At 38.8% G+C, this 144179-nt stretch overlaps 1 protein-coding gene across 1 annotated transcript; it reads right to left on the bottom strand.

Moving 5' to 3' along the window:
- Positions 1-58845: 58845 nt before the first annotated feature.
- On the bottom strand, positions 58846-91815 carry SLC30A8 (solute carrier family 30 member 8). Its single transcript, XM_046642572.1, has 8 exons — positions 91745-91815; positions 83804-84003; positions 74393-74539; positions 70643-70796; positions 66650-66800; positions 64890-64995; positions 60323-60457; positions 58846-58991 (listed from the first exon to the last, which is right to left on the bottom strand). Exons 1-8 carry the CDS (start codon positions 91813-91815, stop codon positions 58846-58848), a joined length of 1110 nt encoding a protein of 369 aa, XP_046498528.1.
- Positions 91816-144179: the final 52364 nt, after the last annotated feature.

Consider the following 144179-nt stretch of genomic DNA (forward strand, 5'->3'; position numbering starts at 1 on the left):
TTGTCACTTCATGCATCTTGCACACTAATGCCAGATTAATCTTCTTCAAGTACCTGGAACACAACTGACTCAATAACTCTTTCCTTTTTCTGAATACAACTTTAAAATAGGTGAGAAAAGTCATGTCATATGGAGTGTCCTCATCCCTTGATGAAGACTCAGTGGGAAAAATAAAAAGAGAGAATTTAATTCTCAGCATTTTTCTCTCTTACTTGAAAATTCTGTTGGAAAAATCTGAAGAAAGATTGGACAGAAAAGCACTTTGAGCTTTGTAAATTAATATGCAAATGCAAGATGGGAAATGTGTACCTGAAAGACATTTCTGTCTTGGGTGAATTGGTCAAGTATGTTGCAAAAGTGTTGAGTAGATGATGCTTGGGGTTGGGTTTGGGGTCCTGCATGCAAAGTGGAGGAGCTGCCTAGAGGAAGGAAAGCAGATAGGGGCCATGCAAAGTTTCAGAGCATGGAGGGGAGTCATTCCTTTTGGCGTGATCAAGGAGCATCACGCTAGTGACTATCGAACGATAGTAAATGTAGCTCTGGGGCAGGCATCGTTAGGCCGTCAACATCCTGGCAGACTTCAGGCGCTGCCTCAGCTTCCCAATGGCTTCTATCCACTGATGATGGGCAGTGATCTCTTGAGAGAAGCCTAGGTCTCTCATAACCTGTGTCCCCTTCAGGTCCAGCCCTCTCATCTTAGACCATCTAAACACATACACATGGAGTTTGCGCTAAGCCGTTTGGCTCTGTTCTCTCCCCCACCTTCTCCCTGGTCGGATGAGTCTTGTTTTTTTCTCCCCTAGCCAAGGGGATGGAAAGGGGTTTTTTTGCTCTTACCCCCAATTTTTTTCCCAATACTTTTATCTGTTCCTCAAGCTCATTCCTCTCCTTATGCCCAGACTTTTGAGAGTTGAAAGGCAGAAAATATTCCTTTTCCTCTGCTTTCTGTTATCACCTTTTAATTTGGGGCCTGAGGCAAGACTTAGCTCAGACCAGCATAGTTTCTTGAGTGAGAGGAACGGAAAACTGGGAGAAAATAATCTCCACAAAGGAGGGCTAAGATTAAACTGACCCATAAGAAATTGTCAGTATTCAACCCTTTTTACTTACAAAACAGCAATTTCGAATTGTTTAATATTTTAAAAACCTTTTCTACTACATAAAGCTGTATCTAAAAGACTTTACTCTAGCTAAAATCACAATTTTTTAAAAAACACAGCCCAACATGGTGCAAACTAAGAATAGAAACTGTCAGTCTAAAAATTGAGTTAATTTAGGTGAAATCAATCAAAGAGAACTTTCTAGAAGAGGGGAGCTTTACTGGTCTTAAAGTAGGGATACAGGCTAATGGGAAAATTAGGTAGGGCACGCAGGAATGACTGGTGGGGATGAGTTGCTTGAAAAGTAAATTGGCTGAGTGAGAAAAGGGACTTTGTCTTAATTATAATCAAAGATATGGTTAGGCAACATGGGGCAACAAGGGGATTCTCACAGTTGCTCTGAGTGATTCTATTTATACTCAGCTCCCTTTAGCAAGCACCACGCTGTAGTGGAAGGAGCACTAGATGGAAAATCAAAAGATCTGATTTTCAGTCCCAACCCTCACACAACTAGGTGGGAAAGCTTGGAAAACTCATTAGGCTTTGTAAATCTATATTGCCGTATCTACTGAACAAAAGTGAAGATAAAACACCTCCTCTGCCTCTCTCCCCAGGCTGTTGTCAGGATCAAATAAAATCATGTAAAGAGCTTAAAAAAATATGCATATAATTTCTTTATTTATAGCAACTGCTTTTGAAGTCTCATTTAGGCACTGGGTGGCTTTGTGCATATTGTTGATATCAAATTCAGAAAAGATGAAAATAAATCAAACTCATCTTCAGATGCTCAAGAGATGTCAATAATATTTCAATTATGAATGATAAAAGGGAGACATGAGCAAAACTTCATATGATTACCCCAGGCTCTGGCTTGATAAACATCCTTTCTGGTGAAAAAAATAAATCTGATTATTTTGCTTACAATTGTCTTCTTCTTCATTTTCTTCTCCTTCTTCCTCCTCTCTCTTCCTTTTCTTCTTCCCCTGCTTCTCCTCTTCCTCCTTTTCCCCTTCTCCCTTCTCTCTCCTCCTCCATCTTCCTTCCCCTCCTATATCTCAATGTGTTCAGCATTACATGAAGCAGGAGTCTAGCTTAAGTACCTTATATAATTGTTCACATTCAATTCTACATTATTCTCTTTTCTATGGTCTTTGTCTTCTGTAAGCCAGCCTGTTGTGCAGAATATTTACTTCAATCTAAATTTGTGTAATATAAACTTTTGGAAATAGTATATTTAATGGGAAGGAAACAGCCTGTCTTAGTCAATCCATCCATCTCTTCCTCCCCCTAAAACCCCACATACACCCTGTGGGTTTCTCCAGTCAAGGGAATTTTTCAGGACCCATAAGTGCCTCAGTCTGGTTCTGTGAACCTGACTTTTCACAACCTTAGGGGAGCTTGGCCTGAGCTCCCAGGCACGGACCTGGCTGGCTTGGTCCCGGTCCTGTCCTCCACAGCTGCTCTATGATCCCTTTGGGCAATCCTGCTGCTGTGAGGTTATCTCATAAAGACCTGGACAGCACCCCCTCCGTGTTATTTCTCTTCCCACCTTACTTAACCTTTTATATTAGTGACAAAATAGTCTTAAGGCTGTTGAAGCACCATCTGTGAGGGGCTAATTGATTCTCCTCTGTCACTCTGTATTTATTTTCTTTTTCCTCGCCTCCAGAATCATGCTCTGAACCAAAGGCCATGGCAGCAGCTCACGCTGACAAAATCCTGCTTTTATTATTTCTTCCCTGGCAACAATTATTTATCCAGCTTGTCAAGTGATGGAGGACATTGCGACGACCATCTGTTTCCCTCTGTCTGAATCCTTTAATGTAGTGAGACTCCATTTTCAGGAGCATCTCGCTGATGCTGCCTGCATTTTCCTCCATTCGCCTGTGCTGGCTTTGGCAGTGTTTTTTCACTGGGGTTGGCATTTTCACTTCACGCTTGTTCATTTGATTAGCATCCTTCTCTTGTGAATTAACTATTTAGCTTCCAGCGAGTGGTCTCTCGGTTAGCTTTCCCTTAATCCCTGAAAGGGTTCCTTTCATCTCATCTATGCTGACACCATCTCTTTCTTCAGAATCAAGTTCTCTTGGTTGAACCTCCTAAGTAGCTCTCAACTCCCCTCCTGTTTTCCTGCATTGGTCTCAGTTCAGGCTCTCAGCTTTTCTTGCCTGGACGACTGAAACAGCCTGTTCTGCTTGTAGATGAGCCTGACCCCCTGCAAACACAGCTGCCAAGTGATTTTCCCAAAGCACAAGTCTGTGTTCATGGCACTGCTCTGCGTAAGTCCCTCAGGGATTTTCCACTGGGCTCAGGCTAAGCCCATCCACTTTGGTCATGACATATATTGTCTTTAAAAATCTCTCCTCTGCTTTTCTTTCTAGCAGCATATTGTGTTATGTCCTCCTACTTTTTCTCTTCACTCACAAAGCCCTGGCAGTGGTTCTGAATTGGTAAGGGGAGGACATTTGGCAATGTCTGCAGACGTCTTTAGTTGTCACAACTGGGGGAAATGGGAACTGGGCGAAATGGGAACTTCCAATGCATCCCTCTCTCCCGCCATTTGCCTGGTAACATCATCATCCTCCAAGGCTCAGCTCAAGGACCCTCTTATTTTGATTTCCTGACCATGGACAATGTCCGGTGCCCCTCTTCTGAGCTTTCAGTCATCCAAAATTTCAAGCAATATGTTTATAGAGCATCTACTAGGTACCAGTACTCTGTTAGGTTCTAGAACTAAAACAGTGAGCAAAATTAGCATGGTGACTGCACAACAGTGTGTTAGGGGAGACAGAAAGTCATCAAACAAGCACACAAATAAATATTCTGCCCAACACCGTGTGTATACCTCCTCTCCACATCAAGGGACTCATGGTCTTTATTATATTTTTGAGTATTTTTGTTTTGTTTTGGTCTTGTATTATTTTCTCTTGAACACATGACTAGAATCCAAATTCCTTAGCATTGTGTTCCAGGCCATTCCCAAAGGACTTTCCCGTTTCCACCACCCCTTCTCACCCTCTGCACCCATGATCCCATAGTGTTATAGCCACCCATGCATGGTTTTCAATGCTTTCCTCACCCTCTCCTTCTTTTAAGCTTTCCTTCTCCCATCAAGACCCAGCTCAGGTGTCACTTCCTCTTCACAGATTCTCAAAACAGAGTTAGTTCCTGTGTCTGTGGCACCTTAGTGTGTGGTACTTATTTGTATCTTAGCATTCAGTAAAGAAAAATGGTGAAAAGCACACTTTCTGGAGTCTGAGAAATGTGAATTTATTTAACCTTTCTAAGCTTTAACTTCTGCATCTGAGCAATAAATAAAAGAATAGTGCCTACTGCATAAGTTTCTGAAACTATTAAATAAAGTAATCTGTGTAAAATGCCCAGCACAGTATTAAGGACTCAATAAATGTTAACGGTTATTACTATTTCTAACAATATCGTAGGTTATATAACTGATTCTGTAGCTCCCCCTCCCCCCAAGACTAACTGCTTTCTTCCTTAGGATAGGAACTGTATTTTATGCATCGTTGTAGCCTAGAGACAAGAAAAGCCTGAACAGTAGATGCTTGTTGCATGTTTGAGTCAAGGATGGGGACCCAATTATAGTGGTCTCTCCTGTAGCAATTCAATCTCTGACATATTAATTGAGCACTTACAAGGTACAGCAGCGGGGGTAAGCACTCCACAGATTGCCTCATTTAATCCTCACAATCGCTCTGTGAGATTGGTACCACTATTACTAGTTCCCATTTTACAGAAAACGGGGGCACAAAGAGATAAAAAGCCTGACAAGTTTACACGGTTAACAAGTGGCAGAGTCTGAATTTAAATACTGATTCCAAATCATTAGGTCTTTACTAAAAAATTAGATAAAGTTGGGGCGGTTGGGTGGCACAGTGGTTAAGTGTGCACATTCTCCTTCGGCGGCCCGGGGTTCACCAGTTCGGATCCCAGGTGCGGACATGGCACCACTTGGCAAGCCATGCTGTGGCAGGCGTCCCACGTATAAAGAAGAGGAAGATGGGCACGGATGTTAGCTCAGGGCCAGTCTTCCTCAGCAAAAGAAGGAGGATTGGCAGCAGATGTTAGCTGGGGGCTGATCTTCCTCAAAAAAAAAAAAATACTAATTAGATAGTATTTATTTCAAGAATTCATTGACGATGTAGTGCAACAAACACAAAGAAGCTTTTTGTCTAGATGAAAGTGATACAAAAACATTCACCTTTTTTCCAGAGTCACCAAAATTATTTCAGGCTTCTAGAACCATTCCAAGGAAGAGGTAATAGAGTGTAGGTCAGTGGGATGGGGTAGGGGAAGTATTTATGGTCCAACCCAAATGAGCCACTTTCAAACAAGGCCACTACACATTTGTCTTCTCCATTCTCCGAGATCCTATATAATAAACAACATGGGAAATATATACATGAGAGCAGGAGAGCAGTAGAGAGATGAGTGCATCACATGAGGGAAATTGAGAGAAAGATGCTTTATTCACAGATGAATGAGGACACATCTTGGTGGAATCCCTAAGCAGGGATGACATTGTCCGCTAGTGATATAGGCCTCCTCGTTGCCAGATTTTTAGTGGGAGGTGAGGAAGAGAAGTATTAATAAAGTGTAGAAAAGAAACGGTCTCCGCAGCCTTTCGGTCACAGGTGCTTCCTATAACAAAAGCTTGCAGAGCATAACTCAGCTATAAAGAGGACCCAGGGAGTTCTTAAGCTACCTGGGCTCCTAGGGCACCTATTTTAATTCTTAATTTTACCCAAATGAGAATCAGCCCTGCAGCAAAGTAAGGCGAGCAACTGAGCTTCACAATTTGCTCTTAGAGAAAACCGTAATTAATTCTCTGAAAAGTCATCGGGATGTCAAACTGGCAGTGTAGACAGCAAATGTTATTAAAGCTTCAAGCTCTTCCCATGGATTAATGATGCTGCTGCTTCATTCGAAGACACAATTCTGGGGTCCAGGCTGTGGACTTGGGTTATAGGGGACACTGATATAATGAGGTACTTCGGGTTAACCTGATGGCTGAATGTCCCCACTCAGAGAGAAAAGATAGCTCAGGTGTACCCCCAAACCTGCCAGAAAGTGGTAGAAGAGGGGAGCCTCTGCGATGTGCCTGTTTCGCAGGCTGCAGTGCCTTACCCCTCGTAACTCCTTTTGTTCTTTGCTTTTCTGATTGAGGAGAGCAAAAGTCGTGGAGCCCCAGGAAACCAAGTACAGTGGAAACAATGAGCTCTCAGGAAGGGAGGGGAGACCCTGGCAGAGATGGAAAGAAACCACTTGGATTACGAATTTGAGAAAAACATTGCCCTGGTGGCCTCAATTTAATTGATTTGCGGGGATGGAGTATACTGAAGAGGAGACAAAAGGGAACCGTTTGACCTGCAAACAATCCAAGAGGAAAAAGAAGTAAATTACACGTGGAAGCTATTTGATTAAACACATATCCTTTAAATAGAGATTATTTCATTGCTTGCAATGGGGAGGGGTAGCTCCCCAAAGATAAATTGGGGCGCTACTCACAATAAGAGGGAAGGCTTGCACAAATTATATATATTGAATCATATATATCGTTCAATATATAGCATTAGACAAATAAACAGAAACCAAATCTGATCCTATATGGACATACAGATCTTTAAATAATTAAAATGCAATAAAATATTCTTAACATGGGAATTAACTGAATGCAATTCCAAGTTTAATCACACACACATAAGTTTCTTAAATATTTGTTGAAATGATGAATGACTTTCTTAAATTATTAGAGATTACCTCATAATTTAGCTGAACCATGAGTTCTTTATTATAATCATAAGTAATAACTGTATTACTTATTACATATTTAATTTTACTAACAAAGTATCAATAATAATATAGATGCAATATATGTAGCATATGATACATAATTATAAGATCTAGTCCATCCATATTATATGATTTATCATGTAATTATATGTAGTCATAGATAAATTATATATAACATATTATATATAAAGTTATTCTAGCAAAGCACCAACAATAGAGATTTCTGGTTAATAGAATTCTCTAGTTGACAGAATTTTTGGCAGGAGAGGTTATATTTTTATCATTGGCCACTGAAAGATATGATAGAGAGGTAATTCCTTGAGTGACTAGGGAGTCTGGGAAGATAAATTTTACTCCAAGACTTATTTCTTGATCCTGGTTATACCTGAGAACTCCACTCCTTCAGGAGCCATAGATTAACTTTTTCCTGAAAGCAGCACATTTTAGCTCTGAACCCAATTATCCTCACTAGTTCAGCCTTTGCTTTGGTTTCAGAGCTCATCTAAACAAGTGCTTTCTCTCAAATACATTTCTTCCCTTGCAAGTATGAGCACAATGAATCAGCAATCAGAAAGACAGCCAGAGGATGATTAGCCAGAGTGTACTGGATAAACAGTGTTTTAGTCCCCACATGTTGACAAAATTTACAATATTGCAAATTACAAAATTCACTCTGGGTTATTCAGGGGAAATTAAAATTAAATACTGAGCATCATGACTTTACTGCCCTCCTGGCCAACTCGAGCATCCAGATGGCATGCATTCATCTGGTAGTATGTCATTGTGGGTCTCGTGGAGCCCTTGACTGGGGATTAGGGGCCTCATATTGGCACAACCACTGGCACCTGGCTCCCATCTTATTCCAACAGTGCCCCTGTTGTGGCCATAAGACCCTGATGTGAAGAGATGATACTGCCACAAGCATCAGTATGGCAATTCAGTCCCTGTATAAAACCTCCAGAACGCGGCCAAGACTGAGGGAACTTGCTGGATACAGTTGGATGGAAGAGAACCAAGCGTGTAATCAAGGAGGCTCATCTGTCAGTAAGGAGGCAGGAGGGGGAGAAAGGAAAGACAAAGGAGACTTGCCTTGTAAGGCAAGCAAGGGAAGGAAGAGACAGAAAGATTATTCAAAGGAAAGGGGAGAGGAGGACAGAGAAGAATCTATTCTATAAGGCAGAGGGGAAGAGGCCAAGACTGAGATGGAGAGACAGACAGAGAGTGATACCCTGGAGAGGGAGACCAGATGAACACTACTGAATGAAAAGACAGCTTAAACCCATCCCGAACTGCAGGGAGGAAGTCTGGGTGTTCATCTGTGCATGTGGTGGATTTATGTGTGCACTAGCTTGCTAATGGAGTAGGCGATTGGGCTGGGACTGCTGCCTGGGCCTGGGCTGTCAGTGACATAGCTAGGAATTGGCAAGTGAAGGAATCATGAAGATAACAACAATAAAGCAAAAGCAAAGTTAAGGCAGATTGTACATGTTTCAGTGTAAAGAAATGTGAGAGCCCAGAAGAGTCGGGAGAAGACCTCTAGTCTTCATTCTGCCATTAATAAGAGCAATAATGGCAGAAGTTGGGTAAGTGCTCTGACAGGAGACCTAGGAAACCCCCAAATGTTTCTAGGCTACCTTGAAGCTGATTACTGCAGTCTCTGCATTCTCCCCACACCATTCTCAAACACACACACATACACACACCCTTAGTTACAGGAAAACTTTAAGAATAAAGTATCTCTTTAGTGTAGGTTTTCTTGAAGAAGTGACACAGCAAATCATAGCAAAGCCTCCTAAATTTCTTGTGCTCATCTTCCTGAAGTCATCCTAGGAGTTACTCACAAATCTCTTCTGCAAGATTATCTTGTCTCGGTCCACATGGTGCCACAGCATCACTAGGCCATCCCCTCCAATTCTCTTCTCTCCTCTCCTCTCTCGTGTCCGACTTCCTTCCAAAGCCCTGGGACTGGCGGCCGCCTTGCTGACCTGTGGCTCTTTCCAGCCCTCAGGAAGTCTGGTCAGCTCTGATTGTTCTCTCTGTCTGGGGACAGCCCCCTGGAATACTGGTGAATATAATTTTAAGCCTCATAATTGAAAGAAGGGAAGAAGCTAAAAATAGAAACTCGTAAGAACAAGACTTTGAATTCTTAAGAAGTGAGAAGGACAAGAAGGCTTAGGGTCAAAATGATTTGCAGACTAATGGGTGTCTTAATGAGGAAATAAGACAAAGAAGGAACAGGAAGTGAGACTAGGTAGGATATTTTAAACATAAAATGAAGCAAAAAGAGCTGGAAAAATTAGTGTCTTCTTATTTGTTTATCCTGAAACATTAAATGAAATGACTAAAGTCTTACATAATATAAAATATCAACTGTAATTATTATTCATAATATCCAACAGAGAAATCATATTTTAGCCAAAATGCCATTAGTGGAATTGAAAAAGATAGCCCCACAATTTGCTGCCTTTGGAGAGAGATCTGTAAGAAGCTAGTAGAAGAAACTTAATGACACAGACAGAGCCCGCTCTTTGCAGTAGGGTCAGGGAGGGAACCACATCTCCACTTCAGTGTTTCCTCCTTCTTCCCTTCCTCCTATCCCTGCTAAATGGAGATCAGACTCGTGTGTCAAGGAGACTCGGTCACTTTGTCTGCATATTAACTGTTATATTAAGATTTGCTGCAAAAAGTCCATTAAAGTTTTTCCTCTGAAGAGGGAAAGGAGTGGAAATAAATTACCAGCTGAAGGACATTTTGGGAAGAGATCTTTTGAGCATTTATTACTATTTAAGACTAATTGAAATCCATTGTTCCAGAGCCTCAACTCTGCCCCAGTTCAGTTTTGACCCTGGGAAAACTTTATCTCTTCCTACATCAGGGTCAACAAATAGGGTTCTGATTTGTTAGCTGCTTTGTTAGGTCTAAGAGGACTCAATGAGGTAATTCAACTTTCAGAACAGACTACGCTTTCACTGGACTGCAGAATTGGGGCATACTCCCCTTCTCATGAGAAGCAGGAGGAGCTCAGAGTGATGCTTTGGGCTGAGAAGGAGGCAAGACACTCATTGAGGGAAAAGCTGACCAGGCTAATGGCGCATGAAGCTGACAGAAGTTTCCTGAAGCCGTGTCCAGTTGATGCCAACCAAGCCATGTATGAGGGAGACCGTTACTCACCCTCTATCTTCTGTGACATGCCTGAGCAAAGTACAGCCCAGCACCATCAGGCCTTTCTGCCTTTACACTTGCTGTACACCAAAATTCCTTTTCCTAGTCTGATGTACAGGTGGATTTTGAGATTCAAGAGCACTGGGAAAAGTTTGTTGTTGTAGTGCTGTCAAGTCAGTTCCAACTCCTAGTGGCCCAGTGTACAGCAGAGAAGTTATGGGAAAATTTCTGCAGTTTAAATGTAACCTATATAAGCCTGTGTCTGTGTCTGAAATCCCTATACCAGTTATTTCTAGGATATAGCTTTGAAGGCAGCTCTTAAATGATAATGTTTCCAATTATTTGTAGCTAATTGAAGCTGGATTATGTTACCATATTAATCATAGGAGAAACCAGGAAGCAGAAGAATGGGACACAAGAAAGATAAGTTTTGATGGAAAATTAAAGAAAGGAGAAGTAGAGAGGGTATGTGCTTCCAGAAGTGTGGGGTGGTGGCAAGAGAGGTGAACTAGGAATCGGAGGTCTGGAGTTTGAGTTTTCTCTTTGTTTCCTGTTAACTACATGACTTTGGATAAGTCATTTGGAATTTCAGAATCTCAGTTTTCTCATCACAAAATTGGGATGGAGTATCTTCCCTAACAACCTGACAGGGTTATTGTGGTTATACCTCATGGTGATCAACGGCAGACCAGGTTCTGTGGAGCCTGAAGCTTAAAGAATTTGGGGCACTTTGGTTAAGAAAAAGGATTGCAAAATTGAAAAAACAAAATTAAGTATAAATATGGAAATTTATAATAAGGAAAGAAACTACAATACATTATGAAATCTGTATTCCCAGCTCAAATTTATTTTAGCCGGATGCCAAAAATACTCCAAAGCAAGTGGCCACAAAAAGAAACGTGAGAATGAAGTCAGAGTAAAAAGAGAGTGGTCGAACAAATTGCAGTTAAAATGCTTACTTTTGCAAATTTTACAAAAATACAGATCATGTGAACACATCGTCAGGGTCTCTGAAGGAATCTGTACCTGTGATGTGCCCAAAAGCCAAAGATTACTCAGCTTCATGTTAAATCATTTTATGAGATGATGTTTCTTAAAAGTCTTTGTGAACTGAAAAGTACAATATAAGCGAACGGTATTGTTCCTCTTTTCCCCAATTCCAGAGTGTTGCCTGATGGGAAGTCTATGTACAGGCCACCATTCCAACATCATTATAGTAAACTTGATGCAAATTGGGGTTTAGATTATTTACGTCACAGCCACAACCTAAATCATTCGTTTAAAAATACTTATTCAAAAATTTCCATCTCAGAATATATACACTGATTTGCACGTATAAAGCAGGCTTTAGATTTGTAAATGATTTGTACAGTTTATAAAACACTTGAAATACACACAGTCATGTGTCGCTTAATGACAGGGATATGTTCTGAGAAATGCGTCGTAAGGCAATTTTGTCATTGTTCAAAAATCATAGAGTATATTTACATAAAACCTAAGTGGTATAGTGTACTACACACCTAGCCTATACGGTACTAATCTTTTGGGACCACCATGATATATTCGATCCATCATTGACCTAAACCTCGTTATGCGTCACATGACTGTACTTTTGAATCTCGTATTGTCTATTACTATGTAACAAATCATCCTAAAACTTGGTAGCTTGAAACAATAATAATTATGTATTATTTCTCATGCTTTCTATGGGTCAGATATTTGAGACTAGTTTGGATAAGTGGTTCTAAATTGGGATCCGTTGGGGTTGCAGTCATCTGTTGGCTTAACTAAGACTAGAGGATTTACTTCCAAGGTGCTCACATAGTTGGCAAGTTGGTACTGGCTGTTGGCCAGAAGCCTGTTTTTCTCCATGTAGCTTCTCCCCCAGGTTGCTTGAGTGTCCTCACAGTGTAGTGGCTGGCTTCCCCTAGAGCAAGCAATCTGAGAGAGAGAGCATGAGCCAGTACAAGTCATCTTGCCATTTATGACCTAGACTAGGAAGTCATCAATATCACTTCGTTTGCATTTTATTGGTCCAGGAAGTTACAAGTCAGTCCAGATTCAAGTGAACAAAACAAAGACCTCATCTCTCCATGGAGGATTTTCAACAACACATGGTAAGAACATGTCGAATGGGGTATATTGGGGCAATCATCTCTGGAAAAGACAATATGCTACAAGCTTCATACAATCTTGGGAGATGGGTAGGACAAACATTTCTATCTTCCCTCTTCAAGAGGGAAAACTTCAAAGCATTTTATGAGGAAGAAGCCTCCTAGGCCTGGGTTCAAATGCATACTGTATAGTTTATTCTCTGCATCATGCTGGGAAAAATCACTTACCCTCTCAGAATTTCTATTGCCTTGTTTGTTAACTCTACTACAATATGGTTCTCATAAAGCTTAAATGAGATAAGGTGAGTGAAGGGATCAACCCAGTGCCTGAAACCTAGTAAACGCCCGGTAAGCGGTAGGAACATTTTTGAAATGAGAAAATAGCAACTGAAACATTAAATAATTTCACAAGGTCACAAACTATAAAAAATTATCATCAAAGCAAAATCTTTTAACCTAAGTCCAATAATTTCCTCATTCTAACAGGCCACTGCCTAATGCACTCAAATAAATGACGAGTACTTTATGTTTGTGTGTAATTCATATATGATTCATTCATATTACTTGATTATAAATAGGAAGCCTTCTTTTAGCCTAACTTCAAACACCAACTGGAAAGTTAAAGCTCTTCGGGTTTCAGGTGCCCATTATTTATTTTTGGATAATAAATGTGATCCACATTATTGATGATGGCAGCACTGAACTTATGAAATACTTTTTAATTATTCAATTTTGATGGGATATATAACATGTAAAATTAATAGAAGCCTCAGTCAGGAGCAAATTTCCATTATTTTCCTGTGGTTAACAGACGTGGTATAAACAATAATACACCTCAGTTTAGCGCTCAGGAAAATGTGATCATAATTTCAAATTGTTATGCATATTAATCATTGTGTTGTCTTTTCTTGAATATTTAAGGGGCTTTGTTTGCTTAGCATTATTTGGGTCACATCTTTTGGGAAGTTGAGGGGAAGTGTTAGCAGAAAGTGTTTAATGCACTAAGCATAAGTATAAGGTTTCCATAATTCATCAGCTCCACTTTTGCACACCTTCCTATGTATTTACGGAGACTGCATACATTATATGGTGATGGATGGGCTGCTGATTAAATACAATTTGTTGCTCTTGCCCAGAATACATATATTTTCTCATGAATTTAAAAAATTCTAAATGGTGTCTTAAAAATGACTAAATGTTTATATACCAGAATTCAACACCGGAGTTATTAGGAATTTGACAAACAAAAGATATCTCTTGAACTTTCTCTTGACTTTGCAGAGGGTGCTGCTCACTTCCATCTAGACAAAGAAACAAAGTTAAAAGTATAAAACCCTATCTCAGACCTTCAACAAGTGAGTTCTTCACAGTGTTCAAAATTCTGTGCAAGGGCGTCCTCTGCCCCCAGGAAAGTTAATGATACTGGGAAAGCTTACCTATTCCATCACCCTCTAGGAGAAGCACTGGGTACCTTCAAGTGTTAAAGGTTCTCGGAAATCAAGAAACAAAATCCATTTAGCTTGGTTTAACTCGGTGTTTCTCAAGTGTGTTTGAACAAGGAGTTCTTTTTTGTTGTTTGTTTTTTCCAAGAACTGCAACTGACATCTCACGGACCTTCATCCTCTTTTACAGGCTACACACTCACTATTCTAGTGCACACATATAATACCATTTTACTTAGCAAAGCTATTACTGACGGGTATTTGAATTGTTAGGAAGTTTTTGCTATTTTCAACCCCCTTGTTTGTAGATTGTAGCATATATCCATGATTATTGTCTTTAGATAGATTTCTAAAAATGGGATGCAGATTCTTGACCTGGTCTTGATGTATAAGCAATAAATCAACATCCTGAACATCACTGAAATTGCTCCATGGAAACTGGAGTGCAATCATCTCCACTTTGCAGTAGAAATCTTATGGTTTCTCCATAGTGACAATTAGAGCAAGAGGCTCTGACATTCAAGGACAGACAAAGCCCCATCTGCTGCCCTTCTACGGAAGCCAGCTCTCTGCTTTCCCTGCTTCCATCCTGTGTCTGGATATACATTTTCATAAAGTGTAAAGTCTGCCACAGAGGCAGCAGGTGAGCACCTCTGGCTTCCAGGCTGAGGAGCTCTTGGGATAGTGTGCCTGGTTAACCTGAAGGGCACTCAAGTAGCCCATGGAATGTCTGAGTTAACTGCACAAGTCACTCAGGACTCAGTCTTCTCCTGCGCTGCCCTCTACCCAGTGCTTTCAATCTCCTTCTAATTTGTTTTCTGCTGTTGGCAGGTTACAAAAAGAGAAGTGCCTGGAGCACAGAGAACAACTCTCCAAAGTCCATCTGTTTCCTAGGGCACTAGTGAGACTCATCTCTACTTAGTTTTCTGCTCCAGTTTCCATTAGCGAATATAGTTTCTCAGTTAGCATTTGGCCAAATGATTCATTTGCAACTGGGAATCAGATATATTCTTGTGGATAAACATGATCATCATTCATGTATTTTGGAAAAACTCTGAGCCCATCCAATTCTCATTATGACTATGAGAGTTGCATAATCCCTGGCCTAACTACATTACTGATTACTTTCTAAACAAATCCCCTTTGCGCTGCTGTATCCAAACATCACTAGCTGGTATTGTACTTGCTCTTGTAGCCAAACATCACTAGCTGACATCATTCTTCCTTCCTGAAATAACTGCCACTCTTTCTTTGCTTTCCTCACCCCTATATCCTTCGTCTCCAATTTTATGAATTTTATCTGTTCTTTAGGACTTAGATCCTGTCCAGAACCTTCTAGAAGCCTCTCCTGCCCATCCTAGCCTAATAGAAGCTCTTCTGCTTCATTTTATTAGGCATTCACTGTATTTAGCCTTGTATTCTCATTTATCTTTTAAAAAAAATTTCTGTGTGCTTTGTCTTCAACTGGACTTTAAGCGCCTTCAAATCACTGATTATCTTTTCATCCTTTCAGATTTAAGAAACATACATCGTCTTACATTTTCTAGAGGCTATAGGAACAAAAGCTCAAATGATGTATACTCAAGTCAGCACAGAACTTATTAGTAACTTCTGTGGCTCTCCTCATCAGCATTTGGATTGCTTTTTTTTTTTTTTTACAACGTATGGCATACTCCCACTAAGCCACAGTTCTTGGAGTTTTCTTTCCTTTTCTCTAACATAGCAAATACATTAGTGTCCTTAAAAACGATGTGTTTATACATTCAGAAAATTGGAATGTCTCATTGCAAATATTTCTCAGAATTTTTGGCAATGAGAGTGTCAAGGGTCTCAGGTATTGACTGATGATAAATAATTAGAGAAGGAAGATTATTTCCAAACATTTATTGATATCCTGCTGTGTGCCAGAACCCACTCTAGGTTCTGGAATCAAGCAGTGAACAAGACAGACACAGTCCCTGCCCTCGTGAAACAAATGCATTGAAGATCTTTTGCTCTTGAAAAACTAGGAACCCAACCTTGAAAGCTGAGAGAGAAGAGAAATATGAGTGGCCATTTGGAATTTTGGACATAAAATATATGCATCACCTAGTTTATGCAGACATGCTAGTACGTGGTTGCATAAAATGGGGACTTTTTTATTATTCTTTTATGGATTGGCCATAGACTATGCAATACAAGTGGGACATAAAAGAATAATGGAAAAGACGAGACCTGACTAAATAAATCCTTTGAAAGCTTTTTTTCTTTTAACACTCTGACATGAGAATAAATTCCCTTTGCACAGTTTTTTGCTTCTGTTCTTTTCTAGGTCACCAGAAATGAAAATATATTAGGAGAATGGCATGTGCATTAGAAATCTTTGCAATATCTCCAAGTCAACACTAGACCTTTAAAAACCAAAAGGAAATACTCAAAATGAATACATTGGGGGAAGGGCACAGAATAACATTTGGAAAACCTGAAAATATCTACCCATTTGTCTAGGCTCGTGGCTATTACTGTAATAAGAAACTGAAGCCAAACAAATGAGACAGTTTTCAGATTGTGATCGTGCACACTGTGAACACATAATAAGCATTAGATAATCCTCATGATAAGGGGTTATGGGAACATTCTGCAGAATAAATAAAATGAGGGGGTTAGAGAAAGGCAGAATTTACTGTAACCTTAGACTCATATATATGAAACAACAGGCTACAGATGTGTCATTTCCATAACATGATATAAAATACCTCCTGATTGTTAGAAATTTCCAAGCCACAGAGAAGGATAGATGAATGATTGAGAGGTAGAATCCGAATGCTCTATGATAAAAATGAGGTATTGATTCTCTGAGATTTTAATTTAGATTAGTTCACTTAGAAAAAGTAATAAATTGAAATGTACTCAACACAGCTCATATTCGAAATGGCTTATCAGGATTCCAAAATGAAACCTTAGGCAAGCAATAATTTTAACTGTAACACTCACCCAAGTTGCCCACACTAAATTACAGCATCTTTACAAATAATTTGGACAAGAATGAGACAAGTAGTATATCTCCCAATGATGGATGGGAGTTTGAGCCTCAATGCCAGAAGAAAAGATGGGAAAAGAACTGGAAGCAAGTGTCTGGCCATAATAAATTAGGAAGACAAACATTTGAACTATTAGAAAAGTGACTCAACGTAAGCCATGCCATATATTTGCCCGATGCCTAGTTCAATTTGATGGTTTCAGGTGGTCAGGTGAAAGGCATTATCTGTAGGCAAATATAGAATTGGATCTTTTTAATTCATGTCTAGATTTCTTGAGATTTTAATTTGTTGATGTTCAGCCTCATTTTGAAAGAATTTTTTATTCAGTCTTTTTAGACTTTTATGGAATTAAATCAAATAGCACATATAAATCTACTAACACAAAGTTTGGGCTATAGTAGGATAAAAATAATAATTATGATGGCTAACAGTGTTTGAGCCCTTATTATAAGACAGGCATTGAGCTTAAACATTCTTATTGTTGTATTTAATGCGGAGTTCAGAAAGCATTATCTTCCCTTATGTGCAATCACATCTCACTATTTCATTTAGTTTTACATTTCCTATACTGAAATCGTGACCATAGAACTAGAAATTCTTTAGTGTTTTATTTGCAAACTACTAATTTAAGACCCTAGTATCACATTCTATGCATTTATTGCGCTCCATCGCCTTTACTGTCAATTCCTGCTACTTTCAGGATAAATATATTGTGCTTGCGCAGTACACGCATGCACACACACACACGCGTGTGCACACACACACACTACTGCTCTTACAAAGCTTCCCAATTTAAGTACCTTTTCCTCCTGACCCTTTTTGGGGATCTGGTCTTTTGAGATTCATTTTTTCCCAGGTGACCATTACTAAGTGATTTTCCCAGTGTACACAATTTGTAGTACTGGTCTCTGGAATTGTTAACCACCCTTAGTAAAGAATGGCGTAGATTTTGTTCTGAGTCTTTCCTAATAGTTGAGCTTTCCAATCTCTACTTTAAAGAATTTCTCTTTTGTAGGTTCAATGCTTACCTCCTTAGAAGTAAAGTTCTTTGTTAAAGGGTTGGCTTCTGTAGCATCCTGGGATGCTTCAGAGGCCATTAAGCTTAATGAGTTAACAATTTTTATCCAAAGTGTATATGAGGTACCTGCTGAAGATAACTTTACCAGGTCTTCCTGATTTATCGCAAAGAAAGTCTCTTTTCAACAAAAGCTTTCAGGCTGAACATTCATTCTAGTCTAAGAGAAGCAAACTTTTGGTCTCAAGTGTTGCATAATACATCACATGTGGTTTCTGTGTTCTCGGCTATTTTATAACCAAGCTATCAATTACATCAAAGCTTGTCTCCCACATAAAGATGCATTGACAATAGATAAATCCCCTTTCTCTCCAATTGAGTTTCTTTTTTTTTTTTCTTAGAATTCCATTGAACAAGGATCACTTTTTCCCCTTTGAAATGAGATTTTACATTTCACACATATTTATCAAGAAACAGTTAAGGCAGAATAGGTAATTTTTATCATAAAGTTGTTTTTTTTTTTTCCACAGAGCCTCTGAAAGGTAAATCCAATGGAACCATCAGAGGACTTTTTCAGAGGCCAGTTTTCAAAGTATCCCTTTAGCCTAGTGGTGCCCATCTCATAATAGAGACCCCTAAAGTCCCTCACATCCTACCCACCCTATTTGAGGCTTCAAAGGGAACTCCTGACCCAGAGGAAGAGGAGCCAGAAGCAAATCGCCCGCATGAAAAAGGCAAGAACAGTCCCTGACTGGCTGGTTGGAGATGACAGCAGCTGCAGCCCGTGTGGGGCAGCTGTGTGGGGTCTCCGTCCTACCACCTATCATGACAGAGAGAGTCAGCGCTTACAGGGCCCTAAAGATCCCCATTCATCTTCATCAGTCTTCCGCTCTGATTCAGGCTCAAATATTGCTAAAAAGGTATGGACCAGCATAAAGCCTTCACTTCCGTAAACCTAATCTATCATCTGTAAAATAGCCAGCCGAGGTCAACACGGCACACAGGTCGCTCTAGGACCTTGAGCAAGTTTCTTTCCTCCCTGTGACCCTCATTTGTAAAATGGGAACAATTCCTTCACTTAGCAGGTACTTTTTGCGTATTTATTATATGTCAGAAAGTGTTTTAGGTACTAAGAATACATCAGTGAACAACAACAAAAGTAAGATGAAAATCTCTACTAAGTTAGCTTACATTCTACTAAGAGAATTTAGACAATTAAAAAAAATAAATGAATAGTGAGTGATGGAGAAGACTAAAGCAGAGAAGGAGATCAGAAATGCAAGTAAGAGTTGCAATTTTAGATCGGGGAGTCTAGGAAGATCTATCTAGGACTGTCACATTTCAGCAAAGACTGGAAGAAATGAGAGGATGAGTTACAGAAATATCTGGGTGAATGCTGAGGAAGTCAAAGAGCCAGCTACGAGAAGATGGCTGAGTGCCAGAAACAGCAAGGAGCCTGAGTGATGGGAGAGAGTGAGAAATGGGGAGCGTAATAAGAGGTGAAGTGAAGAGCTGATGCAGGGCCAGATTTTATAGGGCTTGTCATCCTTTGCACTCCATTGGCCTTTCCTGTGAGTGAAGTGGAAGGCTATTTCAAGGTTTTGTGCAAAGTGATGTGATGTTGGAGTTTCAAAGGGTCACTCTGATTATTGGTTTGAGAATGGAACGGGACAAGGGTGAGACAGAACAGAAGCAGGGAGCCAGCTTAACAGGCGACAGTAGTTATCTAGACAAGAGAGGATGTGGCTAGAGCCAGGAGGTGGTGATAAATGCTGAATTCTGGGCCTATTTTGAATGTAGAATCAGCAGGATTTACTGACATTTAAGACACGTGATGTGAGGAGAAGAGAGGAGTTGAGAATGACTTTAACTTGAGCAACTGGACACATAAAGATGCTATTTACTGGGTCAGAGAAGTCTGTAGAAGCCGCAGGTTGGTGGGGGGAAGACAGGAGTTTGAAAGGCCCAGTAGACTTTTACATGGAAATATTGAGTTGACATTTAGATAATGGTAGTGCTTATTACTTTAGATGGTTTTTGAGGACTAAATGGGCCTTATGATCTAGTTCTGCCTACTTCTCCAACCACATCTGCCACCACATCTTACCACCCACCAGTATTCACTCATGTCAAACTATTTTGTGTTCTTTCTCATCTCCATATCTTTGCACATGTGGCTTCCTATCCCAGGATGATCTTCTCTCCTTGCCCACCCATTCTCTTCATTCTGCCCATTTCTTATTAGCCAACGCTTAAATTAGTTCCTTCCTGGTCCCCCCTTCTTCTACAATTTTGAAAAAAACACAAATTGGTATTACTTGTTTAAGGCAAAACAAATATCACCTCCTCCGGACAGCCCTCCATGACTTCTCTGGGTAGAGGTAACAGATGTCCCCCCTTGAGCACTCATAGGCCTCTGGAGCTTTAATGATGATCTTTATCATATTCATTATTAATTAATAATTAATTACTTAATTATCAAGGTACTTTTTGATTTACATGAGTATCTCTTAATAGGCTGTAAGCCCTGAGGAAAAATGAAATTATCCTATTTCAAAATAAGTTTTAATAAATATTTATTGAATGAATGAGTGAACAAATGAATGTTTTATATGGCAGAAATAAAATGGAGAAATCACTTGAAAAGAGTTTTTGTAATAAGAACATTTATATGAAATTGATTTATGAAGCGCCAAATCTTGAGTGGTCATCTCCACTGAAGCTTTTCCTGACCCCATCTGTTTAGCCCTGGAGTCTGGCACAGTGCCTGGCTCTGAGGAGACACTTACTAGATGTTTCCTGAACAAGAGACTGAATGAACACTAGAAACCATTCACAAAGGAAGATTCTGTCTCCACGGTCTGTGTAACCGTGGAGGATTAGTCACTGGATTGAAATTCAGAACTTAAATTTCAACCTTTTTGATAAAAGGTACCCTTCAGAATTATTTCACAATGGTAACGTTATTGCAACCTTCTAGAAAGAACTTAGTCTTAAACGTATCTTAGAAGTACCAGGCATCAAAGCCACTTGTCAACATTGGTTTGCCAATATCAGATAATTAAGATGCAAATGCTTCTGGAAACAGCAGCTGCCAAGCATTTTTGAAAGAGGTGCCCGGGTGTTCTGATGAACACTGAGCAAGAGCTACTTTCCTTCCCCAAATGTGCTATGTTCTCTCCCTTGAGCCACTCAGCTAGCTGGAAAGTCCTTCCCCTCTATCTCACCTGGCTAACTTCTATCCTGAGGTTTCAGCCCAATGTCACTTCCCACAGGAGTTCTTTCTGGATCCTCCAAGACACATGTGGGGCCCTTCCCAAGTGTTCCCAGAGTACCCCACACATCTCCCTATCAAAGCAATGATCCCTTTTCCTTGTAATTTCTTGATCATTTGCCTGCATCTTCTCTTTGTCATAATTTCAGCGCACTTAACCCAAAGACTGCAATATTGGAAGCACACAATAAAGACTGATGAAACAAACCAGCAAGTTTCGATGGATGAGGGTGATTGGAAAGCATTGGTGGACAGGGCTCTATGGAAGAGCCTACATGGGGGGTCCTAGACATAGAGTGTTCCAGGCATCAGAAATCATACTTCACCTATCCTACAATTCAGCCTGGGCCAATCCCACTAATAACGACGTGGTAAAGTCATCATGGCTGACTCATGCTATTATGAAATTCCTTAAATCTCTTAAAAGTTGTTGTTTGCCTTAATTCAAGAATGTGAAGGCCTAAGCCATGTAGTCTCTCCTTTAACAGCCCTTCAGGGTTTTCAGTGGTGAATAACAATATCTGAAATTAAAATTTAACAGTCTCATTGTCTCTCCTGAAAGGAAATTTCATAATCCCTCCCACAAAGCTTCAGGCATTCCTGGGACTTTCAAACTACCTCTCTGCTAAGGTTGGAGTGTTTCCTCTCTTTTTTTTCCCTTCATTACACAGAGGGTCATTCCAAACTACAACTTGGGCTGGAGGAGGGGAACCATGATAGATTTAGTCAGATTCCTTTTCCTGAATATTCATAGTTTCCAGAAACATGCCTGGGCAAAACCTGTCTTTGTGTTTCTTTGCTTCTCTGCCAAGATCCTTTGTGTCCACAGCAAATAATGTATGAAGTCCTTGAAACTACTGAACTCACATTAGTTGTTGGAGCAGTAGACTGAGTACAAATTGCAATTAGAGCACCACAGGAAAAAGAAATCAGTTATAAAACAATCCTAAATCCACTTAACATGCAGATAATGTTCGGTGCTTAATATAAAATAGGCAAGGTCATTGCCAGGTCTCACCAATGATGACTCATGCAGAAGATAAATGAGCTCAGCCAAATAATACCCTACAAACTGGGCTTTCAAAAGAAAATGAATATTGACTAGCTAAAAAGTCCAAATTTTGACTATTGAATAAAATTAAAATCAGATAATTAAAATTTCTTTGTCAAATATTTCAAGAAAGTATTTTGTTTTCTGTCTATAAGTTCTATCAATTACAAGAGAGGAGTGTTGAAATATCTAACTGTATTTTGGGGCTTGTCTATTTCTCTTTTTAGTTTTGTCTGCTTTTGTTTCATGTATTTTGAAGCATTGTTGTTAGGTGCATAATTATTTACTGTCGTTGAATCTTGTTGGTGAATTGAGCCTTTTATCATTATGAAACATACCTCTTTATCACTCATGATGTTTTAACTCCAAAGTCTACTTTGTCTAATATTGATATAGCCTGTTTAGCTTTTTAAAAAATAGTATCTGTGTGTTATCTCTCTTTTTTCTTATTGAGGTCACATTGGTTTATAACATTATATAAATTTCAGGTGTACATCATTTTATTTTGACTTCTGTATAGCCTGCATTATGTTCACTGCCAAAGGTCTAGTTGCCATCCATCATTGTATGCATGTGCTCCTTTACCCCTTTCGCTCTCCCCTTATCCCTTCCCCTCTGGTACCCACCAATCTGGTCTCCATAGCTATGTGTTTGTTTATCCTCCACATATGAGTGAAATCATACAGTATTTGTCTTTCTCCATCTCACTTATTTCGCTTAGCATAATACCCTCAAGGTCCATCTATGTTGTCACATATGGCCAAATTTTGCCTTTTTTATGGCTGAGTAATATTTCATTCCACATCTTCTTTATCCATTCATCCATTGGTGGACAGTTAGCTTGCTTCCAACTCTTAGCTATTGTGCATAGTGCTGTAATGAACATAGGGGTGCATATATCTTTTCGAATTAGTGTCTTCGTGTTCTTTGGATAAATACCCAGGAGTAGGATAGCTGGATCATTATGGTATTTCTATTTTTAATTTTTTGAGGAGTCTCCATACTATTTTCTATAGTGGCTGCACCAATTTATATTCCCACCAGCAGCATACAAAGATTCCTTGTTCTCCACATCCTCTCCAACAATTATTTCTTGTCTTTTTAATAATAGACATTCTGACAGGTATGGGGTGATATCTCATTGTAGTTTTCCTTTGCACTTCTCTAATAAGTAGTGATGTTGAACATCTTTTACTATACCTGATGGACGTTTGTATATCTTCTTTGGAAAAATGTCTGCCTATTTTTTGATGGAGTTGTTTGGTTTTTTTGTTGTTGAGTATTATGTGTTCTTTATATTTTTTGTACATTAACCCCTTATCAGATATATTTGGAAATATTTTTCTTGCAATATATTAATATTTATAATATATTTTTCTATTTTTACCTTCAATGAGTCATCAAACATTTTTTTTTTTTTAAAGATTTTATTTTTTCCTTTTTCTCCCCAAAGCCCCCCAGTACATAGTTGTATATTCTTTGTTGTGGGTCCTTCTAGTTGTGGCATGTGGGATGCTGCCTCAGCGTGGTTTGATGAGCAGTGTCATGTCCGCGCCCAGGATTCGAACCAACGAAACACTGGGCCGCCTGCAGCGGAGCGCGCGGACTTAACCACTCGGCCACGGGGCCAGCCCCAGAGTCATCAAACATTTTTCAGGATCAGATGGCAAATATTTTAGGTTTGTGGTCCATGGAGTTTCTGTCACAGCTACTCAATTCTGCCACTGTAGCATGACAGCAGCCATAAACAGTATGTAAATGAACGTTTAAATGACTGTATTCTAATAGAATTTTATTTGCAAAAATTGCTGGCTGGCTCATGGACCATAGTTTACTGAACCCTAATTTATGTCATTACATTTAAAATGAGTTTCTTATATACAGCATAGAGTTGGGTCATTTTTTTTTTTTTGAAGGAGTGGAAACTGGGATATTTAAAAACAGCTTTATCACAGTATGAACTGCACATATTTAAAGTGTACACTTTGATAAGTTTTAACATATATATATAGACACATTACCATCACCATAATCAAGAAAACAAACAAATCATCATCCTCCAAAACTTTGTGCCTCCCACCTCTTCCCAGTGACCACCCACCTCCAGGCACCCACTGATGTGCTTGCTGTCACTCTACATTAGTTTTCATTTTGTAGAATTTTACATAAACATTAAATCATATAATATGTGTTCTTTTTGTCTGGCTTCTTTCACTCACATAATTATTTTGAAGTTTATCCATATTGATGAGTTTATCAATAGTCCATTCTATCCTATTCTTGAGGAGTATTACATTATATGAATATGCCACAATTTGTTTATCCACTCACCTGTTAGTGAACATTTGGTATTTCCCATTTGGGGCTATTACAAATGAAGCTGCTATAAATATTTTTGAACAAGTCTTTGTATGGATATGTGATTCTATTTCTCTTGAGTACGTAGCTAGGAGTGGAATGGTTGGATCATGTGGTATGTGTATGTTTAAATTTTTAAGAAACTGCCAAACTGTTTTCCAAAGTGGTTATACCATTTTACTTTCCCACCACCACATTTAATGTAAATATTGATATGGTTAGTTTTCCATCTATGATGTTGCAATTTTTTTCTATTGGTCTCACCTGGGATTTTTCTCTTTTTCCTCACTTTCTGCCCCTTTTTGGGTTAGTTGATATTTTTATGCTTCTATTTTATCTTCTTTTTTGACTTATGAGCCATAATTCTTCATTTTACTGTGTTAGTAGTCTCTGTAGGGTTTATAGTACAAATCTTTAACTTATCACAGTCTACTTTCAAATGATATTACATGACTTCACATTACAGTATAAGACTGGTGTAATAGTACACTTCCATTTCTCCCTTCCAGATTATTGTGTTCTTGTCGTCATGCATTCTACTTTTACATATGTTAAAAACCTCATACTACATTATTATTATTTTTTGTTTAAACTATCATTTATAAATAACTACAAAAATGTACATATTTCCCAGTGTCTTTACCATTTCCATTGGTCGTCATCCCTTTGTGTAGATCCATATTTCTATCTGGTTCCATCTTCCTTCTGTTGGAAGGGTATTCTTTAACATTTCTGTAGTACAGACATGCCAGTGAATACATTTTTTCAGTTTTTGTATGTCTGAAAAGTCTTTCTTAAACTTCCTTTTTGAAACATATTATCACCTGGTAGAAAATTTTAGATTAAAAGTTTTGTTCTTTCATTACTTGTATATTTGCAAAGAATGAGTTTTCTCTAATTGTTGTGTCCTGGATTCCCTATGTGTCTGTTAGGTCTAATTTTGATTGAGTCATTCAAATATTTTATTGTGTTTTAAAAACACTTTATTCTTACTAATTTTTGTCTACTTAACCCATCAATTACTAAGAAACGTGTGTGAATTTCTCCCTCTATGGTAGTAGATTTGACTTTTTTTCTTTTAAATGTACTAAATAGTACTTTATATGAAAGCATATTGTTAGGTACATAAAAGTTTAGAATTGTTCTTTTATCATTATGATACAGGTTTCTGGTGCTCACCCATATGTAGTTCTTGCCTTCTGGGTACACTGGAATATTATACTTCCATGCACCTTTGCAGTAAGGCAAGACAAAATGACCAGTTTACACCCCGCCGGCTGTGAGAGGAAGTGAATGTCAATTCCAGGCTGAAGCATTTAGTATAGCATGAGATCCTACAGGGCTCTCTTACTCTCCCACAGCAAAAAAAGCCGATGTATTTCTGATGGGACTGCTGCAAGATGGTAGAGGCTCCATCAACCTGGGCTCCTGAGTGACTGTGTGGAGTAGAATACCACACTGACTTATGATAAATGTAAAATGTGAGCAAAGCATGTTAAACAACTGGGATCTGGCTTAATTTTTACTACAGCAAAACCTATCCTGTCTGACTAATATATGTAGTAATACTCTATCCCTCATGAAGCTTTCATCTCTAATAAATTTTTTAAACTAAATTTTGTACTGTTCATGTAACTACATTAGCTCCTTTTCATTAGTAGTATCTTGGTAAATCTTTTACTTGCTCTCTACTTTTATCCCTGTTTGTATTTTGTTTCTTTCATTTTAACTGTGTCTCTTGTAAACAGAATGTAATAAGGTTTCAATCCAATTTTTAATTATTTAGAAAAGCATTAAAGCATTCATTTAGCTCCTTCTAAATACCAGGCCTTCTTCTACAGGCTAGAGACAAAGCAATGAACAAAGCAGATTTTTTTTTCTCTAAACAAGTTGCAAATATCTTCTATGGCAATTTTGATCCACTGACATTTATTCTATTGCTGATGTATTTTTATTTATCTAGTATTTTTGCTTTCAATTTAGTGGGGTTTTTTTTCTTTTTACTTCTTTTATTCTCCTTTCTGCCCACTAATGTACTGATCTAGTTTCTTTTTTCTCCTTTTTTCATTCAGATGTTGTACATTCGATTTCTGTTCTTCTGGGATTACAATTAAATTTCTAACACTCCATGTTTGAAAACATGAAACCTTCTTCTGAACTATGTATGGTTATCAGAATGTTTGTAACTAAATTTCCTCTCTTCTAATTTCATGTAATTGTTGTTTAGTATTTTAGTTATCCTTGGTTTTATGTAATCCAATTAGTTATTATTCTTGATCGTTTAATGAAGCCAATGGTTGTTTGGGTATCAGCCTATCCACGTTAAATTATGTCTTTGTTCAACTGCCTTCTGCATTCTTCTCTGTCCTCTGACTTCAGTTTCCTTTTTCCTAAACTATATTCTTTCTACAAGAATACTTGAATGAAAAATTCTCAGTCTTTCTCTGATCATAATTTTACCTTCACAATCGAATAATAAGTTTTCTGAATAAACTCTATTATTTGGTTAAACTATATGCAATTGCCGTTTTGCAGGTGTAAGGCTTTAACATCTGCAAATTTTTATGGTTCCACTAATTAGATTATCAATTGTTTTCCCTCAGTATCTAAGGTCTTTTGACCTCTGTTAGTGCTATTGAGAACTTTTATTTCAACGCAATTATTTTTGTCTATTAAAAGTAATATATTTTTCTCTGTTTTTAAAAAATTTTTGTTTATTATTCTTCAGTTTTGCTGTACTTTCAAATTTGTAGATTCCTTTCTTTCATTAATTTTGGAAAATTAACAGCTATTATCTCTAGTGAATATTACCATCATCCTATTCTTTCTAGTGTTCCCATTTGGATTCCTGTTAGAGGTATTTTGGACCTTCTCATTCCATTCCCTTTGTTCCTAAATATTGCTTTCCTATTTTCTGTCTTATACTCATCACGCATTATTGATTTTTTTCTCAGACACGCTTCTATTCACTAATTCCATGTCTATCTTATCGAATTTTTAGGTTCAGTGATTGTACTCTTTTACTTCTCAAAGTTTTATTTATTTTTCCTAATCTTTGTTTTATTTTCATGTAGTGTTTTGTATGTTTTTTATGGGTTTGATTCCTTTATTTAACTCTTATTCATCTTAAATATAATCCTTTTCAGATTGTCATTCTAATACATCAAGTTTGTATGATACTAATTCTGCTGTTATTTTGTGTGTTGACTCTAATGCATTTGAATTGTTTTCTCATATGCTTTCTTATAATGGGCTCATCTGGCTGATATCTTTTGTTGTTATTTTAACTGAGAATGCTGTGTGACCTAGATTCTAGACGCATCTTTCAAGAGTTTGCATTTGTTTTTGGCAGGCACTTTCTGGAGCAAACTTTTATGTTAAATTTTTGGTTGGGGTTCCCAGACTACATAGGTAGTGTAAGTTCAAAACACAGACCTGAATGAGGCATAAGTCTGGAGTTTTAAATTATTTTTTCCTGTCATGGGCTAGGCCTAGACAGACAATAATCTTGATTTTCTCCTTGTTCCAATGAGTAAGCGTTTTCTAAGTCCAATCTTTCACAATGAGTGTCGTTCTTCAAGGGTCCCAGAGTTATGCAACAGTCATAACTCCAGCTCCCAGCCCTATATACATATAAGGCCTCATTGCCTGTGACTACAAGGGTACTAAAACCCCAAATAATAGGTTACTGATACCGATACCCTCTTCACCCGGCTCTCCAGTCACAACTGCATCACAGTACTTTTTAGTTCTTCTTTGTTTCTGGCACCTGGAAATTTCACATCAGTCTGTATCTGTGCATGTGTGAACTCATGAATGTATCTAAAGAATGTCATATTTTATTCAACATTTCTGGGTGCTTGTAGTACCTGTTTTCAAGTCTATACTTAGTACTTAAAAATATTGTGGAAGAGAAAGGAAACAAAGAAGGGAAGAAGAGAAGAAGAGGGAAAGAGAGAAGAAAACTAATAATCTCATGAGGAGAAAATTGGGAAGTGAACAGGCAATTAGATTTCAAACAAAAATCTGAGATGACATGCTGCTGTTTCCTGAGAGTGCAGAAATTAAAACAAAAGGCATATTCTTTGCAAAGCTGTTATAGGTAAAGTTTTCTTGATAGAGCACAAAAAGTACAAATAATAAAGGAAAAGTATTACATTAGACTCCATTAAAATTACAAACTTCTGCTCTTTGAAAGACAACATTAAGAAAATGAAAATACACACCACTGACTAGGAGAATATATTTGCAATGCATAAATCTGACAAAGGACTTCTATCCAGAATCTATAAAGAACTCCCACATCTCAAGAATGAGAAGATAGGGGCCAGACCCATGGCCAAGTACTTAAGTTCATGTGCTCTGCTTTGGTGGTCTAGGGTTTCACGGGTTCAGATCCTGGGCACAGACCTAGCACTACTTATCAGGTCAGGCTGAGGCAGTGTCCCACATAACCCAACCGGAAGGACCTACAACTAGAATATATAACTATGAACTTATGAAGAAAAAAAAGAAGATTGCCAACAGATGTTAGCTCAGGTACAAATCTTTAAAAAAATTAAAAGAAAAAGAATAAGAAGTTAAAAATGGGCACCAGATTTGAACAGATTTCACAAAAGAAGATAATAAGCAAGCAAAAAGATGCTCGATATCATTAGTCATCAGTGACATTCTAATTTAAAGCAAATTGAGATACCACTGTATACTTACTGAATGGATACCAAAAAAAGGATTTACAATACCATAATTTGGTTAGGATGTATAGCAACTACAATTCCCAAATGTTACTGACAGAAATGTATCAATTTTATCAATTTCTTACATAGTTAAATGTACCCACAGTAGAACCTAACAATTCTTTGTTGTCAGTGCTGCCGAGTTGATTCTGACTCCTAGTGCCCATGTGTACAACAGAGTGGAACCCTGCCTGGTCTTTTTGCACCATCCTCTCACCTTCTGGTGCTGCATCAGACAATGTTCCACTACTATTCACAGGGATTTCATGGCTAGTTTCTTTGGAAGTGAGTGGTCAGGTCTTTCTTCCTAGTCTGTCTTAGACTGGAAGCTCCGCTGAAACCTGTCCACCATGAGTGACCCTGCTAGTGTTTGAAATACTGGTGGCATAGCTTTCAGCATCACAACACACAGCCACCACAGGATGACAACCAACAGAGAGTGTGGTTCCCTGACTGAGAAACAAACCCAGGCTGCAGGAGTAAGAGTGCTGATGTTAACCACTAGACAACCAAGGCTGGCTCCAACAGTTCTATTCTTAGGTTTTTCCCAAATAGAAATGAACACGTGTCCACACAAAAACTTGTATTCAAGTGTTCATGGCAGCTTTATTCAGAACAGCCACGAGAGAGAAACAAGCCAAATGCCGGTCATCAGGTAAATGGATAAAGAAGGGGTGGTAAAAGTTTTCAATTGCATGCCACTTAGCAATAAAATTAACAGACTACGGATACACACAATAACATGGATGAATCAGAAGAAAACATAATGCTAAGCAAAAGAAGTCAGACCAAAAGAATACATACTATATTCTTTCCATTTATATGAAATTCTAGAATGGGCAAAACTAATGTATAGCAGCAGAAAGCAGATCAATGGTTACCTAGGGCCAGAAATGTAGAGAGCAGATTCCCTGCAAATCTGTACCAGGGAAATTTTTGGAGTGATAGAAGTGTTCTATGTCTTATGTATGGTAGTAGTTGCATGGTGTATATATTTGCTGAAGTTCACTGGATTGCATACACCATTTGAGACCCAGAACAACCAAGATGCAAAAGAAGAGCTCCTTGATAATGACAGATATTGGCTATCCCATTGTGGCTCTGCAGACACTCAGAACCAGATTTAACAAAACAAAGCATCATGATGTTTCATGTGCCTGACTACTGTGAAACAAATATCTGCTGCATACCGTTGACTGATACCCTCTTTCCTGAACCAGGAAAGTGCTAATCCCCAAGCAGGATAAACACCCCACACAATCCTCTTCTAGTCTCCAGACCGTAAACTGTCTCCTAGCCAGGGCAATTAGCACCAAGTGAGCAAAACTCACAATGCTTTCTGTGGTTTTCCCACTCTCTGTCTCCTTCAGAATAAAAAAAGCTGTATAAATTTTAAATGGCATTATCACTATCATGGTAGAAAAGTGCCAGGCAGCTTCTCATGATATTATCATGAAGCAGCATCCAAGCGTCTTCCTGTCAAAGGCATCTGTCAGTCACTACGCTGGCGGATGCTGCCATTGGGGGGCATTATTATTGAAAATGTGCACTCCTCCATCACAGCCTTCTCCCGTGTCTGGTGGATTCTGCCATGGAGACCACAGTAGCAGCTCGACACCTGGTGTGTGAAATAACATGTCAGTGTCCAACCTTGCTTGGTAATGAGAACCGGCATTTCTAGGAGCTCAGATTCTTCCAGCGCCAGAGCCTTTTGCTGAGAATGGATAAATATATAGATGAAACGAGCCCTGATCACTCGTATTCCTTATCTATTTGATTGTATATTGTGTTGTTTTGATTTACAGCCCACTCTCAAATTCCTGGTTTAATAGTATCTACGATCCGTGGTTGTCACTTGAAAGAATTGAACTTTATTTTCTTTACTGCTCTTACGTACCTGTGGTGGATGAGAAATGGCCTTCTCTGTGCTTTCATTTTCACAGAGTATTCATAAAAAAGTTGACAGAGAAGGCCCGCAAATGCACGTATGTAGTGTGTATAACAAAGAGGGAAAAAAAGCCTGAAAGAAAAAATAGTCAATAGACCTTGAGCACTGAAATAAAGGGAAAGAAGAAAAATGTGCTGATGTCATGCTTTTATAGTTAGAAGCAAAGGGAGGTTAGGTAAAGAATTCAAAACGGGGTGTCAGGCTATCTGGTCCCCCTGCCATGTCCTAAGTTAATTAACATTTCAGAAATGAATATTTATTATGTTTAAAGCAGTGACTGTAATTCCTGCCCCACAATTTTGTTTTGAAGATTAAATCAGAAAATGTGTGGTGCCTGGCACTTTGAAAGTATCTAGCGCAGATAGATAGTAAACAGCACATTCAAACTGAGTCACTGGGGAATGTCGAATCATGAGACTCTCTATAAAGGTGAGGGGAACATTTGGGGAGCAAATAAGGGAGAGTGCAGTAGCCCAGGGCTAGTGACAGTGGGAAGCTCCCAGGTCTATCGGCAAGCAGGTGAGGGGTGGTTACCAGTACTGAGGAAAGCAGAGGCTCCCCTAACAGCAGCTAAAGAGACCCAGTCAATGCTTGAGCACCTGATACACTAGCCCACCATATTTCAGTCTTTTTCATTTTAGCTTCTCTGAAAAGGGCAATCATATTTTGTTTATATTGAGAGTCAAAGAAATTTCTCCCAATCCATACCTAGGAACAAGGAGTTATCTCCTCCTTCATTGGACTGTCATACGTTTAATTCTTATTTGATTTATAGCCCTGACTGTATTTCCCCTTTCACTACTACATGACTAAATAGTTCTAATCTTTTAGATTTTAAATCATAGGGGTGGTGTCTTTCTCATCTGTGTATTCTCTTCAGTGCCTAACAAAATAGGTGCTTGAAAAATTGAATGAGAGACATAAATTTGATTTACCCACTGGCTTTCAGGTGATCTCATTGAGTGTTACATCAGGACTGATGAAAAGATAAAGGCCACAGAGGAGATAACTGGGGATAAAAGAGCAAAAAAGAGGAATCATTCACAAGAAATGATACAAAGCAAGCATCAATTGATCTATCAATTACCTGTTGATCAAATACTCATTGAATGCTATTTTTGTGCCAAGTAGTCTTTTTCCATTTTTCTATAGAGCAAGACAAGAATATTGGCAATCCATCCATTCATTTATTATTTTTGCTAATATTTATTCATATAATCAAGATAGGGAGCAGGAGAAAGAAGCAATGTCCAGTATGGATTAAGTGTGATTGAGTATTATTCAATCTGATGAAGATGAGAGATAAGGAAAGAGTGTGATGAAATCACCTAAGAGGGGCACCTGACCCAGAGCAGAAGGGCATGACAATTAAAGCCAAAAGATTAATGCTTCTTGTGGAGCCCGCCTCCCTCTGAGCATCCATGATTAAAAACTGAGGAAGGAAACCAACAGCATTTATCATGGAGACAAACCAATCACAACCCCTATTAATTTAACACAGAAAAAGGGCAAAAGGAGGAAGCTTCCGATGGCAATTCAGGCAGAAGCAGAGAGAGAACCACAGCTGACAGAAAAACAAATTAACAAACAACAACAAAAATCTTCCAGATGTCTAGTGAAATTTCCCGAGTAGGAATGGAAACACATTCATACCGCCCAAAATGATAACGTATGTGTGTGCAAGAGGCAGAAATTCTGAATTGCCAAGGGGATGAGCTGGGCAACTAATCCATTTCTAATGTCTGAGTTATTTTTAAGTACTAAAGACCCCAGTCCGATAGTTCCTTTGATAAAAGTTGTACCAGGAGAGGGTCTCATTAAATAAGATTTATATACAAACAGATTTTGACTGCAATTTAGAAAACATGCTTAGAAACAACTAACCTGAGTCCAGGAGGGTCCTTTCTCTCAGGAGAATGACTCCCATATCTCTGAAGTGAAAATGCTTTGTTAGTAAATCTATTAAGGACTGGCATTTCCCGTTTACTGGTCAGCAGAATGAAGTTAATTTCCCATCATTGAAGACGAAGCCACTCAAGGGGAACTACAAACACTGGTTTCTGGCCTTCTTGGGGCAATCAAATGAAAAAGCTGGCTTTTTAGGGGAATGTTAATGTCAGTGACCCCCCCACCCCCACCCCCAGCTGCTGTGGAGTTGCAAACAAATCAATTAGCTCAGCGCAGAGCATGACCTCTGTGCCCTCAAATAGAGAGAGACTTCTGAGAACTACCAATTGAGCCTTCTATGAGAAGCAGTGTTTCTGGAAAGAGAAACCATGTTAGATCCAGGCAGGCGTGGGTTTGAATTCTGACTCTGACACCTTCAATACTTCCATAACCACAGGAAATAACTATCTATCCCCTAGGGCTGCTGGGAATATTAAATAAAGTAAAATATCCATTTAGTCAACTTCTACTTGTTTAGTGCCTGCTATACACCTGACATATTTGATGCTGGGGACATAGTGATAAACAACAAAAATATTTAAAAAGACATTTATGGAGACTTCATTTCAATTTCAATCAGATATCACACATGTAAGTGAATAAACAATATAATTACAGTTGGCGGCTAGAACCATGAACAAGAGAATGTACTCAATAGTAACTGTTTACAGGTTATGAGGGCACCACTTTACATAGTGGAAGCTTAGCTATGAAGAAGGAAATCACAGGAAAGAGTGAGGGGAAGCATATTCTAAGTAGAAGCAGCAGTAAGTGCAAAGATACCCTGAGGAGAAAAGAGCTTGCTACACTGAAGGAACCCAAAAGAAACCAGTGTGGCTGAAACATGGGGAACAATGCAGAAAGTGGGGTAAGATGAGGATATTGAGGCAGATGCTAATTATCTCTGATTCTTCCCTTAATCACTCCTGACAATATCCTGATTTTCTTTGGAGCAATAGCAGAGTAATTTGGATGAGGGTGGCCATATGACACAGCTCTAGCTAATGAGATGAGATATATTTCCCTGTTGGAGAGCTTTTCTTTCTGAAATAAAATAGTAACAAAGACTCAAAAGATAAGACTCTTACTTTTATAGTTTATGCTTCTCCTTTATCTTCCCTGGAATGCTGTTATAGTGTCTGGAGATACAGCAGCCATCTAAAGGCCATGAGGACAAAAATCTCCATGACAAAGATAGTATAGAAGAAAGATAGAAAGAGCCTGGGCTCTTAGATGACTCTCTTGATCAGCTGCTTGGACTTTCTACTTTTGGAAAGTTGTTGTATGAGAAAAACTAATTCCTTCCATTTCTAACCCATTTTGTTGAGTTTTCTTGTACTCAACATATAACCATAATTCCTAATTGATACAGTTGTAGATGTCAACAGAAGCCAGACCCTGCAAAGCCTTATAGAACATGGCAGAGTCTGGAATTTAAGGATTATAAGTGCAAGCAAGAAAATGAAATAAATAAAAGGCATCCAAATCAGAAAGGAAGGCATAAAATTGCCTCTGTTTGCAGATGCCATGATCTGGTATAGAAAACCCTAAAAATTCTACAATAAAACTCTTAGAACTAACAAACAAATCCAGAAAAATTGCAGAAAACAAAATCAACATATAAAAATCAGTTGTGTTTCTATATACTAAAAACAAACTATCCAAAAGGGAAATTTAGGAAACAATCTCATTTACATAGCACCAAAAAGAATAAAATACTTAGGAATAAACTTGACCAAGGAGGTGAAAGATGTGTACGTTGAAAACTACAATACGTTGATGAAAGAAATTAAAGAAGACACAAATAAATGGAAGGCATTTCACATTCATGAATTGGAAGAATTACTGTTGTTAAAATGTCCATACAACCCAAAGCAATCTATAGATTCAATGCTATTCGCATCAAAATTCCAATTACTTTTTATAGAAACAGAAAAAAACCCTCAAATTTATATGGAATGACAAAAAAACCCAGAATAGGCAAAGTGATCTTGAGAAAGAAGAACAAAGCTGGAGGCATTACACTTCTAATTTCAAAATATATTACAAAGCTACAGTTATCAAAACAGTATGGTACTGGTGTAAAAACAATCATATAGCCATATAGACCAATGGAACAGAATAGAAGGTCCAGAAATAAACCCTCGCATATATTAGCAACTAATCTTCTGCAAGGGTGCCAAGAACTCCCAATGGGGAAAGGATAGTCTTACTGGAAAAACTGGAGATCTGCATGTAGAAAAATGAAATTGGACCCCTGCCTCACAGCATATATAAAAACCAACTCAAAATGGATGAAAGACTTACAGGTAAGACCTGAAACTGTAAAATTATTACAAGACAACATAGGGAAAAGTCTTCATGCCATCAGTCTTGGCACCAATTTCATAGAGATGACACCCAAAACACAAGCAACAAAAGAAAAAATAGACAGTAGGACTGCATCAAACTAAAAAGCTTCTCCACAGCAAAGGAAACAATCAACAAAGTGAAAAGGCAATCTATGGAATGGGGGAAAATATTTGTAAACCACCTATCTGATAATAAGTTAATTTCCAAAATATCTATGGAACTCCTACAACTCAATAGCAAAAAGGAAATAACCTGATTGAAAAATGGGCAGGGGAACTGAATAGACATTTCTTCAAAGAAGACATACAAATGGCCAACAGGTATATGCAAAAGTGCTCAACATCATTAGTCATCAGGGAAATGCAAATCAAATCCACAATGAGGGGCCGGCCTGGTGGTGCAGCAGTTAAGTTCGCACGTTCTGCTTCTCGGCGGCCCGGGGTTCGCAAGCTCGGATCCCAGGTGCGGACATGGCACCGCTTGGCACGCCGTGCTGTGGTAGGAGTCCCACATGTAAAGTAGAGGAAGATGGGCCCGATGTTGGCTCAGGGCCAGGCTTCCTCAGCAAAAAGAGGAGGACTGGCAGTAGTTAGCTCAGGGCTAATCTTCCTCAAAAATAAATAAATAAATAACACAATGAGCTGTCGCCTCACACCTATTAGGATGGCTGTTATGAAAATAACAAAAGATAAGTTTTGGCAAGTGTATGGACAAAAGGGAACCCTTATACACTGTTAGTAAGAATGTAAATTGCTGCAGCCACTTTGGAAAACAGTATAGAGGTCCTGAAAACAATTAAAAATAGAACTACCATGTGATCTACCAATCCCACTTCTGGGTATATATCCAAAAGAATTGAAATCAAGATCTCAAAGAGGTATCTGCTCCTCCATGTTCTTTATAGCATTATTCAAAATATGGAAACAACCTAAGTTTCCATTGGTAGACAAATGGATAAAGAACATGTCGTATATACATACAATGGAATATTATTCAGCCTTAAAAAGAAGGAAATTCTACCATTTGTGGCAACGTGAATGGAGCTGGAAGGTATTATGTTAAGTGAAATAAACCACACAAAGAAAAACAGAAGTACTGCATGATCCTCTTTATATGAGGTATCTAAAATAGTCAAATTCTTAGAAGTAGAGAATAGAATGGTGGTTGCCAGGGGATGAGTTGGAGGGAAATGGGGAGTTGTTGCTTAATGGGTATAAAGCCACAGCTATAGAAGATGAATAAGTTCTATAGATCTACTGTACAACATAGTGTCTATAGTTGAAAATATGGTGTTGTACACTTAAAAACTTGTTGAGGGTAGATCTCATGTAAAGTGCTATTGCCACACATGAAAAAAAAAAAGAAAAAAAAGCAAGGGGACACAAGAAATCTTTTGGAGATGATGGATATGTTTATTACCTTGATTATAGTAACATTATCACATATGTCCAAATCTATGTCAAAATGTATACGCTAAATATCTGCAATTTTTTGTATTAAGTAAAATCAATAAATCTGAAAAAAGAAAATAAGAATATTTTTAAGATTAAAAGTAAATAAAACAAACCAATTACATTCAATAGAACATATTAGGTTTTTAATAAAAAGTTAGTATTACTATTAAATTAGTATTATACATATATTTTACATCAGTTTAGAGAAAAATAAAAATTGACGATCAGATTTTCACACTACTACAAATATTTTTTTCTCCAAACTCCACTCTCCTTTCCAAAGCAAAATCTCAGAAAATTACCCATAATGTACTTTGGGTCAACACTAATGTATCATGCTACATTAGGTGCCAATGATTAAACTGACACCATCTGGTCTGAAACACGTTGTCTTCGCCTGATGTCAAAAGAGCAAAGACAGCAGAAGTCATATTTACTGTGCTGGAAACTTCTAAGCATCAATCCACAGAAGGCTGCTGAGGTTGAGAAAGCAGAATCCTAATAGTCACAAAGAGCTTGCAGTCCTGAAATTGTCTAGTAAGCGGATGGAAGAAATGGACAAAGAATACAGCTTGCAGTCTCAGGAGGCATCATTTTCCTATGGGTGAAAAGTGGAACAGCTGCCCCTTGGCACAGACAGCCCCCAAATGGGATTTGTGAGACAGAGAGCTGGGTGGAGACCTTAACCTGCATCCTTATGACAGGAGGCCTCTAGAACTTGCATCAGGATTATGGCCAGACTATTAAGAACTCGAGGCCCCAGTGGCTTTAGTCCAGTCTGTAGCAGCCTCTGTTTCCCTGCCTTGGGTTGTTGAAATCATTTAAAATATTTTTTATTCAATTTGTAACAAGTAGATAACCTTTTCTGGTGTTTATTTTTGTAAGTGCAGAGTGTCCCCTTGCATAAGAAATCTCTGACTTCCAAGAACTTAACTTTTGAGTCATAAGAATCATGTACCACTCCGAGCAGTTGGTCAAACACGCATTAACTTCCCCCTGGGCCTCTCATGGTCTATGCTCCAGCATTAAGATTTTTGAGTGTCTGAGTTTTGTGCAGTGGGCAGAAATTTATATCAGATTACAGACAAATCTTAGAATCACAGGATGGAGCACACGTTAGACATTGCTTCTCCAAAGAGCCCCTAATGTCTTAGGAGTGAAAAGTAATTTTAGCTATTGGTGCCCATATACCTCTCTTGCCTTACGTTCGATACAGTGGGAAACAGAATTTTGATGATCAGCTACCCCACTGACAATTATTTTATCTCCATCTTATCTGTAGCTCTTTCTCCAAATTTCTATATACTTGCTGTATCAATTAATCAATAATGCTAGGTAAAAATTATTCCAAAACTTAGTACCTCAAAACAACAAGCTTTATTATTTCTCATAAATTTATGGGTCATCTGGGGATTTCTCCTCTCTGGGCTTGGGATGACCTTGTTTGGCCCCACTCCTGATTCTGCAGTTAGCTGGGGGTTTGGCTTGGGATTGCTGGTCTAGAATAGTCCCTGCCACATGACTATGCTTCATCTGAGATAACTAGGTTGACTGCTCTGCTCCATGTGTCTCATCCTCAAGAAGACTGGCCTAGGAAGACGAAGAAGAAAGAGAGCAGAAGTCCATAGGAACTTTCAAGCCCTAAACTTGGAACTAGCATTCCTTCACTTCTACTACATTCTATAGATTAAGGCAAGTCACAAGATCAGTCCAGTTTCAAGGGTTGGGAGAAAAGACTGCATCTCTTCATAGGAGCTGTGGAACAGATTAGTTGTAATGGGCATGGTTTCTATAAACCATTGGTATGAGCTACAGTTGGCAAAGTTATTCTTTCATGTACTGGAAACCTTTACAATTACTTTTTATTTAGAAGTTGAAAACATTTTTCATTTCTCAACTTTTAGCTTATTTTGACTTTCAGTGTAACTTTCAAGAATGGGACTTACAAACTCCCAATTCTCACGGTTTGTTATACCCCAGAGTGGGGCATCCTGATAGTGCTATATCAGATTCAGATTATGCACAATGGATCAGACTGCCAGGGCCTTGAGAGAGATCACTTCTAAATGCAAGCAGCAGCTTCCAGCCTTCAATTCCTTCATTTGAGCAACAGTGCTCATAGAGAATCGAAGATCAGTACAACCCAACTTGGCCCTTTCTGTGTTCTTGGTCTTCTCTTTCGACCTTTCATATATACATATATAAAATAAAGATAAACATTCATATATAAATATTTTATATAAATAGCATTAATATATTTATATAAAATATATTTTTTATTATCACTAAATATTTATATACATAAATGTGAAAGTTTAAGTACAGTGTAGAGGGATGTTTGTGGAAGACGCCCTCCTATCTCTGGTCTGGTTGAGAAGAGATGTGGCAATATTGTTTGCAAGTTGTAAAATTTATAAAATAAATTTATAAAAACTGTATATTTATGTGAAACCTCCTATGTATTTATAGATTTTTTGTTTGTATATATTTGTGTACATATATTCATGTATCATAAATTCATCTCTGTAAATTACCTGCGATGGTGACAGATACTGCAGAATATAAATTTCAGGCTGAAATTCTCCTGAGATAGAAGTTATCTGTACCATTAAGTAAAAATCACCATGGCAGTTGGTCCCAAGTGCCAAGAAGGTGAGCATGGAAGCCCCACAGGTAGATAAGGCAAATTTGACCCTACTCTGAGTCTAACACCTAGAATAGGTCTTCAAGACTTGAGCCAATCACTTTATCATCACACCCATGACCAATTGAGTGGATTAAAATTTCAAACAAGCCATCCATGATGAAAAATGTGTAGGTGCCACTCTACCTTGAAATTTCACAAGAAATACCCTTTTTTGGCTTATCTGTCTATGACCCTGAAGTGCTGCCTGGATCTTCGCTGTCACCAGGAGGAAGGTCCTCCATTTGATCACTACAACCAGGGGGATTTGCAGGAAGGCAGAGATAAAACCCCCTCTAAATAAGCCCACCATATCTCTGTCTATGTTCTCCTCCATTTCCAATAGCCCTGGGGCAAAATTGTCTAGTGCTAACAAATGGTTTTGAAAGTCAAACCCCAAACAGGAGTCTATATATTTGTACATAAGGATATATTACATATGTGTCTATATACTTTATGAAGTGAATTATTATGAACATCAGTATGCATAGAAAACTCATGAAAATCTTGCTTCCTGCTGACTTGCTAGTTGGCCAAGTGGAGCTTTTTGGAAATTCAAAAAGCAAACTAATTTGCAAAATAGACAGTAAGGGCTTCTGTGTGATTCTCAAGGATAACTTTCAATTTGCAAGTCTTTCATCTGTCCTCACTTCTCATCTGCCCTTCTTCCCTTCAACATTGTTTGAACCGTAGCAGTTCCATCAGCATGAAGGTTCTGAAGAATTGCCTGAAGGCTTCCCTAAGGAGTACGGAACCATCTATTTCAATATTTTAGGGTACTTTTAATTGTCCGACAATGGTCTCTGAACACCTGCTGTGTGTCATATAGATTAGTGAAATTCAATCAGCTCAGGGCTAACCTGAGATAATAATCGGAGTGGTGGTAGTAGTAGCAACAGTGGCCGTAGTAGTAGTGATAATACCAGCCACCATGTTGATCACTTCACATGCATTGTCTCACTAAATCCTTTTGACAACCTGTAAGACAGCTCTTTGAAAGCTGAAGAAACTGGCTCAGAGTTTTCAAAACTACATGGTTAACACATGGCAGAGGCAGGATTCAACTCAGGTCCTTCTGACTCCAAAGTCCAAGTTTTTTTTTTTTTTTTTGAGGAAGATTAGCCCTGAGCTAACCTCTGCTGCCAATCCTCCTCTTTTTGCTGGGGAAGACTGGTCCTGAGCTAACATCCGTGCCCATCTTCCTCTACTTTATATGTGGGACACCTACCACAGCATGACTTGCCAAGTGGTGCCATGTCCGTACCTGGGATCCCAACCAGTGAACCCTGGGCTGCCGAAGTAGAACATGTGCACTTAACTGCTGTGCCACCAGGCCGGCCCCCAAAGTCCTCACTTTTAACTACTTCTCTATGTTGTTCCTAGAGAGACTAAAGTCATGCTGACTTGAGTGTTGCAGATGCTCAGGCCACGTCTCCTAGGGAACCACCATTACACAGGGCAGGCCAAAACACTGATAAAGGAGATCCATACACCCAACTTGCAGCAGCATAATGCAGCTTAGGCCCCACCTTGGCAGAAAGGCACACTGGAGTATGCAGTAACTTGAGATAGGCTGACTCTGAGCAGAAAGCATTTTGACAGCTACTAGAGCAAAGGAACAGAACAAAGTGACAGGTGACATGCAGCAGTAGGGATAGCTGCTTATAGAGAGTGTGGCGCAGAGAGGTCAGGTGCCACACTCATAGCCCTGGGCATTACCAGCACTCTAATAATTATAAGTAACAACAGCCGTAAAGTGTCAACTTCTAGTTGAGTTCATACATATTATACATGTATTTGTAATAGAGAATATTTGTTGTTCACTAAGCCAGGAGGCTGTGCAGAACACAGAATAAACAAATTTTTTAATTATTTTTAATTAAATAACTTCTGCATTCTTTATGTTAGATTCAATATGTTTCAGTCACTGGCTTCTGTCTTTGAGGACTATAGATTCTAGTGAGGAGATAGGCACATAAACAGCTACTGGGATCTATCAGAAAACATGCTAGAAGTATTGAGTCAAATATTTTTTTCAAACCACTCTATTGAATTATGATTGACATACAAATAGCTGTACATATTTAATGGATGCAACTTTATGAGTTTGGAGATTAGTATACACTCACGAAACCATCACCACAATCAATGCCATAAATCTATCTATCGCCTCCAAAAATTTCTCCAGACTCGTGATATCAGGCCCTATTGATAAACTGGGAACTGTATTTATTAGTTTGTAACACAAGGTACTAACCATTACCCATGGTAGGCTTACATTTATTCATTCATTTATTCAACCAATATTTCTTGAGCTTCTATTAAATGTCAGTTACTATGTTCATCACTGGCATACAGTCAATATAAGGTGGCAGGAACAGACGTTTAAAAAATGCGGAAATCTATGTTTAAATGTAAATGTGATTAGTGCTACAAGAGAGAAGTTCAGGATGCTATGGGAGGGTAATATAAGGGGTCTAAGCCAGGCCTAATTGTGTGTCAGTTAAATCAAGACTTGAATGAGAATTTAGCCTTTATTCTGTAGGGAAGAGGGTGGGAATCTTCCAGGCAGAGGACTAGAATATAGAATATGTGAAGTCCCTGAAGAAGAAAGTTGGGTCTTCTGATGAATGGAAATGTTGCTGCAGTAAGAACAGAAGGAAGGAAGAGCAGTACTGGATAAGACTGGAGAGATGGATTGTAGAAGACATTGTCAACCACAGTTTACATTTCTGATTTTATTCTAAGGGCACTGAGAAGTTACATGTTAAGCTGGGGAGTGAAATCATAATAACAAGTCAGGAATTCTTATAACCACTTTATATATGTTAACTCTACAACCCTAACAGGTGGATAATTTGATCATCCCTCTTATAATGATGGGGAAGTTCAGCCTTAGAAAATGGCAGTAACTGATGTCAGACAACCAGCAAAAAACTGAACTGGGATTCACACTGAGGCAGCCTGGCTCCAGAACCCAGCTGAACTGTTCCCTGACACTGCCTGTCATGATTAGCTTTGTGTCTCAGAGGAGAGTGAATTGATAAGCATGTTCCATACATCAATCCTATCAGTTGGATTCACGAGTGAACAAGAGTAGACGAAGATTTCAAGAAGAAATCACTGGTCATCAATCTGCCTTGGGTATGCACAGCCGGAGAAGCCTTTTGACAAATGTGAGCATCACTGACAGAAGTACTTTCTGCACCTATTAGACATTTTGCACTTAAGATGCTCTGCAAAAATGGGAAGCAGTCCATATTTTAGCAACTTCCATTAAGCTGTCATATACCTTCCCTGCATTTCCCGCCTCCTAGCTAGCCTTGGATTAATAAGATCTCCACTGAGTGCAAGTTTTCCCCTCTCACCTGCCCAACCATTCTGCACTCTGCTCCCAATATCACAGTCTAATAATTTTAATATGAGATGCACAAAGGTCAAACCCAGGTCTTGGGCCCTTGGGTGGTTGTGAATCATTTAGCAACTACAGCCAACCTTTAATGATGGCTAGAAAGTAGTGAAAGTTTTGGGTTTTTCTTCCCCGCAAATGCCCTGTGCAATAGAGCAGTGACAATCACTCTCATATGCAAATGTGCCTTTTCTGAAATTCTAGATAAAGCTCTGCCCCATCCAATTCCTGAGTAGGAGAAACAAGGAGAATATAGTAGAAAAGCTACTAATTTAATTTCGTTTTGTGTATTTTTGTATATGGAAATTTCAGAGAGTATAGATGTATAACTCTATGATAAGTTTATTTTAATTAAGAATTTTAAGCTTTTAAAAGCATTTTTCAAAGTTTATTTTTTAAAATAAGTAACATAGTCACAATACAAACACAATTTCCCACCCATCCCACTAAAAATTATGCACATACTTACATATATACGTGTATATACGTTATGTACATAAACAAAATTCTAGTTCCCCATTCTTTCAGTAGAATAAATTGAGGCATATTTAAGACCAATAAGTTTCTTAGGACATTCAATGTTTTCAGGACATAGCATGTGTGGACTCCATTTACAATTCTATAGCTAATGAACCTTGATAATATTTTGAGTATTATTCAACAACTGGGAGAATTTTCTCTGAAGCTATGCGGTCGTCAACATCACCATGATTATTAGTATAATGGGCTTTTTCAAATGAGGCAAAATTCACTACTCCTTAGGGTAGAGAATTCAGGAGACAGAATGCAAAAGAATAGCATTACTTTACTTTCTTTATTTCTACTCTCCTCACTCCAGCCCCCATATCATCACTTCAGCTTCTACAACTACCAAGCAATTTTGCTCCTTTGGTGCCGAATGAGGTAAGTGAAGGCCCGCTCTTGTCCCTCAAGTCACTTTCCATGTTATTCGTGTAACCATAATGAGAAATAAGTTGGAGGAGGAGTACAGAATAAAGTCTTAGAGAACGTGCTTTGGAATGACACAAACCTGGGCTTGAATCTTCATTCTATTACTGGTTAGCTTTGGGAAAGTCACTTAAATTCTCTGAGCTGTTTCCCATCTGTAATGTGGAGCTTATCATATATCCATCATGATGTTTTGTTGAGGGTTAAATCAGAAAACGTATTTAATTTCTCATCCAAGTACCTGACACCTTGCCAGCTACTATTATCATTATTATAGGTATTATATCAACAAGATATCACTATTACGATTGTCATTTATAGTGAGGAAAAGGTTGGATCCTAATCTCTCCCTCCAGCAGCCAGTTCAGTATCTCCTGTCCCCTGTCCAAGACTCTTGAAGGGATAGGCCAAGCTCGAGCTATTATTGCTATTTCTATTATTTAGTATTCACTGAATGATGAGATGGTGCGGCATTTGCGGGGGCACAGAAGGAGACGGGGGCAGCCGCTCCTGCTCTGAATTGAGCTGGGAGTGTGGAGTTGGCTGAATATGTGGCTGAGAAGAGCACAGACAAAAAAGACCATCTGGACCAGTGCAATCAGGGCTCCCAGGAAACCTGTGGGGCCTCTGACTAAACCAAATTATTTGGCTTCTAATCAACTTAACATTAAAATTCTCCAAGCCCTCCCGTCTAAGATGCTAACTCCTCCTAGAGAGGCGTGTGTATAGAAGCCCACATCAATGAGGCCACTGATTTTTCTTCTGCCTCACCTCACTCCTGTCAGCTGGACTGATCCACTGGAAAACAGAGGCTTTTCCCTTATAATAAAGCAAAACCCAAATTTGAATAAACACCACTGCAAAACCCTCACTTTAAGAGGCCTGACCACATTTGGGGGCTTATGCTTTGCCACTCCAATAATACTTCTGGAATAGATGCCAGGTTCCCCTTCTTGTTAGGAAAGTAGTCTTCTTTGGGCCAACCATAAATTCTAGAACTACCCAGTCCTTGACCTCAAACCCTTTCAAAACTTGTCTGAGGGCCAATGGTGTCCTGAATTCCAACATAACATTAGTACAGAAGCTATCTCTTCCAACATCTTAATTTGTGATAGGATTCTATTCTAAGTCACAAAATGCATCCTGTAATTACTTTCTTTACCTCATTACCTACTTCAGCCAGGTAATTGGCAGTCAGAGAAGTCTAACTGTGTCCACGTTCCCACAACAAGTTAAGTAAGAGCTTCCCATTAAAGCTCTGTATTATAAAGTTGGCCTGCTGTGCTGGGGGACACTTGAGATCAGACCCTCTGCCTCATTTTCCACTGAATTACCTTGAGTTCCCCAGACACAGTGCCAGGAATCTAAAAGCTGCTCGGTCAATGTTTGCTCAGTTGAACACAACAGTTACTACCAAAAGAATGATTTTTCAGCTTCCACGGATTTGTATTAGCAACTTCATGGTCAAGTAGTCTCACAGGAAGACCTCAATAAACAATTCCCCACCATTCGGACAAGCTAATAGTATGTATGTGAGTGTGTGTGTTTTAGATATGTTGAAGGTTAGACAGGGGAGGAGGGGCAGCTATACTCCTGTGGAAAGAGGTAAATCTATTGTACAATTTCCCCAATACAGTGTCATGCAGTAATCATTGCATTTAGCAATAAGAATAATAACTGCTGATTATATGATGGTTTACAATTCACGAAGTGCTTTTGCCTATGATAACTCATTTGATCTCGATAACGACTGAAGGGAGTGGGAAGGGTCAGGATGCTATTCCCATTTTACCTGTGGAGAGACAGAGCTCCAGAGTCAGCTGTGGATAATGTACAATGGGAGAGTTGGCTCTGTTGAGCCTATCCTGTTACACTTCCTGCCACCCCTTCCCATCTGTTCCCTACACTCCACTTCCTTCAGGGCTCAGTCAGGGATCACTTAGTCACTCCTATATTTTAAAAGTTGATGTGTTCCATAATTATTCATTCAACAAACTATCCCATATTACTTAGATGCTAGGCACAATGATGGATTCTGGGTGATGATAAAAGCTAAACAGAAAAGAATAAATTTGACCCCTGTCTTACACTACTCATAAAAATTAACTCAAAATGGATTAAAGACTTAAATGTAAAACCTGAAACCATAAAACTCCCAAAAGAAAATTTAGGAAAAAAGCTCCATGACATGGGTCTTAGTAATGATTTTTTGGAAATTATACCTAAAACATAAGCAACAAAATCAAAAATAAACAAATGGGACTACATTGAACTAAGAAGCTTCTGTACAGCAAAAGAAACCATTAACAAAGTGAAAAGACAACCTATGGAATGGGAAAAAATATTTGCAAATATTTGAAATCCTGATAATGGATTAATACCCAAAATATATATAGAACTCATAAAACTCAAGAGCAAGAAACCAAATAATCCAATTAAAAAATGGGCAAAAGGTCTGAATAGATGTTTTTCCAAAGAAGATATACAATGGCCAACAAGCACATGGAATGATGCTCAGCATCACTAGTTATTAGGAAAATGCAAATTAAAACCACAATGATATATCACCTCATGCCTGTTAGAATTGCTGTCATCAAAAAGACAAGAGACAACAAATGCTGGTGTGGATGTGGAGAAAAGGGAACTCCTGTGCACTGTTGGTGAGATTGTAAATTGATGCAGCCACTACAGAAACAGTAAGAAGTCCCTCAAAAAATTAAAAATAGACCTACCATATAATCCAACAGTTCCACTTCTGAGAATATATCTAAAGGAAATGAAAACATTAACTTGAAAAGATACCTGCACACCCATGTTCATAGCAGCAGTATTTACAGTAGCCAAGACATGGGAACAACCTTAAGTATCCATCAATAGATGAATGGATAAAGAAGTTGTGGTGTGTATATACAAAATGGAATATTATTCAGCCATAAAAAATGAGGAAATCCTACCATTTGCAACAACATGGATGGAATTTGAAGACATTATGCTAAGTGAAATATCAGATAAAGAAAGAAAATTATTGTATGATCTCACTTATGTGTGGAATCTAAAAATAATCAAACTCATAGAAAAAGAGATCAGACTTGTGGTTTCTCGAGGTGGGGAGAGGGGGAAGGGTGAATTGGAGGAAAATGATCAAAAGGTACAAACTTCCAGTTATAAGATAAATAAGCACTAGAGATGTAATGTACAATGTGATGAGTACAGCTAACACTGCTATGTGACATATAAGAAATTTGTTAAGAGAATAGATCCTAAGAATTTTCATCACAGGTAGGAGAAAGGCTCCAGAGATGCATCTCAGGAGCATGGAGATGGAATTGGTTAGTCATCCAGTTTCCCACCTTCACCTGATGAGTCTCCTGACACTGATAGTGGGTCACATTTCCCTGAGTGTAGTGCTTTGCTTTCTGTGTTTGTGTGTGCATGTTTTAAAAAACAAAGCATTTCTTTACAAGGGGTTTTTGGGTACTTGGTAAATCTTTGATGAATTTGTTTGAAAATGTATTTTACCAAAACAATATAAACCTACAGAAACGCTGCACACCAAGCTTCTAACGCAGCTCACCTTCCATCCAGTGAAGAGCTTTGCATTTACTAAAATTTCAGTTCCTCACCATGGCCTCCAGAGCTTTTATCCATTCCAGCCCAGCTTGTCGCTCTTCCCCCAGCCTTGCTCACTATGCTCGAGCACACCGACTTCCTTTCTTTTCCTCAAGCGTGCCAAGTTCTTCCTCCCTCAGACCTTGGCACATGCTATCCTCTCTTCTCCGCCACCATTTTGCATGGCTGGCTCCTCCCTAACATTCAGGCTCAGCTCAGATGTCATCTACTCGTACAGGACCTACATGACCACCCTGTCTGCCTTCCTCTATTGCACCCCAGGCCTTTCCATATCATCTGGTTTCATTTTCTTCCTACCACTTATCACCATCTGAAAATGTCTTATTTCAGTCTTTATTTATTTGTTTATTGTCCATCTCCCCCCACTAGAATTTGAGCGTTATCGTAACTCCTGGATCCTCATGTCTACCACAGAGCCTGGCACAGATTAGGCGATCATTAAATGCTCATTAAATAAACAAGTGGATGAAAAAGAAAAGGCAGTTTTAGGGTGACTTAAATTCTGCCCTAAATTGACATTAGTAGTTAAAATACCCCAATTTCTGTTTGACTTTGCTAAGTATGGAGGCAAATGGCCATGTATTATTAACTTACATCAATTTATGTCAATATCCTCCATGCAGGTTATCTGTAACTTGTGAATCAGTTTTACTCTACTGTCCCCAACCTCTTATCCCTCTTCCTACCCCATCTCATTCTCACCCCATGTCTCCATTCTACCAGTCAGTTCTATTTCTGTATGTGAAAGGAAAGGAATTTACACTTATCCCATTATCTGGAATATGCCCTCGCACACCAGGCTCTATGCTAGGCATTTTATATGCATTATTTTAATGCACTTTGCTATAAACACATTTCAAATATCGTCAGGCCTACAAATTTGCATAAATGCTGTACTCCTTTTTTTTTTGAAAATTCTTTTTTCCTTCTATCTTTTCCACTCCTTATTTCTACTAATTCCTTAAAATAACTGTATATTCAACAAAATGAATCTACCTTTTAAAGATCCCCTGATATGGGCCGGAAAATCTTTCATGGCATATTTTGATCACTTGACTCTTTAAATAAGTCCATTAATCGTTCTTTTTAAATAAAGAACCCATAAATTCTATGACACCATCAGTGTGGTTCACAAGTTCATGTTTTAAGAGCAGGGATTTAGTTCAGAGAGAAAGAAACTTTTTATGTTCTCAGTCCAAGCTGTGTGCAAGCCACGGGGCCGAGAGTGTCCCATTAGTTATCTAATGATTACAACAACCTGGAATATAAATGTCATCATCCCTATTTTGTTGTGAGAAACTTAACTCTGTTTCATAATGTGCCCAAAACCATGCAGCTAAAAAAATGTACTGGATTAGAACAAGGGGCTGAGTGAATCCAAGGCTAGAATTTAAATGCAGATATCTAGTCTTTATAACAAAACATGTGGAAGAATTAGAATGCCTCACTTTCTTATTAGTAACTATTTAGATCTGCTAGACAAGAATATGTTACTCCAGACAAGGTAGTTCATTGAATACTATTCTGTGTAGGCCACATGCTAGGTTTTATTGTTCAATGACAAATAGAGAAGAAAACATATTTCCTTCTTTCTCATGACAAAATATTCCATTATGTGTCCATTATATAGGGAAAATATATATATAAATATAAAAAAAGTATATATAAAATATTCCTTATATATGCTACATTTTCTTTATCCATTTATCTGTTGATGGACATAGAGGTTGCTGCCATGTCTTGGCTACCGTGAATACTGTTGCTATGAATACAGGAACACAGGTATCTCTTTGAGATCCTGTTTTCATTTTATTTGGATATAAACTCAGAAGTGGGCTGCTGGATCATATGGTAGTTTTATTTTTAATTTTTTGAGGAACCTCCGTACTGTTTTGCATAATGGCTGTACCAATTTACATTCCCACCGACAGTGTAGAAGGGGTACCTTACTTCCACATCCTTGCCAACACTCATTATCTTTTGTCTTTTGATAATAGTCATTATAAGAGGTGTGAGGTGCTATCACGGTGGTTTTGATTTGCATTTCCCTGATGGTCAGTGAAGCCGAGAGCCTTTTCACATAGCTTTTGGGTACTTGCATGTCTTCTTTTGAGAAATGTCTATTCAGACCCTTTGCCCATTTTTTAATCGTGTTGTTTGATTTTTGCTATTGAGTTGAGTTTCTTATACATTTGGGATATTTACCCTTTATCAGATGAATGGTTTGAAAATATTTTCTCCTGTTCTGTAGGTTGTCTCTTTACTCTATTGATTGTTTCCTTTGCTGTACAGAAGCTTTTTAGTTTGATGCAGTCTCACTTGTCTGTTTTTGCTTTTGCTGCCTATGCTTTTGGGGTTATATCCAAAAAAATCATTGCCCAGATCAGTATCAAGAAGCTTTTTTCCTATGTTTTCTTCAAATAGTTTTACAGATTCAGGTCTTACCTTTAAGTCTTTAATCCAATTTGAATTGATCCAATTTGGACATAGCGTGAGATTAGGGTTCAATTTCATTTTTCTGCAGGTGGATCTCCAGTTTTCCCAACATCATTTATTGAAGAGATTGCCCTTCCCAAATTGTGTATTCTTGGTGCCCTTGTTGAAAAGAAGTTGACCATAAATACATGGATTTATTTGGGGGATCTCTATTCTGATGCATTGGTCTGTTTTTATGCCAATACCATACTGTTTTGATTATTGTAGCTTTGCAATATATTTTGAAATCAAGAAGTGTGATGCCTACAGCTTTGTTCTTCTTGCTCAAGATCATTTTGGCTTTTCAGGGTCTTTTGTGGTTCCTATGAATTTTAGGATTATTTTTTCTATTTCTGTGAAAAATACCATTGGAGTTTTGACAGGGATTGCATTGAATCTGTAGATAATTTTGGTTAGTATGAACATTTTAACAACATCAATTCTTCCCATGAACACATGATATCTTTCCATTTATTTGTGTCTTCTTCAAATTCTTTCATCAGTTTCTTACAGTTTTCAGTGTACAGATTTTTCACTTCCTTGGTTAAATTTATTCCTAAGTATTTTATTCTTATCTATTACAAGCCCATCTAATTCTCAAGCCATTGCCCAAAATTTGCTATTGTACAATGAGAGGCATTGACATCTCAGTAATTGGAGAAAGAAGTGAAATGAAACTTCAAGTTTTGGAACAAGTGGTAAAATTTCATCAGGAAATATGATTAATTTCATGATTTGATTGCACCTGAGCAATATCTTTATGAAATATATTTTTCAAGGGAGAAGCAAGGCAGGTGTGTTTACTTCTCAGAGTTGATGCCTAACACATGACTTTAGGTTTTTTTCAGGACCTTCAGGGTTTAGTTATTCAGTCATTTCTTAATCCTTGATATAAATAAAAGTCTTCTAGACTAATATAAATGTATCAAAAATAATATTTCACTCCCTGACACTACCTGACATGTAGTTGATCAATAAATATTAGTAAAGTGAGTTGAAAAAATGAATTACATGAATTAATGAAAAGTCTCAGGTTAGGGGATTAGAGATTTTCTTTAAAATCTATATATTGCAGTGTCTCTACTATCGTGCAAATGTTTATACCCAGGTAAAACATCCTCCATAGTTAGAAAATAAGTGGAAAATTCTAAGGTGTTTAAAAGCTATCAAAATAGTAATTATTATGGTAAGAATAATAATAAGAAGAAAATAAAATTCATGTCTTCATCAGCTATGCTTGATCATAGTGCCTCCCTCAGAATTTTCTCTTTAGTCAACATTAAAGATCGTCTAATCTAAGATCCTGAAAACTCTTCTCCATGATTTTGTGTTTGTAAAGGTTTGGAGATTGAATGGAAAGAGATTCTGCTTCTTGTTTATGAATTCAGATTACAGAGCCAGGGAAATCTGAACTGTCCTTTTCCCATCCAATTTCATACAAGGTGCTGAACTCTATGAGGAAGTAGAAGCCAGAATAGGAGGCTTCATCTTTCTGGGCCATTAATTATTCATAGAAAGTATTGCTCTAACAAAATGTCAACACACGGTACTCATATTTTTCTGATTGTGGACTTCTGCCAATTCAGAGACAAATTTTGAGTGGAGAATGGGACAATAACAGAATTTCTTGCTAATAAATCCCATGTATATGTCAAATAAAATCCCCTATTCGTCTCTGAAAAAATAGGGGAGGGGATGGAAAAGCAAGGGCGTTGGTTTATTAAGTTCCTACTGATTCCAGTTTGAAGACTGCAGTTCAACTTCAAATGACACCCAAAGTCGCATGTGATCCTGTTTTTATTGTACGGGTTAACTCACCGTGGTTTACAATATCTTCAGTAGAGCTGGCACCCTTTCTTCTTCTGTAATACCCCCAAAACACTCCTAAACTCTACAGATCTAGGGAAATAACATTTGAACGGTACCATTGGACTGTGTACAACCACCATGGTTTTAATGGCTGCCAATAGGACAATTATGTTTTTAGCAAATGGGTACCCCTTTGAAGCAAGGAAATAAAGGGCAATTATATTGATACATTATCTCCCTGACACACCTGAGAGGGGTGCAATTCAGCTTGACATCTCTCAACACTTCCTGGCCTTTATGACTGAAGAAGTGCAAGTTTGTTTTTCAACTACTGTCACAGGCTACCACTGCCTCTTCCCCTATTGGGGTTTCATATCAATGACCAGGATGATTTCAAAAGTGTCCCTGATTCTCAGATCACCTTCAGTCTCTCTTAAACCAATCTGCTCCCCAACTGGGTTCTTCCCTCCAAGAAATGCTGAGAGTGTAAGAGTGTATTCTGTTACAGTCCTGACTGGTGCCACGAGAAGCATTTTCTGACATGACTTTAGTGACAAAAAGATGATGACTTAACCCAAATTCTCTCTTTTTCCTGACTTTGTTTTAAACAACACACATTCACATTTTAAAATAGAACTTAAACAGGTGCCCAGTAACAGAACGACAAACGTTAAGTGTGAAGTCTGAAGTTAGGAAACTGAACCACAGATGGTCACCTTTTCTTTTTCTTAACATTCGCCTGCGCTGGACTGTTAAGTGGTTTCATCACTGTCATGCCAAGCAGGACTTGTAAAACTTGGGAGGTGGGCATTCAAAGAAAACATTTGCTCGGTACCTTTAATGATTTCTGTAATTAGTCGTTTAAACAGATTGCCCTGTGATCCAAAACAGGGAATGGAGGGAGATGAGCTGAGAAAAATCATTTCCTGAAGGTACTTTAAAACTGACTGTGGAAAATGAGGTTTGTCTTTTTGTGGGGTTCTCTGGCTCATATTTCATTGAGTGGGAAGGGATCTGGAGAGCAATATTCTCCAAGAATCTATAAAACGCATACGTGCAGGAACACTTTTTTGTTTTTTGACACCAGAGTGCTAAAGGCCTTTGTTGAATTGCAAAATTTAACCTATAAATAAACGATCCAAATATGCCAATGACAATTGAGAGACCAGAAGAAGGAAATGTCCCTGGTTAGAGCAATTGTGGCTGTGTGAGAGAGGGAAAGAGAAAGCAAGGAAGTGATATTTCACAGGAACAGAGTAAGAGGTCTGAGAGATCTATAACTCTGCCTTCCTTTGACTGGACAGTAATATTTTGTTAATAGATGCACTTTGAGTGACAAATTCAGCTTTTACTTCAAAGATAAAAGTCGAAGTTTCCAGAGTGTGTCAGAAAGGGACTCAAATATTTTAATGTATCCATGCCTCCCCTACTAGGTAACACTCTTAGATAAATGCCTTTATCTCAGCAAGCCTCAATGGCTCCATGCGAGAGAAAGGGCTGCTTACATCTAACCAATAATTTTGCCACTCTCTTGTGGGACTTGTGTTGATGACTCAAAACCTTTTAAAAGTTGGGATGATATAAATCTCTGTGTTTGTGTACCCATGATACACACTCACTTTATATATAGTAATAAATAACAGTTAATATTTACTGGAGTGCTAACCATGTGCTATGCACAAGTTCAACCTCTTTATTAAATTCCTATACATCTGAATAGGGAAGTCTTACTGATCAGGAAATAGAGACACAGAGCATTTAAGTAACTGGTTCAAGGTCACAGAGCTAATAAAAGGAAAAGCTAAGATTCAAACTCAGGCAATCTAACAACAGAACTGATGTTCAAAGTATAAACATTCTTTCCTTAATGTCCTTCAACATTCCCATTTCCCATCTGTGGCCAAACATATGGAAAACATAAATTTATTTTATGGGCCCTAACATCACCACAGAGCCCTAGATAAATCTTGACTGGGAGCTGGATGACAAAGGAGCATATTAAGGATGGAGGGTAGCGGTAAAGTTAGCCTTACTTCAGTACTCTGAAGAATAAAGCATGTTGCTCTGAAAGACATGAAGATCCTTAATGTTTTGATAGCTGGAGAGGATACAATGCAACGAAGTCAAGAATTCTACCACACTATAGCAGTGACTTCAAAGGCCTGGAGTTCTGACCATGCCAAGGAAGGAGCAAGGGGAGAGGCAGACCTTCAGAACGGATGTGTGGGGCACAAAGTTCCTTGGTGGCATCTGCTCTTTCATCTTAAATCCTTAAAATCCCCATTCCAGATTGTCTTGTACTTTATCACAAAAACATACACCATCCAGAGTTTTCAATCGGGTCAACTAAAAAAGTAGAATTTCAGGGAAATAGCAGAAATGGCTAGGAGCCATGGGGCAATTCCTGTGGTTGACAAGCAAATCTGCCTCCCTTGTGATTACCTGGTATTCAGTGTGTTTCTGACATCAAATCAAAGATAAACGTGATTTCAAAAAGACAGCAGAGCAAACAGTGATAGCAGAACTTGTGTGTTTGCCAGGTCATCTGCTCTTAAGGGTTCTGTCCTGCACAAACTATGGAAAAGCAAAAAAAAGAAACCATTCAGTGGCACTTGAGACAGGAGAAATGATTGGGTGTGAACAGTTCCTCACATTTTTAGAGCCAGCTGAGGCAAAGAATTAGGAAACTGAGTGGCTCTAATACTGGTTGCCTAAACACGCTTACTGAGGTGGGAGACAAGTCTATTCATCTCCACTGAGCAGGGCGAGTCGTGCACAGAACACTAGGTAGCTATTTCAGTGGTGCTGATTGATTTGCAGAGATGGCGCGGGTGTGACTTCTTCAGTCAAAGTCAATGTTTTCTTGGCCCTCAGAATTTCAGAAAAATACAAACATAAATGAAAACTAATGACAAGGCCCACACATAGCCCCAGAGTCTTTGCCTCAACAATTATTAATGCCTGCTAGGTTTCCAGCATCCTGCTAGATGCTGACAATGACATAAAAATCATCAAAGACATAATTCCTGTTCTCTATAATATTAATAATGATAAGGTAGCAAAAATTATATAGGTTTTGAAATGACAGAGTTGACTGTTTTCTCTGCCACATATATCCTGCTTTTCAAATTAAAAACTAACAGATAACACGAGCATGACTTGCGCGTGTCTTCCCTTTGTTTAGAACGCCCTTGCCTTGATCTGCCTGGAGAAACTCCATGTATAATTCAAAGTCCAGCCTGGCTGTCACCTCAATGACATGAAGCCTCAACGGCCAGGCCCACATGGCAATCCTCATCACTTTCTCCGTGCTCCCTTTATACCCTATTCACATCATTGCAATTTAAGATGTTGTTGTATGGATCTGGCTTTGACCCTGAATCCCCCGCTTAATGGTCTCATTTACTTCAGATTCTTCTAGACTCTGGCTATCTCTTAGAATCATCTCTGAGTGTTTTAAAAAGTAGAGAAGCTCAGGTTCCAAACCAGACCCATGGAGGCCTGAGCATCTTAATTTTGATGTTGAGTTGCAGTCAGAGCTTTGAAGCAACCACTAGCCCTCATTCCTCTTTACAGCTCCAATGCCAAGTACAATGCCTAGCACAAAGCAGGTGCTCAGATGATGCTTGTGGAATGAATTAATTACTTGTAGCCACTTTATTTCTCTTTGCAGGTAAATATCTAAATTATCCATGGCACCAACTTGCTGAGGTCAACTAGAATGTTTTTGTGGACACTTCTTAAAGATCTCTGGGTTTCTACAACCACATTCTTTCGTGGATCTCAGTGTTTTTGCATTCTGGTAGGTGAAATATTTTCTTTTGAACACTGATTATATGAAGTTCTACAGTAAATAGGTTAGAATTTAAAGATAAGAGATATTTATTGCCAAAATGTGACAAGTGAATAAAAATTAATTGTAAAGGCTTCTCTGTATATTCATGCACATGTCCAAATTTAGATCAGAAAAAAATACCAAGAAATTTCTATTCTAAGGTCTATGATCAACTTTCTATCTGCCCAATGGACATTCACACTTTTAGAGGTCACATTCAAAATGGAACTTATTAAACCTTCCCTAACAGTTGTTCTCCTTGTTAGAGGTAAGGGCTGAAGTTTGGATAGTGTGAGATGGTATTACATGATCAAGGACTCATAATGATAGAATCTTGCCATGCCACTTGCCTCTCTTCCCTGAGGAGAAGAGAAGTAGCCATACAAAGAATAATAGCAGAATACGAATCACAATACCACATCATTAATATCTGAGTCAGAATCCAATAACCCAGTGAAATGTGTCATGATTTAGAACACACTGCTTGGGTTGGAGGCTGAAGTGAGCCTTCCATTTCTTTTGAATCTAAATCTTGAGACCAGCACATTCAATTCTCCTTGTGCAAATAGGCAGTGAGAGGGAGAGACGGATGGCCAGATCTGCAGAGAAGGCTTTCGTCTAACTTCCCCTCTCAGCTCTGTGCTCAGAGGAGTTGGAAAAGAAAAGGAGGGAATTATGCCTGGGCCTGGATCAAGAAGACACACTCTGTCTAAAATTATTTACCAAGAGGGAAAGAAGAGAAAAAAATGAGAGTGTGTATCTCTGGCTGTAAGACACAGTATCCCTGTTCAGGAGTAAAACACAGTCCAAAGAATGACCTAGTCCCAGATAAATCATAATAAATATTTCTGACCCCTTGATGGAGGATCTGCAAAGTGAGCAGAAGTGGATCTAGAAGTAAAGCAGCCTTAAGTTACTTCTTATCCTGCTGGCTTCTTGTCAAAAGGCAACCATCCCAAGCTCCAGGTCTCCATGCCCCAATCAACCACCAATCTTCTCTTATAGCCTATAAGTTTGTGTATGTGTGTCTGTTTGGTTGTTAAAACCAGGGGTGGAGAGTTCTAGTAGTAGCTAGTGGGTAGAGCCCTGGGATGCTGCTGAACATCCTATGATGCACAGGACAGCCCTCCACAACAAAGAAGGACCTGGCCCAAAACATCAATAATGCCCAGGTTGAGAAACCCTGGAGAGAACATTTATTGAGCACCCACTTTTTACTACACAAAGAAACTTGTTCTTTACATTCATTACCCCAGGTAATTCTAACAGAAACTCTTTGATGAAAATACAATTCTCATTTTCAGATGAGGAATCTTAAAGCTCAGAGTAATTGAATACCAGCTCAAGGTCACAGATCCGGAGGGAAGCAGAAAGAGATTGAAGCCATGGTTTCTAATTCCCTCTCAAGTTCAATCCTCTACCACAGAGTTCCCTATTTCTGCCATGTCAGTCATGTCTCCCTTTCCTATCCCCATTGTCACTGGAATAACTCGGTTCTCTTGGGCAAGGTCTTTTGGCAGGTCAACCCACAACCATTTCAATTAGTTCAGCTTCCCTCTTTCCTTAGCCAGACTCTTGTGTAGAGATGGTACAATTTTAGTGCTACCTAGGACAGGATACATTACAGAAGTACAGTCAGTTCACTTTCAAACTCAGCAATTTATTCATCGCATTCTTTCGAAGAATGTGGACTCAACTTTTGCATGCACTTCTGAAATAATAGCTAATTGACAATGCAGATAATTTATCAAAAAGAAACAGCCAAAAAGTGTCCAAAAGAGAAAGTGTAGATGGGATTTTGGATAAAATAGATCTGGCTTTCTGTTACTTTCTAACTTGGACTTGCTTATCTCTCCTGCTTCATGTCGTTCATGTATTTGAACTCACCCCTCACTTAGTACCATCCAGACACAAGGGACCTTCCTCAATTCCTTAAAAGCACGAAATTCTTTCTTCAGGGTGTCCATTACGCTCTTGTTTCTTCTAGAACATGCTTCCTCCTACAATCCATTTGGCTATCACCTATTTTTTTGTTCAGGTTTCAACTTGGATGCCATTTCTTCAGAGAGGCTCTCCCTTGACCTCCCCCAATCTGAATCAACCTCTCTTCTTTCCTATCACTGCCACTGTTTGCAGTATATCCTTGGTGATATTTATTAATGGAATGCCTGTCTCCCCACAAAAGGGAAAGTGGTCCATGAGGGCAAAGGCTGTATCAGCTTGGTTCATCAATGCTCAGCCCATAGCCTGTACTGCAAAATTATTCTTTGAATGAATGAATAATGACATTGGTTAAGTTACTTAACCTCTATGAACCTTATGTCCTTATCTATATAATGATGGTATTAATTCCAACTTCCCAAAGTTATCATTAGAATGAAATGAGGTGATATATCTGAATAGCCCAGTACAATACTTGGCCAATAGTTGGTATTCCATAAATGTTATTCAAGACCTGAGAGTTCTTATCATAATTCTTTGACAAAATTATTTTCCATGTGACCTTGGATAAGAACTCTGCCTCTCTGTACCTCCTCATTTTCTTTTATTATTAGGTCACACCATAAGAAAAGACTCGAAAAGCAGCAATTTCATAATTTTTTATTTGTCTAGGCCTTTTATACAGAAAAGTAAAATATCATTCCATAGCTTCAGACATTTTAGAACATAATTTGTAAGCAAGATGGAAAGAGGGCATTTCTACCCCATTTACTGAATAGTCATGTAGATAGACAGGGAGTCAAAAGATATTGCCCCAAATAATAATAAAGTTTGGTGGGAAAGTCAAGTTATGATGGGGTATTAGGCCTCCAGATTCTCTTTTACCCCTGACTTGGCTATTCATAATTTTGCTTCATGTGTTTTAGGAAAATTATGTGATTCTTTTCCTTGCCACCAATTCCTGATAAGACTTTCCTGAGTTTAACTTTACCTACTCATACTCAGGATGTATTATTGAAGGAAGATGAGATTTTTATTGCCTATGGTTACAAACAACTGTTGTTTCAGCCCCAGTCTGGAATAACCTATACACATGCTCCTGACTTTGAACACAGCTACTGATGAGTTGATAACCCAACTGATTGATGAATCTGAGTACATCTTCATTCATGGCGGATGGAGCTAAATAAAGAAGGATAATATGTGCATTGTACTGTATCACGAATGTCTCAAACTTCTTCCTGTTGTTCCTTATTTCTCATGTGGCAGAAACTGCAGAGCAACATGGAGTGGCCTGTCAAACTTTGGAAGCTGACAATGTGACTCAGCTAATCCCGGGGGTCTTCACAGAAAAGGCAGTCAGGGTCCTGGTCGGCTGGAGATTCCATCTGAATGGTGAGTGAGTGCACAATAAAGCTATTGCTGAGGACTTTAGCAATCTCCCTCCGAACGACCTGGCTGTCCTGGCTGGCTGCTGTTGATAAAGAACCACAGTGAGATTGACACTGATTGCACACACACGGGTGACTGCTAAATCTCCAGCATCACTTTGTCTTTGACCTGGTACGGTGGGACACAGGCAGAGCACTTACAAGGAGCCACGATGCTCTGACAATCAGCTACATTCACACAGACAAAGCAAGGGAAATTCTAGTGCAGCAGTGTACCCCATCACTATGGGAACTCTTCCTGCCCACAGGTCTCTCTGGGGTCTGGTCCTCTTAAGAGCTGAGTATGGAAGGGGAGATAAGCCCTGGAAAAAGCTAAGACAGAGCTATTATTTCTCATACAGTCTTGCTCACCAGTCTCCAGGGATCTCTGAGTTGCAGCCCTTGTATGTAATCAGAATTTATCTCAAGGCTGGTGATAGGAACCAGGAAGCATTTAGCACTCCCCACAGACCTTTCTTAGAGCAGCAACCCTCAGTGCCATCTTTTCTCTTGTCCCAAAAGGAATCAGGAGACTGTAAAGTTCCCTCCATAGTGACCCAATTGTTTACTAGGTTATTCCATTTTCAGTGAAATATTGGTGCAGTGGATGCTGTAAATTCCCTGTAGCCAGATCTGAGACTCTCAGTGAAGATGAGGATGTCTGAGAAAGCACACTCCTCAAATACCTATCATTGGTGTTCCTGTACCCTGCCTCTAGGTAACTTCTTGAGTAATTTTTTAGCAGCCTAATGTATCATCCTTGGCCTGAGCTGTCTCCTGAGGCAGTGAAAGACCTCTCACTCCCCATTCTCCCAGCCGTAGGAGATGTCTTGGACAAAATCAGCTACATGAGAAAGTAGTTTTTAGAATAAACCCAACATCCTAAGAATGATCCCACATGGTTTACAGAATTTCCAAACATCCAGTAAGGGAGCCATTATTAATTCCCACTAGCACATCTTGTTAGAACCTTAAGGATGGTACTATGTCTCCTTCATCTTTCTATCTTCAATGATAGGCAAAGTGTCTTATACACATGAGATACTCAATGAGGATTTTTTGTTGAATTCATCCCTATTATTTAACAGTAAGTTAAACAGGTAGAGCCAGAGGCCTTGAAGTTTGGGTGACATTTTAGCTCTTTGTTCTACTTTCTACCCTCTGCAGCTGGCCTTAAGGGATGTCATCGGTATCATTGTTGCCATGACAATATCAACAAGGGGGTGTTTTCAAAGGCCCTTGGTGATACAAGACACTTGACAGTTGTTTTGACAGGCAATAGACACTAAAGCCAGCTCTATGAAAAAGAAGGAAATTACTGACTTTACAGGACAAGGACTGAATTTTGTCCCGAGTGTTTACAAAACTCACTGACCTGCAGCAACATGAGCCGAGAGAATCACTTGGTTCATTGTTAGAGACCAAATGTGCAAGCTGTGCACAGACACCACCCCATCCACTGCTAAGATGAGCTCTTTCACACTGTCGTAATTCAGGTTCTTTGGCACACCTGACAAGAGGAAAGAGTTGGGGCTGTTGTTACTCAACTAAATATAGCTCATTAACATGGCTAAATGGGGCCGCAAAGTCCTCACCAAGATATCAACTTGCCCTCCCCTTCTCTGGTTTCTTACTTCAAATGTTTATAAATCAGAGTCACCTGACTTTTTCAAAGTATTTACCATCAATCAAACAAAGGATATTTGAAGAATTTATCGTGTAATAACCAACAACAGTAATCATCCTTCATTTTCAAGGTGTATTATTAAACCAATTGAGCTTTTCCCAATTACCTTTGCATACACTCTGAAAAGCAAAATGAAACAACATGGGGCTTGGAATCAAATAATTCCAGGTTAGCATTCTGACTACAACTATTGTGAATTTATCCAATCATGGAACTTCTCTGATCCTCAGCATATTTGTAGTAAAATAGAAGTCATAAGAATAATATGTAGTTCACAGAGTTCTTTGAGGAACAAATCAGAAAATATCTGCCCTTTGCAAACTGTAATGCTGTACAAACGTTAGCTATCCAAGAGGTCACTTAGTGAACTGTGTTAATAGGGGATCCTAACATTGTAGTACCATCTTATTATTTGGCTTATAAAATTTCTATTATTTTAGGTACATTAGTTAGAGTTTAATGTTCTAGTCACAGAATGTAATAGTTTGACTGTCATCTTTATTGTTAAAGGAATGGTGTGGAGCACACAGGAAGGTGGAGAGCCTGGCAGCCAATTAGCTATTCTTTGGGGCTGAAAGAACTGAGGAGTCTCTATCCTGGAGAAGAGAAGGCTAAGGGAGGTGGGATCACTCTTTTCCAAACATTGCAAGGGTTGTCATATAGAAGATGGGAGGATGTGAAAGTGTAAGGGTGTTTGCTTTGGCTGGCTACAGAGAGAGAAACCGAGCCAGTGGTTGGTCAGAACCACAGAAGACATGAGTTCAATACAAGATTTTTTTTAAAAAAATCAACTCAACCAGGACAACCATATTAAAGCCATTTGATGCAATAGGTCAATCTCTGTCAACTAAAGATGATGCAAAGAGGATGCTGTAGAAGAGATCCCTAAGGATGACCACTTTTTAGCCTCTACTTCATTTACATATATTACACAGACACCTGGAGTGTTTGTTAAAAATAAATATGCAACAGCTCCATTCCAATCCTCCTGAAGAAAATTTCTATGGAGGAGGCTCTGAATCTGCATGTTTTCAGAGTGGCACTCAACCTCGGATGCCCATTAGTATCACCAGAGGAGACTTTAGAAATCCTGATGACCAGGATACACCCAAGAAAATTAAATCAGACTCTCTGGGGATAACCCAGAATCGGTATTTTCTTAGCTCATTTGGTGATTCCAACACACAGCCAAGGTTGAGAACCATCATACCTACATTTATGAGCCACTGGGAAGCTCTACCTTGCAGTGGTTCTCAAGCTTGGCTGCATGTTATAAAAACACCAAAGCCAGCCCCCACCCCAGTCAATTAAATCAGAATCTCTGGGTATGGGGCCTGGGCATAAGTACTTTTTAAAAGCTTCCCAGGTGATTGTAATGAATAACTAGTCAAGAACCACTTATTTAAAGAGATAGGGAATCCTTACCCTTCCTTTTTCAGTGTTTAAGAACCTTGCTTTTGGGGATTTACTTCTTGGGGCTAACTTAAAATTGTGTACAGTTTGAGTTTAGTTTAATCCCGCTTCATATTGTTTCATGGAAGTAACACAGAGCCGATCATCCTGTTCTTTTACCCCATGAGCTGCCCAAAGCTCAGGTTACTAGAATCAAATTAAAAGAGTTCTTGTCTCACATTAGCCATAGAATGTCTATGGAGTCATGGATGCAATTGTTATACTGTGATAATAACAATAACACAACTTTATTGAGAACCTACCACATCTCAAAGTTTATGCTAAGCACTTTATTTATAGTGATTATCTTATTCAATAGTTATAAGAATTTTAAGAGTTATCAGTATTACAATTTCTATTTAACTGGGGGAGAGGAAATTGGGAGTCAGAAAGGTTAGGAGGCATTGCTAAGGCCACACAGATAAGTAGGACGTCAGATTCTAAAGTCCATGTTCTGAGTGTAAACTGTTATGCAAATGCTAAACTCCAGGTATTGCAACCCAAAGTTGACTATTATGCCTAATGTGTCATCTCGGGGGAGTGTCGTCTCTGGGGAGTCTCACCTGACCCTTTAAAGACCTGCTGTCATTCACCTAGGGCCCTTGGGATGAAGTCACGATCCCTCTATGCTTATTCTCTCTTGCCTCCTTTAGCTCTTTACCTTTATGGAAAACACAAGTGCACTGTTACTTCTTTTACTTTATGAAATAATGTTGACAAGTAATAGGATGTGCTCCCTCTGGCCCCAATGCTACATCACATCTTTGAAACCTTTTTTTCTGAGGGAGAGCCTGCAAAAATATTAATGTATCCAGGAAAATACCCAAATTAGCGTTTAAAAAATAATTATCTAGGCTAACAGATATATGAAAAATCACTCAATATCACTTATAATTAAGTAATTGCATATGAAATCAATAAGGTATAATATTTCACCTATCAAATTAAAAAAGAATCACTAGCTCGATAATACCCAGTGATGGTGAGGATGTGAGGAGATGGCTCTTTCATGTGCTGTTGGCAGGAAAGAAATTGAGATGGTATCATTGGCAGAAATGGCAATATCTATCAAATTCTAAATGCACATAACTTTTGAAACAGCAATACCACTTCTAGGAATTATTCCACAGATAGATAAGTGCTAAAAATACATATGTACAAGAATGGTAATTACACCATTGTGTATAATGTCCATCAACAAGCAAGTGCATGCATATAGTGGGATACTTTGTAGCTACGAAAAAGAATGGGGTGTATCTATGTATATAATAATATGGAAAGATCTCCAAATGAAAAAAAGCAAGGTGCAAAACAAAAAATATATCAATGTGTAATACCATTTGTTTAAAAAAAGGCATATGCACACCATATATACATGCATATATATTACATGTACATACGTATGTAAGTGCATAGATATTTTTGGAAAGGTATATTTCAACTTATTAGTAGGTATTACCCCTGAAGAATGGGACTTAGAATTCAAAGGTGGAGAAATAGGGAGATTTTTTTTCTTATCATTTCATACCTTTCCATATCATTTTAAGATTTTACCAAGTACAAATGTTATTTTATGCTAACCTAATTTAAAAACCTAGTTTAAAAATTAAGCATCTTCCAGATAGGAGTTTACCTGCCAGTTTCAATAATTAGCTACACTCTTCCTTACATAAAAAAAAGATAATTGCCAGAGAAGAGCTATACTGAGAGACAGAGAAAGTGGAATATGGTCATCTCAAATTGTACACAATTTTCTCTTTTATCCCCCTTTAGGTCACTAAGTTCTATAATAGCAAAAACAGCTGCCACCCAGCACTCAGCCCTTGGGAAAGGAAATGGATGTATCTGTGACTTGACGAACCAAATATTGTCACCTTGAGAACCAGGAAGTGCACTTGTTACTCAGTGATGTTTGACTCCATCTTCTGTTTCACTATTAACACGATCATCTGCCAACAACTGTAGTGCCCACCGAGAACTAAACCCTTAAATGTGTACTTGGCAGTGAATGCTAAGGAAGTGTGAGTTGATCCTGAAGGCAAGGGCACTCTGAGACTGTATCTATCTTCTGTCAAAATGTGCTGGACAGAAAAGAAAAGTTCAGCCAATGTCCGGATATTTTTGATCATCTGAATGTTTGATATAATGAAACCTCTAGTTCTGATTGAATTTTCTAGGTGCCATTCCCAGTGCCCTCATGTAGGAATCCCTTAACTGGGATGACAAGACTAGTCCGGTGTTTCTCAAAGTGTGGCCCTCAGACTAGCAGCATCAGCATCTTGTTAGAAATTCAAGCTCTCAGCCACCCAGCCCTGCTGTCTCAGGAACTATGGGGGTAAGCCCAGCAATCTCTGTCTTATCAGACCCCCCAAGTGATTCCCATGACACTGAAGTTTGAGAATTGCTGGCTAGTCTAACAAGGGTTTTAGGCAAGTCCTTCCTAGTAGTTCAAATGCTGCCTGAGGAATAGAGTTAGGCAATCTTTCTTAGGTTCTTCCCATATATTTAGAGACAAATTTGTCTTTTTGCAATATCTCCCCCAATGTCTATCTTTAGTGTTTGGACGTATTGTTTTTACTCTGTGCCATATCATTTAACAGTTGCTGGAGGAAAAACAGAAGTCAATTCTTTTTATTTGTTCCCATATGAATAAAACTCATATTTGTTTTCACAGAAATTCCTTGTAAGTTTATATTTTCCCTGTAATGCAAATTAACAGTGAGCATGCCTTGAGGCCATTCCTTTTTGTGATTATACAGAAGAGAAGACATTGATCCTAAAATAATAATAAAATCGCTCCTACCTTCCATGAGTAAGACGGAGAAGTCCTTTAAGACAGTGATGGTGCTGGCCAAAACCAGGATGGAAAAGACAAACGTGCAGATTGGGTCAGCCATTTTATAGTCTGGCTAGAAAATATAGGGGCTTTGGTTAACTGAATTCAGGCCCCCCATGCAGAAAGTCTGATTAATAAAATAAGTAAATCTTCCTGCTTCCTTCCCTCTCTGTTACCCTCTCACCCTCCTGACACTTGACATCCAACTCAAGGAAGACTTCCTGAAGATCCAATCCTCCTTTTAAGCTTTAAACTATCAGTGACTGAAGGGAGACTACAGGACCTGCCCTCCCTGTAATTTAAGAAGTAGAGGGAAAGATATCCTTGAGTATTCTCTCAAGAGGCCTGATTTAACTTCTCTCAAATTAACGGAAGTATGTTATGAAAATATGCACAAATTTGCACAATATGCAATGACTTTTCAGCCTTAATTATGATGAGAAGAAAGGGTATCATCTGCCCAGAGGTGCATATGACCAAGGTATAGCTGGAGCTTGGTTTGGCAGCTTGGGGTTAGTCTATTTCTTTCTCTCCCAAGTATGGTGCATACTGGAGGCAGGCATCTTTCATACAGTCCTAAGAGTAGGAGCAGAAGCCTCATTCTTACAATCTCTCCCCCTTAGCCCTTAGCCTCAGGTTGAAATACCTGCTGTTCTGCCCTTCATGAAGTTGTGTGCCACTAAATAAGTCTGTGCCCCGTTACCTCTAAGAAACTCAGCATCAACCTAACCTTTGTAAGAGTACTCTCAAACTCCCCCAACCTGTATAATTTTAAACTATTTTGTCTTAAACTTACAGCTTTCAGTGAGCATTTGCTCTACCAAATTCATGTATGTCTTTGTAATTTTAATTTACATGTTTTCACTTTTTTGGCAAGAATAAAGAGTTCTTGCTAACTGGACAATCATGATGTGAACAGACAGAGCTAAATGCTATTCTCCTTGGCTACTCCCCCAACACCTCCACCCTGCCCCACCTCTGTTAGTTCTTGCTATTACCAGATAGAGATCTGTAGTGAATACTTGTCTAGGGTCAGAGGTCCATCCAGGATCCATTTCCACTTCCCATTAGAGCCCTGGCTCTTTGGAGAGATGTTACCTCTCCCCCATTGTGAGTGATATGGCAGGACAGTCAATCAGGTACTGTACCCTCCCCAGCCAAGCAGCAGGTATACAACCCAAGCTAGGTCAATTGGACTCCCTTTCCCAGAAATATGAATCTTCAGCAGAGTGACAAGAACAGGGGAAAAACTAGTTGAGTCACATTCATTTCAGCATGGTGCTGGAACAGAAGTTGGATAGTTTCTGAAATCTAGAGACCAAAAGTTGCCTTATTTCTACCTTCATTTCTGTCCAGGACTACATTCAATAAATTTCAGCCAATGAATCTATTTTTTGCTTAAGTGAGCTAGAGATCTTTTCTGTTGCCTACAACCCAAGAACCCAACGGTATTCAAGGTTCCTTTGCTGTCCATCTTAACCCCATGACAAAAGGAACTACTTCCTGAAAAACTAGCAGCCATACAGTTAACGACATAGCTCTTAGGAATTTGGAAAGTTCAAGGTTTCAGTCTTTGAGTGTTTGTTTGTTTGTTTAATCTTGCAAAGTAGTTTGTGTAGGCAAAGATAGGCTGTCCACCTTTGTTTAAGTTAATATTAGAGGGTCAGCTTCTATACTATCTAATCTATAAAGTTACTATGACAATGAGTAAACGCAAACATACTCACCTTAAAGTAGATAATAAGTGCACTGGTTAGCACACTGATGCTCTGAAATAGATCTCCAAGGGCATGCACAAAAGCCGCTCTGACACTGGCATTAGCTTGCAGTCCCTGGTGATTGTGGCCAGGGTGTCTCTGGTGCAAAATTACACTTAGCCTAAAGGAGAGAATAGTATTCTCAGCACGTGGGAAATTAACCCCTAAAAATCTAGGCAGAATAATGGAGGAGTTGACATTAGCGTGTATTATCCACAGTGGTAAATAGTTGAAATATTAGTGCTCTAAAATGTACTATTTTGGACTAATTTTGAACACAAGTGTATCATAGAATTTTTCACACAATGACAGATGAGAAAGATTCACCTCAGTTTTCTCATCCATCCATCTAATACTACTCTGTTTCACATTAAAACTGGAAAGCATCACTTCTTAGATGAAAGCCAAGAACTTCACAGTGAGCAGGGGAAATGTTTATTGAGGGTCTGCGAAATGTCAGGCAGTGAGCTAGGCTTCAAGCTGAACTTTTGTGGGAAGTTGATTAAGTGCACTGGGTTTAAAGGCAAAAAGCAGCAGAAAGGGATAAAACAAAATAAGAAGCAGTGAATTTCATGAAGGTCGGATTTTTTATTCTTTTATTTTACTTAACTTTGTTAATATCCATGAGAATTTGAAATTTGAATAATTTTCTAATGGCCAATGATGAGAATACTGTGCTTATGTATATGCAGCTATTTATCAAGAGATTCAAATATATAAATGTATCACAAATGTTTATATTTATATATGATATTGCAAAATTTAACATCTTCTATCCAAGTCAAAGTGGTAAGTAGTGTGTACCTGATTCTATTTATCTACAACTTTAAAAGGTATTAGACCAAAGCTAAAATGAGAACCTTTTTACTGATGGCCACAAGGAGTATTTTGCCTAGAAACTCTTTCTGAACATTTTGGAGCAAAGCTTTAAAAAAAACCATTGTTTACTATCATGCACCCCAGTCTATTTGCAGGTAAATTGTCTGTTAAATCTCATCCATCTCTACAAAGTGGAATTACTGCTACCCAATAAGATTTGATCATTGCACAATGTTAAGTTTTCAGATTGTCAGTGTTTGGGCAGAAATTCACCCTCAATTAGGAGTTCCATTTAAGGTTGTTCAGAAAGCCTGATATAGCTGGCAGTTAATAGGCTCTCTTTTTAGATCTGCCATGTGTGCTCATCACATTGTCATGCATTCTTTTACTCATTTTATTAAAAAAACTTAGTTAGGGATTCTCGTATGTCAGGCACAGTTAATGGGCGTAAAGGTGAGTGAAAGCAGACATGGTTCCTCCCTAGTGTTGCTTTAAGGGTGATGGAGATGGAAAAGATTTTTAAAAGACAAACATAAATGGAAAATTCTAATTATAATAAGTCTACTAACAACGGGTGCTATGGATAGTACAACAGAGGAGTCTGATTTAGTTACACAGACAAAGACATTGAGCCGGATTTGAAAAGTTATGTTAGAGTTAAATAGACTAGAAAGGGACAGAATGTTTCAAGCAGAGAAACCTTAGCATGCAACAGCCTTCAGTCTCTGTCAATAATCTTCACCCCAGAATGCCTTTGCAACTTCTATTAGAACTTTCTGCCCTGATTTTGGGTCCCCAAGGAATAGATTTATTCCTAAATTACGGTTCTGATGTCTCTGTTTTCAGATAACACAGCATCTAACAGCACTTGAAAACTGTAATCCCAGTTCTGGGAGAAAACATTAGTGTCACTAAGGATTTTTATCCATAAATAACTACCTACTTGTATGGGGAAGTCGATGCTTTTCAATTCCCTTGTCTTTCTAAGTAAGAAAAGCACCTGAAATGTTAAGGTCAAAGTTGAAAATCAGTTGCAGTAAAAAGAAAATTTGGCTGGTATCTATTTGGAAAGTCAAACTCGATCATTGAGGTCCCAGATTTATGTGGCAGTTAGCTAGGTATATCCTTCATCTTCATGTAGCATCGACACAACTATGTGACATATGACTCTCGAGAAAGTATTAATATTTTTATTCTTCTTGCTGCCTTGTGGACATATTGTTCTCCTTACACAAAGATGATGTTATTGACCCCCGGTAAGCAGGACATGTGCGCTGGCTTATTTGTCTCCAGTGGTGACAGATTTGCATCGATCTCCCCACACTTTTTCTCCCAGTGCCAATGTGAAACACACTTTCAAGTTAACTGGGTGGAAATAGGGATCTAGTCAGTGACAGCAGATCAAATACCACTCCTAACTGTTTAGCTCAGACATTTGGAGCAAAAGTTTGCAAACTAAGAGGTGAGGAACTGAGGCAGGCACGAGGTAAAGGCATTGGAGTGAACTGAGGAGCTTTTTCAAAGTGTCCATGCTCAGATTTTCCTCCACTTCCCTTGTGCCCTCTCTTAAAAACCACTGTTCAAAGTTCTGTCTCTGTCTTCTTCACTTTCATGTATAAACCTACCTCCTAGCATGTATCACATTACATTGCAAGACAGATAGAGGACAGATAGTGCATGAGTTTCCTATTGCTGCTGCAACAAACTACCACAGAGCCTCTGTGGCTTAGAATGCCATAAACTTAACTATCTTACAGTTCCGGAGGTCAGAAGTCTAAAATGGATCTGCAGGACTGCATTCCTTCTGCAGGCTCTAGGGCAGAATTCATTTTCTTACCTTTTCCAGCTTCTAGAGGTCACTCACATTCTTTGGCTCCAGGCCCCTTCCACCATCTTCAAAGCCAGCGTTGCAGCATCTTCTCTCCTCTCTGACCTCATGCCTCCCTCTTATAAGGACATTTGTGGTTACATTGGACCTGTCTAGATAATCCAGGATAATCTCCCCATCTCAAGATCTTTGCAAAATCTTAATCACATTTGCAAAAATCTTTGTACTATGAGAGCTAACATATTCAAAAGTTCCAAGGATTAGAATGTGGAAATCTTTGAGGGGCCATTGTTCTGTCACCCACTGTTGATGAATGGATAGATGGCTAGATAGATAGACAGACAGATAGATAGATAGATAATAGAGTTTTAAGTAAGGTTGTCCAGAATCAGACTATCAAATGAGAAGGCATGAAGTGACTCGAAAGGATCAAAGCTCTGGCCTCAAAACCCCATTGTCATGAGTTAATCAAGTAGTTTATTTTGGAAAGAGTAGATCAATATGAAAATGATCACATATCCAATAGGACATGATCACATGTCCTATAAGAATGATTCAAGACTGCCTGGATAAGGAAATGGGCCTACAGGTGGAAACCAGAGAGAGAATTTAGCTAACACAGCTTACAGAAGAATTTTTATACAGTCACAATGATGCAAAGATAAGATAGGCTGCTTTTAAGAGAAATAAATTCCCTCTTATTGGTTCTGTTAAAATGTGTGAAACTAATGACCATTTATGGGAATGCTGCAAAAGAGAATTCAAAAGTAGAAAGGGGACTGAAAGAAATAAAATTTAAGATCCTTTCTAACCCAGCTCTCCGGGAACCCGTAATGTGTTCACATAACAAAAAATGAACAAGAGTAAGTGACATGTCCTGTGGAACCATCAATATGCATGACAGTAGAATGTCTAAGAGCTCGATTCTGGATCTGGTGGGTCTAAATTCAAATCCTGGTTCTGTACTACCTCACTGGCAATTTATTTAACCTCACTGAGCTTCAGTTTCCTAATCTGTAAAGCAAGGGTGTTGTGATCATTGAGCTTGATAATGTAGATCAGAAGATCTTAGCAGAGTCTCTGGCATATAGGAAGCATTCAAAATGGTAGCTGTTAGAAGCTGGTATTAAAACAATCTTTAACTTAAACTAGCACAACCAGCCTTATTTTCAGTCTTAGAGCCATTTGGGCACTCGGTCAGGTCTCTACCATCCTCAAAAGTGGAGGAATTAAACAAAAACAAAAACGAAAACCACAAATCTATGTCCAGACTAAGTTAAAGGCAAGCTTCATGGGCAATGTGTAGGGTGACTTACATAATGTTGGCTGCCACTGCACAACCTGACACGATGATCATCATAGTGGCCTGGATCTGGTAATTGGGGTACAGCAGGCGCTCAAATGCCAGGTACACCAACACACCAGTCACCACCCAGATGCATAGGATGGACAGCAGGGCACCAAGGATCTCTGGGGATTCAAACAAACAGATACTCATATACAAAGAATTTGTGCATCACCTTAACCTCCCCAAGAGTCATAAGACATTAATATTTTCTCCCGCCCCAAAAAAGAGGCTTTAAACTAGTTCACTCAGTGATTCACAAAGCAAGAGTGTGGATAGATTTTAACACTAAGATGAGGCACTTTAATGCTGCATTCGTAAAACACCAGTGTCTGACTTCATTCTGCTCCATGTTACTAAGTAATTTCCAGCAAATTTTTAAAGCATATTAATTGCTGCCTGCCCTTGCTATTTTCCTTGGGGATTTTAATTTAAATGGGTGCTAAAATGATTGAAACTTATTAGGCTATGAAATAATGAGACACAAAGAGTAAAATGTGTTTAGAAACTCTTAAGTTCGCCATAAAATATTTACAACTTGCCAGTGCCAGTCCCTTCTGTGGAATAAATAGTAAAAAGGAAGGCTTCGGAGGGTACTTGATGAAAATGAGTTCCATTTGCCAACTCAACTTGTTATAAACACAGAGGCAAGCTCAGAGGTGTATCAACACTCTAACTGAATTTTAAGAACAACAATAAGGAAAAGAAGGATCAGGATGGAGACATTTACATTAATATTTAAAGATAAGTCAGGGTTCCATCTGCTGCTGAGTTAAGTACATTTGCTCACTTAGGAATTCCTTAATGCCTCACCTTGACCTTGAACTCAACCTTGTAGATAGGTTCTAAAAGCCTCCAAGGGTCTAGAAACACTCTCTGAGTCAGTGGTTAGGCACATTCCATAATTCTGACTTTCCCCCTTTAAGCAGAGCAATATAACATTGTTTCCTAGTGTGGGACAATTGTTTCCCAGACTCCAGTCATTTATGCACAACTTTCATGATTTTTTCCATATCTCCATGCTACGTCTCTTACTAGTCACTTATACTTTCTTTAAGTAAATTCATTTTTTATGCTTAGCTTCTTCCTAAACAAAGCTCTCCATGAAATTACATGTTTGATGTGCTAGTTGATTTTCTAATGCACCCTAGGACATGTAATTGTTGTTCATGTGACACTTAAAATCGTCTGTCTCACTACCAGTGGAACATTTCTCACGCTATAGGAAATGCTGGTGCAGATGTTTAGGGCATGAAGTCAAGATTCAGACATATATGATCTGCCAGTGACTGGCTGTGTGACTTTAGACAAATAACCTATTTGAGCCTGAGTTTCCTTGTCTATATAGTGAGTTTAATAATAGCATATAATTTCTAACAAGTGGGCGTATTTTATGAGTTGAGTTGTGTCCCCTAAAATTCATATGTGGAAGTCCAAACCTTTAATACCTCAGATTATGACCTTATCTGGAAATAGGGTTGTTGTGGATGTAATTAGTTAAGTTAAAATCAGGTCATACAAGAGTGGGATAGATCTATAATCCAACGTGGCTGATGCCCTTATTTAAAGCGGAAATTTGAACACAGACATGCACACTGGGAGAATGCCATGTGAAAATGAAAGCAGAAAGCTATAAACCAAGGAATGCTAAAGATTGTCAGCAAATCACCAGAGAGCTAAGAGAGAGGCATGGAACAGATTTTCCCCTCACAGAACTCTAAAGGAACCAAAGAAACCAACCCTGATAACTCTTGATCTTGGACTTCTATCTTCTGGAACTGTGAAAAAATAAATTTCTCTTGTTTAAGCCACCAAGTCTGTAGTACTTTGATCTGGCAGCCCTAGGAAACTAATACAATATAGAGCAAACACTCAAGAAGTATTTATTATTTTATTAGTCTAGCCAGGCTATTTAAAAACCCCTTGGCAGAAATTTATGAAAACCAGGCTCAAGGGTTTCTGGTTAGCCAGAAATGGAGCTTGGGTTTGTAGAAGTCAGCTAGGGTGGTTCCTACCCACGAGAGTCTAAATCAGGGTATGGAAGTAGAGTATGACATGACAAAGCCCAAATGCCATTCCAAAAGTCAGGAGTAGGATCAAACATAGGACTAAACAAAGAGTCAAGAATTTTAAAGTAGCTAGTTAGGGAAGGAAACACATTAGGAACCATCAACAGGTGCTACAATTATCACTAAGAAAACTGTTAGAATAGCAGGGTCATCGGGCTGATCACCAGTCTGTGGTTATGCTAGTTCACCTGTATGTCTATAGTGGTGCTGCCTAATGTGGTAACCACCAATCATATGTGGTTATTTAAATTAAATAGAATTAAAAATCCAGTTTTTCAATAGCACTAGCCACATTTAAAGTGCTCCATAGTCACATTATACTCTATATTATAGAACATTTCCCTCAAAGCTGAGAATTCTATTGCACAACACTAGTCTTCCAGAGTGTCAATGCTCATGGACTTCCATGGCCAGGATGAGAAAGTACAAGCAGTGATCTAAATTCTGAGTCCACTCTACCTTTACAAAACAGCTTTGATGAATGGTAGCAGAAAGGGTACAGCAATAAAAACGTATACAGACCAATGACGGGTGCTCAGCCAAAGGTACATATTTTCCAAGTACAGCTCTGTTCAGGGACTGAAAAAGCATCCTCAGATCACATTGTCACAAACTCTCTTTATTGCCTCATCTTTCTCTGAATGTTAAAGGAAAGGCAATTCAAAACACTTGTGATGATAAATTGCTGGGTACGAAATTAGAACTTCCTATCATTCTACACTTGAAAAACCACAGTCCACAATTGTCAGTCTACGAATCGTTTCTGTGTCTAGTGGCACCTTTCGGTGAAGGCTGGCCATGTTAGCATGTTGACCACACGTGCTCTGCCCTCAGATCTCCTTCACATTGATTTTCTCAACCAGTGTGCAGATACAGAATTGTGACTATTTATTCACATGATTTGCACAAAACATTCAGCCAGAAGCTCTTCCAGTTGATATAAGGAATAACACAGAAGAGGAGAAGTGGAGAGGCAATGTGTGTGTTGGGGAGAAGAGTGGATTGTAAAAAAAAAGTAAAAATTTACCAGATAATAAACCCTCATCATGACCTGGGCCACTTCCTAGAGAGGAACAAGCAATTACTCAGAGGAAGAACCATTTCTAAGAAAGCAAGACAAGTCATATTTCATTCCCTCCTCTACCTCCTCCTCCTCCTTCTTCTATTTTTGTTGTTACTGTTGATGATTGAATGAGCAAGATGTTCAGCTGAGCCATTCACTGAAAGCCCATGTTCTATTGCCAACTCCCCTATGAGAAGTTGTTCAGTTTCTCCAACTCTCATGGGCTGTCTGTGCCCTACTTTGCCAAATGGTACAAGCTTTACCCCATCCTCTCTCCAAGATGCAGAGTGATGTAATGAATAATATCATGGCTCTTACCACACACTGACATCCTTGCGCTGGGGTGATTGCTAAAGTGATACCTGTGTTCCTGTTGTCCCATCGGAGTAGAGATAGCACCTTTAATCTGGCTGTTAACTGAATTAACATTGAGAACACACATTCTCATATACACATCTATTTTACTCAGTGTGCCACAGATGTGCCTCTAAGGGATTTTCGAACAAGGCTTTTCTTTGTCCCTTCCATTTTTATCCTTGGTTTGACTCTGCAGCACTGCTCTGTGTCAATGCTCGATGGTGTACTGTACCTGCTCGATGCCATCCAAATGTTAGCCGCTTGGAGGGGGGCTTCGATGACAACCACAAGGAGAAGAGACTTAGCAGGAAACTGGTCAGATCAATTAAGAGGTGGGCAGCGTCTGTGATGACAGCAAGACTCCCAGCAATGTGCCCACCTAGGGGTTGCAGAATATTACACAGGGTTAGGGCCCCGGAGGGCAAGGAGATTCATATGCATACTAATCATAGTTGGTGAAAATGCCACAGACTCACAGAACTTTAGAAGAGATAGGGTCTGTATGTTGACTTAATCCAACTCTTCTTCCCAATATGACAAGTAAAGAAACTGAGACCCAGAGAGTGGGGGGGATTTGAACATGTTGAAATGAATTTCAAGGGGGAGGCCATTCATAGGGGGGCGAAGGTACAGAGACTGGAAAGTGTGGGGCACATTTAGAGAACATCTCATTTAGACCAGGGCATAAGGATTCAAAAGAGGAATACAAAAGGATGCATCTGGAGAGGTGTAGGCCATATTCAAAGAGTCTCACACTCGTCCAGACTGAGGACCTGGACTTTTGTCTGTAGTCTAGATACCACAATCTGGCCCAGTGATGTGTTTTTATTTGACTTGTAATTTTACCATAGTATTTACCACTTCCTTCTGCTCTACCCGTTTATATTATCCACCTGAGTTCGAGACCCCTGTTATGAATAGTGGTGAGCCATAAGGAGAAGGGGCAGGCACTCTCCAGTGGGGTTCTTGAGCGCAACAGCAATCCAATAAAGCCTGAAAGAGAACCCAAGCCATGGCTCCATCGGATGTCCGCCCTCTACTTCCCTCTTCTTATCATTTGAGGAAAGACCTCCAGCCTCCAAAATAGAAGTCAAAGGAAAACCTTATCTTTTCCTTCCCAAACAGGGCTTGTAGTTTGAAAGCAATAACCTCTGTTGCTCTTACTACAGCTTCCCAGCAAAGAGCTTTTGCTGACTGATTAGTGCTCCCAGCAGCTGTTTATTGCCTTGTGTACTACAAAGTGATGGAGACTGTCAGTCATCAGCCCCTCCATCATTAGACTCACCTTGTCTCAGCTAATGATTTAAAAAAATTACATATATGGCTCCTAATTGCAATAATCCCCACAGACTGCTGGCTCTAGCTGTAGTTAATAACTGGTTTGTCAAAGTTTAATGGTCTGAAGCAAAGTAGTCTTCAAGCTTGTTACTGAGCTGTCAGTACAAAAATCAGAATGATTCATTAGCCAAAAAGCAACATTTTGCTAACAAATCAGCTGTCCTTCCAATTATCCTCCAATGTTGCTCTATGTGCCAAACTTGGGCCTGATAATAAAACTGTGTTAATAATGCATTATTTCTTGCCTAGAGAATTGACTACATGCAGATAAGCAGCATGCCACAGTCTCAGCAATGAGCGAGGGCGATGATTCTATGTGCTGGGCTAAAATTGTAGCCTACATCAAGGAAACGAAGTTGTCTAGGGTTTCTTCAACAAGCTCAGCTGAGTCAGGAGGCAACTGAGGAAGGAAAAGGGCTTCGGAAGAAGCGTCTTAATATGGAGGCCCAGGTAACTGAGAACAATTTTGCAACCTCAGAGGTACTTATAGGAACAATCCAGAAAACTGTGGGCAATCATGCTAAATCCTATGGAGCAAGTTGTTTGCAAGAGGTAGTTTGTCACTGAACCTGCATTTGCTTCTGAAAGCATGAGGTATTATTGACAATTAATTCAATCGTCCAGCCGGTATTTATTGAGCCCTTACTGTGCACAGTACAGGGATAGGGCATACACAGATAAACAAAGTTAAACAATTCACCGTCCCTGTCTTTAATGATATCACTGTCTATCACTCACTGTCCTGAGACACGCGTAAATGGACTAGGGGATCAGAAAGCCACTCTCACTGGGACCACTGAACAGCTTTTCACAGGAGAGAGGGGTAAGAATTAGCTAGAGGAGAAGGGTTTTTCAGGAAGAGACAAAAGCAGGAACAAAAACAGAGAGAAAAGAAAGAAAGTGGCACCTTGTGGAAAAGCAAGAAATATGGCGTGTTGGAGGAATAATGAGAAATGAGACTGGAAAGGTGGGTTGGGGACCCTTGTGAGGGATATTATGTGTCATGCCAAAGAATTTGAATGTTATCCTTTGGCTTAAAGGGATCAACTTATGGTTTTGAGGCAAGGCTCTCACATGTTCAGATCAATATTTAAGAGAGAGATCTTTGCCAGAAATATGGAGGCTGACTTGGAGGGAGGAGAAGCTGGAAGTTAAGGCACAATAGTAATAACCAGAGGAAATTATGATAAACCTGTGAAGGAGGCTGTAGCAGTTGTATTTCTGGATTACTTGGCAAGATGTAGAAAGCAACGCACTTATAACAAGATAGGAGAGGAACTAAGGACAAAGTCCTGGAAACAGACTCTTCTTAGGGCCTGTGGGGTGAAGATAACCGTAGGAAAGCAGGGGAACCATTCGTCCTGGATCTTGTATTCACCTCAGATTTAGAGAGTTGGTGTTAAGTGCACATGAGATTTTCCATAGAGAATAGGGCATACTGACAGGATTGAAAGAAGTAAATGTTCATCTCACAACATTAGCCTTGTGTCCCCTTAGTGGACCACACCACCTGTCTTTGGAATAGCATTATTATACTCTACACCATATTACATCAAAAACTCATAGAGTTATTATTGAACAAATATTTAAAATACTCCCCAATTTGCATAGGCATGTTTTGACATTTCTTAAATTTTTAATTCCAGTAACTTCAAAAAATATGAGTAGCCTAAGCCACTGAGACACCCTGGCTCTGGCACAAAGTCAGTTCCCTTATCAATAAAGCTTGTGGTTATCACACTACCCAGCTATAGCTTTCTCTTGCTAAGAGAGATTTAAAAAAAAAAAAAAAAAATCCTGTCTGCCCCCAAGAGGGAGCTGCTCCCAGCTCTATATTCCTGTCTATCAATCTGGTGTTTTCTCCATCCTTGCTTGACTCTAAAGGGTCTTGCTTCAAGATGCCTTTCTCTGACCACTCTCTATTTCTTCCAGTAATGTTCATACTTGAGCTTATTCTTCTGAGTGTATGTCTATCTTTTTTTGGTGGGGAAGAGTTACCCTGTTGCCAATTTTCCTCTTTGTTTTTTTTTTTTTTGATTACCCTGAGCTAACATCTGTGCCAATCTTCCTCCACTTTGTACGTGGGATGCCTCCACAGCATGGCTGATGAGTGGAGTAGGTCCGTGCCCAGGATCTGAACCCACGAACCTGGCCACTGAAGGGGAGCACATGGAACTTTACCCACTTGGCCACAGGGCCAGCCCCTATGTCTATCTTTTTAAATAGAGATACATGTTTACATCTACAATGTAACTCCTCCTTATGAACTTTCTATGATTAGGAATTTCCACAAGAAATCAGACAGAGTCCCAATTCACCAGGTTCAAAGGCCCATTAACAACGGAAGGATTGAAACTTATAGCTTTCTTTAATTTCTTCCTCCAATCTGCTCTGCCTCCTGTGTCCAGTTATCTCACTAAACACAACTCTATAACCTGATTCTTCCCTATTCTAAATGTCAACTACTCCCCAAGGCCCACAAAATGAATCCAGATTCCTCAGTCAGGCCTCATGGTCCTTCTTGACCCCCAGCTACCATTCTAGGTAATTGTCTACCATTCCACCAACCGTGTTTTACCCTACACCGCTGCCTTAGATAGGTTCCTTCAGTTGTAAGTCATAAATGCCTGGCTCAAACTAGCTTACACAACAATAAAATGAAAATCTATAGGCTCAAATAACTGAGAACAATTCTGGATAGGATTGGGTCAGCTGCAGCTTAATCCAAAGGTTCAAAAAATTTTGTTGGTGCTCTGCTCTGTCTCCAACTATGGCTATTTAATGTCCTACTGAAGACAGACCTCCTCTCCCTCAGGAAGAAAGGTGGGCCTGTGGAAGCTCCAGGTTTATATCATTTCAGCATAGCATTTTAGAGGAAAGAGAGCTTTTTTCCAGCCTCCTTATATAGAGACCCAGAGACTCTGATTAATCAAGCTTGGCATCTCATACCCAGCCTTGTGCCAGGAGGACCAGAACAGCAATCAACACAATGAGTATGAGAAAGCTTACTGAACAGGCAGTACCAGTCCACTACAAACAGTGGCACCCACATGTGGCTACACATGAGAGTCACTTGAACTGCTTTCTAAGAACACAGATTTCCTGTCCTGATGCAGACCTACCCAGTCAAAATCTTTCAAAGTCTTTTCCAGGTGCATCAGGTACTTCTCATTCAGGCCCCTCCACCTGAAAAGCCCTTCTCATCTCCCTTTTAGCTGCCTCTCAATTCCTAACCATCCTTAAAGGCCTTGCTCAAATCCCACATCCTGCAGGAGGACCTCCCAGATTCCCAAAAGTGATCTGAGAATCATAATTACTTTCTCCTCCATGGTAAAAAAAAAAAAAAAAAAAAAAAAAAGGCTTTGGGGAGCTATGGGTTGGGGTTGCAATTGATGGCCAGGGTTTTGGTGAGTGAGTGTGGGGAATGAAGAGAGGGCTTCTCCACTCAAACAAAAAAGCAGAAGCAAAAGCCTCAGAGACTTTAGGTAGAGTGATTATTTTGTGTAGAATGAATAAATAGCTGAAACAGAAGAGTCTTTCAGGAAAGTAGTAAAAGAAAAAGGTTGATAATCAGTTTGGCAGTCAGATGGTGGAATGAGTTGAAAGCCAAAGTAAGAATTTTTCATTTTGTCCAGGATGCCAGAGCTTTCCAATATAGTGGTGTTTTTTCACTTGGAGCAACCAAGTGGGGCCTGGCACAGAGGAGTGCCTGAAGCAGCCTCTTCCTGCTACCAGCACCCTTGTCAGTTTTCCCCAGTACTCAGTAGAATTTCCTATGTTTGCCGTGATGGGGACAAGGTGGTGAAGCACTGAACCAGGCAAAGGGGAGCCATTGAAGAATTTTGAAGACAGAATTAACATGATGAGAGTAAAGTTTTAGGACAATCAGCTCAAAATCAGTACAGCTCTAATTCCAAATGATTGTCAGTGTCCATTTAACTCCTTTACTGACAACATCTCTTTCTTCTGACTCTAAACTAAAGTCCATTTAGAACTCATAGACTAATTATTAGGAATGAGAGCGAAAGGAGAAGATTGATTGCTCACTCCAACTGAATAGCTCCCCATTTTACCTCTAAAAATATAAGTCATTTTAAAAGCAAAATAACAGGGCATGAGGAAAGGTACCAGGAGAAAAGTGAGTTTTGTGAATAGGGAGACCATCTCTTTTCTAACTATTGATTAGACATCCGCTGGAGAGAAGATGCCGTATATTCTCAACATCCACATGGACTCAGGGAAAAGCAGAGGAAGAAAATCTTGGAGGAAATAAGCCAGTTTATACATCTTCCCAAGCTGTGTTTGTATGGGGTGGTTCCAGTACTTTATTTGGAAAGCTATGAATTTCCAGAACATCACCTTTTCAAATCATGTTTCAAATGGATTCTGTTTTTTTTTTTAGATAGTCTATTTTGTTGATCTCTTATATGAGGAATTGCATATTGTCCACAATCTTATGAATTTCAATAATAAAAAAGAATACCCCTCTAGCATAGATGTCAATGGATTTCCAAAGGTAGTTTTCCAGATTGGAACTGCTAAAAGTAAATTCTTTGCAACTTCATCAAGTTATTAAGTCAGTTCATTCAAAAGGCTTACCCTGGCTCTAGCAATTATGTGGTATCAATTATTTTCATAAACTTTGACTGAAATGTTATTTACCAACCCTGGGTTTGTCTTGTACTGGATGAGGCTAAGTTCTTTTCCAGTTTTCAAAAGCTGTAGAAGTCTGAGTATATAGGTTATAAGATTCTATAGTTTGAAGAAACCAATTAATTCTGATTGCTTGCTATTATAGTGCAAAAAGATAGCTTAGCTGATTCTATTTTCCTACAGTCTCAGACTATGATTAATTTAGGCCTCTTTTTGGGTACTAGAGAGAATGAAGCTAAAATATTGGTGACAGAGTGTAGCAGGTAATAGTGGTAACAGAGTGGTTGTACTTTATGGTACTATATGCCAGATAGCTTGTAATATGCTTTTTATTTTTGGTAAAACAATAATAAATAAGACAATATTGCATTTCAAAATCTTTAGACTGAGTAAGCTCATAGCTGCATGTAACTTTATTATTAATAAAAAGAAAGGAGAAAATATATTAAATAAGGATATAACTTAAGATACTAAAATATACAATAAGAATACAACCCTTACAAAAGAAAGATGGAGGAAGTAAAAATAATTTTAAAGCCAAAATTATGAATTAGAAAAACAGAAGAAAAATTAAAATAATAATATATTCAAAAATGAATTCATATATGGATAACATAGACATCTACCAAGTTAAACCAAGGAACAGAAGAGAAAATATGAAACAATATTAAAATGAAAAAGGAGCTAGAATAAATAAGAGAATGGCAATATGAGACTATCACGTTCCATTGAATGATTAATACATTTGAAAATTTCCATGAGATGAATGACTTGGGAAAAACATAAATGTCCAAAATTTACTCAAGGTGTAGAAATGTTAAGTATGTCAAAGAGTGAGGAAGAAGTTAAAAAGCATATCAAAAAATTATTTCCAAGAATGTCTCCAAAGCCAGACAATTTATGAGGAAGTTCTTAAAAAGGAAGAGATAATTACAATGTTGTATAAACTGTTTCCATTTTTTAATAAAAAAGGAATTATTAAAACTAAGCTTTCCATTTTAATATGCATAACTCTGATTCAAAAATCTGGAAAAATAGCTCTCAAACAGAAAACTATAGTTAAATTTCAATGATCAAAATGGTGTAAAAATCCCAACAAAAGTATTGGTGACTCCAATTGACCAATGCATTGAAAGAACCGTCCACCACGATCAATCTGGGAGGCACCATAATGAGACCCTAAGAACATGAGCTCCGGAGTTCTGACTGCCTGCCCACTTCCAGGGGTGTTACTGAAGAAGAGTACTCTACTCTTTGTGCTTCGTGTTTCTGGTCTGTGAAGTGCAATTAATAATAGGATCTACCTCTCACGAATTTCATCAGGACTAACTAAGGCAACACATGGAAAGCACTCACCAGAGTTCCTGGCACATAGTAAGCATTAAATATTAGCTGTTGTCATCATAATGTCAGAAATACAAAGATCATATTATATTAGGAAATGTCCGAATATAATACACATCAATAATGGGTCAAAAAGTTTTTTAAAAGAATATATTTAAAAGAAAAGATATTTGATCAAAGTCAACACTCATCCTTGATTATTTGTTAACCGTTAAAAAGCTAGGGCAAGGAGAGCACTTCATTAACATAATAAAAATACTTAACCCCTTAGGACACATATTACTTAACAGTTAAACAGTTGAACATACAATTTGATTTAGCATAAGATATTATTTAACACGATAAAAAAATGAAACATGCAGAATAGATATAACTATTAGAAATGAGGAGAAATACGTTTTTTGCACAAGAGAAGGTTATCTCCAAGGATGGGGAGGATGAATGAGAGGGGAACAAAGAAAATGGACTGAGATAGATTTAGAATGACAATAATTCAAATACACTGTTGAGTACAAAGTGAATATACAAAATGACAACTTTCCAGAATACAAAGAGAACCATTTAGAAAACAGGACACGAGAAAAGGAAACCACCACTCACCTCTGGAAAAAATAAAACAAACATGTAAAATAACTATAAATAAGTCTAGCAAGAAATAGGCTGTCCCTGTGTTAAAACAAACTAACTAACTAAAACCACAAAACCTTAAAGACAGACGTAGAGTATTTGGATAAATGGAGAAACACACCATATTCCTGCAGGGGAAAACTGAGTATTTTAATGAGATTCGTGTTCTCAAATTAATTTATATACCAATAAAATCATAATTAGATTTGGAGGGAACTGAACAAAATGATTTTCATGTTTAATTAGAATAATAAGCAGAAATGAATAGCTTTTACCTTTTTTCTGCTAAACAAAGAACAATGAGGAAAAAACAAGATATTATAACATGTAAATCTACATTAGTTAAATATGTTACTATTGACAGATACCAGAAACACAGCTCAATGAAACACCTCAGAACCAAACCCTATTATTTATAAAAATTTGATAAATGAGAAAAGAAACATGGAGGAAATCAATGGAGGAAATAATTAATTAGTCCACAAATGATGCTGAAATTTTGTTAGCTATTTAGAAAAAGAATTTTCAGTCTTTAGAGCATATCTAATTTCACACTGATTTAAAATTAAATGCAAAAAATTGAACAACAAAATGATACTTATCTTCTCAATACATAGGAAAAGCTTACAAAGCATTAAAATAGGGAAAGAGGAGTAAAAGAAATCAGTTCAAAATGAAATATTTGATATTGCCTATATAAAATTTGAGACGTCTTTAAGTCAAACCATAAATTAACCAAAAATTAAAAAGCAAACAACATATTGGAATAGTACTTATAACAAATGTAACAAAAAGTTTAATATCCTAACTATATAAAGAGCTCCCAGAGATCAATGTAGAGAATTACAAATTGTCTTTTAAAAAAAGAGCAACAGACAATAATAGGCAAGCAGGAAATGCATTAACAGAGGGAAATACAGATCACCAATAAGCATGCAAAAACTATTCTAACAGTAACAATTAATGACATTTATATTAAAATAAGGCATAGTCACTCTGCATTAACAAAGATTTTTAAAAGATTAAAATAAGACCTGGTAAAGATTTGGAGAGAGAATCATTCTCATGTAGAGCTGGCAGACTATGAATTGTTTCCAGTTTTCTGGATAACATTTGGCAGCTTGCATCAAGAAGTAATAAAAATATTTATGTCCTTCAACCAATTGTTTCCACTTTGAGGAAGCTCTTTGAAGGGATTAACGAGTAAAGCAGGCAGAGTTTTATTCAAGATTTTTCATTGCAGCATTGTCCATAAGTAGGAAAAAACTCCCTAAATTTCTAATAGAGAGATGGTTATGTAAATCACAGTGGAGCATATTATAGAATACTGTTCAGGCATAAAATGTTTTTGAAGAGTGTTCATGTCATGGTCAGAAGCATTCAGTATGTTCTCAGTTATGTTTAAAGAAAAAACAACCTGTGAGCTATGAATAGAAAATATATTGTACAAAAATACTCCATAATGTCATTGGAGGTTATCACCGAAAAGTGAGATAGTGATGAATTTTATTTCGTTTCCTTCTATTTTCCAACTTATCTACAACCAGCACATTGTTACTTTATATTTACAGAAAATATTAAATCTTTTTTTAAAAGAAGGACTTAGGTAACCCTCCCGTATGATGCAGGGTTTTGTTTGTTTGCTTATTTAATCAGAGAAGGCTTCTGGAGAAACACTCACCCACAACCTCCGCAATCATGAAAACAAAGCATATTCCCGAAGCAGCGCAGAGTTTCCACTTGGCGTAGACGTGCTCGTCTGCCCTGTTCTCTGTGGCCTTGGAGTTGCTGTGGCAGTGATAGATGGCTCCCAACTCCGGCTCCTCTGGCTTCTCTCCAGGACATTGATCTTTATTCAAGGGTTTCTGCTGGAGTTCCACACTATGGATGAATTTGACAGAAGCACGAAGTAAACATGGTCGCGAACACCTTACTGAGCCCTACCCACTCTCGGAACCACTATTAGGACATTTGCTAATGAGCTAGAAGTTATAATTCATAGCTGCTTCTCCAAGAAACAGCAAGTGTAAGGAACAAGCGAGAAATTTCCTTTTGAATTCGCAACTACTAAACGTTTTGCTTTTATTCAGTTAAGGTCTTCAGTCTACACCACCAGTGATTAAGAGATATCAAAGGAACAGGAGAAAAAAACAGATACACCTTGATGCATTTCCTTCCCTGTTACTTCCCTTTGAAAAAATTTGGACATTGTACCACCAAAAAAAAAGGACTGGGGTCAATGTTAGATATGTGTATATAAGCCAGCCTGATGATTCAAATACCCACTATTGCATGCCATCACCCTCCCTTTCTTTCCATGGCAACACTGTTAATAGATCACAGCATTTCTTCCTGCTGAGTCCATATGGATCCGCAGAAACCTTCTTAACACAGCTTTGCTGACAATTTCTACCAATCTATCAAAGTTGTAGTGAGAGTTAAACCTCCTTATACTCCCTAAAGTAGGCAGTGCATATCAGTGCTGTTCAAATATAAAGAATTAAAGTCTTTTATAGATTTAGAGATTTTCACAGATGAAAAGATTGTAAATAACATTTAGTCTAACCCCATAGTTTCTTAGCTGAAGCAATTTAAGGTTCAGAGAGGTCAAGTAATTGCCTGAGCTCAAATAGTCAGGAAATGGCTGAGCTGGGATTCCATGCCTGGTATTTTTTCCGGCACGCCCCACACTGCCTCTGCACCTGAACATCAGTTACCCAAAACCAGTCTTTACTGATGCAAGTGTCAACGTCCTCGGATCTTGAACTAATCAAATTTTAATTTTTTAATTAAACTTATTAGAAGACATTAGTAAGATTCTTAGAATTAAGAACTTTGCATTTGTGGCTTTGAAAGGTATAAAACCAGAAATAAATTAGTCCCCACTTGAGGAGCTATTTTCATTTGTCTTATCACCATCTGGAATTAAAGACCTGGAGGGTTTGATTATTATGACTTTAGTTATCACTGTATTTGTTTTTTTTCTGAATAAAATAACATATATTCATTATGGAAGATCTGGAATTACAGAAAAGCACTAAGTAGAGGGAAAAATCACTGGTAACCTTACCTCCAAGAGACAACTATTATTATTTTGTTATTTAGCTTTGTAATATATAAACATACTTTTTTTTTTTACATAATTAGAGGCCAATATTAATTAGGATGTTTTTGATTGCAAGTGCGGAAAACAAAGCTCATGCTAAATTAATTAATAAATGGGAATTGTTGGTTCTGCAGCTGAAAACATCTAGAGCTATCAGGATTTAGGCTCATTTATCAGGGCTCCTGGTCCATTGCTCTCCAGTTCTAACCATGCTTCAGCCTCAGCCTGGTTTTCCTCATGGTGGTGGAATGGTTGCCCAAGGTAATCAGGGCTACTTACTTGCTTTTTCTTATACAGGGAGAGTGTCCCTTTTCCCAGCTGCTAAATGAGAGTCCTGAGTTGCATAATGATTTGACCAAATGAGAGCCAATCTCTATAGTCAGAGGAAAATGGATGGGCCAATTGGCTTAAACTTTGTTACAGTCAGAAGATTGGCTAAACCCAACCGTGCTGACTCCTAGAGCTGAGAGTGGAGCCAATGCTACCACATCACATAGCTGCAATTCAGTGGAGATGGGCTAGAATCGATTGTGGGTGAAATGACAGTGTCGCAATAAAATCCTACCAAAGACACAGCTTTGGAACCTTATTCTTAGCTGTATATATTGTTAACATTTTCTCAATTTATTAAATATTCTACATTGTTATTTCTAACATACAGATAGCATTACATTTAATATAGATACGTCCCAATGTTACTAACTGATCTCCTATTATTAGACAATTCATTGATTTCCAATTGTTTGCTCATATAAGCACCACCGTGATTCATATCCTTATAGTTAATCCTTGCTCAATACATTATTATTTCCTTAAAATGTAGTCCTAAAAGGGGAATTACTTGGTCAAAGAGTACCTACATTTGTAAGAATTTTGATGTATATTCCCAAATTGGCTTTGAGATGTTTGTACTGATGATGTTAATAGCACTCTAGATTTTGCGCAGTTCCAAATAATATTCATATTGGAAGAAGAACAATTTGGCAAGAGGCACATAGAGTATCAATATCTATAAATTTTTGCTTTTGTAGTGTGATACATACTCTGATAACAAACAACCATATGATGTAGCAGTGTGGGTGATCAATGGTCATCAACTCAGAGGAGCCTGAGAACTAATAAGAAAACCTGGTGGAGGTTTCCTCTTTCCTTATGCTTAGAAGGCAGCATGAGCAAGACAGGGTCACCAAGTGTTCTGGCCCTGTTTATATGATCACTGGTTTACTGCGGTCATATGAAAGTTTACTTTATTTTATATTTTTCGTGAACTTTGTGGCTAGAGAAAACCAGGCGGTAAGTGACCAGGAGAGAGAACTTATCCTGGGCAGTTTAGAAGGCAAACCAAGTTCACTGATTATTTCTTCTGCCAGCTCATATCAACTGCTGAGTGCTTTCATTCCATTTATTGTACTTTTCAACTTCAGAATTTCCATTTAGTTCATTTTTATAATTTTTATCTATTTTTATTGATATTCTCTATTTTATGAGACATTGTCATCATACCTATCTTTAATTCTTTAAACATGATTTTCTTTAATTCTTTGAACATATTTATAATAGCTGCTTTAAAATCTTTGAATGCTAAGTCCAATATCTTGGCCCTCCCAAAGGCAGTTTTTATTACATGATCTTTTTACTGTGTATAGGTTATTCTTTCCTGTTTTGTTGTACATCTTATGATACTTTTCTGAAAAGTGGATGTTTTAGATAATACATTGTAGCAATTCTGGATACTGATCCCCCATGGGCTTGTTGTTGTTGCTATTACTTGTTTGCTTTTTTGTATGCTCAGTGACTTGGCTTGTCTAGTTCAGTGGAGTCTATTTCCTCTGACTTTCCCTGCATGTGCAGCCTCTATTATCATTCCCCAGAGAGTGCAGCCTTGGGCATGTGCACAGTTATCCTTAGCTGCCCCCACCCCTTTGCCCAGGGATGGTGATCACTTTAATCATGTTTGCTTTGACTATCTTTTTCCGTGGTCTCACTGTTAAGGTTCTGGCTGCTCTGCTGTATGGGTTTCACACCCATCTGCTGGCCTCCTTAATCACTCGCTGATTGCTCTACTGTTTTCAACAATGCCCTGAGGCATAAATAGCTCCACATTCAGGTCCAATTGAAGTTGGGCCTTGTATTAGTCTGTTCCAGCTGCTATAACAAAATGCCACAGACTGGATAGCTTAAACAACAGAAATTTATTTTCTGATAGTTCTAAAGGTTACAAGTCCATGATTAAGATGCTGGAAAATTTGGTGTCTGGTGCGAAATCTCTTCCTGGCTTGTAGATGGCTGTCTTCTCGTTATGTACTCCAGTGATAGAGGAAAAGATCTCTGGTGTCTCTTCCTCTTTTGTAAAGACGCCAATTCTATCATATCAGAAATCCACCCTAATATCCTCATTTAACCTTAATTACCTCCTTAAAGGCCCTATCTCCAATACAGTCACATGGGAGTTAGGGCTTCAACATATGAATTTGGGAGTGACAAAAACATTCAGTCCGTAACAGCTTCCTTTACAGGGGTGGTTTTGAGGCCAATCTTATTGGCTTGTGCCAACTCCAGGAGGGCTCTTTTTATCTCTGTCTTTCCCTGGCTGTTTCTGTTAAACATCCAGCCAGTCTACCATTTAGCTTGTTGCTCTCATGGAGCAACCAGCCTACACTTGATTGCTTACCAGCTAAATCTTCATTGTTTTCAACAGTGCCCTTATGCTTGAAATTCTCCATGTTCCGTTCCAAATAACTTTGAGCAAATGTGTCATCAGTCCTCTAACGGAAAGATGTATAGCTCTCTGTTCTTATGTCCTGCCTCTTCCCATGGGTAGAACCTCTGCATCACTGCACCAGAACTGGGAAAAGGCACAGTGACCTACTTCTCCTGGAGTGACACCTCTGCTCCATAAGTGGGTGCTGAAGTGCATGCCAGGGCAGGGATGTTCACGACCTTGCTGCTCCTGGACTAGAGATTTTTGTCCTATGAGTAGGGACTGGGTAGAGGAAGGGGACTCCAGTCATCTTGGCCATGTCTGCATTGAATGGAGCTGGGACAATGGGAGATTTCAGCAGCCTATTGCTGTAGCGGTGAACTGTAGCCCTCAACTAGAAACAGAGGGCAGAGGGATCCCTGTCTTTTGGTCATACCCACCCAGAGTAGAGCTTCCATCACACTCAAGATCATGGCTCAAATGCCACAGACTCTTGTTTCTTACTGAGGTTTAGTAGATTTTCACAGTTCCCAGTTTTCTGTATGTCCTTATGCCCTTAAGACAATTTCCAAAGACTTTACATTGTTTGGGTTTTGTTTCAAATATAATTTTTATCAGTTAAATGGTTGTTTCACTGCAGAAGGAGGTCCACTGAGCTCCTCACACATGATTCCAAAAGTCCTACCATCCTCCCCCCACACACAGACTTTTAAAGCTTCATACCGAAAAGATTCTAGCAATTTGTCCCCACCATTTGTCCCTGCCCTCACATCTCTTGCACTTCTTTAATTTGTGACTTGGGAAAAAGAGAAACTTTATCCCTCCTATCCAGCACCAAGAAAACCATATTGACTGTGTAGGTCAACTTTATACAAGTATCTCTTTGTTACCATGAGCCCAAAGCATATGGCATCACATCACTGAAATGCAAATTTGGGGGGACAGCATAGGAGGCTACACAATAGTGTTCATGGCACCTAGAGGGCCCAATATTACTACTTCCTGTGGTAAAAATGTTTGTAAAAATGACATCCAACAATTTTAGTCATCCTATATGCACATGCCATAAAGAGATGGAATCTATTGTCCCACCCATTAAATCTGGGAATTGGGACTTGCTTTAAGCAATCAAATGAGATAAAAATGATGCCGTGCCAGTTCTGGGCTTAAGCTGTCTGAGAACTGTCAGATTCCACTATTGTACTCTTGCTACCCTGAACTACTACATAACGAAGTCCGGGCTAATCTGATAAAATGAGACACCACACAGAGAGAGAAGCCATGGGAAGGAGAACAAAGACCTGTCAAAGCCAACACAAAGACCTCAGACATGTGAGTGAAGCCATCCTGGACCTTCCAGCACAGCCCAGACACCAGCAGAATGCAGCCTCATGAGTGAACTTAGCTGACTCCACCTGGAGCCCTGCCCAAACCCTGACCCTTGGAATTGTCAGTAATAAAATGATTGTCATTTAAGCCACCAAGTTTTGGGGGTAGTTTATTGCACAGCAATAGATAAATGAAATACTCCTTTTGTAGAATTAGATGATAAAGATTCCTTCAGGTTAAGTTTCTTAACAGCTGGTAACAATTTAAATAGAAAGCTGATGATAAGTAGAAAAAAAGAGAAGGAAGGAGAAAAGAGAAGGAATATCAGAGGTCAAAGTTATCTAAGAAATAGAGAGAGAACCAAAACATGAGAAAGGAGGTTAGGGGAGGTGACAAAAGGAAGGGAATAGGTGAGGAAATCAAGGTACACGTGACCTCACCAGGAAATAGATTAAGGATCCAGGAAGCCACATGGTGAGAGTGTGTGTGCGGAAGATGGGGGGGAGGGAGGGGAACACCAAGTTCACAGACAGGCGGCATGAGTCCAGACCCCAACTCTGCCAGAATTAGACCTCTGACCTTAACAAAGGCATTTATTCTCTATAGAATTCAGTTTCCTAACTGGTAAAATGAGGGATCAGGAGGAATCATCTCTTCCAGGTTTAATTGTTTTAATTTGAAAAGAAAATAAAAATGAGTTTGACAATTTTTATCGTCACAGTATCCTGAAAACCATACCCATTTATGAAGTGGATGAGACCCTGTAACTGAAAATAGTTGGCTTTATTTGCATAACAGAGTACTAATGATGTATTTTAATGAGGAGGGAAATACGTTATTTTAACAATGTAGAGATGCTCTCTTAATAGCATCCATGGTGTTAACGATTTGTCGTCCAAAATTTCTGCCTGACCTAAAATGAGACTGTTGTTTATGATCTCAAGAAATCACATCTAATATTATTTTCTAGGGGAAAAAAATTCTTATAATGTGAGATAATAGGTGGGCTAGATTCTTGGTCATACATTTTTAAAACAAAGTTATAAATATCCTGAGAAAAAGTCTCTCTGCAGTTGCTCAAACATTTGATGCTATCAAACATAACGTTGCTACTCTGTAGAATATTAATCTGGTTCCATGAAACAAACAACAACGTTACGTATATTATTAGTGGGTAAGTATTCTCGTCAATTCTGCTCCTAACAGGACTTCATTTCAGATTTTCATTCATTCATCCGTATGTACTGAGTGTGTTTCTCTTTGCTCCCCACTTGGATTGAACTTCTCAAATATGCTGCCTCCATCTTTACCAGGCAGTTATCTCAGCCTGAAAAACTTTCCCTAACCTTACATCTCATGTAGGGTTTCCCTAACCTTCCTCTAACTCCTTTCTATTTTTCAGTTCTCAGCCTATCACTTCTTAAAAGCTTTCTCTGGGGGCGGGCTCCGTGGCCGAATGGTTGTGTTCGCGCGCTCCGCTGCGGCAGCCCAGGGTTCGGATCCTGGGCGCCGACACTGCGCCACTCGTCAGGCCACGTTGAGGCGGCACCCCACATGCCACAGCTAGGGGGACCTGCAACTGTGTACGGGGGTGGGAGGGCGGTTGGGGAGCTAAAGCAGAAAAAATAAAAGCTTTCTCTGACCCCCAAAGTCCAGCTAAGACCTAGGTTCTCTCAAGGTACTCTCATTGAACACCCTCGGAGTGACGCTTACGTGCTATTATGTAATTGCCTATTTCTTACATGCATTCCACATGAGACCCGAAGTTTCAAGAGGACAGAGATCTAGGACTGGGAATGTTTTCTTCTCCATTATACATCCAGGTGTACTCCATCAATAATTGTCAAATAAAGGGAAAATGAATGAATATATTGCTCGTGGGACTGTGGGAGATACTGGAACTAGAACTATGTAAAACACTAAATTCAGCTATTTTTAATATAGTGTGTATATTTGATAGTGGTATTATATGATTTAAGAAAACAGCAATCAATTTTAAGATCAGTGTAACCACAATTTGCCACATAGTTGAAAAGCCTTAATTTAATAAAATATAATTTAATATAATTTAATAAAATTTCTAAGTATAATTTAATGAATATAATTAATAAATTCAATAAAAATTTACTATCTAAATATAATTTAGTAAAATTTACTATCTATCTTAAAAGTGGGAATAATTGAGGAAAAGAAGGGTAAGCAGAGATTGTATATGTCTGTTTTCTGAAAGAAAATCTACAGATGCAAAATACATTAATAAAATATGTCCTTCATGCAATTAGGATACTTAAGTAACTAAATCAACCAAATAGAGTATTACATTTTTCAGGATATGAATTATCCACGTCAGTCAACAGTTTATAGAATTTTACAAAACGCCCCCGAGTTGCACAGCAAAAGTTTCCAATTCTAAAGCAATAGAATCTAGGGATTTTTTGAATATTCAAGACACAGAAAATTGTGAAGCAGAAACAGATGTCTGTTACCTGTCTAGTGTGAAGGCGTACATCTTGGTGGCTTTGTCATTCACAAGATACGTTCTTTCAAGAAACTCCATGGCGGTCAGGATAAGAGCTTTGATGTTGTTGTTGTTTCTGCTGCTGCTACTGCTGCTGTTTAACTCACTGTCCAGTTTTGGAAGCAGAGCAGCATTACAATTATTCACACACTTTCCAAAAAAAAAAAATAAGAAGGCTTCCGAGACTGAAAATAGCAAGCCTCCTACATCAATGTTCTTGGTAGGTCTTCTAAAATTACAGCCTCCTTGGAATTTCACCTGGCCTCATTCTCTCACCCACAGAAACTCCTTTCCTAGGGAGACCTGTAGGTCGGATCATATGAAGTGTGGGGGTGTGTGCGTGTGTGTGTGCATGCGCGCACACACACTCCCCATGCTATCTGGTTCTATTATGCTTTCTAAGAGGTAGGGGACCTCAAGGCTTCCCACTAATTGCTGATGTAGGGGTTTGGCCTTCAGAGCACACCTGGGTAAGCTGCAAACACTCACCCTTCTGTACACTAATCTCATTTTTTCCTTTTCTTTTTCTTTCCTTGTTTGGGAGGGTTTCTCTCTCAACCTAAACGCATTTCTCCTGTGATTTAGTTCTAAGATGACCTCTAAGCAGCTTTCAGGATTTACCTCTCCTCTCCTAGGACCATTTTGGGATTTCGCCATTGAAGCAAGGACATGGGTCATTAGTTCCCAAAGTCTGTAATCTGAAACAGTTCCTGGCGCGGCAGCTTTGAAACCCTTTTGACAGGCAGGAGAAGGGCAGACTCAGCTTCTAAATAGCTAACAGCCCTCAATCACACAAGAACCAGAATGACCTTTGTTCTCCCTGGCCAGGGTACCCTCTGCTGAGGATAAAAGACTCATCCAGGAAACGCTACCAGGCAAACCAATCACAATTCTTAGGAATGGAACCTTCTGAGTTGCTGCAGGGAAAGCTTCAGCCCCCAAACTCCTAGGAATTGACATTGTATTTCATGACAAAGCACTTTCCTTTCCAAAACTATAGTCCAAGGGCAACTGCCTGGTCAAATGGCAGGCATTTGCATGGGGGCCAAAGAACATTCAAGACCTGTACAGATGCATGCAGGGTGGGTGAGTACAAAGTTGGGAAGCAGGCATAAACCCCAGACCACTGAGATCTCATTTCCTTCTCCCTCTGTTGACACTAATTTCCTAGTGAGAAAGCTCAGGGTAGTGTGGTCCTGGAAGAGCCCAGTGGCTCAGCACCTTGGGAATTTGTCTATCTTGCTGAGCAGAGATCTTCCACAACAACCTAATAAAATAATTATTGCCCCCCAAGAAGAACAATGGGATTCAATGGCAATTGCAATAGGTAGTGAGGGGAGACGTCACCTTTGGCTGAGAGTGAGAACGTCGGATCTCCTGTCACGTCTGTGGTGAAGCTGTACCTCTTGTTTATTTTAAGACTTCAAATACTCTCATCTATAACATAAATTCTAAAATCTTCTCAAGTGACCCCCTTGCCTAACTGATCATCAGCTGTGCTCCGACTGATGGAAACCAGAGAAATGGCTCTCAGAGGCTATCTTTCCTAGAAGGAGAAATTCTAGTTCTTGCATTAGCAGAGTAAAAACCAAGGGATTTCCTTCTCACACATCTTTACTCTTAGCTTTGCAAAATAATAGGTTATTCTGTGCATACAAAAGTAGGAAGCCAGAAAAGAATTCCTAATCCATCCGTGTGACACGTTGTCACACTTTATAGCTTGAATCATTTGTGAGTAGTTCCTAGCATGTATGAGAGAAATAGAATTGAAGTGAATGAATGTCAAAAAGCGAGGAAACTACCTAAAATCAGGCTGAAATCCATTAAGGATAAATGCAAAGAAGAAAGGATAAGCAATATTCAAATGCAGGAAACAGAATATTTGGCTGTAGACATCAACAGGAAGAAAACAATCTGGAAGTTTGAGATTCTGGACCACAAATTTTGTCAATTGCATGCATTAATAGATGAACAGACATACTGGTGTCTATTTTATGATTCTATGAGAATGGAGATATGCACTAGTTTTTTAATGTGAATTTCCTGTGAGGCAAGGATAGAGTGAGGGTAAATGAGAAGAGTAGGGAAGGACTGATATAGGACAGGGTAAGATAGAGATGGGAAAAGAGGGAATCGGGACCCAAGCAAAAAAGAAAAAGAAAATACTGTGCCAGAAAAATGCATTCTATGATTTCTCCCACTTATTTATAAGTTGAACTATATAAAATTGCCATTTTTCAAGTTCTTTGGATAAATACCCAGCAGTGGGATAGCTTGAAAACACAAAGGCATAAAGATACATGCACCCCTATGTTCATCGCAGCATTATACACAATAGCCAAGACTTGGAAGCAACCTAGGTGCCCATCAAGGGATGAATGGATAAAGAAGATGTGGTATTTATACACAATGGAATACTACTAAGTTGTGAGAAATGATGAAATCCGTCCATTTGTGACAACATGGATGGACCTTGAGGGTATTATGCTGAGTGAAATAAGTCAGAGGGAGAAAGTCAAATACCGTATGATCTCACTCATAAGTAGAAGATAAAAACAATGACAAACAAACGCATAGCAATGGAGACTGGATTGGTGGTTACCGTGGGGGAAGGGGGGGAGGGCAAAAGGAGTGATTAGGGTCACATGTGAGGGGATGGACTATAATTAGTTTTGGGTGGTGAACATGATGTAATCTACACAGAATTTGAAATATATCACAATGTATATCCAAAAGCTATATAACATTATAATCCAATGTTACTGCAATTAAAAATAAATAACTAAATAAAAATGAAAAAAATGTTTCAAAAATTAAAACATTAAAAAAATTGCCACTTTATAGACCCAATATGGTCTACAATCAGTAATTTCATATAATTTGACTTAAATATATATACACAAATATACATACCTATAAAGTGTATATGTGTACATATACTTTTAAAAATTAAATGTGCATATTTTTAAAGTACTGGGAAATTAGGTACTGTTTTCAACAAAGGTTTGTGAATTTCTAAGTGCTACCCTTGAAGATAACTACTATAAACCAAAGCTTCTGATGTAAGTAGCATAAGAGCAGGGAACAGTTGATTACAGCAAATAAAACTTGTGTGCTAAAAATGTTTTGCTGCTATATATTTAGATGTACATGAGTTAAGCTGAATAATTGCATACACTGTGTAAAATATTCATCTGTTGATCACCTTATTGTTTCACAAACTCATTTTAACCAAACAATCCTCCCCAGCCCCCAATATGTTGTCAGCACAACATTTATGAAAAATTTCCCATCCTCCTTGACTAACCTTTGGCCACTTCGGCATGCACTGCCACCCAAGGGCTAATGGCCCTAAACGGACTCCACAAGAGTCACAAAATATGTATTTGGAAAGCAACTCATATCTAAAAAGAAAATCCCCTCTCTTGTTGACAGTCGGTTTTGGTGGGCATTATGCTGCTCATCCTAGTTTCCTAGGCAACCGGCTTCCAAATCATCCTGAATTACAGGTTGTCCTCTCCGCCCACTCTCCATCACAAGCTTGTAGCAACTGAAGGAGCAAAATGCAATTTATAACAGTCACCTCTGGGAATAGATATTCCGTCAGGGCAGAACATCACTGACACAACCAAAGACCTGGTTCAGCTCCCCAGTGCTCACTGTTACCGGGATAAATTTCTTAATAGGATTTTACAAGCAGTTGTTAATACTTGTGCAAAAATAGTTTACACAGGTGTCTTACACATTGTCTGATATTTCACTTGCAGAAAGGATGTGTGTATTTATGCAAAACCACAGTGATCACTGAAGTACTGAGTTCTCACAATTTGCATTCCCAAAATTTAAGCTCATATTTCAGAAATGCTTCATGTTGCCATTGTTTGCATGTAACTATCCCTTAAAAAGAGATATGAAAATGTGCTTGTTTTTAAAAAATAAACGTGAATTTTCATCCTGTTTGTATCTTTCTTGTGTGTGTGGAAAGGCAGTATAGTAACGTAATTTAATGCATGGGCTTTCGAATTAGGTAGACAGTTTCAGTTTCTGGTTTGACCACTTCCTTACGTGTGTGACCTTGAACAAGTTACCTGACCTCTGTAGTTTTCCGTTTCTCATCTGCAAAATTCTGGCATTAATAGAATCCTTCTTACAGAGCTCTTTGAAGAGTGAAAATGATAATGCCTGTAAAAGTTCTTAGCACAGTCTCTGGCATATAACCAATTTTATATACATATGAGTTGCTCTGTACTTGGCCGTGTCTGAGTAAAATGTCTTGGCTGTCCCTGAGAAATTGGCCCCAGGGTTAGCAGAAGACTAAGAATTACCCATGAAAGGAAGAATCCATCAAGAGAGTAGAGGTTGTTGGAAGAAGACCTGGAGCCTTGAACCTGCCGTCAGCTCCACGACTTTGGATAGATCCCTCCAACTCTGTGCACTCAATCTTCTCAAATAATAGATTTGTGCCTTCCTCATTCTACCTGCTTAGCAGTAGAGTGCCTTTTAGAATTCTCCCTTTTTGTTGACGCAACAGGAGAGGAAATGCAAACTCAATCAGTTTAATTACCTGCTGAAGATTCTGGACTTACATATTCCCATATGGACCATAAAGATATTATTTCTAAGTTGGGTAGCATTTCCTTAGCAAGGTGGTTTTATAGTTATCACTACAGTGTGAGTTTTTCAAAAGTTCCATCCCAGGAATGTGAAAACAAAGACATTGGAAATTTAATTGGATTGCATTTTAAAGAATGTTATGAAAATTTCATTTTAATCTAAAGTAAACATGTATAAAACACAAACCATCTCCTGACATTTCATACTTTACTTGAAAATGGACTGAAAGCCATCTGAACTTTATTTTCTTCTTGATAAGTTGGGACTATATAACTCTCTCTTTTTTTTGCCATTTTTATTTTTAAAGAGATCGAGCTGTAGAAGTGTTCCAGCGCAAATGCAATTTGCATTTGTTGAGAAAAGAAGGGCTTGATAAAATATTGATACTGAAACAATAAAAGAAATATTTTATTAAGCCTGATAGATTCAAATGAATAATACAAATATAAACTAGCGGTGGGGGGAAATATTGGGGCTAGGTGGTTAAGGCGTTTACAAAGGGTATATTTTATTGATTAGTCTCCATGTCCCATGCTTCCTTTCCGCTCTGCAAATTTAAACTAGTTAACCCCTAAATTCACCCTCTGAGCTAGATGTGGTTGTCTGTGTCTTGTAAACTACAAAGGCGTTTTCTGCTGGTTTCACATTCCCACAACTGTGTATGTGTCTCTGTTTATTTTATTTACATTGGCAAGCTAGAGAGGGTTCCAGGGACCTATGCCATGATTTTAAGGCATTAGAATAAGAAGGATAGACAAAAACATACTCTCTAATGTTCTGGCTCCTTGGTCTATAAATGCACAGAGCATCACTAAAAACTAAAGCGTTGAATTCTTGAACTTAAAAGAGAGGGTCCTCTTGTCATTATCTGGAATGCTATCATTTAATTTTCATGAGTACAGTTTACTTTCCTTTAGTGAAAGTCTTGAGGGGCTGATAATTCGTCTTAGGAGAAGGATTTTCACAGCGAGTCCCCAGATGAATGCCAAGAGAGCAAAGGCATAGCTCATCTTCTCCTCTGAATCTCGAAGCCTGGATTTATTTGACTTGAGGCTGACAAGACTGCCTCTCAGGAGATAGTCCAGGAGACAAGACAAAAGCTGCCTGGAAGCTTTGCCCTGAAAGACTGAGCCATTGCTTTTCACATCAAACTCCAAATGCATCAAGGGACGGCAGCTGGGTTTTCTGCTTGGAAGCACAACCACCAGGCACTGCAATTAATTCATCTCTTCTTTTGGTATTAATGAATTTGCAGCCAGTGAGTCTACATTTTAAAATGCTGCTGATCCAATTGTCGCAAATCTCATCACCACCATCAGAAGATGAGTTCTTTGAATTTGCATCCAGCTCCAACCAGTGAGGCATCGTATTACCTTTTGAAACCCTAAACTCTCTTCTCCATCATCCTGATATTGGTCAGTGAGAAGATGATAGGAGCTTCCATTTCCTTCACAATCAGCTAACTCCAAAAGAGAAGAAAAACATTTATTTAATTATTAACGAGCAAACACTTAATGCATTATTGAAAATATTAGAGTTGGCAACAGATTTTTTAAAAGACTTATGCACCTAGAATAACATTCCCTTCCAAATCTAAAACTAAGATTTTTCTCTGAGTCTTCACTAGACTTGTGATATGTCATCATTCACAGAGAAAAAAGTTTCATTTTAAACATTATAAATGTTCTGATTAAACTGCTACAAAAAATAATATCCAAGACACAGACATTGACAATATCCTCATATTTTAAGTATTATTTATGCAACAAAAATCAATATGACAAAACCATATGAACAGTTTTTGACAGAAGTTGGTTAGAATGGGATTTGGCATAACCTCCATTTTCTAGTCACCAGTTAGTTTCCAAGAAAGCTAGTAAATAGTAAACCCAGATGCCCTTGGCTATTTTCTATTGAAGAAAACATAAGTAGAAATCAATTCTTTAATTAATGTAATGTCCCAACGCATACTAATTCTCCATCACTTCTTAGAACCATCATTATTATGGATGTTGCTGTCAGTGAACAGGGAATAGCTCTTTTTAATCTGTTGTATACTATGTAGTCATTTCTCCTTAACATTTTAATAAAGACCAGGCCGCCAGCTAAAGTCAGGTACACTGATTAGTCCTGAGGTTTGAACACACTGGATTATTGTCTGCTCAGATACCTCCCTCTCACTGTCGACTGGCCAGATTACAGGCCTTTGGGCATTCCACTCTAATCCACATAGTCGTTAGCTACTAAGTCAAACTCTTTGCTGGGTAGATGTGATTATTTAATTTCTACCCAATGGCTTAGACAATATAGCATACTTCTGCATGTTACACTCTTCTCTGAGGCTAGTTCTCCTTAGGGCTAGCTTATTAGACACCTGAATCCAGCCCACCACCTATTTTAACTGATACTACTGCTGAATTGCCCATGCTGTCCTGCTGAATGCACCCAGTCGGTAAATCTGGGGGCTGCAAGTTCTAATTCTGTCCTTTTTACCAATTTTCAGTGTGTCAATGAATAAATTTGCTTCCTTCTGCCCCAATTTCCTAACCATAAAATTTTGAAGGACAGTACTGAGCCACTTCAGAAGACTTTTGTGAGTAAAAATAACCCCCTTCCTCCTTCAGAGGTGACAAAATACTTCCTAAGTATTTAGTATTGCAAAATATTCATATTAAATACTGAGAAGTCATTTATGGATAAAACAAATAAAATGTACTATAAAGTAGATACCACCTAAATTAAACTTTTAATTTATTTTTAATTTAAAAAGTACCATATATACACAGCAAAATATCTTGAAAGTTCAAGAAGGTAGACAATGGACAATAAGTCCTCCTACCTAAGATCCTAGGCTAAGGTCCAGGGAACAAATCAATTTTAAGAATATCCCGAATACCTTCATGGAATTCTTTGTGTATTTATGGGCACATATACACTTTCCTTTTTATTTTTGCTGTCCAACTTAATGTGTATTTTAGTAATGATTTATAAGCCTGTCAACAGTTAATTATTTACATGTCATTTCTTAATTATTAATAGACTTTATTTTCCACAACAGTTTTAGGTTCACAGAAAAATTGAGTGGAAGGTACAGAGATTTCGTATAAGCTCCCTGCCCCCACACATGCTCGCACTCTCTCATTATCGACATCCCCCACCAGAGTGGTACATTTGTTACACTTGATGAACCTGCACTGACACATCATAATCACTCAGAGTCCACATTAGGGTTCACTCTTAGTGTGATACATTCTGTGGGTTTGGACAAATGTATAATGACAAGTATCCACCATTATAGTATCATACGCAGTAGTTTCACTGCCCTAAAAACTCTTTCACACACATCTTTTTAAACCAAATTTGCCCGATTTTTATGAGGCTACTGTCTGGTGAATCCTAAAGTAGCATTGATAATAAAGCTATTTTCTTTCCTTTTGCTCTTGCTAGGAGACTCCCAGGCCTGTCCTCTACCTACTGGACCAAGAAGATTTGATGGTTGTGGCCGCTGTTCCATAACTCCCCCATGAGTCAGTACATACAATTCCACATCCCATCTCACGTCTTGTTTACTAGCAAACTGAACAGGCCAAAGCTCACAGAAGTTGTTTTTCATTGGGAGAAAAGTGAAAGAAGAAAGCAAGAAGCCCTTGGAGGCAATTCAGCTCATTGTTCAACTCAACAACTGGCACATCATCCCATCTCCTCTTCCTCCCAAGCCTTGATGAAATTCCTACTGCGAATGGCTAAACTGTAAGCTCACACTGAGCTCTAGTAATTTAGACAGACACAACTCCTGCCCTCTGAGAATTTATAATCTAAGAGAGAATGTCTTTGAAAAGCAATTCATTCAGTACAGTGTATCATACCATAGTAATCACCAACTAGCAGTACTGCCAACACATTTATACTTAAAGTATATAACATTCATTCACAAAACCTGAAGAAAGAGAGAGGAGAAAAGTGATTATCACCAGCCCAGTTACCTTCAATGCCAACACTAGAAGTTAGAAATTGCTCTTGTAGCCCCTTGGGTTATTAGATCTGGCTCTGTCAATCAAAACAATATTACACATTGCACGTTATCTTACAGTTTCTCATGGCTCTACAGAGGAAATCTCACTCTCTAGAGCCTGAAATTATAGACACTGAAGCTTATAACATTGTTCTGAGTAGTTAGACAACTTAAAATGAAACGTTTACTTTGTCATATGAATGCAAATATTTTCCTGTCTTTCAGGGAAATGTCATAAGAAGGTGAATCTTTTCTGGCTTAGTCTAATTGTGAAAGTAATGACAGTGCACAAGAAATAATATCTCTCCCAACAGCCTCAGGGCAAAATCATCCTTGTCGCTCTGCATTGCAGATCTCTTTTACCAAGAGTTTCAGTTATTACTGTTCAGCATAGTGTTTACAAACACTCAGAAACTTATTATTCAGTAGATGAGAGGAAATGGGAAAGCTACCAAAAAAAGTAATTTAACTAAGACATTAAGTAATGTGAAAAGACTAATTAGAAGTGTGACTTGCCTATCATTTTCCCCTAAGCACTATCACATGAGATTTCTTTTTGCTAGGTTTCAAAAATAAATGTGGTGCATATAATAAATAGACTTTAAAGTTGTTTATCTAAAATGAACACCTGAGGATGTAATACTTGCCTTAATGTAATCAACAAAAACCAGAAGATACGTCCAGTGGCCTCTCTTCTAGAGAGCAGCATGGTATATAAATGATTATAGATAATTTCCACCGAACTAGTTACCTTGTTTTTAAAATTGGCACTCAAAAGAGTAAGCTACCTTTACCTAGAAATAGCTCTCTTAGACATCTCTCCAGGATGGCCTCCTCTTCCTGGGACACTCCACCTTCTGGCTGTGCATGTGGATGCCACCTTCTCATCCTGAGGGTCTCGGCTCAGATGTTACCTCCTCAGAGAGCACTTCTCAGGTATCCCTGTGAAAGCAGTGAGACCTCAGCCACAGACAATTTCTCTCCTGCACGTTGCATTCCTCATTCCCTTCAGAGCCCTTAGCGCTATCTGTGTTACTCTATTTTTTTGTTTCTTGGCTTGTCTAGTCCTACAAGAATGCAAGCTCTTGGTAAGTAGGGGTTTTGCCATTTCACACTTTTGTATCCCGAATTTCTTGGTATAGGGTATCTGGTATATCATGGGTGAATAATACAATTTAGGAATAAATGAAGGAAGGAAGGAATGACTAAATGGATAGATGGAAGGATGGATGGAACATACTGGTGAGAAAATATTACACAGCAATTCAGAGAAACCTTTTGAACTCATGTAGACTTGAGTATCGCTCTACTCACCAGCTGGGTTGTCATAACCTTCCTGAACCTGTTTTCCTAACTACAAAATAGTGATAATTAGATTTTTCTCAAAGGATTGCGGAAGAGTAAAATGCAATAATTTATATAAAATGCGTTTCGCATGTAAAGCTAATACTAATTACTCAATAAATAAAAGATATCCATATTAACTCTTCATATATAAAACCAACCTGTAATCAGATAGGCAATTCTGCCTGATCAAATATGAAAAAAATCTCAAAGTACTTTCAGATCTAGTTGTCAGGTCAATTAACATGGAGAAAAGGGTATAATAGACTGGACTTCCCTGCCTTAAAAAACAAATGGAGCTGGCAAGGATGTTAAGCTTGAAATTTCACTGTTAACTGGCACGTCTTAGCTATATCTATGCTTCCTTGAAGGGGAGAAAATAAAGAGAGAGGAGAAAGTCATGGAAGCCAATGCATTATGGAAGCAAAAAAAGACAACTCTGACATTTACTAGTTAAATTATTACACACCTAGATCCTATTTTAATTATTTTTCTTATCAAAATACAGATACTGTATTGCTTATGTCTTTTACTAAAAGTTGCAGAATATGTTTATTCAAGTGCTATTTAAACTTTTAAGTACCTTTGGACAGTATATATTCATTTTAAAATATACGTGTAGAGAGCCAGTTTATTACAAGACATGAGGAGTTCTGCATTATTTCTCACTGGTGCAAAACTAATTGGCTCTTCTCAGTCATTGCACAAATATTTATTTTTCCATTTTATCATCCTTATAATCACAGCTTAAATTAGAAAAGGGCACAACCACGTGGCAAAAGCTGGAGCTGGAACCTTTGCATTTTCAAGCATCCTAGCCACGTTGATTTTCCAAGCCTCAAGAGCCATTGCTGACAGAGGTCCCTTACTCTCCGCAATTCCACCCCCTTGATGCACCACTTTCCCATGCCCATCTCCATTCACAGTATTTGGTGAATTTTTTCCTTCAGCTGAAAAGAAATTTCTAAAATATATGTGTAATCTAAGGCTCCAGAAGTAGGAATGAAAATTGGTGGCATAAACTCCTGGTTCCTCCACTGACTGTATTAGAGTTATGCAAACCGGGGCTGGTGTTTCTTCATGTGAAATGGAGAAGGAATGATGAAAAGTACAAGAGAAAGGAAAAATTGTAAAGGAAAGAATCAAAACCCATAAGACAATGTTACATTTCCAAATTTGGAGACTAGATTCAAGAATCTCAATAAACACAACAAAAACTTTCTTTAAGACTCAAATTTCTTACCCTGTTAAAAATTCTGGATATACGCTGATATAAACAAATGGGGAGCTCCTGGCTCCTTGAGATAATTGGCTTCAACCCCAAGTTCCACGATCTACGGAAATCCAAAGTCTTTCTGATATTTTGGCAACTTTCTTAGGGAACAGAAAAAGTACAAGGAGGAGGACGGTGTCTGCCTCCAAGCTCTGCTTCCATGTAAGCCATCTTCATTTAGCAATGCATTAAACCAGAAAAGAAACCCTCCTTCATTTTTTCACAGAAGAAATCTATGCACATAGTGCATTGATGGACGTAGCAGACTTACTAAAGATTGAGGATGAAGATGAAGGAGGAAATTAAATTGCAGCCATGTGAAAAATCTGAAATGGAACTGTGCACATCACTGTTCTGAAAGGATAATTCAGTCATTTTACTAAGAGGTTTGTTTTCTCCAGTTGTTCATTCTCTTTGTCTCAGTCTTTTTAGATGACTTCTGTCTCTTCATCTTTTTTCTGTTCTTTTCTCTTCTTCTTGGAATCATAGCAAATTCTTAACATCACTTTCAGGGTAATTCAGGGATAATCTTCTGTTGCCTGGTTAGTTACCAGGCAAGTTATTTAGTTGGTCAAAGGCTTCTCTACCCTCACTTTGAGATGTTTATCAAGATAGTCTCCCAAATGAGAAGAACTCTTTCACTAAAAAGAGTTTTGGTGCTAAAGTTTTTATATCTTGACCTTTTTTCCCCTCATTTCATTAAATATCCCTATATATGTGGCAATCTTTACTACCATTCACTGATTTTCAATTGCTCTCTCTCTCTGGACATGGGGGAGGACATCTCTGCCCCCTTGAAATTGGATGTGGTCATCTTGCTATTTCCCAATAGATTGAGGGTGAAAGTCACATGAATTACTTTCACGTAGTCAGACTCGTAACATGAGGAAAAACAAATCTTTGTTGCTGTAAGCATCTGAGCTCTGTGGCTTGTTTGTTTTTGCAGCATAATCTATCCTCTTCTGACTAATATGGTATTCTTATCACAAAGGCTTCACACAACTCTTTGTTCTCCTCTCCCTATGGCAAAAGATTGCATCCCCTTATATAAGATTTTACTATCAGAGGAATGAGCACTTAAAATAGGTTCTACACTTTGAAAATGTTCTCTCTGAGTCTCATGGCCTGAAAAGGCACCACTTTTGGAGAATTTGCTCATAGTAATAACTTGATCCTTCTGCCCCTCCACTCTTCTCCCCAGCTTTGCCTCTGCCTTGGATGTTACCCATCAAGAGCTTGTCAAGTTGAAACTAACCAGGCGCTTCTCAAGTGCAAACAAAAAGGTGAGAGAAGGGAGTTTCCCCAAAGGAGCTCAATATACCAGGTGTACTAGCCAATACTCAATGCTGATTCTTTGCTCAGTTTCTTCAATAGTTCCCAATGTCTTCAGAGTCTTTTCTGTGGTTTGTACCACCACATCTGAAGATAAGTTGAGAAATTAAAATTGAGCAACTGTCTTGTATGTGAGGTACATTAAGGAGGATGTGTTCTTAAACTAGAATGTGATAATATTGCACAACTGTGTAAATTTACTAAAAATCCTTGAAATGTATACATAAAACGTGAATTTTATGGTAGATAAGTTATAACTCAAAAAACTGTTAAAATAAAGTGAAACATGATTGCTTTAAATAAAGTATGTTTTTAAAAATCAAGTATGACTTTATGTTATGAAATTTTCATATTACTCTGCACAAAAAAGATACCATAAACTTTCATTTCAGTATTTCAAGAAGTATGATTATGTCCCCAGAGTATTAATGGCTAACAATGAAATTAGTTCAGGTTTCTAATTAATGTTACATTTTAACGAGTCCATCATGTTATTTTAATATTGATAGCCTATTTATGCCAATGTCATCATTAGTCTCATTCTTATGTCTGTTCACACATTACATAAAATCAGGTAGATCACATTTTTAAAACATGAAGGGTTCTGGTCAGGGGAGTAGACCTTCAGTGTCTGTGTTATCTGAGTAAGTGGGACAGTTTAAATGTTGGCACATACTGTTTATTGTCATGTGTTAAAACTTAGGCCCAGGAGAAGATGGTTAATTTCCTAGTGGCAAAGACCAAGTAGTGAAGGTGCGGGAGCTTGATCCTGGCCTCAGGTCTGCCGTCTAAATTGAAACATAAGATGCAGAAACTTCCCATTCATTCATTCAAGAAATGTTTATTGCATGCCTACTCTATGCCAGCAATGTGCTCAATGCTGATACTGCAATGATGACCAAGTCCATATTCTAATGGTCTAATGTCAAAAACTGTGACAAACTCAGTCATGATTTTAAGAGCAATAAGCTCAAGGATTTCTGTACAAAGGAGCAGAAACCCCTGGAGGAGAATGGAGACTGAGGTCCTCTCTGGAGTAAAGACAGAGTGTGGCCATCAATAGGGATGCAAAGGATACTGCAAGGCTCTCTGGTCCTCACTTGTCAGAAAGGAGACTTAGGCTTCAGTGAGTGATCAGGCAGCCCAGAGGTCTTCCGTGGAAAACCGAGAGCTCAAGTGTGGGGTGAAACCTAATACCAAGTCCTACTAAATGAGAGTATGAGAATGTGTAAAATTGCCTGCCTCAACCATGGCTTCACCTGGGGCTCCCAGAGGATGTCAGCCCTCAGATGAAGTCCTCGTAGATGGTGAGCCCAGCTGTTAGAAGTTGTGATCAGTACAGACAAGGAGAGGCTCTATGGCAGTGGTTAAGGGTATGAACCCCAAGAGCAGAAAATCTGGGTCTGAATCCCAGCTCTGTCATTTATGAAGTAGGTAACTTTGGGAAAGCATTTAATGTTTCCTTATGTGTAAAAGGTCGATGATTATAATAGCATCTAATTTATTGGGTCGTTGTGATTTTTAAATGAGATAATGCTTGAACAGTGCTTAGAATATTGCCTAAACCTCCAAAGATTTTCAAGACATGTTGCCTGTTCTTAAAGGATGCCAGGGCCTAACATTTGCAGCTGCAAATAGGTCTCTTGACTTCTTTCCCACATAAGATCCTCCTATAGATCAATTAGAGTGAGTCTACATGCCATACGAAAGTCAATCTTCTCACTGCTTCTAAGCCTTAGTTACTAATAAGTAATTAGCTTGAGTGTAAACACCCAATAAAGCAGTGTCAAAGGTAAATGACCACTCTAATACCCTGGTTTCCATTTTAGTAAAATTCCACACACCATAGATGATACTGTAGGAACGTCTTACATTTTTTGTTAATATAGCACTGAGCCTTCCCAGTACTACAGCTTCTACCACCTCTCAAGACTCTTGGCTTCCTGAGAGCATTTTAAGGATGGGGTGTTACATGATATTAGCCAGGCAGTATGAAACTTATGCTTAATGACCACACTTATGACCAGACAATGTGATAGAGGAGTGGGAGGCAGGGAGGTTACAGCACAGAGGAAGGAAGAACAGCAGCATGGGTGTTCAGGGTAAGATGGTAGAATAATTCTTAAGAGAATATATTCTCCTAACATTCCCCTTTGCTTCCTCTTTGACCAAAGTGATGTGGCAAATGGAGAAGGCTACCCTAGCAGCCAGAGCCCTGGCATTGACCAGGAGTCTTCTTTTCTTTCTTGTTTGCAAGCTCAGTCTAAATTATGAAGATTGAACAGAGGCACGTGGACTCCCTCCCAAAGAATTCTAGCCCTGAGTTGGCCTCAAATTTTTCCCAAACACAAAGTAGATGAACTGAGGGTGTAAAAGACAACAGTTAATTGCTTCGTGAACACAGTAGAACTCTGAGATTATTGTTTAGAAAACACTCTCAACTGCTAATCTCACAGTTTATCAGCACCACATTCAAGTTTCTCTTAGCCTGTAAGTAAAACTTTCTCCAGACATTCTTACAGACATGGGTTAGTCAAAACTTGGATCTGTCCTTTTCAAATTAGGGCTTCTCTATCCCTTGCCATGGAAGCCAATCAAAAGGGGACCGCCGTACTTGATTTCTACCAACTCTGACTCCCCATGGACATTAGGCCTGTCTCCAAGGCTCAGAGGCGTTTGCCTGATTTCCAATATCACATCTTTGAGGGAGTTTCAACTTTAACTGAATTGTTTACACCATTTTCTTTCTATAAATTCACAAAAATTTTACCATCACCTAATAGCAAGGCAAAGATGAATGACTCAAATTGTTGGCTAGGTAATAAAAGACCAGGTTGATGAGTACTGTCATGCATCAAAAGAAAATGATGGTATCTTTCAAGTGAGGAGGTATGCAGAGAGAAGGAACATGGTACGTTTGGAGAAATTTACACTTGGGATGGCTGACCTTTATAAATATATTTGTGCAAAAAATAAAAGGGGACTGTTGTAAAATACTACTTCAAGTCTGCCTTAGTTTGGGCTGCTATAGACTTTCAAGTTCTAAAATTATGACTTATCTAGTCTAGTAATGCATTAAGAATGCGCTGTGGGTTTTTATTTTTTTAAGAGCTATTGATCTTAGAAGATTTTAATTTAGATTAGTTCACTTAAAAGTGTAATAAACGGCAGGGCTCACATGTTGAACTACTAAGGCAGCAATTATTTTAAGAGTATCAGTCATCTGTGCTCCCAATTTAATCAAATCTGTTTATATAGAATTTTTAGACGGTATTTGAAACAACCACATAACCTCTCTGTGAAAAGGTGTTTTGAGTTGTATGTCAAAAATTGAAGAGAAATTAGAAAGACAACTTACAATTTTAAAAGACCAATGATGACAGATGGGAACTTGCTTTTATTTTATTTGTGAGCAACTGTTGTTTTGTAAGGCTTGCTTTTTTTTTGAAAGCAAGAGAGAAGGTACGGCATCTAAACTAGAAAAATAACCCAGACTGTTTCTGCATTAAATTTGCAAAGGCTAAAAGAGGTGAGAAAATGAGCAATTATATAGTTTTGGTGACCTCTATGAGAGCACCAAGAAGTGAATTCTTGGTCATGTTCATAAGAAAAAGGCAAATATAATGAAAAGAGAAAAACGATGAAACCTTGTTGTTGGCTTTAACTTACAATTTTACCTTAGAAGCCAAATATGTAGTCTGAAAGGCCTTTACCTCTGACTTTTTCAGTTTTCAATGAAGATTTCATTATCTTGGTCCTTGAGATGCTAGTGGCTCCCTGCTGAGATGAAACCAGAGGGGCCCTCATCTCTGGAGCTTCCCCTTCCTTAATTCTATAAAATTCATTTAGAGCCATCTTTCCTGACATTTGTACATAAAGCAATATAAAACATTACAATATAAATTACATCTGAGGGATTCATCTGAAATTCTATTTCACCGTTTGATAATTAAAAGTTGAAAAGCTCTCTGTAGCTTTACAGCACTCTCTAACAAGAATAAATGTTCTTGATAAGGCATCCTCCTCCCAAACAGTGGAAACCATTGGCACATGGTGCAGAAAAGAGTTTAATGAGTAATAAATCCTGCCCTCTGGGATGTGACTCTGTGGTTGAAGCTCTTATTGAGGTGCTGTTGCATATTCAGAGTTCCCAAATTACCTACCCATTTACAAGTGTGCGAATTTAGCATGAGTGCCTGCATTTTCATAAAATGGGGATGCACAGTAGTACCCACTACACAGGGTTCTTGTAAGGATTAAATGAGTCAACATAAATAAAATGCTCAGAACAGAGCCTGGCGAACAGAAAACACTACATGTGTCGTCTCTTGTTATACTTGCTATTGTTTTTGTGTTGTTATTCAGAAGAACCTCTTTGCTTCACATGAATGAGAAATTCTTTGGAGAAGAGGCCTTTCTAGGAGGACAAAAATGATGGTAGCTACAAATTGTTCTTCAATACTTTTTGAAACTTAGGCATTTCTAGAATGCCACAACACTAATTTTCAGGAGCCTAAAAACCACAGAATGGTAGGGAGAGGGAGCAGTGTTCTAAAACATCTGGATTGTAGGCAACACTGTGTGGGTGGAGAAGAGCTACGTGGGGTAGTTTCAGGAGTCCTAGGAAAGGCTCTTGCCCCAATATTGATCTCCTCTAACCCTGACTCGTGCTGGAAGTCACCCACATGCAAACACTCCCTCCTAGTGAAAGCATCGCCCCTATTCAAATGCATGTACTTGGAGAACAAACATATTAAGTCACTGTTTCCTACAGACATTGGAGCGTAAACGAAGCCATCCGAACTTTTCCAATTTCACTGTAACAGCCACCTGAGAAGAGGAGATGATGATGGCGGCAAGAAAAATGAGAGTGATCTATAGGACAGCCAGACTACTATCAGTTTGTGAGGCAGGCTGGGAATAATGTGTGATTAATAATTCTAATTCGAGTTTTTTATATAAAAATCAAGACAGACTTGAAGTAATATCCATAATTATGCCATTCATGCATTCTGGTATTTTTTGGGTGGAGCAGGACAGAAAAGAGTGAGCTTAAAACTGGGATACTGGGAATTACCATACTCTACTGCGTATTATATTTAAGCGACAGCCTTCATGAGCGGGAGTCACACATATACCATTGGCAGGAGAGCTCTTCCCTTCCATAAAAATCTTTACAAACCTTCCCTAAGCCACTCACGATAAAAGCACACAATCAACACACAATATAAGCAAAAAGAATGTGCTTGTTCTGCAAATGCAGCTTCCAGATAAGTCCTGAAGCCCCCCTTCCCATGGGTCTACCCCCACGCACTTCCTGTATTAAAAATCTGGAACCACCAATGGCTTTGCACCTGCAGGTCCTCTGTCTGGAATGATCCTCTCCAGATTCCAGAATGGCTGGCCCCTTCTCATTGCTTAGGTCTCAGCTCATCTCCCACTGCCTCAATGAGCTTTTTACCCAACCACTCTGCAGAAAGTGGCTCCCATCTTCAGTTGCGTAGCTGTGGAGCTGTCCTTCTTCCACTTATTGCTAACTGCAATGAACCTATTTCATTTTTGTCTGTTTGCCATCTGCCTCCCTTGCCCAAAAGGAATCTCAGGGAAAGAAAGGACCTTGTTTCTCTCCTAACACGTAGTAGGTGCTCAATGCCTATTTGTGGAGTGAAATAAAATTACAACCATGAAAGAATAATTGTAACATGAATACTTACCACTACTAAAAGAAATTGCAAACCTCTTGAATGACTTGGGGAAGTGACCAAGGGGACCTAGGGTGGACAGTGCACAAGGGAAGAAGCAAGTACCCCAAAAGGAACAAAGAGAAATGGAACAGAGGACTGACTGGAGGGCAGAACAGTAGATGGGGATGATACTTGGCAAAGATAACCTGTAGCTCACAAGTTTGCCTGCATCACATGATAACTAGAGCACTTCCTCTTGCTGGTTTTCCATTTAGAGAAACAAAGAGGGCAATTATCTGCAGAGCCTAAAATATAATTCAGATCTCCTCATGTTCATTTCTGAGGCTGCTCCAGGCCTCTCTGGCAGTCGTTCTGGAGGGCTGACTTGGTCATTTTCACACAGCTATGGAACATTCTATGGTCAGGGAAGTGTACCCTACAGAAGGATGGATTTCTGTCACACCCCTGCTTGTTCTCTCAGTATCCTCCAGTAAGTCTCACATAGCTGAGAATCTGCTGAATGAGGAGAAGTAGGAATCTTGAGTCCCCGGCTCACAAAACAGCCAATTAATTCACTTTTTAAAATGAAATACTGTGTGATAGGAAGGCTGGGGATTTAAAGCTGACAGGGGTCAGGTTAACCTTTGGTGGGGGAGTTCACTCTACTGATTACCACACTGCTTAAGTGTTCAGTAATAAAACTTAATTCCTCCAGATTGATTTTCCACTCACTATCATCACCAAATCATTGCTGCTCCACCGAGGACACTCTCTTGGCGTTCAAATGCTGTGTTGTGAAATCTGAAGAGCGATTCCAAGGAGCAAGATGGGAGGGGGTATGAAACAGGAATGGAGGGGTTCAGGGATGGCTCTTGTCGGTTGAATATTGGCGTTGTTTTTCTCACCCAAATCCTAATCTAATTCCCTCTAACAATTATTTCTAGCTGTAGACAGGCAATCTGAGAGCACTTTCCTGGAGAAACTTTATGAACCATCCGAGAGAAAAGAACCTCTGTTCCTAAGTGACAGGTATCTGAATTCTCAAGCTTGATGGCTGATAAAATGAGGTGTCTGTTCCCATCTGGAGCTGGGTCATCACTTTCTAGTGACCTAGTGATAGTTTTCTCCAGCACCTGTGATGTCTCATGACCCAAATGCCCTGAGAGGTTGCGAAGGGAGCAGGTGATAAAAATGTAGTCTCTAAGTAATCTGTTGTGTTCTTGTTTTACAAATCTCTGTGTTTTATAAATCTACCCGGTGTCTTCGCCTACTGTCGGAACCTCTCTCAGAGCACCTACATTTTTGTACCATGAATCTTAATTATTTTATACATTACATCATTATCCTAAAATAAACACTCCTTGAGGGTGGGAACCAAGCCTGCCATCCTCAGTAGTTTCTCCCAGTAGTCAAGCCCTTAATAAGTTTTATTGAAATGAGTTGAATACATAAAATGTCTACCACAACAATTTCTGTGTTTGTGTAGCTCAAAAGCGCTAGACTCTCACTGCATGCTGGCACCTTAACAAACCTGTTATTCACATCTCTGAATCCTAGAGATAAGAAAGGCTCAACATAGAATCATAATGCAGGAAATTGTTAAATCAGAATCAAATCCCAGTTCCTGGGCAATGCAGCCAGACACGAGACACAGAAACTTCTCCGAATCTTGAATGTTACAATAGCAATGCTTTGCTTTTGGATGGCAGTAACACTTTGGCAACTATTTTCTCATCTGATCTTCACAATAGCACACAAGAGAGGAAGGGCAGATATAATTATCTCCATTTTGAAGATAATACATTGAGGCATAATATAGATATGTGACTTGCTTCAGTTCCATAGCAGACACCAGAGCAGAAAGCTGGCAACCAGTGGCACCCAGGCTTCTAGACAACTAGTTCATTCTTTTCCCACTAGACTACACCATGACATTTTTCATACTTTCATGTGCATACAAATTGCCCAAGGATCTCGTTAATACACACATTCTGATTCAGTATGTCAGAGTTGGTACCTGAAATTCTGTATTTCTAACAAACTGGGATGTATTTCTACTGTTGTTAGAGCTATATTTCTAACAACACGGAGATGTTGCTGCCGCTGGTCTCCAGACCATAATTTGAGTAGTGAGGTTCTAGAGGGCAATAACCATGCTAATCCATCTTTATATCTTTACTGCTTGGCACAGAGGAGGTACTCAATAAACAATTGGCAGTGAAATAATGAATACCAACCATGCTTGACCCACTTTTGCTATCTCTAGTGCCCAACAAATAGCAAAACACTCAGGAAATAAGTAGTGAAGTAATGAATTAATTGAGCAGTCCATGAAACAAAGAAAGCACTGACTGTGCAGAAATCCACGTGATCATACTCAATGGAAAAACAAAGGGCTTCCAGAGCCGAAGTGTCCTTGGGACACACCGCTGAGTTCATCCTGTGCTAGCTATTGAGTTCATAATAACACATTTTGCTTATGTGATTGCATCCATCAGAATATATTTTTGACCCTGCAAGTAATCTGAAGACTTTTTTTCCAAGTCTTCTTTGTGCTTTGAAGACATTGTCTCCCTAATGCTTCCTGCTAAGGCTCAGTGAAGCAAAGCAATTTCAGCATTCTCTTTTGGCTCTGGAAAAGACGTCTGAGTTGCCCCCATCTCTCCGGCAGGCCCAAAATTAGAGCCTGGGCTTTCTGCCTCTCAGTTCAGATCTTGACACTTGGCTGAGTCTCAAGGAGGTTTTTATACACCAACTCCTTTATCTGCACAACGTTCTGTGTGGTGAACAGGTGGTTGCACTTCAAACGAAATATTTAATTGTTCTGAACTGAGTTATGAAATAAAGGCCTTTATTAAGAGTAAGGGATGAATACAATGGAGCTTAAATAAAATTCTCTGAACACTCAGTAAGACAGAACAATAAAACCCACATTCAATCATTTTCTAGGAGCCCCATCTCTCAAGGTCTAGGGCACAAGACACTCTGGCACTTTGAATCTGTCTCAGGAAAGCAGGAAAGCACTTGCCATTTATAAAGTAACCCCTGAATGGTGCTAACTTCACACACTCCTAGCAGCAATTATAATTTTTTAGGAACTGGGCTAGAGGGGAGAAAACAACAACCAGCATAGAGAGGGATGGACCGTCATCCCCTTCTTTACAGAGGGACATGGCCCACTACACTCTTCCTCTCACTGGCCTGGAGCCACTTGACTCTCACCTGAGGAACAGATTAGCCCCATTATCTAAGACATTTCCAAATGTTAAGCAAGAAAGACATTTTGGAACTGAGAATCAAAAACTCCTCAATTATAAAGACAAAGAAAAAAATGCTTCACCCAGGAGCAGAGCTGGTTTGTTGTGCAGCTACCTCAAACCATGTAATCAGGACTCATCTTCCCAACATCTCTCAGCTCCGTGTTCCTCCGGGTTGACTTCACTATGAGGAAAGTGTCCCATTGGGGTGGTAAGATGGCCTCCAACCCCTTGGACCTGCATTGTACTAGCTCAGCAGCCCCAGTGGAAGAAAGTGCCTCTTTTTCTAGTAGCTCGCATGAAAATCCCAGGAGTCACTTTAATTACATTAGCTTAGTCCATTTGCCCCAAGGCTAACCCATCACCATCTCCAGAGAGTATGGTTCTATTTAGTCAGGCCTGGTTGGGTGCCCCTTCTTGGGCTGGAGAGTAGAGCCCCACTGAAGCAGAGCAACCAAGAATTTGGAAGGACTATATCCCCAGAGGAAACATGGGGTGTGCTTACTAAAACTAGAAGGAAGGGATGGTGAGTAAGCAAGCAAGAGAGGTCTAATACTAAGTCAGATTTTACATTTTGTCTGAATTCTGACAGCTAGGTTTCTCCTTGGTTCCAAAACCCAGTCCCTGACTTGAACACCATTTCTATTAACTGGCTACCTATCTAGGTCCTGCATTGGTAACCTGCCTGAAAATAGTAGTAACAATAGCTAGTAATGTTTATTAGATACTTACTTTGTGCCAGATTTTGGGCTAAATGCATTATATATTTTCTAATTTTATCATCACGAACACCTGAAAAGATGTGTTTTATCATAAGTCCATGTTTAGTTGAACCAGCTGGGTCTCAGAGTTAAGTAGCTTTTCCAAGGTAATGCAACAGTTATGGGAGAACCAGGATAGAAAGTTCTGTTTGATTTCAGAGTCTAAGCAATTAATCGCTATGCTGTTTTACCTGGCAACATTTTCATGGATGTGTCTACAATTAATGCTGGCCTGTTTTATGGTAAACATCTTTGGACTTTCATTTCCTCACTCATAAAATGAGAAGATGATACCAGCCCCAATCTGCCTATCCCATCTCTCAGGGCTATTGTGAGGATTAAATGAGGTGATGTGTAGCATTGTGATTATGTTATTTGTTACATAATCAAGTAAAATTGCAGCTACAGATACGGGAATAAATTTGGATATAGAAACGCGTACACCATACCAGTTCTCATAGTCACTCACTCCTAACTCTGCCAAGAACACACACTCTTTTCAGCCACTTCCTTGATCCTCTCAGACGTTCTGGGACTTGGTGTACTTTATTCCCCTAAAAGGTGGAGCTTCCCTGTATGCCCCACATCTGTCTTGGTGTCTGGCCACCTCCTACAGATCCTTCATTCTCAGCTTTTTACAGTTCATCTCTGCAAGTCTGCTGGCCACCCCAGAAGGACATCTTGCCATTCGCTGTGTCACCATTCCCCACTTGATGCCCATGACACGTGGTAACCTTATGCCATTGCTCCTGCTTGTTTTATCTTTCCGGCAGTTACACCCATAGGACTAGAAATAAACCCTCAGCTCTGTCATCCAGAATGAGCAAGTGACAGAATGCACAGTGTTAGACTACAATTTCTACCTATTTGATGGTTTTTTTAAAAAAAAAACTAATGTTGCTGGATTCCTATAAAATTCAAAGGAGTGGAAAGAATTTGGACAAGTCTCAGCATCTCTCTCTGGGGCCCATCCCAAACATCAATAGCAGCCACATCTTCTGTAATCTTCTTAGGGAGGGTTTTTTAACCAACATATTTTTATTCTAATAATTTTACCAGGTATACGTACCTAACAAGGTATAATGGGATTTTTAAAAACTCAGAAATTCTTCTTTATGTGAACAAAATGCTTTGTATTTCAGTTTAGTTTTGCAAAACAGAGAGAGCTTGGAAAAGTCAATAAAGAAAGGGTAATTCTAAGCATCTTAATCACTAAAAATGCTGAGCTGGCTCTTCTGTGAAGCAGTTTCCTGACTGGTATCCACGTGGTAACTCCTCTTAGATCATACCCTCAAAAGAATGTCTTTGAATTCTCAGTGTTTGCCCTTAACAGCACTAAGGCTCTTTGTTAAAGACTTTTTACCTCGGTAGATGAAGTTGAAAGCATGTGAGACTGGTGAGATAGAATTTTTCAACCTAATAACAGTGTGTCTTCAGCAAACGTAAATACAGATGTTGTAGCTTAAATGGGTGTTTCAAAATTGTCAGATAAGGGGCCATTCATTAAACACAAGTGAACAAACAACTCTCCAGCCAAAATATACTCAGGGATCTTGGGGGTTTATAAAATCTGGTTAATTTCTTCTGTTGTTTTTTTCCTATTTGCAGTGGATGGATTTAAAAGGTGAATGTAGCACTTCTTCCTGACCTCAGTGATGATGGATGTGATGGATATCTTGGAAGATTTTCAGGGGCTAGAAGTTAAAGACATTGTCCCTACTGTTCATTAGTGTCTTTCTCTTAATCAAGCTCCTTAGCCTCCTGAGCCTCAATCTTCTAATTTATAAAATGGAGAATATTTTTTACCTCTAGAGGACAGCTGTTGCCTGCCCATCGTTACTCCCTCCTTTTTCTGATGAGGACAATTCAATTTTCTCTGGCGAGCCATTCCTTCCCATTCTAATGAAATTTACATGGGGCTATCCCCACACACCCTTTCTTCAAGGTTATGTGTATGACACAGGCCCAGTCAATCAGTGTTCAGTCCCTCTGGCCACTGTGATTGGTTCAGGTATAGGCAAATGCAAATCAACCTAGCAAAACTCAACTTCAGGACTTTTACTGGAACCATCAGTCAAGACGCTTTTTCTATGGAATATCCACCTTAAGAGAAGAAAGCTAGAGCCATGGGATGTTACCTCGTGGAGAAGACCTACCAGAGAACAAAAGTGACACAGAAGAAAGAAAATTACCAAATAAAATGGTGACACCAAAACCAAGAAAGTAGGTTTGTTAAATCCTCAAATAGCCAACAGTCAGTCCCCAGATAGGATCGTATACAATAGATGCTCAATAATGATTTGTTAGAGGAGTTGATAAAGACATTTTAGATCTTGTGCTGCTCAATTCTTAGAAATGTTGCTCAGCATCCTAAGAATTGGTTTATCTTCTTGTAGAGTGGAGCCAGCAGGACCAAAGTTCAAGCTCCATCCTTATCCACCCAACTTCAAGGATTCCCGGCAACTTTTGGAATCCTCTATCACGAAGAAGCTGCATGAGTGAGGCAGGCTACATACTTGGTCTTCACCTTGGCTTCATCATATGTGAAGAGGGGTAGTGGTGGTTTTCTAAACTTTTTCTTAGGAGAGTTGTAAGGATCTAATGAGACAATGAAGGGAGAGATTATTCTCCATTCTTCAGTTCAGGTTGGTCACTGAGGGTATCCACTCTGAACATTGTTCACTCCCTTGCTAAAATAGCACCAGCAATTCACTCTTTGGAGCCATTTCTGGAAAGAGTTTCTGTACAAATAAAATTGGAAACGTCTGAATACGTCATATTAGCCCTGCTGTGGCCATTGTTACATATCACTCTAAACACCATGCTGCTTATTCTTGTCATCTGGGAGCATTTGATTTCAACTTACTCTTTTAAATATTGGCTTCCTCTATAGATTTCCCGTCCAGCAGTCCTTGTGCAGGCAAAACTTCCATTAACTTTAATAAAAGTTTTAAACGTGAAATATTGTCAAAAGGTGGCTGATATTTTATTCATACTGCTGATGATTGTTTTAAATGTTTTAATTGTTCTGCTGGTGCTCCAAGGCTGATTAAGGGAGAAACGTAGTTTTACTCATCAAAATAAAATATTATACAAATATAAAAATGATGCTGACAAATATTAAACAATAAACTCCCCTGGAACTTTTTCCCTACAAAACTGGGGACCCTATCCATCACTAATTATATATTTCATATATTTATATATATGTGGTTAATAACAGAACAGTAAAGGTGATGAGAGTGAAGGAGAAGTCATTTAAATTGACTTGGTTTTGCTGCACTTACTATGACTTTTAATACTTTTCCATAAAAGCAAAATAAAAATAATTATCCCAACCCTAAATCACTCTTTGCATTGCACTTGATTTTGTAACGACTTATCCCATAGATTTTTTAGTGTTAGTTATTCCTGTTTTTTAGCTGAGCAGATTTGGAGGACTTGGGCTTATGGCTCAAATATCCAATCTAAATTTGGTTCTCTGATAGCAATGGATGGATGACTCACCTCTCATAGGAACAATGAAACTTGGATCGTTGTGTCAATCACAAATAGTAGACTGGATGCCTGGCCCCAAATAACAAAACTCTGCACCAAGAGATGGTATGGTCTCCTTCCCTTCAATAACAATCCTTGGTTCTAGCTAGTATAAGAATTTCATCTTCAATAATTGATCGCTGTGACAGAAAATCTGTTGTTGGAAAAGCATGTTTAAGATTATATTATTCAATCATTCTCATCTCAGAGACGCTTTCCATCTGTTCCTCAAATCCAATGCACATTGCAAGGCACAGGTCCATTCATGCAACTGATTGCCATTATTTTTTAAATTCACTTTATCAAAAAAGAGCAAAGGCAAACTTTCCTCTGAGTGCTTCATGGCCTATATTATATACTTTGATATTAAATTAAATGCAGAGTCAATGTGACATCTGCTTTGGTATAGTGCAAAATGGTTTCAAGCTCATCTTAACAAGGGTGATGTTCTGGCAAAGGTACCCTGTCAATATAAAGCTGTTTGCTTTGCACGGTGGAAGTGAACAAAGAAAGATTCTTAGTACAAGAAAGTCAATCAGCAGCCATGTGAGAAAGTCTTAGGATGTTCTGCTCACTCTGTTTCTGTCACCTAGAGATTTATCAAAGAAGGTGCCATCAAAAATTGTATCACGTGAGCCAAGTGGCATTTTCCTCCAAAGAAAATACAGATGACTAAGTGTTATGCAGATAAAATGCTTTTTTCTTCAATAAAGCATTTGGGGGTCATGCATGGCTGGAAAGAATATCCCGTGGGCGTCATTGTAGAGGTGATAGGTGTGTCATAAGCCACCTGGTTTCTGACAGAGACAATGCCAGATCATTCTGCCATGGTGCAGGCAAGATGTAATCATTCTGAAACCATTGCATGGTTGAGTTCCATTTTTAGATGCATTTGCTAATTACAGTCAAATGGGCTGAAGATTGCAAGTGGAAAGTCAAATAGTCTAATTAGATGGGGAAGTAGCACAGACTATGGGAATAAACACTGGACCAAGAGTTAGCCAATCCAAGTTCTGGGTCCTGGACTACTGCTAACGACTCTCACCTTAAGCAACTCATTTGACCTCTGCATTCTTATTTATAAAAGGAGCTTGCTCAAATGCCCCCTGAAATCCCTTCTAACTCCAGCATTCTCTGGAGCAATAAGCAGAATCCAATTTATCCCTAGATCTTAGTAAAAGAAACTCAATAATTTAGAACTACATTGCCTAATACAGTAGTCTCATTTGGATATTTAAATTACATCTAAATTAATTAAAACTAAATGAAAATGAAAATCCAGTTCCTCAGTCATACTAGCCACACATCAAGTGTTCAATAGCCATGTGTGAATAGTGGCTACTGTATTAAATAGTGCAGATTATAAAACATTTCCATCTTTGCAGAAATCACTGATTTATAGACTATTTTTCACCCCCTAGAGCCTGGTGGCGTTCTATAAAATTTGTGGAATGAATAAATGAGAGAATGAGAGATGAATAAAGTCAATACCGATGCCAGCCTAACAAAGAGCTACCACTGACAAAATACCCAAAAAGTGATGATGTGCAATGAGAAAGAAAAGAAATCTCTTTTCTAATATTCTTGGTGAAGGTACACCTAAACTGTCATGTATAGTTCTGCTCTTTGCAGTTTAAGAGCAGTAAGCTGGAAATAGAGAACAAATAGAGACAAGCATCTGTGATGGTTAATTTTACGTGTCAACTCGGGTAGGCTATAGTACCCAGTTATTTAGTCAAATGCTAACCTAGGTGTTGCTGTGAAGTCATTTGGCAGATGCGTTTAACATCTACAATCAGTTAACATTGAGTAAAGGAGATTACACGCAATAATGTGGATAGGTCTTATGCAATCAGTTGAAATGTCTTAAGAGCAAAGAGAGATTTTTCCAGAGAAGAAGAAATTCTGCCTCAAAACTACAACATAGAAATCCTGCTTGAATCTCCAGGCTGTTGTCCTGCCCTGCAGATTTCAGATTTGCCAGCCCCCACAATCGTATGAACTACTTTCTTGAAGCAAAGCATACATATATATTCTTTATATAGATATGATTATTTAATATTTAACCCACTTCCTGGTACCAAAATCTATATCAGAGGCTGATGATATTGTTCAGGGATTCTATTTATAATAATTTTGGTAAAATTTATAGAAGGCCCATCCACTTGGCATTCTATAAACTAGTGACTCTCACAAGATCCCTTACATTTTTGCTGTGAAGCTTTCTTCAAGACACTCCAAAAGATACCTCAGGGCCACCAGGTCCTCTTTCTTTTTTGATTGACCTTTCCTAGCCTTAAGATGGGAGGTCCTACCTCTCTGTCTCCTATGATGTCAATAAACTATTTTTTATTTAAATGAAATATATATTTCTTATTGAGGAAAGCAGTTTGAGGCTGGAAAGCTTGGGTTCTAGAGTGAGACATTGTGTGATATTTGTCAAGTTACTTAACCACTCAAAGCCTCCTTTTAAAAGGAGGAAAGATAACATTTTAGCTGAGACATGAGAGCTGAATAATAAGAAGGAGCCAGTCATTCAAAGATCTTGAGGGGGTGGGAAAAGAGGTGAGCAAAGACTAATATAGACAAAAAAAACCCCAGCAGATGCAAAGACCCTCAGAAGAGAACAAAGACTTTTAAAAAAAGAAAAAGAAAATGCTTTGGCTGGAGGCAGCCCATACCTGAAAGTTTATAGGGAAAGATACTTATCTTATAGTTTATATTAAGCTGCGCCTGCTTCTAGCACAGTGACTTAATTTGCTGATAAATTGATTCTCTCTACTAGAACTATATCCCCACGTATAACCTATTTTCTGAGATTCTTAACCATATGCAATCATTTTCCACTAAATCTCTGTGTACCCAAGTCATTTCACTTCTCCCTTGGTATCTCTGGTTTCTAGCATTGTAATAGGAGACTATTATGACGTCTCTCAAAAGCATTATACATTTTCACCTTATTCCCTAGAAGCCAATTATCCTTCCCATTCATTGCTCTGCTCAGAACTTCCTCCAATCTGTCTCTATGCTGTTGAGCTAACAAAATGGAGCAGCCTTTTTTCTAAGAACGGTATTACCGAAGACCAGAGGGACAATCTCTCCAACAGACCGTGACTTGGTGTTTTTTTGTGCCCCATCCCCAACGGTCTGTTTATTTTCTGTTCCTGGATCCTATTGCAAACACAAATGTGCTTTTCTGCCCATGACTCCTGTGCCATTCTTGCAGCCAACTTTCCACTTGCTCACTTAGTGTCTGTTTCAGATATCTTCTCCCCAGGTGGTGGCATACTTTATGAATTGAATCTCAACTTCAGTTCTGCCCATACTTTGTCATTTTATGTCTGGAGGCATTTGTCTATTATTTCTGTATTCAGCAGTGTCTTAGAGAATCCAGCCAACTGTGAGCACCTAATCCTAAATGAATAGAATCAGAAATTCCTAACTGTGATGTTCCCAGGGCAAAAAACCACTAGAAGAGCTGCTTTTCCTGAAATGAGGTGGATGCCACAGGGAGAACATATTGAGAACAGAGCTCCAGGTGCCTTGGCCTATGAGCCTAGAGGCCTGGGTTTGAGTTGTATCTCACGCTACAATCTCTATGGCCTTGGGTCAGCCATTTTCCCTCTCTAGTGCTCATTCATCTTCTGTAAAACAAAGACTAGAGCTATTAGCAGTTTCCAAACATTATTTTAGCACTGGAAGATTTTTTTTAAACACGTTTATTATAACTCCAGTTTAATTCAGTAGACTAAAATGGCACTGTTTGAATTTGGAGTTGAGACTGCTCAGTCCATCTATCTACTCATCCTCTTGATTGTCCTCTATGGATCCCACCAATACTCAAAATACAATTTATAAACCCTTGGACTGGATGATTCTGTGGGTCCCTTTACATTCTCTGGGTCTATAAGTAATAGGTTATAACTGGGGAAAAGAAATGTGCAGAAATGAATATGAGGGGGAGCTAAGAGATAAAGGATAGACGAGGCAAGCTAGTATTAGTTTGAGATCTATTATGGCCAGGCATTGATAAGATCAAGAGGTGGCCACAAGCCTTCACTAATAAAAGGAGATTCACATGGATTCTGAACAGAAGTTTATACTATTTACATGTATCTATACTGACTGACAACCCAAACATCTATGACATGAAACCAAAATTATATCTCAGATATAATTGAGCATCCACATCTTTTCTTCTTTGATTACAGTATGCCACCCACTCTTCCCCACAAGTGCATTACTGAGCATTCAATGTCCATGTAGCATATTAAGTAGCAGTTTATCCCTAACACAGATTTGGGTCAAGGAAGAAGCCATGTTCTTTCACAAGAATCTGGTTCCATATGAAGACAAAAGTTAAAGTAGGACAAAAGTGTTCATACTCTTTTGGAGCTTTTGTGTAGAGTGTTTTTTAACACTTCTATTCTTGCACCAGGGGCAGGACAAAAAGAGGTGGGTCTGCTGGATTGTCCTGGTTGATCAGGATGCACTTTCATGACCTTATGTACAATAAAACTATTGAAATACCTGGAGAAAACTTCATCCCACAAAGCGTGTGTTCACAGAAAAGTGAGACCATCTTCAGCTTAAATTATTCTTTCTCAGAGAAGCCTTCATTAGGCAGATTTTGAATCAGGTCTCCCCATTTTTCGCTCTTTTGTACCCTGTTACTTAGCTTCACAGAACTTATGGAAATTTTTAATTGTGTGCTCATTTCTTTAATAACCCTTCCTCTTCCAGATTGCACGTTCCATGAAGGAAAGAATGGAGCCTACTTTATTGCCTTATTTTCTTTACTTCTCTGCCTCCGCACTAGAACGTGAGTTCCTTAAAAAGATGGGCCAGGTAATTTTTCTTAGCATCCCCAGCACCTGGTGGCACTAGTAAAGCAAAGAAGCCAGATGACCCAGGACTCCATGGTTTTGTGTATGGGAGGGAGGTGGGGGGAGGTCCAGGCTTCAAGGACAAGTAGAATGTGAGTTAAAGTATTGCTAAGAAAAATCTGTCCATGCTTACGTGACAATATTTTATTCCCTCACTCTTTGTTATATTTCTGCCTTTAGTCTCCACTCTCACTGCTCCCTTAGAGTAATATCCTTTCTCTCATAATGATGTTGCTAATAAAGATGAGCTTTTAAACTAATATTTATTTATTGCTTATTAATAAGTATTTATTTATATCTATTTTTCAAATACTAGGTGCCAAATACTATTCTAAGCATTTTACGTCTTTAATTTAACAACTTATATGTCTGCTTCCTGGAGGCTGGAACTGTGTCAGAGACTGGTTTGCAGAAATCTGGAAGAAGCGATTTCTTTTACCTGAATGTTAGATGAATCACGAGTCAGAGGCAGACCCATGGTGTCAGAAGCATTCAGTTGCCCCAAGGCTAGGTGGAACCAATTTCAAGCAAGACAGAATTGTGGGATGTGGGATGGCACGGCAAGTAGGCTTCATTCCTCATTGCAACTCTAATCATTTGGAAGCAATAACCTGGACATTTGGTAAGAATTACTCATCTAAGCTCAGCAAGAACAGGTGATTAGCAATGTCTGCCACAGGTGTGAATGAAGAGCATCAGTGGTCTCCTCATGTATTCAAGCAATCTAGCACTCTGCAGAGCAGGTGAGTTCTTCCCAGCCACACCCACAGAAAAGGGCAAAATTCAAACCCCCTCAGTGCATAAGAGAGACCATAACATCATAACTGCATTTTCTCCTTTCCAGAATCCCTGACCACAACTATGACCACAGGAGCTGGGATAAGAAAAAGAGATGACAAAAGGATGAGCCCAAAAATGTGCAAGGAAAGAATTAAGAAAGAAAACATCTTAGTATTTCAATTCATCACACCCTTAGGAAAAATTTCCCTGAACTCTTTTCTGCCAACTAGATCTGACCTCCTGTTGTATGATACTACAGGTTTTTATACATTTACTTCATAGTACTAAGCACAGCTTATAATTATTTAAATTTATGATCAGTTGAAAATCTTATGTGCCTCCCACTAGACAATGAGCTGAGCCCCACAAAGGCTGAAGCTCTATTTTGTATCATTCACATCCAGTATCCACTTCACTGCCTAGCAAGCAGAAGGCCCTCAATAAATATCGAATATGTGACTAAATGAATGAATGAAGCAATAGAATTTGGAAAGGCTTATTGAGAGGTTCTGATTATCTCACTACCCCGTGGGACATCATTTCTAGCGTTGTCGTCGTCGTTTTTTAGTTCACTTTGTGATTAACTCAGTTTGAGATGAGGAGAGCAGAATGAATGCCAAGTTCGTTTATGTCAAGCAAGTACCATTCTAAGAAAAAATAAGAGCATTTTTCTAACAATAAATCTTGTCCTCAAGAAAGTTTTAGTTTCTAGTGTTACTAAAAGTTATTATAATAGGACAAAACAGTTGAGCAAATAAAAAGTAGTTCCCCACTAGCAATGACCAATCTCTAAAGTGTATAAGCCGATATAAGTTCCTGCATCGATACAACAACTTTGGGTCATATGGGCCATTGAGGAGCAACAGGAGAGAAATACTCTACAAGAACCATGGCCAAACAGGACTTGATAAGAATAGGGGCACATTCAGCTTATTTGGTTAAAGAGTGAGATCCCATCTCGACTCCTTGAATTTTCTTTTGAAATAAGCCGCTGAAGTTGTGGGTCATGAAACTGTCAAGTCATGGTCTAAGAGGAGTCACAGATATGGTTGTCACCAGCTACTTTCATTCCAAGAGAAGGAAGATAGTTGGGCCGTGAGAGTGTCTTACCTCATAACCAAGGGAGGGAGATTAAGAGACAGAGGAGGTATCTACCAACCCCAGGGAAGCAGTCTCATCTTTTTTAAGAGCCTGGTATTAAGAGCTTAATTCTACCACCTCCTTATAAGGATAGGTTAGGGAGTACTGATCTGGGCTGATAACTACCCACTCCTTGATACTTTTAGCTAACACAGGAGACATCTCACAGATCTTCCAGTGGAATGCAAGTCAATACTATGAGCAGAGTAGAACACGGAATAAGCCAGACAGCCTATGAAAGACACTGATTATTCAAGTAAGTTGTCTCTCACATCAGACCCAAACAAGGAAACACAGCACAGACTCCACCAACACAAAATGGAGCCTTGCTCAAGGGAGTATCCATGAGGGCCTCACCTCAGTGTCTCTCAGGGGCATCATGAGGAGCCTCTCTAACTTGTGCCAGAGTCTCACCTTAAGGACACTTGTCTGTGCCTCCCAGGTCCAGCTTCTTACTTTCTACTTACAGTCTCAGCTCTCCTTCTGCAACTAATCTACTCTTTAGGTCTAGACTCTAGTAGGCACTCAGTAAATATTTGTTGAATGAATGAATATTGACATCTTTCTCTTAATCTGGGCCAGCTATGTAATTTGGGGTCCTGGTGCAAAAGGAAAACGTGGGGTCTCACTTTAAAAGCAGGGGGAAAAAAGTATTGTTAAAGGTACTAACATACAAAGCTTTCCATTTCTCCCATGTCTTCTCTCTCAACTTGTCTTGATGTCTGTTTATTTGCTGCTGAATTTATTTTCAGTAAAGAAAAAATTTGAATTTAAATGACTAGCGTGAATTTTACTGTCTTTATCATGCACTGACGATTTTAAATGCAAATATGAGTATTTAACTCAGATGCGGAATTACTGAAATTACATAATTTGTATTTCATATCTCATACAAGCATTTGTATTTTATTCTTACCAGAACAGTGGAAAACATTTCACGAAATTAATTCAACTGCTTTTATTTCACTTCTTGTAATAATTCTACCAGTACTGTCCACCTTAGGCTGTAGAAGATTAAGAATGAGTAAGGAAACTGAAAAGAAAAGGAGCAGTGGGTTGTCCTATATTTCCTTTATCTTCTTTGTTATCATTTTCAGTATAAGTGATTGGCTAATACAGGAAAGTAAATGAGCAAGAAAAGATATAATAGGATTCCTTGGTCTTTCAGGTTTCTTTGAATATCATTGCCCGTCCCTGAGAATCATAGGGAGGACCCTGTGAGCACTCACTTTAATGCTCTGTAATGTACACAATATATTAGCAATTGGATCAGCCCCAAAACTAGCACCAAAGTGTAGGTCAACTGAATTGTTTTCACATACCCCATAGAAATACTGTCATTTTATTACCTTATAAGATTAGTCTGTGTGGCTAGAGGTAAAGAGGAAAAAGACAATGATGGAAATACATAACAAGGTATCTCTGTGGTCAATTTTTATCCATCATATTTCTAGTCCCAATGGTTCTAAATTGATTAAGCACAAATACAGCTCCTGACCAGAGTCACTTTGTGGGGCTCTACAGGGTTCATTTCCCTTACCACCAAGATAATTCAATTCAACAAATATTTATTGAGTTTTACCATATGCTTGCTGTGACAATGCCAAGACCAGTTCTAAGGAGACGGGGCAGAAATGGAACCTGGCTGTAAATCAAGCTTTTCTCCCTGGGAACCACATGGATATTTAGTAAAATGAAATAAAAGTCTTCTGAAAAGTAAAAGGGAGATTCTGTACAGGAAACCAAGTCCCCATCTTCAATGTGTGCACAATTGCAGGCTTCCTCACCCTGAAACTGGCTTTGTCGGTACTCTTTCAAGATAAATTACAGCAAGAAAAGGGACCTAGGGGCATGTTAAGAGAGCTTTGGCTTTCTGTCTCTTAGACTTATTGAAGCCAGAGAGGTTAAATCAGGAGGAGCTGGCTAGAGATTCTGGAAGGACTGTTACAGTTTTACCTTGAGGGCAGGTGGTCAGGCTTTTGCTGTGATGAAGGGACTCTGCCAACCTAATTGCAAAAAAAGAAAAAAAGATGTTTTCAGATTAATTGTGAAGCTAATCTAACTTTTTTGTGTTCTGGGAGTGAAAAAAGGATTTGAGAAGAAATAGTTCATTCTTCCATTTATTCTAGAAATATTTTCTGAACACCTACTCTATATGTCAAGCATTGAGCTGAGTATTGCAACAAAACTACAAGACATTGGTTTTTCCCAGATGGTACCCCGGGTCTATTGGGAGAAAAATTTACATAAAAATTAAATATAAAACAGCGTGACAAATATATACAGCTAATTAAGAATGTCACAGGACATCTTAGGGACTGGCACAAAACCCATGCCCAGGCATTTAGTAGCTCCTAGCACAGAGTGGGTGCTTAATAAATACTTGGTGGTAGGGGCCAGCCCTGTGGCGCAGCGGTTAAGTTCGCACGTTCTGATTCTCGGTGGCCTGGGGTTCGCCAGTTCAGATCCCAGGTGCAGACATCACACCACTTGGCACGCCATGCTGTGGTAGGCATCCCACGTATAAAGTAGAGGAAGATGGGCACAATGTTGGCTCAGGGCCAGGCTTCCTCAGCAAAAAAGAGGAGGACTGGCAGTAGTTAGCTCAGGGCTAATCTTCCTCAAAAAAGAAAATAAGTAAACAAATAAATAAATAAATAAATATTTGGTGATAGGTGCCCATCAAGGGACGAATGAATAAAGAAGATATGGTATATATACATAATGGAATACTACTCGCCATGAGAAATGGTGAAATCCAGCCGTTTGTGACAACATGGATGGACCTTAAGGGTATTATGCTAAGTGAAATAAGTCAGAGGGAGAAAGTCAAATACCATATGATCTCACTCATAAGTAGAAGATAAAAACAATGGCAAACAAGCATGTAGCAACAGAGATTGGATTGGTGGTTACCATAGGGGAAGGGAGGGAGGGGCAAAAGTGGTGATTAGGCTCACATGTGAGGTGATGAACTATAATTAGTTTTTGGGTGGTGAACATGATGTAATCTACACAAAATTCAAAATATATTACGGTGTACACTTGAAAGCTATATAATGTTATAATCCAATGTTATTGCAATTAAAAAATTTTTTAAATAAATAAGAAAATAAATAAAATATTTGGTGAATGCATGAGTGGATAAGTGAAGACAAAGCTTCTCAAAGGAGTTAATGGTTAGTCTTTAAAAATGTTTTAGGAGTTATCAAGATTGTTCCAGGCAGAAAGAACAAGTGCAAAATCCCAGGTGCAAAAGACAGCAAGGCACGTCCAGGAAAGTCCAAAATGATGACTATGGCCAGACTGTGGGATGTGAGAAGGGGAGAGGTGAGAGCTGTGCCTGCAGAAGTGAGCAAGAGTCAGGTAAGGAGGAGCTTATACGTCATCTAGGATGACTGGACTTTAAACAAAGGACAGTGCAGAGCCCACGCAAGGTTGGAAGCAGGAAAGGAGTGTGATCAGATTATTTTTGGAAACTCACTCTGGCTGCAACATTGAGTATGGACTTTTAAAGCAGGATCCCAATATGGAAGGTCAGTGGCCCAAATGGTGCAAGTGGGATAGCTCTCCAATTCCTTCCCCCAACCCTCTGCCCAAGAACTAGAGTACTCTGGGGTTTTTTTTGCAATGGATCCCTAGCAGGAGCATTCATCTTCTCTAAGCGGGATTAAGCTTCCTGACCCCTGCTGGTCACTCACAGTTGTTATCTCCCAGGAAGATATGAAAGAGCTTCACAGGGGTAATCTTGGGGTCTCTGGGGTAGTCAGACAGTCAAGAACCAAGTATCACAGACCCATCCTTCCAACAGAAACTCGGTTTGGGAAATGGAGTGCCTGTATTTAATTCTCCATTTTTTTTTTACATCAACCGTGAGGAACATTCTCCAGGGGCCATGACTTGACTTAGTTCATGTGCAAGGAATAGAGAGCAGTTCCAGGCTCATAAGTTTATCCACCATCCCTTATGCAAAATCCTCAGACTTTCTTGCAGTTACTTTGTTCTTCTTGCTTGCCCAACAAATATCTTAATCTTCTTTCTTATGTATCCACAAGAATTTTTAAATTGTCTTTGATATCCTTGTACAGTTATCTTACAGAAGCTCCTTGTAACTAAGGGCGTACATTTGGAGATAGACACCCAAGTTCAATTCCTGGATTTACCACTTATTAGCTATATGACCTTGGGCAAAATAGTTCAATTCTCTGAGTCTCAGTTCTCCCATCTGTAAAATGGGCATAATAATAGTTCTTGTCTGCTAGGGTTGTCCTGAGAATTAGACAATCCATAAGAACCCTTTAGCACAGCTCCAGCCATATAAGAAGGGCTTAGTAAGGGAAAGGTGTTGTGCTGCTGGTGGTATTTGTCCAGATGGGCCACTCAGATTTTTCTCTGCATACATTCATCTGTCCCGTGACATTCTAAAGATAGTTTTAAAATAAGTTCCTTCAGGTTTGAACAAGTCTAATTGTGCTTCTCACGTTCAGAAACAACTTTCAATTCCATTTAATGTAGACATCAATAATGAAATCTCCAGAGGATGAGTGATTTCTATGAGTTTGTTACTCATTACAGAAAGAAGCGCGTATAATGGTAAGAAGAATTGATTAGTCAGTCAGAGACATATGGGTTTAAATCCTCACAATGCTGAATACTCTGAATAATACAGTGACCTTAAGAAATATAATTAACCTCTGGTTTCCCCATCTGTAAAAGAAGAGTTGTTGTGAGTGTTTAACAATAGAGTGTATGTAAACTTCTGGCTCATAGTAACTGCTCAATAAATAGAAGTTATAATTTTTTTAAAACTTACTGAAGAGCCAGGGGAAAAATGAAGATTTTGTAGCCTAAGCGATTTCTTTTCCTCTGTTATGTATATATTTGTTTCTGAAACAAGATGAATCCCCAAAACCTCATCAAAAGAAAGATTTGAACATAAAAATATATAAATCTCTTTGGGCTTGATATCACTTGTTTCACGTAGCTCACAGCCATTTTGTCTAATATGAACCTTTATAATGTCATCAGGAAGGAGTCAAACACCCTTAATCCAGTAATTCCTTGGCTATTATTTCACAAAGAGAGGAGTCAAAGTCAGTTTCACATGAGGATGCCCTCTTCACCGCTCCATGTAGCAAGATGTGCTTGATTTTAAGTGGCTCACCTAGAAGCCAGTTATAAGTTTCTGATGGTAAGACTGTACTGAAATCAGGGAATCTCTTTATGGACTTGAACTCCCCCATCTGCCCACTTTGGAGCAACCATTCATGCCTAGAGAAAGACTAGAATGAAGGTGTTTACAAAACACAAAAAGAACCAGAGGGTCAAAAGTTCCACCTGTGAAGATGGTGCTTCCTGAGAGTATAAGAACAGAATTTCTAGAGAAGGCAGCTTGGCTTGACCAAAGCTGTACAAGGGAAACTGTGGGGGGTAGTTAAGGGGTTAAGGAAGGCTGGTATCCCCTTGGAACACCTTAATAAAACTTCAAGTCCTTCCCTATTCTTTTATGTAACACAAGGGTCAAATTAGACACAAACTCATAATGCCCCACCTCTACTGCTCAGGAATTCAAGAATTCAGCCCTACTAGAAAACTTGGGGAAGACTTACATGGTCTCCTGCCACACCCAGGCAAATGGGCCACCAGAGTTCTCCTTGTGGATGACTCAGAAAGAAATTCTGACTGCCAGACTCCATAAGCATGAGGCATTAGGAGGTCAATTGCTCTATTCCTTTCCTTTTCTCCACTTGTCCCCCTAACCAAGAGATTTGGGAGAACCACACAGTGTAGAACAAAAAAGGAGAGCCCTGTATCCTTCATTGGCCTGAAGTAGTCTCATCTATTAAATAGATGCATCATGCTACTCTCAGAGAAAATTACAGCCAAAAATATTTTAAGTCTCAGAGCAGAATGGAGTATACAAAGGCTCTATTACTTAATCTCTGTGTTCTTGTCCTGGGAGTGGAAAAGCCCACAGGATCATCTTAAAAGTGGCCTGAAGATAGGGAATCAGGAGAAGCTGTCAGGAGCCCACCAGGAGGACCAAGGGAATGGATGACACTGTGAGGGTATTTGTTAGGCAAGATAGGTGAGGTTAAGCTGTGGTGGCAAATTAACCCCAAATCTCAGCAGCTTAATATAATGAAGGTTTATTTGTCACTCATGCCACATGTCCATTGCAGGTCTATAAGGGCTCTGATCCACTCACAGACCCAGATTAACTGAGGCCTTGCCATCTTGTATCTACATTGTCTGGAACACTTCTCAAAACAGCAGGAGAAAAGAGGTATCTTAGGTCGGGCTACCTGAGAAACAGATGGAGATGATATCTGTGCTGAAATGTTATTGGGGAGTAAACTCAGAATTTCTACAAGAAAGAGGGAAATTAGTTGGGCAAAGAAGAGTGTTGAACTACCATGCAGTAACAACAAAGGTCTTGGCCAATTCCACAGGGAGTTCTGGAGCTGGCATGGTTGCTTAGAGTTGTCTCACCTTAAGGCAAGGGGTCTGGGCCTTTATTACCCCACACCAATCCTCTCCGTTAGTTCAGTCTTGGACTCTATGTTATTCTAGTATGTCCTATTAGATGGCATTCAGTTCTCTTCAAATTGCCTACTTTCATACTTCACATCATGATGATAAACATCCTTCCCTGGACACCCACCAATTGCCTCTTATTGGGTCTTTCAGACTGGTTTCCCTAACTTGGTTGAATTTCTGGGACCTGAAACCCTGAAACCCTGCAACTCAGCCAAGACCACTAAACTGGGACAAAAAGAAACAGATAACTTCTCAACCTGAAAATTCTTTGAAAGTGCTTTTCCTGTGATCACCTATTTTTTTCTCTTTTAGTCACTTGAAAATTCTTTCTTACTATCCCTGTATATACACATTACTTTTCATCATTATGGTGTCATTACATACCTCATCTAGTCAGTGCCCTGTGCTTTAAGGACCTAGACCAATTACAATTAAAGCAGGGTATGGATCACTGCATATACGGCATTAGTCCTTGGATACTCAGTAGCTATTAACCTACTTTAATAATTGACTGAGACTATTGATTCTTAAATATAGCTATACGTTTCTATCTTAGTGGAACCAATTACAGTTTATAAGTCTGTTGAAGAATAACTGACTTCTCAAAGCTCAACTCACTCTGTCTCAGGGACTTGGGAGATAGTGAATGACAACTAAAAGACTTATGACCCCACGGATGCCTGGGGCTGAGCTGCTATTTGAGTCCAACTCAAACACACCATGAGTATTTCCACTGAAATAATACCTAGAGATGGAGAGAGAGTGTGTGAGGAGCAGAAAAAGCTACCGGAACAAGTGATCATTGTAAATGTGCTATTGTTGCCTGCTTAAACCAGACTTCACGAACAGGTAGTCAGCCATAGAAACAGTCTTGAGTTAGGTGCCAATCTTTAAAATTGGAAGATTTCCCTTAAAAATTTGTATTCCAAGTGTGAACTGAAAAGTCAGACCTGACGTTGCTGGGCCTTCCTTCCTTGTGGCAATAATTGATGGGGGCTGAGTAGTAGCTGCTCTTCTTTAAAGGGACAGGGAACTCACTTTCCAGTTCACCAGGGCACCACTATTCCCCATTGTTATGGACTGAATTATGTCCCCCCAAAATTCATATATTGAAGCCCTAACCCTCAATGCGACTGTATTTGGAGACAGGTCCTTTAAAGAGATAATTAAGGTTAAATAAGTTCATAAGTGTGGAGCCCTACTTCTATAGGAATGATGTCCTTCTAAGAAGAGGACGAGAGGTCTGCCTGTGGCCGAGTGGTTGAAGTTCCACATGCTCCACTTCAGTGGCCGGGTTTCGTGGGTTCAGATCCCAGGCGTGGACATACTCCACTCATCAGCCATGCTGTGGAGGCATCTCACATACAAAAAATAGAGGAGGATTGGCAACAGGTGTTAGCTTAGGGCAAATCTTTCTTACCAAAAAAGAAAAAAAAGAAGAAGAGGAAGAGATACCACGGATGCACACACACAAGCAAAGGCCATTTGCAAATCAAGGAGAGAGGCCTCAGGAGAAACCAAACCTGCTGACACCTTTATCTCGGACTTCCAGCCTCCAGAACTGTGAGAAATAAATTTCTGTCATTTAATCCACCCAGTCTGTGGGTTTTTGTTATGGAGCCCGAGCTAATACATCCATTGTGCCACCGCACCATCCATCACCACACCTACGCTTTAGAGATTTCCCCCCAACACCGATCAGGCCTCTCATTCCCTCTGTGGTTCTAGGAGGAATTTTGAGTCTGTCACACATGATATAATCACTTTGACCAACAGTAAAATGCAGATGATTCTACAGTTTAAAAAAACAGCAACTTTAGGATAAGATATTCAAGTAGGTATAATGAAACCAGGCTAAATATTTAGGTAAAAACAGTTTCTGCAAAGACAAATATTTCTCACACAAAACAGACCATTGTGAACAACATTTTAACAGAGTTTGTAAAATTGTATCAGATGTAAGTTTAAGAAGAATGTGGCAGTTAAGACCACTGATTTTGAAGCAAAAAGAGAAGGAAATTCTGAGTTCACATCTTGTCTGTGCCACCTTCCGATTATGTGCCCTTGACTTCCATTTCCTCAGCTTTACAACAAGGACAGAGATGCGGTGATGTGTCTATCTATACAAAACACTTAGCGCAGGGCCTGGGACAGAGAAGAGCAATGTAATTGGAGCTATTCATTGTGTTAGGATGTTTTCAGCTACAAATAACAGAAATTTTGACTGAGGATAGTCTAAATAATAAGGAATTGAATTGGCTCAATAACTGGAAATCTAAAATTGGGGTAGGTTGCAGGATTGACTTAATCCAGTAGCTCCAGCTGTCTCTGTTTCTGTGTAAATATCTTAATTTTGTCCCTTGCCACGTACCAAGTTCCTCCTCAGGCTGGCAGTTAAATGGCTGTCACAGCCATGGGCTCCACAATGTCCAGAAGGAAAGATATGTATTTTCCTGTGATCTCTTCCAGAAGCACTCACAAACTTTTCTTCATACACCATTGGTTCAAATGCCTATGCTCTTTCCTTGTTGCTAGGGTAATTTCATGATCTGAATGGCTTAGCCCTGGGTTCCTGAACCCGTCATTAGCAAGGAGAAGGGTACAGAGTAGCTTAAGATAATCAATGACCACTCCTAGAGTTCTGATCAGTTAGGTCCCCTGAGGTACATGGGGCACTCGGTGGAGCTGGTACATATCTGAACAAAATCAGGGTCCTGTTATGAAGGAAGTGGCTAATGGAAGCTGTGTAGGTGACCAGCAATGACCACTATGTGAATATTTTCGTTATTGAAAGAAAGGGAATTTATAATTTGTGGAATTGAGATTTTAGTTAGACTTTTTTAAGTTCAGAGTGGCAGTCCTGTGAGGTGGGTTTTATGATGCCCATTTTGCACATGAGGAACTGAGTGTCAGAGAGAGGAGAGTCCTGGGTCATAAATCTAGAAAGTCATTAAGAGTCAAGAGTCACACCTGTGTAACATGTTCTTTTCCGTACAGTGTCAGTAGCAATAGTGCCTATTTCATAGAGTTTTGTGAGAATTAAATGAGTTAATATATGTGACACGCTTGAAAGAGCACCTGGCCCCTAATAAGCAAGCAGTGAGCTCTAGCATTGTCATAACTTCATTTTATGGAATCTAAGAGTCCCTCAGTGGTAAGAAACTCCATTATTTTGGTACCACTGGGAAAGAAAGAAAGAAATACCGCTAATTAAATATAACCTAAGGCATTCTTATCACTTAGAATTTAATGTTATATTTATCACAAGAATGCTTTCGACTTAAACATAGATTTTTTTTATCATAAATCACCTTTGTGCATACATAAAAAGGAAAATGTAAGTGAAATAAATTGTTTAAGGTATTCCTAAAAGTGCTTCAAAATTCAGAGTCCTAATCTTCATCACTTTTCCACTTAGAGTCACCCATATCCAAATTCTTCTATACAATATCATCCTCTGTGCCATGAAAAGGGCTGGTGATGAAGCATTGCCTAAAACAATGGTAATAGCATGAAAACCCTTTAGTGAGGGTCTCCTTTACATGGTCTTGTAATTATGTAGAGCTAATTTTCTTTGATTCTGGCTCTAGAGATGTTGCCAATACTCTGAACAACAATTGGTTTCTAAGGGTTAAAAGAATGCTCTGCTCCTATGTATGCCTAACCTGTGTAGGGTGAATAGACCACCACTAGGCAATATTCAGCTAAGTAACTTAGGAAAGGAGAGACAGGAGCCACTTGAAAGGACACCTAGTGAGAAGGGTTTCTGCCTCGATGCTTAGATTCGTGGAGAGTTGACAGAGAACGAAAGACGTTGCTTCTCACATTTACTTTGTAAAATTTGCTCAGTAAAAAAAAAAATTATCACCTTTCTGACTTTCACTTAGTTATTTTAATAAAAAGCTGTAGAGTTGCTTCTATGTTTGAAAAATTGGGATCAGTTAAGAATTCAGTCTCTTAAATGGAAAAACGCCTTCAGGAACCACAGATAAAAAACACCTATCGCTCAAGCTTTAAAGTTCACAGGATGGGATGGTGCCAGTGTCTGTCAGGTAAAACCACCAACATTTCAAGATGCACGAGAACTAGACAGGTGGTCTCTTCAATGCTACATCTGCTAATAACTTTGCAGAGTTCAAAAACATCCGAGTAGTTCTTTCAAATTCTTGTAATTAGCTATGTCCATTAAGAAGATTTAGAAAAATAGTACACACACTGCCAAGAGATGCCACAAGAATAGTACTTTTCTTTTTTAAATACCAAAATGTTCCTTCTAAATATATTCCACAACGCTCAAGGTCACCTTTATTAATTTCTGCTACACTTCATTAATTTTGTTCCTCAATCAGTCAGTCAATGAGTCAATAAACATATTTAAATTCATATTCTTTTCCAGGCACTATGACAGGTGGTGACAAAAAAGAAAAATGACAAAGATTTGACCCTTCTTCCTGAAGAGATCAGATCCTGGTGGAGACAGATAAATAAGATGATGACTGAAAGAGTGTGTGATGTGTAGTTTGGTAGAAAAGAGCAGAGGAGGCAAAGAAGAAGTGGCTGAACCCAAGCTTAAGAACTGCAATAGGTCTGCCTTGAAGAAAAGAATACTCACTATGGTGAATTACTGCCCAGCTCTTCCTGGAAGTGCCCAGTCCATTTTTTCCCCTCTTGCTTAAGTAATCAGAGTACAAGACAGGTGGTATGATAACTGTGGCAGAAAGCTTTGCAGTTTTCTTTACTCCTCTTGAGGAGTAACTGTATTTCTCAGAATTCACCATAGTTTAAATTTTTGAAGTGCCAAGAAGAGACAGGGGGAACCAATTTCATATCTGATTTCCTTTGGGTTTTTTGCTTTCCCAAAGGGAAAAAATAGTAGCTCTTCCATTTCAGTAAATACAGAAAAATAGACTTACTCTTCCTCTTGAGACATTTATTTAACCAGAAATGTTTGGAGGTTGTTGTTATCTGGATGCTTTGGTAGGAAATGCTTGAGACAAACTTTATTAGCATATCTGGCATGATATAATTGAATAGCACTTAGAAGCGAAGGGACTCCAGATGAAGAGAATACAGAAATTTTTTGTACTATTTATTCTGTAACTTTTTAAAGTCTGAAATTATTTCACATAGAAAAATTTAAAAAGATACAAAAAAAGAAAAAAGAATGGAGCAGCATTCCACCAGGACTGGAAAGGCAAGAGAAGGTAGTGAGATAGGGAATTGAGGTGAAGGTACAGAGACGTGAATCCACGTGATGTACCCAGGTAACTCCAAGTAGTTTAAAAGGCTGGACTATGAGACACCCAAGGCACAGGGGAGAGGGAAGAGCATGGACAAGTATGACACAAGAGACACAAGACCATAGAAGAACTTGTAAACCATGCTAAAGTTTTTCATTTTTGTAGGGTTCCAAACCCCACTGAAGGGTTGGAACATGAAAGTGGCTTGATTACATTTGCATTTTAGAAAGATCATTGGTGTCAATATGGAGAATGAATTGGAGGATGCTAAAGCTAAGGATGAGTAAACCAATAAGAAGCCTGTTTAAATGGTCCAGTATAAGATTATATGGAAACAGGAAATGGTAAGACCACCCAAATTTTGATTCATATTTGATTAAAGTTGCAGTTGAAACGACAGAGCACATGTCACAATGGCATTTTATGAGAAATTGCAGAAGGAAGGAAAGTTGTTGGCACAAGAACCCTTGAGACTGCACAGCACTGGGCTAGATATCATGATTTGTTGTAAAATGATGCAAGAAACCTGAAAAATATTTGCAAACCCATTACCACAAAAGCATGATAAAGAGATTAGTCAGGTAGAGTGAACAAAGTTAAACCTATAGTACTTTATATATTGTTATTATAAAATTGAGATTCTGGTCAGTTTGCTAAAAGGGGAAAATAATTTCCTGTAATACTTTGCTTTCTAACCACGAAGATTTGTAGTTTTCTCCTATGGAACATAATTCTTAATCTCCAGGTAACTGCGAGCTTGTTTTGCATGTTCGTGGTTAGAAGTATTTTACTCACCGTACATCTGTGATAGGAACTTGCACTTGCTAAATTATGTTTGTTGTAGAAAATTGAGTTTACTCATTGAAATTGTAATGTGTACTGACTTCTTTCTGGGACATCTCCACCACATAAGAGGCATGAAGTTGAAAGTATTGATCCTTGTTGTTGCCTTTCTCCCTATAGTCATATTTGAGAGGAAAAAAAAACAAAAACTAATGCATGATTCCAAGATGTTCATTCTAAACCAATAAGTCTGTTTCTTCCATAGTGACAAGGGCCCTAATCGAGGGCACAGATAGTAATGGAGAGGAACAGATGGAATTAAGTGATGTTATAAAGGTAGATAAATAGGTCTTGCTCATTTATAGGATATGACTGATAAAAGAGAGTAGAGGATACTTCTCAGATTTCTGTCTTAAGTGATGAGGAGTATAGTGGTGACATTAACCAAAATACAGGAGAAAGAGCAGCTTCAAAAGATGACAAGTATCATTTGAGATATCCTGATTTGAATTTCTTTAGTAATATTCAAGGGGATGTTGAGCTGGTAGTTGAAAGTATGAATCTGAGCTCAAGAGAGAGACTGGGGTTGGAGATAAAGATTTGAAGATTGTCAGTGTATTAGTGATAGCAATAGCTATGACACTGATGCCCCACTGAAGTGCCCACTAAGCAAACTTCCATACAATATCTCATCTGAAGTAGGTAGTTCAAAAGCAGTCCTTCCCATTTTGCAGACAAATACACTGAGGCCCAGACAGATTCAGACTTGCCCAAACCACAAGTCCACTACAGAATTCAGATCCTCCGACTTCCGTACCCATGTTCTTTCGCTTGTTCCATGTTGACTCATGATGAAACCATTGTGTGCAAATCCATGGGAAGGGCCATGGAGCTGAATATTGTGCTCTCCAACTTGGTAAATGTAATCACCCAGAAACAGATTTCAAATTCTCCATTGCACTAAAATCATAACAACTTCAACACACATAAGCTCCGCACACTTCATTCCCAAAGTGCTGTAGATAATTATCACCTTCCTCCCACAGTTGGCATCTGCCTCCTTCATGCTGTACTTTTAGAAGTCTCCCTACTCCTGTCACCAGGGTAGAAAGAACCTCTCCGTTAACTGAGGGTGATGTTGCTCTCTACCTGCTCTCCTGTGGCAAGAAGAATTCAATTATCTTATGTCATTTGCCTTAATTCATAGACACACAGAGAGGACAGAATGAGTAGACCTTCAGACCCCACATATTATCTTTACAGACTATTCATGGAGGATTCACAGGGAAATTAAGTGGGCACAAAATCACAGAAAAGCAACGTTATCCACTGTGCCATTGGGGTTTATGATCCAAGTGACTCAGACCACAATATTCTCTAACCAAAATATATTTCTTATGAGGAACTAGTTAAAACATTAGTAAGTGGTTATTTATTTTCTAGAAGGAAAGAGTTTTGAATGTTTGAGGTGAAATGGTATTGAATGGGATGAATAGGATTTCAGGAAAAATTTTTAAAAGAATGTGGCCTTTTTAAAGGCAAAAAGCAAGAACTATTTGTGAAGTAAAAAGAGGTAGTGAAGGAACCAGAGAAGGAAACAAAAGCAGCGGTAACAAAAAGCACTAGTCTTGGAAGGAGTGTGCGCTCAACCATGCAGAATTGCGTCTACTTTAAAAAGCGCAAAATGAACATTTTTCAAGTAGAACCACAATGGTGGCTATTGAAATGCAGCAAAATGATCCAGAAATCAAAAGATATAAAGCAATCTCAGCAACTGAAATAAAGCTCCAGACACAGCACTGCTTTTACATCACACATAACTGTCAGACAGCATATATTTTATACCCAAAGATGCCATTATATTTAATGGGAATTTTATATTCACAAAGACTCCGGATTTTGGATACATGACATGAAGGTTTGAATTGCTAATACCAGAAGTGGATCAGAAGGCCTCCTATAGCCTTGGAAAAGTAGAATTTGGGATTTGAGAAGTTTTTTCTTTGGTGAGCGTGGACTGCTATTGCTTTATTAGGATGTTCTCAGTTGGGTTTCCCATTTTATGTTCCAATGTAGAGACTGAAAAAACAGCTCCTATAGATTTGTCCATAAAACGTCTGGGATGAGTGAGGAAAATAAAATCAAAGGTGGGTGATGACAAAACCAAAATACTGTGTAGGGAAGAATAGGACATTGTGAAGGAGAGTCAAGAAAAAAGACTTAAGTAAGGAACATAAAGAATTGGACCATCTTTTTGTGGTGATCTGGTAAATTTTATCCTTGACTAGACATAAGCTAAGTATTAAAGAAGAAATATTATCTTTTACAAAATACTAAAGGTGGTAAGTATAAACATATTCTAACAGTCAGTGTCATTAGAGAGAGACTTTTTTTTAACGCATTCACTATATCTGTATTTCAAATGAGCATGTTTATTTTTATGATGGGAAAATGCCTTCATTTAAATATATGTGATTATTTTCTAAGTGGAATCTTAAAGTTCAGCATCCTCAGCTTTTATAACCATGGTAGAGCCCACAACTTCGACCCACACAACATCCACGTTATAGAAAGAACTGAATATGAGTTAGAGGATCTCACTTCCAATCCCTGTTACTGTGGAATTTGGGTAAATCACTTTCATTCTCTAAGTTTCCATTTCCTAATAAAATCAGGATGGTGATGGTTACCGCTCACTTCACAGAGTTATGAAGAGCAAATGATAAAATGTATTTCCAACCACAGTGACATCTACAAAGTGTTAGTGTGGTATAAACAATGCTAAAATGCACATTCGTTCAATTCCATCTAAAAAAGTCACTTTTTAAAAATCTTTATCTTGTTTTCTTTTTATAATATGCTATTATTTAAAATAAAAGTGTAAAAATACAAAAAAGTATAAAGAAGAAAATAAAAGTCAACCATAAATATTATCATCCAGAAAAAACTCCTATTAACGTTTTCGATACCGATATATATTTTATGGTTATATATGAATGCTGTGTCAAGCAGGGACTTGGTAGAAAATTAATTTTGAATAAAGAGACAATGCAGGGACCGCTTTCAGAAGTGTGGGCAGGGTTAAGGGATTAAACAAGGGATGGTGAGGCACACAAGGAAGAGCAAAAGTGGAAAGCTGTCACCACCCCATGACCAAAGGCCATGAGGAGATACATATAGCTTCTTGGCAGGATCTGTAGTCATGGAGACCCATAGATTTAGTGAATAAATCAAAGGGTGAATAAATCAAACTCCAGATCTTTCTTCTCCAACCCTCCAACCTTATCTTAGTGCCTTCCATTGACCAGAACCAGTTGGAAGCCGTCTGGTGAAGAAGTTCCCAAAATACGGTCTACAAGAATCAGCCTCTCAGGGCAAGAGCAAGGCAGATAAGAGCAGAAAACCAATCTGACGGGAAGTCAGTAAATTGAGAGCAACTAGCATGTATATTAAAATGGGAAATATCGTATACCATTTATTTTGCATATTAAACTCTCAGTTACCATTATGTCAAGGACGACTTTTCCATGTTATTAAAAGTTTCTTCCTATGGCATAATTTTTTATGACCTCATAACATTATATCAATGGGATATATTCTAACTTATTTAAGGCATATAAATTATTTCTTCATTTTCCCTTCTAAATATCCTCATCTATTAATATTTTTGTATTTATCTCATAGTTGTCTTATAAATTTCTAGATTTAGAATTACTGGATTACAAGATCTAAACAAATTGTGAAGTTCTTGGTACATATGCCAAATTCTCCTCCAGAAAGTACATGGAGTGCCCATTTCAGTACAAATACCAATACTAGCCATTTTTAAGTTTGTCATTTCAATCAGTGAAAAAAAAATCTGTTCTATTTTAATTTGCATTTCTTTTATTAGTAGTAATATTAAACATGTTTTCAATTTCACGCTCTCTTTCTTCTCTAGGGAATTGTGTTCCTATCGTCCCCTGGTTCTTCTTTTACACAAAGAATCATTTGAAATAAGATGTTCTGGTGTCAATTTATTATCGACTTGTTTTAGGTATATATGCCTTATTGCCACAAATTATTTCCTACCATTATGATTTTTCAAATATTCAACCTAAAAATTATATGGAATTTCAATAAAAAATCTTAGAAGCTTAGAATTTATTATTTTGTAATTATTAAATCATAATTTGCTATATAATCTACCACTAACATCCAAAATGGATTAGTTTAAACTTAAGAAGACAGACAGAAATACAGAATGAAGATGGGAAGGTGATTTGCTGAAACTATGTAAATGATACTTTTTAATACTCTATTCTTCAGGTAAACAAAGAAAGAAGCTAAGATCCTATAGCAGATTGGAAAAGCAGGGCCACAGTATCTTGCAACTATCCCCATTTAAAGGTGGAGAGTATATCACCACCCCTTAAACTTTGGCTGGCCTTGTGTCTTGCTTTGACCAAGAAATAGAATATGACAATGATGTTATAGGGATTCTAGAGCCTGGAGTTTAGGAGGTTTCTCAGCTTCTGCTTTTGTCCTCTTGGGACACTCCCATGACCTAGCCATGGAGGGAAGCTGGTCTAGCCTAGGGAAGAATAAGGTACCATGTGGTGGAGAACCCAGTACCTCAGTCTGCAGCCACCACCAACAGCCAGGCATGTGAGCGAGGCCGTGTTGGACCTTCCAGCCTAGTTGACCCTCCAGCTGAATGCAGCCACATGAGCAAGCCTAGACAATGTGAACAGTGGAACCACACAACCAACCCACAGAATTGGGAGAAAAAATAAATCTTCGTTGTTTGAACCACTATATTTTGGAGCCGAACGTTTTTCAGCAATCATTAACAGATACAGTTCTCGTAAGAGGACATGTCTCTGAACCACTGACTGATTTCAGGTTTCTTCTACAGTAAGGATGCAGGAAACAATAGAGCATGGACGTATTCTCCTGGGAGTAAATGAAGAAAGAATGTGAAAGAATCATATAGAAGCTCATAAAAATCAAGGAGTATTGATTTGGAGAGAAAGAGGTGATTAATAAAATCAAATTATATGTGTAAACCACACCACAACTAAAGAGTAAACCCACTTCGAGGGTGCTGTAGGATCCTCTGGGTCCATCCCCACAATGGACAGACCCTGCTGCCAGTGTGCCCAGCCCTGGGCAACCAAGATACCTCAGGGCGCAGGATACAGCCACTGTGGAGAGACATAGCAGGCGACCCATGGCTTTTCCCAGTACCATCATATTTCCGAGCAGCAGTCCGAGAAATTCAAGAATTCTAAATTCAGATTTGGACTTCAAGTCATGGTGAAGGTGTATTTACCAAGATAGGAAGATAAACCTTTAAGTTTGTCAAATTGATTTAAAACTAAAATACTTAAGACTTATGTTATCCACCTCCATTGTACTCTTCTCCAGGACTCCACAAATATTAGAAGTAGTCCCTAAACCTCTAAATGGGGGGCCACTGACCCCTGAGGACCCATCAATATATTCTTTCTCATCACACATTCACTTTTGATGATAATTTTTTCATCACTTGAGTTTCAGTTGAACAAGTATTGAGTTAGCACTTGCTATGTGCTGAATACTCTGAAAGGTGGTGCTCAAGAAGTACTGAAGTAGGGGCCAGCTCCATGGCCGAGTGGTTAAGTTTGTGCGCTCTGCTGTGGCGGCCCAGGGTTCAGATCCTGGGCACGGACATGGCACTGCTCATCAGGCCACGTTGAGGGGGCGTCCCATATCCCACAACTAGAAGGACCTGCAATTAAGATATACAACTGTGTACCGCGGGGGGGGGGGGGGGGGGGGGGGGGGAAAAAAAGAAAAAAAAAAAAAATATTGGCAACAGTTGTTAGCCTAGGTGCCAATCTTAAAAAAAAAAAAAAAGTACTGAAATAATTCTTTGGTTGAAAATAAATATCCTCAATATTTTTAATTTTGGAATACCATGAGACGGTTTTGCAAAAGTTGATGTAACTTTAAGCAATTTTGTTTGCTTTTTACAGCTGCATTTCTAATTCCTTTTTAATAAGAATGTGAAACATAGATGGGATTATAGCTATTCTTTATAGTTTTTTGTTACTGTGTGTATTTTCTTGCTTTTTTTTTTGCTGTGGTTTTTTTTTTTTTTTGCGTTTTGGTTTGCATTGCTCTGTAATAAAATAAAAAAGTAAAAACCACTCAAACAGCATACAAAACTATGAAAGTATTCTATGGCTAATTCCCTGAGCCAAGAAAGTAGTGAAATGGATGGCAAGAAAGGGAGGATTCAAGAGATATTTGGGAAGAAAGATAGATAAATCTCGGAGACAGAGTAAAAGGCGTGAGAAAAAGAGGGACCAAAAATGATGACCAGGCTCCTGGTTTAAGGAGTTAATGAGAAGGAACGTTGCTCATTGAGATGGGGAACATATGAGTAGAGAAGCAATTGAGAAGATAAAGACAATAATTGAATGCCCAAATGCTGCATGTGGAAAACAGATGAAGTGGCAGAAAATGCCATCACAGGATGACACTTCTCCCAATTAATGAAAGCCGTGATCATCCTTGTTTTAGAATAATTGCTCCATTTGCTTACTTTTGGCATGTCTGTTTGGATCTGAAACCCGTTTCTTGATTTTATTTTACTAGGTGTTACAGTTTGCTAGTAAAGCACTCCTCTTCACTACAACACTACAGACAGACCCAGAAGAGTTGACTCCTAGAACCCCTGATGCAAACACTACAGGGAATGAAAACTGGGTTCAAGTCAGGCTGGCTGCAGTGCCTCCTGTTAATGGGTAGATATGTAATATTCATTAAAAAGAATTCAGACTTCAATCGTTCTAATGATCATGAAACTTCTTTCATCAATGCATAATAGAACAAAAAGATTGATTTTCATTAGGAATGGCTTTCAACATTTTTTACTTCTTATATAAAAAATAAGTCTGTCCAAGGTCTTATAAGGGCCACAATATTTCTGATCTGCTTGGAAATAGTAGGTAAGTTTTTATAGAATTCTACTCTTTACCACTATAGTCAGTTTAGAACAGTCCATTATCTAGTGAAAGTTAGCAGCCTAAAATTGCTTTCACTTAAGAAACCCCTCACTTCTCTCCCACTCCTCGCTAAAATATTCTTTTTATAAATGGGCATTTAGTATGGCTAGGACATTGTATAGTTTCTTTTTTTCCTGTAACAGTTTATGGGAGAAATGAAGAACATGAGATAGTCATACTTAATAT

The sequence above is a fragment of the Equus quagga genome, chromosome 16 (assembly GCF_021613505.1).
Source record: "Equus quagga isolate Etosha38 chromosome 16, UCLA_HA_Equagga_1.0, whole genome shotgun sequence".
In the NCBI taxonomy this organism is placed as follows: domain Eukaryota; kingdom Metazoa; phylum Chordata; class Mammalia; order Perissodactyla; family Equidae; genus Equus; species Equus quagga.

Excerpts from the sequence above, each read along its gene's own strand:
- SLC30A8 (XM_046642572.1), bottom strand. The coding sequence starts at position 91,815 with ATGGAGTTTCTTGAAAGAACGTATCTTGTGAATGACAAAGCCACCAAG. Across the intron at positions 84,004-91,744 it reads TACGCCTTCACACTAGACAG|TGTGGAACTCCAGCAGAAAC; the intron begins GTAACAGACATC and ends ATTCATCCATAG. Across the intron at positions 60,458-64,889 it reads CTCCGTCTTACTCATGGAAG|GTGTGCCAAAGAACCTGAAT; the intron begins GTAGGAGCGATT and ends TCCTCTTGTCAG.